Consider the following 143,807-nt stretch of genomic DNA (forward strand, 5'->3'; position numbering starts at 1 on the left):
CGGGGCCCTCTTTATTACGAAGCGAGGTGCGTTTGCTTGGAAGAGTTTTCGTGGTTTCCTGTTAGTGCGTCTGTCCAGTGCTGTCTGGAGAGGAGGGGCAAGGGGGAAACACCTAAAACATGTAATGTGGGACGAGGACCTACATCTCCCTTGCCCCTCGTCACCACCAGGCCACCCTCCACCTCTCAAATAGTTCCGTCGCTGTCCTTCTCATAGAAAGGATGTGCTGCAGTACCCACAGTGCCTTCCATTCGACTTTTCTTTACCGTGATGGTAATTTGGGCGGGGGAGGATGAGTCCGACAGCAGATGATGATGAGTCTGATGGCAGAGTTTAGGCAGGAAAGGAAAGAAGACGTCACACGTGTTTTTGTCCGCATGCCGTGGGGCATGGAATGTTCACTGTTCGGGCTAGGGTTGTGGAAAGTGAAGGGGGAAGTTGGAGAGCTGGACACAAAGGCCTGTCTCCAGGGCCCATTCCTGCCTAGTGGCTGCGCACCGGCTTGTATCTTTTCGATACCGTGATGTACCTCTTCACGACCAATGGCATCTCAATTGATGATAGTAAGGGCCAAGCTTATGATAATGCGAGTAATATGTCAGGAAAATACAAAGGACTGCAAGCTCAAATCAAACACCTGAACGAATTGGCAGCCTATGTCCCGTGTGCTGGTCATTCACTGAACTTATTTGGCGCGTGTAGCGTTCACAGTTGCCTTGAGGCAGTCAAATTTTTCACTGTAATTCAGAGTCTGTATGTGTTCTTTGCTGCCTCACCTAAGCGAAGGAGGTATCTTTTCGACAGCATGGGCGGAACTGGCGAGCAGGTTGTTTCGAAAAGTCTGTCTGAGACCAGGTGGTCAAGACACGCTGAATCATGTAAGGCCATCCTGAAAATTTTCAATGCAGTCTTGTGTTGCCTTGAAGCTATATCAAAGAACGAGGAAGGAAACGGTGACACTAGGAACGAAGCGCACTCTCTTCAAGAAAATGACAAAACTAGAGACTGCATTCATGGCGATTTTCTGGAGTGAAATCTTGGAGCGCTTTGACAAAACGAGCGTAGCATTTCAGAAACCAGGCCTAGACATTTCAACTGCTGTAGACCTGCTGAGCTCTCTAGAAGGCTTTGCTAATTCTTTGCGACCTCTCTTTGATACCTTCGAAGAGAGAGAACGCACGCTATGTACCAATCAATGTTATCAGGATGAGGGCAAACGCATCGTTTTGAGTAAGCACCCGGACGGAAATAGCGATAGTGCGCTACAAGGTCGAAAAAAGTTTATCGTAGAGACCTACAATGTTTTACTTGACAGTCTAGGCTCTGCTTTGCGAGTGCGAAAGGCTGCTTACATTAAACTCTGCGAAAGGTTGAGATTCTTAAAATTGCTGACAGAAATTGGGAGCGAGGCCTCTCTGGCACAGCAGGCTGAGAAGTTGGTGAAAACCTACAAAAATGATTTGGAGCCAGCATTTTCCCCTGAAATCGTTCAGTTTGCGAACTCTCTGCACAACTCTGTGTGCCAGGACACGAGTCCCCTGGGAATAATGAAGTTGCTGCACGAAAGAAAGCTTTTTGTTGTGTTTCCGAACCTTTCTACTGGTTTGCGAATTTACTTAAGCATACCCGTGGCAAACTGTGAGACCGAACGATCGTTTTCCAAGTTGTCGCTGATAAAAAATCTGCCTTCGTTCGATCCTCCTTGACGACAAGGTGAACTCGCTTGCTATCATGTCCATTGAAAGGATAGATCGCGGAGGCTCCGCGATCTATCCTTCGAACAGACTATATCTGATTTCGCCAAAGCGAAGGCGCGAAACATGTCATTTTAAAAGAGGACTGTTTGCGCTATACATGAATAGTTCCAATAAGTTAGTTGTGTCACCTCTCAGCCTCCACGTTGCCAATGAAACGCTGAGCAGTGTAATTCAAGATATGCAAATCTTCGTTGTTCGTCTCTCGTTTGTTCTTCTTGTGACATTTAGCGTGCTTATAAAGAACTGTATTTCTGTTGTTTTTGATAGTGCCACGTTTATTTGGTGTTTTCCTTGCTTGTCTTACCTTTAACGAAAATATTTTCAAATAATGTTTTGTAATTACAGTTGGTAATTTTCATCTGTATTCTAGTGCATTTTTATAGTGTTTGTATTGCCTTAAGTATTGTAAATATTGCATATTTATAGAGTAACGTGTATAACGGTTACTGCAGTCTGATGCTTGAATTTTAATAAAGAATGCTTTGGATGCAACCATGCGTCTCCTCACGGGTTTCAACTTAGTGATGCAAACAAAGCTTAGCTTCAGAAGGATCGACATCTGAGCTGTGTTGTCTTTTACGTTCTTGTTCGTCTTGAGTGCACTAAACTTTTTTAAAGCCTAGCTGTTGCTTAAAACAGATTGCAGATTAATCACAAAGTGAACATATGTGGTGGTGTTTACAACAGCACGCGTTTCAAGCAAGTTTTGTTGTTTTCCTTATAATAATAACGATAATAACAATCGCGTTGATCACACTTCGTTCTTTTTAATTTGGTGGAATTAAAATGAAACACGGCATATTTCCAGTAGCGTAGCAGGCGATAGGGGGGGGGGGGGGGGTCAGTATATGGAAATTGGGCCTGCATGTGCATTAGCCAAGGGACCCCATTTTTCTCAATCCGGCCCTGCGTAAGTCAACGAAGCTGGATCCGCAGCAGAGGCAGACGGCCTGCACATGGCGCCGACGAAAGAAGAAAACACAAGAGAACGATCCAGCCGCCGCGGTGGCTGAGTGGTTACGGCGCTCGGCTGCCGGCCCGAAAGACGCGGGTTCGATCCCGGCCGCGGCGGTCGAATTTCGATGGAGGCGAAATTCTAGAGGCCCGTGTACTGTGCGATGTCAGTGCACGTTAAAGAACCCCAGGTGGCCGAAATCTCCGGAGCCCTTCACTACGGCGTCCCTCATAGCCTGAGTCGCTTTGGGACGTTAAACCCCCATAAACCAAACCAAACCAACAAGAGAACGATCCTTTGCCTCGCCTTGCCTGGGCGAAGGACAGGCGGGCCAATCATCGTTCAGAAAAGCGTCGGCAAAAAGGCGGCCGAGGACGATGTGCGAGAGTTCGCGGCGCGGCGGCGAAGTTCACAGAAATGCGCTACCTGCATTATCAAGGGGCTTTAATCTCAACGCGACGCCAGCGCCACTGCTCGGCTAGGATATTGGTTAGGGCCGCCTCCGACGCGGATTTTTCCAACTGCCTATTATAAGGCAGTTATTCTTCGGGAGCACACACAAACGCACACAAACGGTGCTTGAATGCGCTATTTGGAATGTATTTGCGACATCCAATATGATACCATATTTTGCGAAACCTGTTCATATAAGGTCGGCATTTTATCAGGCCTTAAAAGTAATAATTCCCTTACGGTGCGGTTCAGGTGTCCGCCGAGATTCGAGACAGATACTGCGCCATTTCCTTTCCCAAAAACTAATTTTAATAATAATAATAATAATTGGTTTTTGGGGAAAATAAATGACGCAGTATCTGTCTCATATATCGTTGGACACCTGAACCACGCCGTAAGGGAAGGGATAAAGGACGGAGTGAAAGAAGATAGGAAGAGAGAGAGGTGCCGTAGTGGAGGGCTCTGGAATAATTTCGACCACCTGGGGATCTTTAACGTGCACTGACATCGCACAGCACACGGGCTCCTTAGCGTTTCGCCTCCATCGAAACGCAGCCGCCGAAAAAAAAGGTATAAAGGGCCGCACGAACGAAAATTGAATTATTATTTTGGGGAAAGGAAATGGCGCAGTATATGTCTCACATCTCGGCTGCCACCCGAACCGCGCCGTAAGGGGAGAACGAACACGTATTGAAGAGTTTTAGGCAAGATTATAAACAACTTAGTTCTCAATTAAGACAAGTAAGCAGCACAATAAGTAGAGGTCTCGAGCGAAGTAACTAGTAATAGCTGAAATGCTTAAAATTAGCGCTTTACATAATTGTTGTCGGATTTATAATTTACTCATAACACAATATTCGCTGTCAACTGCGGTCGCAGAGAATGGCGTCGCCAGGCCTTGCAGATTTCTGGCATACATACCTGATGCTGAGGCGTCCCTGATCAAGATGGGGGACCCTCCAGGGCGAGGCGCGGACATTGCACTGCGTCCGCGTTGACCCCTGCCACCGCTTTAATCGAAGCCGGTGGAGGATGTAATTTTTGGTAGTGGGGGTTGCGGCGTGCGTGCGCGCGGCCCTCCTAACTGTGATCAAATGCAAAAACCAGAAACAACACTGGAGCAATGAGTAGTGAATTACACAAGGGCAGCAATAAGGGCCGCCGTACGATTGTTTTTAAAGCGGCTTCCGCCAGGCCCGCTTGGCGAACGGGCGGAAACGGATGGAAAGTTAATAATAATAATAATAATAATAATAATAATAATAATAATAATAATAATAATAATAATAATAATAATAATAATAATAATAATAATAATAGGTTTTTTGGGGAAAGGAAATAGCGCAGTATCTGTCTCATACATATATAGTTGGACACCTGAACCGCGCCGTAAGGAAAGGGATAAAGGAGGGAGTGAAAGGAAGAAAGTGGTGCCGTAGTGGAGGGCTCCGGAATAATTTCGACCACCTGGGGATCTTTAACGTGCACTGACATCGCACAGCACACGGGCGCCTTAGCGTTTTGCCTCCATAATAACGCAGCCGCCGCGGTCGGGTTCGAACCCGGGAACTCCGGATCAGTAGCCGAGCGCCTAACCACTGAGCCACCGCGCCGGGTGAAGGCGTTCCCCTGCGTCATTCAGTGAAGGCGGGTGAAGTAATAATAATTGGTTTTTAGGGAAAGTAAATGGCGCAGTATCTGTCTCGTATATCGTTGGACACCTGAACCGCGCCGTAAAGGAAGAGATAAAGGAGGGATTGAAAGGAGAAATGAAGAAAGGTGCCGTAGTGAAGGGCTCCGGAATAATTTCGACCACCTGGGGATCTTTAACGTGCACTGACATCCACAGCACACGGGCGCCTTAGCGTTTTGCCTCCATAAAAACGCAGCCGCCGCGGTCGGGTTCGAACCCGGGAACTCCGGATCAGTAGCCGAGTGCCTAACCACTCAGCCACCGCGGCGTTTTTTTTTTACTTTAAATTTCTGGCTATGGGGAACGTAAGGCGGAGTAACTCTCGCTCTCTTTTAGGAAGACACCTCAGCCGCGCCGCGGGCGAAGCAGTAGAGTAGGGAGAGAGAGAAGTACCGTATGGTGAAGGGCTTCAGAATAATTTTGACTACCTGGGGATATTTATCGTTCGCTGACATCGCGCAGCACACAGCCCCATTTTGCGTCTTGCCTCCATTGAAACGTTGCCGCCACAGTCGAGTTCGAACCCTGGTACTCCGGTTTAGCAGTACTGAGCCACTGCAGCGGGATGGCGTTGAACAGCATTTTCTTAACCTATCAAAAAGTTTGCTGGAAGCGCAGCCGGTAAAAACTCCCAATCAAACGAACAATTCCAGGCTATTGAACATTGGCAAAAATTTCACGTCGCGTTAACTGACTTTATTTTTTCATTACAGCAAGCCCCTTATGTGGAAATCACGGAAAGAATGCACAAAAAGTACAGTAGTGATAAAAAACCTTTTCGACACCACTGCTTCAATTTATTACAACAATATGCAAAAAATATGCTAATCATTTTATAAAAAAAGTATGTAAAGTTGTCACATATAATTGGGAGTGTAAAATAGAATTATCAACGAAAGAGGTTCGAAGAAGACGAGGTCGGCGATAAGGATGGCGTGGATTAACCGAAGACTAAAGAAGATGAAGAAGAAGCATTCGGTGAGGTGGAAAGATATGATTGGTGGAGAGGAGAAGAAGAGGAGGACGACAAGGATTACGTGGACTAACGCCAAGGTTAGAAAAGGGCGAGGGAGAGCGAGGCACGAGGGGGGGGGGGGGGAGAACAGAGAAGCGGAGGCTCCGGGGGGGGTCAGGGACGCTTCGGCTGGAAGAGAGCGACGCTGACTACTGCTCCGGTGAGCTCGCGTTCCACGGATTCGCATCGTGGACTTCCTGTCGTTCCTGAGCCCGTTCCGGGGAGTTAACTGAGGACGCTACCACCTGCTACGGCCAGGGGTGTCTCCAGCGCTGTTGCCACTCACCCGAGTGGTGCCCCCAACGCCGACGTCACCTTCACGGGCGCTTGGACCGGGAGCTTGTACGACGCAACCAGCGACGCCAGCCACAGCACGTCGAACGCCATCTCGACGCCGGCTACTGGACCCATGCAACGCCGCAGCCGCACCGAACCAACCGTGAGCACGAAGGCCGATCGCTAACAGTAGAACGCTAGTAGTAGACGCTGGTAGGAGTGTGCCCGGGTCGTGTGTATTTATAGTCTGTGTTTTGTGTTAGTTTTGTTAGTTTTGTGTGCTAGTGTGTGTGTCACGTAGGGTGTATTAAATGTGCGTCTGTGTCGGTACACCTGTCGCCTAGTCCATTATTTCGGTCCGAATGTTCTCCGGGGAGATCCGTGAGAAAAGTACGCACGAGCTTCTTTTTTTTTTCAAGCTGACGCAGGTGAATGCCTAACCTCATTCAAGCATAGGTTGAGATAAGCTTTTGAACGGTCGCATTGTGTACTTGGCAAGCCCTCATGTTGAACTTCACCATTCTGGTCATGTACGTCACAAGAGCCTGTAAATGAGATTGTACAATAAGAAGGCTTTTGGTCCATTCCGTGATCCCCTTGAAAAGTTCCTCCTACGACTTTAGCACACTCATTACTTCAGCACTGGGGTAAGCTGACCCTTGTGGTTTGCTTTCCCGCAGAGCACCCTCTAACGGCTTCGCCTCACGGGGGGCGCGCCACGTGACTTTTCCTGGTTAATTACATTGACTAACAAGGGAGGGCGCCACGGAGGGGGTAATTACTGCGCGCGCGGGACACAGCATGACTCTCTTGGGCTGGGATTGTCGGTGCGTACGGACTGTTCGGCGCGCGCTCCGCTCTTCGCCTGCGGTGCGAGGAAGTGGCGAGGACCGTTCTCCCGCATCTCGTCCCGCCCGGCCTCGGAGTATCCCTTGCCCTAGCGCGGGCGAACATTCGCTCGTAATCGTGCTGGTGAACCGGACGAACTCCATTAATTGGCGTGTCTTCTTGCTAGCTGGCGTTATGGTTGTTGCAGCAATAAAATGACTCTTTGTGTCAGCCAGAGTGTCATTCCTTTGTTCCCCCAGAGCAAAGCCCGCCGTGGTCGGCGTGCGCTCGGTAGCGTACGCGACCACGGGGTGGGGACTGGCGGTTTTGAACTGTGTCAGCCGCGGTTAAACGGGAGAAAGCGTATTTATCTCCTCCTATTAAAACCCCACAGAGTATACCACTTCGATACAAGTTCTCAAAACCATGCTGTGGTTTTGGCTTCCTGCTTAAGTATTTTTTCTTTCACCATGTACGGGATTGCAGCGGGGGTCTCTGAAAAACTACACTGCAAGTCCCACTTTCATCTTTGTGTAATGCCCTTAGGAAACATGTGCTGCAGAAACCTTCGGCACGAATTTTAGCTTCTTTTTTTGTCGAACTCTAGGACAGCACGTACATGTTTTAGTTTCACGAGCAAAGTGGTATGATGCTTAAACTATTAGAATACAGAGCTGCACCCAACTTCTAGGCCGGGCCGCCATGGTGAAGGGATATTGCTGTACAGGAAGGTTGGCTTTCGGAATTTTGCAAATGGTGCATAAAACAATCGCTGGCCTAGTATTAGAACTACTAATCACAACACAGGAAGTAAAAATCAACAGCCCCGAATATTTGGATGATATTATCAATGATATATTAAACTTGAACAATTTGCCGCGCAACCTTTACTTATTTTCTTCAGAACTTCGGATAAAAGCTACGGCGTAACAATCCCTGACGGGTTCGCTTTCATGTCCATTTTAAATCAGTCACGAGCAATTTGTAGCTTTAGGCGAACAGATTACGAGCTTCTTTGGTTACAGGTCTGAAAAAAGACAACACACAAGGCAGAAAGACGGGACGAAGCACCTCCCATCTGTAGCGTCTTTTTTCGCGCCTGTAATTCCAAAGATGAACAGTTACCAACTTGCCCAGCAAGAAATTCTTCTTAAGATTACAAGCGGCAGAGGGCTAGAGCGTAAACGGCCGGGCGCCACTGCAGCCCCGCATGTATTTCATATGTTCTGTTCAGATCAAGGTCCCTTATTTCTTGCAACTTAGTCTCTTTACACTAAAAATGCGATTCATAGCCGCAACCGCGCGTCCTGGAGTGTACGTTGGCTAAGCGTTTTAAACACAATGCACGATTCCGCGGTATATGTTGGCATAAACGATCGTACCCAGTATCATGCGTGAAATAGAAATGCCTACAAAAACTCTAACGCCGTTTTTAGCACCCACGTTGAGTATTAATTTAAAGAAGTACACGTAACTAGTACGCGTAGCAAGGAAGCGAAACACTGCATAAGCGTGAAGTGTTGGCCGGCTGCCACTTGTCACGTTTCCCCTTTACAGTCCACAGGATAGGATAGGATAGGAAAACTTTTATTGAATCATAAGTATTTAGGCGATCAGAAGTCTTCTTGCTTGCTTCGCGTGTCGCTGTCTTCACGCTGCGCTGCAGGGAAGGCTTCTTCAGCAAAGGGTGGTCCCTCAGGCCAGGGCTCCACTGAGTTTGGCTGCATCCCGTGCGTGCTCTACCATCCTCTTTTGGACGGCGAGCTCGCAGCTGACGAGCCGGCTCTCCCAGTGCTCCGCACTCGGGGGTTTGTGTTCTCGGAATGCGTTGTTTCGTTCGCATTCCCATGTTATGTGAAATAGTGTGGGTGTGGCCCCGCACCACGGGCATGTGCCCCTATATTCCGTTGGGAACATCTTGTTGTATATAAAGAGGTTGGGGAAGGAACCTGTTTGTAATCTACGCCAATCTGTTGCCTCCTCCTTGGTTAGTGCTTTATGCGGGGGCGGATATTTATATCTCACCCCTCTGTGATGTTGGAGTAGTTCTGAATAGCTCTCCCCGAGGATCATGGCGCTCAGACCACGGCTCTCCTGCTGCTGTCCGACTCGGAAACAAAAAGCTCGAGCTAGACCATCCGCCGCCTCATTGCCCCTTATGCCCTCGTGCGCAGGTATCCAGATTAAATTATGTTGGACTGTTATGCTCTCTGAGAGGTTGCACTCTCTGAGCACCTTAAGAGCAGCTTTGCTAATTCTGCCCTTCGTATAATTTCGACAGGTCTCTTTTGAGTCCGTGAGAATATTCAATGATTTGTTCTCCCTATATCCTTTTGCTCCTGTGGACTGTGTTCAGAGGTCACAGTCCACAGGAGCCTTTTTTTTTTCGGATCTCTCGGAAATGCAAACATTCTCCAGCCATTTCGGAAGTGATTCGTGCACGCAGCACCCCGGCATGTCTTCCCCGTCTTGCGGCCAAGAAAAATTACCATCGACGGGAAACAGGCCGCCGCACGTGCAACTGACGCACGTGGGAGTGGACGCAAACGTAGCGCGCGCCATCGCCGAGGCGTCATTGAGCCTTGCAAAGGATGTCCCCGTCCTCCACGGAGAGGCGGAGGGGGGAGCGCGCTTGCTCTTGCTCCTAGTGACTCTACTTGCTCCCTCGCCGCCACCACTGCCGCTTTAACTACAGGACACTGTACTCAACCACGGCCGGTCTCGAGGTAAGCGTGCGCTTTGCGCGCGCCCTCCTCGAGACCGGCCGTGACTCAACTGTCATGGCTTATGCCGTAGCTGCTGCTGGTTAAAGGGCGCTCGCGAGCGTTGCTGCGCGTCGTCTGCTTCTCAGTTTCATCTTTTTTTTTTTTATTTCGTGACATCAGGCCTCTCCATGCCGACTTGGGAGGGTCTTCGTTTCTTCGAGCCGCCGAAGGGCCCCAGCGCTATCGAACTCGGACACAAGAAGAAGACACACAAGACAGGACGGGCGCTGTGTCCGTGTTCCATAGCGCTGTGATAATCTGTCGGCGAAAAAAATGAACCAACTAGCTCAGACCGAAATCCTCATTGAAAGACCCCATTGGGTTAAAAGATGGGAGCACACGCTTCGCAGAAAATATCGAAAATTGGCTTCGAAATACAATGTTTGTTATCTGCATTCTGAAGAAGACCTGCTAAGGCGCTGTCGTTATGTATGCAGTTCAAGCTCGGCTGCTGACCCAAAAGTCGCGGGTTCGATCCCGGCCAAGCGGCCACATTTCGATGGCTATAGAGACCCGTGTCATGCTAGAGAGACCATTCTAGAGAGGCGATGTCAGTGCCCGTTAATGAACCCCACGTGGTCCAAATATTCCGGAGTCTTCACTACGGCTTTCCTTATAGCCTGAGTCGCTTTGGGACTTTAAGCTCCATCAAATCAAATCTTGTAGTACATGGTAAAGTAGTACCTTTGGAGAGAAGGAAATGAATATTGGTACCAGGCTCTCTCCCGAAACTGTATACGCACTACACCGAAGGGAAAGTATCGAATGCCCTTTTGTGTGGCGACATAAATGTCGGAAGAGAACTTGCAGGATTCAGAGAGCGCATCAGTGCAGTCCGAACCGGACAGCTGCGCTGCACAAATGAATTTTAATCTGGATCATCTGGAGTCCGCACGCAGCATTACCGACAACGCAGAGGAAGATTTAATATCCGTCATATCTTTTTAACTGATGAAAGATATGCCGGATATTTTACACTCGCCGTCTAATGCAGGGGAACTTGATTGTTAAGAACATTCTGATTGACGAGCGGCTATAATGTACAAAGAACGCGTACAGCAAGCTGCACAAAAAATTATCATATCACGTTCAGAGTGCTGGTGACGTGGAAGCTCCTCTGAAGCAGGTCAATGAAACAAAATTGTGCGAGGGGGCCACTACTCAAAGACTATGCGGAGCGAGGAGACATCACAAGAACTGCTCTGTGTTAACGTCGCGACAAGCTTGTCCTCATTGCTTAAAGAGACACTGAGGAGAACTCTATCGGATTTTTTTCGTTAGCAAAATCTGATAGTTCGGCATTTTATGGCTTTGTTGCCACTTGTACAGGAGCGAAAGATGAATTTATTTCAAAGAAATTTGGATTCTAAGTTGAAAAAGTTTTTCCCGCCGCACCGACTCAAACTCGAGAACTCTTATGACGACACGGAGAACTCTTATGACGTCGTAGGACGGAGTGACGTGAAACGTGACGTAAACGCAGACTCCGTGATTTCTGGCGGCTAGCGGTGCGGTCTAGCAGCTGCCGAAATGAAAGCTACCGCCGCCGCACGTTGAAGGCATCTATCGGGGTCGCTGCCGTCGCTTCGTTTACGTTCTCACCGGTGTCTTGCCAGCGTTACGATGGATCCCGAACTCGACGACGTAGTTCTCGCAAAAACTCCGGCCTGCATTTCAGCGACCTCAGCCCCACAGAGCGTGCGATGCTTTTGAGGGAGCACGGCTAGGCTAAAAAAAATTAAAAAAAATCCTGTGCCGAGGCTCGGAATCGAACCAGGGCCTTTGCTTTTTAAGGCGGAGACTCTACCACACCGCCACGACGTTTTTTTTTATGCCTTTATATTGATGCAAGCACGATACATTGCTAAAACAACGCGGCCTGCTTCGGCCGGTCACAAGTTAAAATTTTTTGAGTTGCACCAATTCATCGAGCACACTCAACCATACAGGTGGGTCTGCCTGTGCCCGGTACACATCTCGTATGTAACACACGCTCTCCACAAAGTTCTCTCTTACAGATCGAATAGCAACATCAGCATTCCAGACAGCCATTCGGGTTTTCCATAAACTATGGAGGCCCAGAAGCATATAGACGTCTCAGGGTAAATTCAACGATAAAGGCGCATCTAGTGAATGTACTCTTCCGATGCAGAAATCTCCGCGCTTTCGCAACGTATATCCTGGCCTAACAGAGCTAGGTCATCAGCATTTTTTCTTAACTGCCTTGTACCTTAAACGATTTCCGTTAAGTAGTTTGAAGTTGACTGGCACAGCCTGGAATGTTTCGCCGGGTGAACGTGCGAAGACACAAGTGCTCTTTATACTGCTAGCTGCCTTGTACGATCACCGACCGGCGTGCCATCATAGTTTTTCATCGACCGTGGCGATCATCTGACCAGCCTTAACAGGCTCATTCAAAGGTTAACTAGCACTTGAAGCGGCGCTTGGAGTTGCTCTGCTGTTCGGCGCTTGTAAATCGAGGCGCGTCAAAAACAATACCACGGGGCAACCAAAGCTCATAGACGCGAAGCGCCATAATAAAATCGAAACTCTCTTGGCCGCCTGTGGCGCCGCCAAGCATCGGTTTTCTTTGCTTCCAACATTAAGGTTCTCTTTTGTCTGTCTTCCTCGTGTGATAAAAGTGCACTATAGGTTTTAAAACAAAACTTACTTCAATATTGAACCACGCAACCTTCCTTTGTCAGCCCCAGATATTCGCAAATTCCATGTAGAAAGGAAAATTCCTCCAAGGTGGCGTCCCTTGTCCTATGACGTCGCCACGCTTGTACTTGCGAGATTTGCCTGTGGTGGTGATACCTGTATTTTATTTCTTGCTATTTTCTACCTTACAAGTGCTTTGTTTTCAGTAAGAGCGGCGTTTTGTGATAAGGAGCTGGTATTCTATCGATACAAGCCAAATTCAATTTCTCCTCAGTGTCCCTTTAAAGCTGCGCAGTCAAATTTGACAAGCAAGATAACAAGAAGAAAGAAAACGTCTTCAACAACTAAAGACGCATCGTCTTATAAAAGCCCTGCTACGGGCTGCGGCAGCTAGCAAGGAAAAGAAGGAAGAAATATCTTAGTTGAAAGATACGTTCGCTGCCCCCTCTGGAAAAATGGGGGGGGGGGGCGACCGCCTTTCTTGCCCCCCCCCCCTGTTCCGGGGTACCTGCACTGGAGTATGAGCTGCAAAACACAAGCCATTGAGCAAAGCAAGAAACAATGCTGGTGAGCAAGTGAACGGCGGTGTCACACTTGTTTCACGATATTATCAAGCTAATTTCACATCACGCAAACGCGTTCTCCAAGATAATGCGCAGCGTCGAAGCAAAAGCTGCTGTAATGGAATTATTATTTTACTGCAGCCATGTAGAGTGCAACGCAAGCTCGCAAAAATCACATGTGTGCTGCATGCTCCACGCTTCCGCGCCGCGTGTAGCAGACGACGCGCCCGGCAAGGAGCAAGACTAGGGTGCCTCGAGGACACGCGCATCGAGGCACCCTAGGAAAGACAGGGTGCCTCGCTGCCAACGCCGGTTGGAGACAACTTAAGCGACGCCACCATATTGAATCACAACTGGCCTCTCCCATGTACCGCGAAATGCTCAACTGGTAGCCCAGTGTAGCTCTCGCTGCAAAAGGCCGTTCAAGCACTTTGAAGCGCGCCGAGAGCATGAACGGCGCCGTTACAAACGCTAGCGCCGCTGATCCCGTGTGATTCAATATGGCGGCGTCACTTAAGTTGTCTCCACCCGGGGCTGGCGTCGAGGCACCCTAAAAAAGACTCGACTGCAGCGCCGTTCTCGCGACCGCCACTTGAGACACTTCCTTCGCTGGCCGGTATGGGGGGCTGTGAAACCGAGTTTTTCTAGGGTGCCTCTCACCAACCCCAAGAGGTTGCGTGGAGGCAACTCCAAACGAACACCTTCCCCACCCCCGCGATATATGCCCGCATATACCCTGGGGTCTACTCTCCCTCCTGTCAACTATGTGGCCAACATGCCACCCTATCCTACACACTCTGGGCTTGCCCTCAGGACTCCCCTACGCGAGGTTTGCAGCTCTCGAATCAAGACCAGTGGGAGGCCGCATTGCTCAGTTCCGATTCGGACACACAGATCCGGGTTGTGACAAGAACCCTTGAAGTCTCCGAACGCCACGGGCTCATGGCCACTTGATGCGGCTATAACCCCACACCAACTGCTACCTTAGTCGACGAAAATAAAGTTTATCCTCCTCCTCCTCTAGGGTGGCTGGATGCCCGCTCGACTCCGCTTTCAGGGTGGGGACACCCTTTGTACTACCCCGCGCCACCGTTTCCCCCTCGCAGTGGCATGTTGGGTCTCACGCGTCAGTTGCGTGCAATGCGCTGTGCGCCTGGCACGGTTTCTGTGCGGTAGCGTGGCGACTGTGATAATGCTACTGATCTTTTTTCACTCGTAACAGTAGTGTTTTGGCAGTTCTGAGCGTATTTTATGCATGATGCATTCGCTCTGACTACACGACAATCGAAAAGTTATGACGGGCTGCTGTTTTTTTAGTCAACGGCTGCACTTTAAAGGGACAGAAGTTATTTGGTTTTACTTGACAGCGGTAATATGGACTATATTAGCGTCACCGAATTCCATAGAATTATGCTGCCTTTGTTGTTTTGAACGTAAACACTGTTCCCAAGGCCCCAAGTTTCTCTTGTATACAAGCAGCGCGGAGCATGCATGTCCTGCCAAATGTAATATTTTTGCGTAGTCAACATTCACTTTCCAACATTTTCTGAAGTGCCTTTGTATTGTTGCTGCACCGTATGTGAAAAATTCCATGTAATAATGTCAAATTTCTCTTCCAAGTAATCTGTCACCTCACTGCTCTGGAGAAGAAAGCTGAGGATACGTCTGAACCCAAATGGTCACATTTTCTGAACTGCTTTCCTTAGTGGCTTGTACCGCAACAAAATAATTCAAATGGTTGCGTTTCCCTTTGGATGGTGTTGACTACACATAGACTGATCATGCGATGCGATGACATTTTCCTAATCGTAGTGACGAAGTCGCTTTATTCGAGGACAAATTTTACTAAACAGTTTCTTTTGCCTTTCAAAACGTGTAGAAAAATAATAAAAAGCGACTGATGCAAAAATAGGCCTTACAAAATCAGCCCCTAATAACTATTTATTTTCAATTTCATTGTCCCTACCAGGTAAACTAAGAAAGAGGAGGCCGAGCAGCACAGGAAAAAAACTGAAAATTGTTTTTTAGGAAAGAAAATGGCGCAGTAATTGTCTCATATCTGCCGTTAGCGAAGGGGGGGGGGGGGGGGAGGTGGGCGTAAAAGGAGAGAAAGAGGTGCCGTAGTGGAGGCATCCCCAATAAATTCGACCACCTGGGGACGTTTAACATACACTGACATCGCACAGCACACTGGCGCCTTTGCGTTTCGCCCATCCCTGCTGCTGCTGTCATCGAAAGAGGAAAATAAAAAGTAATCTATATGATATGGTTGCCCAGAAACATGCGTGACGAATTTTACTGACGTAGTTGTGTGACGGCAATGAAATGAGCCTTTTTTTCCACAGTTGTAGTTTTTTAAAAAGTGATACCAAAAGGCCGGAAAATAAACGAGAAAAAAGCCGCCTTGCGTTGGCGTCACGCAGCCACAGCTTCTTTGCTTACTGACACAGAGAAGGTAGGTTTGGCCCCAGCATATTCGTAGTGAGCTGGCGCAAAGTAGAGAGAGGAGAGCGGTTATAATGCCTTCGGGGCATTAAGATAAAACAAATAAAAAACTGAGCAAAACGCTGCACGAGAGCTTCACATACTCGCTTACTCGCAAGAGCACATGCATAATACGGCGGCCTTATTGGGAAACGCCTTTGTGATCAGGTTGTGAAGAATCCGCTCGGCAACTCTGGATGTGGCCTGGCAGGTTTTAGCCCTCGCCTTTCAGCTTTCTTGGCCTACGTCATCAGTGCAAGCGCTTGTGGTCTGGTGGTCAAAACATGCGACTTTTGAAAGCGTTGTGCAGAATGTGCGATATGTACCGAGGTGGCTTTAATCGGGAGAAGAAAGGCCACGACGCCTCGATATATAATTATAATTGTTTTTTTTTTGGGGGGGGGGAAGGAAATGGCGCAGTATCTGTCTCATATATCGTTGGACACCTGGACCGCGCCGTAGGGGAAGGGATAAAGGAGGGAGTGAGAGAAGAAAGGAAGAAAGAGGTGCCGTAGTGGAGGGCTCCGGAATAATTTCGACCACCTGGGGATCTTTAACGTGCACTGACATCGCACAGCACACGGGCGCCTTAGCGTTCTGCCTCCATAAAAACGCCCCCGACGCGATGGGCCAGCGCCGCTTTCAGGGTGAAGAAACCGCTCCCGGCGGGGGCATGTTGGGTCTCACTCTCCCGTTCGGTTGCATTGAGCACAATGCGGCGGAGCGCCGTTTCGAAGGGAAAACTGCAGCTGCCGCGAGGAATTTAGGAAATTTGGTGTTCTACCTTGACAAAGTGGTACCAGAGATAGTTTAAACAGTGAATCAGAGGTAGTTACTCTAAAGTACACTATCTTTCGCGGCTAACCTACCGATAAAGTCGGCGCCTTATGAACAGTCGGTGATGCTACTTTTGACAGCGTGGTGCAGAGCGTGCGATATGTACCGAGGCGGCTGTAATCGGGAGAAGAAAGGCCGCGACGCGTAACGACGACGTGCTTCTAATCGGAAGAAGAAAGGCGGCGGAGAACGCACAGAACTTGCAAAACCGAGGCGAAAACGGGCCACGCCTCTTTGCTTCAAGTGAGCTCGTGCTGTGTGCGATGTAGCAGTCAGAGACCAAGTTATGAGGGCCTGTTGTGTTCCCGGGTGTTCTGCCCGCACTATTGAAATGCACCGGCTATTTGGCTTTGCTCGTGACAGCGCGCGCCGAAGAGAGACAGACAGTTAACCTAAAAGTATGAGAGGTAAGGCATGCTAAACGCTTGTTTTCCAAAAAATTTCTGCTTGGGACGGAGGAATAATGCACAACTTAGCTTTGCATCCTCATAATTATCTAAATTAGCAGCCATAAAACGCACCTTCTCGCATTGATTTCATGGCAAACAAAAAGCTGCCTGTATGGCAGTCTTTGGCCAATATGCAACTGCAGCTCGAAATAAGTAATCCTGATTGTTGGAAATGTGATTGAAATGTAGGGTATCCGGGTCAAAAGTTTGCACTGGAATATGCTACGCAAGTTGTAAGAAAGCTGTTATGAAGAAGCACACCGCAATATAAACGCTACAGAAGAGAACCAACACGCATGAGTGCACCGACTGTTCATAAGGCGCCGACTTTATCGGCAGGTTAGCTGCGAAAGATAGTGTACTTTAGAGTAACTACTTCTGATTCACTGTTTAAACTATATCTGGTACCACTCTGTCAAGGTATAACATCAAATTTCCTCAATTCCTCACGGCAGGTGCAGTTTCCTCCTCGAAACGGCGCTCCGCCACATTGCAGTCAATGCAACTGAACGGGAGAGTGAGACCCAACATGCCCCCGCCGGGAGCGGTGTCTTCACCCTGAAAGCGGCGCTGGCCCATCGCACAGCACACGGGCGCCTTAGCGTTTTGCCTCCATAATAATAATAATAATAATAATAATAATAATAATAATAATAATAATAATAATAATAATAATAATAATAATAATAATATTAATAATAATAATAATAATAATAATAATATTATTATTATTATTATTATTATTATTATTATTATTATTATTATTATTATTATTATTATTATTATTATTATTATTATGGAGGCAAAACGCTAAGGCGCCCGTGTGTTGTGCGATGTGCAGTGCACGTTAAAGATCCCCAGGTGGTCGCAATTATTCCGGAGCCCTCCACTACGGCACCTCTTTCTTCCTTTCTTCTTTCACTCCCTCCTTTATCCCTTCCCCTACGGCGCGGTTCAGGTGTCCAACGATATACGAGACAGATACTGCGCCATTTCCTTTCCCCCAAAACCAATTATAATTATATATCGAGGCACCCTGGAGTTTTTCTCTAGCACGGCCGGACTGAATGCTGCGGAGCGCGCTCTCTCGCGTCTACTAACGTTGATTTCGATTCCGAAGGTAGAGTGTACGAGAACATTCTAGTGCACTCTATCGAAGGTAGCAAAAGCTGCCATTTTGTTCTCAAGCCCCGATGCTTTGCAAAGGCTTGCACAGCTTAGTAGTAGATAAAAATTGTGGCGCTAGTGGCCTAGCTAATCATGCATTCAGCAAGATTTACAAATTTGTTCAACTCTAAACATTCTAGTAATTAAAGACTGCTGTTAAAGCGTCAGCGCTAGCACAGAAGAGATATTAGACAACGTGAGTGACGGTAGTGGCGAAGGCTGGAAAATTATGAAAAAATAAAAGCTCAGGGTAGCTGATTTGGCTGAACCCAATGCAGGGAAGTTCTTTGTTTCTTTAATGTCTGTTATTTCGGCCTGATCTGAATTTTCATAGACCACCCGTAACTAAAGAAGGGGGCACTATAATACCATCATCATCATCATGTGTGGTGGCCATGGAGCATGGCCATCACACATGATGATGGCATGACATTGGCAGGAAGGAAAACAAAGAGAGAGAAAGGGAGAAAACTTTATTGTCAGGATGATGGTGACCTTTGGTTACTTCAGCCGCTCCTCCTGCGCTCTTGCCGTGGCCCGGGACTGAACGACCGGGTCCGCCGCTGGCGAGAACAGCTTCCCATTTTCCAAGCGTTGGAGATCTAGCTATGTGACTAGATCTGCCGGACGGGTTTGCCTGCGACCGCGTTTGCAGCCGCCTGTTCGCGGCTGTGCGAAACGTCAGGAGGAGGCAGGCTCGCTGTTGGTTATGACCTGGTATGCAATTAGCGTATCGCCCCTGGGGACATCCGGCTCCGAGACCCCCTCACCGGCTCGGCTGGCAAAACCTTGAGCATACTGGTGAGTGGCTTCGTCTGGCCTCGTTCCCTGGAACACCCGCGTGAGCCGGGACCCACAACAGATCCACTTCCTTCCTATCTTTTGGCATCGTACGAATAATTATGTATGCACCACCACAATACTCAGGAAAACCAAAACTGTGGGCCCAAGCAGCCACATGCAGCCCATGTCTTCTCGTGTTCTGTGCCATAACTGGAACCGTAATACAACCTTGCATTTCCTGTGGTTCCGAGCATGAAACGCTGTGTTCAAGCGGTTCAAACAATTGTGGAAAGGGACATGTTTTTCTTCCATGGTTCTAACGCGGCTAGCCTTTTGAGTACAGAACTGGGTCCAGCTGTGCGAGTGGCAAGTGACAATTATTCGCAAATTTTCACACAATGTGCTAAAGCTAGTCGCATGTAACGGACTGTCTAGAACTGGTTGTTCTCAATATATATTGGCTCATACCCACAAGGGGGACTGGCCATGACCAGGTGGTGACTTCGTTTTTTGGGTTGGATGCAGCAGAAATAAGATGAAATCAGACAGTGAGAGTTGGTTGAGGGTGGTTAAGAACATAAAAGAAAACAAATAGGAATATCCAAAATAAAAGGCGGTGGAAATAATGGTCCAAAAAACCATGAGTTATGATGGAAGGCGTTTTGATTCAAGAAGAAAATTTTAATTGGCGGCACAACATGGGGACAAAGGGGAGATTGTGAGACAGGGCCTATAGACGTAAAAATTTAACTGTGGCACACGACAGCGTAGTCGCGTGAAGAAAACTTCAAGTCTGTGAGATCACCAAACTTTACTCCTCCAAGGGAACAGAAGGTGCTGAAAATCATCAAAGGAAGTATGATGCGGCGAATTCTCGCATTTAAGTGTGCATATATACGAAACCCAGCCATCGTAATGTAAACACAAGTCGGTAGGAGGTCAGCAACTGGACCACTCAGAGATTGCCTTCGCTAAAGCATCAGCAACTTCATTGAAATGAAAGCTCCTGTGGCCAGCAACCCAAACAAACAGAATTGATTGGTCATGAGGAGGGATCAAAAACTTGAGCATGTAAAATGACTGTGATTCGGTCAGACGCACATAGAGAACTGCATAAAAACAAGGAGTCTGTAATTTTTATTACCGCAGAAAAAACAGTTTAGTAGTTTGAGCGAGCAAGACAGAAACCACTGATAGAAACAGCCAAATAAATAGAGGCGAAATCTGTAGGACGGAGAGAAAAGATCATTCAAGGGACTGGGAGAAAATGCCCACACCTGTCTTTTCTTCACACAGTGAGGCCTCAGTCGCAATTGAAACATGGGAGTGAAATGTCAAGTATTCTTGCAATATATTATTTGACAAAGGTAAAGGCATTAATTTGGCATTGCATGGACAGATATCATCAAAGATGATGTCCACAAATGAGTTGATGGACCACACCGGAATAATTTTGTATATTCGTACATATAATGGCTCAAGCAAGGATTCAACAAAGCAAACCTGGGAGTGTGAAAAACTAGAAGCTGGAAAAACTAGTCAAAATGACTAATCCTTTCGAAAAGCCTAAGGAGCCATGTAAAAAGGCTAAGGATCACTGTGATCCTTTTGTAGTATGTGCTTCTGGCTTAGTGTATGGAAGTCCCCTATTATGCGGCTCTAGATACATCAGACAAACTGGCCGATGCCTAAATTAAAGACTGCTTGATCTACATCTTTAATACATATCAACAACTTTCTGCCAACTGCTTGAATATATGCGCGTCTTCTTGATGCGGTCTGGTATCGTATCGTACCGTACCATACTGCGTCTTATCATGGAAATGCGAAGCCACAGCTCAGCTAGTCGAAGAAATGCTGCAGGATGGTGTTATCCAGCCATCGAGAAGTTCCTGGTATTAGCCATGTGGTTTTGGTTAAAAAAAACTGCAGTCTACGATTTTGCGTTGACTACCGGAAAGTTAACCAAGTGTCCAGGTCACGAAAAAAAGACGTCTACCCGTTACCACGCATTGACGGTTCTCTATACTAGCTGCGGCACGCGTGCTACTTTTCTTCTCTGGACTTAGGCGGCTAACCAAAGTTGATGCGTGGGATCGCATGAAGACAGCGTTCGTGAAGTTGGATGGACTTTATAAATTCAAAGTCCTTCTTTTGGTTTGAGCTCGGCTCCAGCGACGTTTCAACGAATAATGGATGCTGTTTTATCAGGCCTCGTCACCAGCATAAGCTGTGTGCTCGGGTCGGAGTCAGCCAGGAGGGCCTCCCACTGCTCTAGACTAGGGCTATTTATCTTTGGTAGTAAAGGGAGCACAAAAGATCCCTAAAGCGCGCCATCAGTAGTGAATTAGCAAAACATTGCAGAGAGCATGAATGCGCTCCGCAGCTTATCAACACAATGATCATCCCGTCGTATTTTGATCAACGGACCAGGGAGATTGAAGAAGCCTTCAACATCCGACCAAAGAGCGACATATGCGTCTGCATACCTTCAATAGCGCTTCGTGACAGAAAAATTGATTATCTGCGTGCGATGTCTTATATTTCACCACGTGTACATCTTACGCGTTTTTCATGCTTCTTTTTTTCCTTCTTATACGAGCGAGATGTATATATTCGACGAACGTGCATTAAAAATGTGGTTGTTATTCGCGTCGTGTCCCGCCTCTCTCTTTGTCTCGTGCTGCGCTGCTCCCGTCACAAGATCGTGCATCAACCAGCCCAAATTTTCACCTTGTTAAAGCACATTTCATGTAAACAGGTAAGTCTAAATGGCCAAGCCAGCAAGCATTCACGCGAGTTGACAGATGTATTACACCACTTGTAACGTAAGCATGTGCCTGAAATTTGGCACATATGTGCACTTAGATGCCTGAAGTCTGCATGAAAATGAAATTTCATTGAGCCAGAGCCGAGAAATCTAGCATTAACCTTTTGGGGCTGTCCCTGGGACGCACAACTTTTCGGACACGGCTAGTTGTGGGGACGTTTTTTGGACGTCTTCGGGAAAAATGAGAACCTCCTGGGGACATTCCAAATGTCCTGATGGGATATTTCTGAGAGATTTTGAGGAGGTTTTGTGTTTGTTGGGAACCTTTCCTTCCAATTCAGGATACGCTGCGGTCCGCATCTCTACCGCTTTCACGCGGGTGCATTCGGCAGTCACAGGCAGCGATCTTGCACGCAGCTCGACCTTTCCTTCCAATTATGGATACGCTGCGGTCCGCCCACGAAATATTTTCTGCTGGTTGCTGCAAGTTTTAATACGCAGCTTCTGCCTCCATCAGTACTGAATGCACTTTTCGGACACTCCAAATTCGCGCTGTGCCGCCAGGCTGCCGTGAGCTTCCGCGTACTCAATCGCGTTTTTCCTGAAGGCGACGGCTTCCGCTCATTTTGAAACGATGTTAAAAAGCAGCCTCTAACCAAAATAGCTTTGCAACTAGAGGTGTGCGCCGTGTCGGTTTCGAGCGGCGGCGCCATGGCGCTTGGTTATTCATCGGCGGCGGCGTGCAAAGCTAAACCACAAATCTAATGTTGAATTCCAATGGCAGATCAGGGGCGCTCCGTCGGATCACGTTCGGAGCGCGTAGCTCCACTGGAGATCGCTACCTCCCATTTTGCGAATGGAATACGGGTGCTCCCTCGGGAGCATTTAGTGCAAAGAAAGCCCTGAAGAGGGCGCTAGAGGAGACCGGATCCGGATACTCCCAGCATTCCATGCGCGGTTTGTTTTTTTCCTGCCTTTCCCACGTGCGTCGCACGTTTTTGCGCCCCTGGACGCATCGCCCGAAATGAATCGCGCCAGCCAGTTTTCTTTCGATGCGAGCCCAACGGTTCGAGAACTAGTGCACAGCATGATGTTGGGAGTGCCGGAAACGCAAGGTATGTGTTCATTTTACTAAATTTACGGTCTATTTGCGCTGGCTCTCACAGATGTAAACACGGAGCAGTTGCGAATGTGGAGTCGCCGCTGCAGTTGTTTATCGGCAAAAGGCCTGGCATTTTCTCGCTACACGTCACGAGTATCGACCACAATAATAATAATTGGTTTTTGGGGAAAGGAAATGGCGCATTATCTGTCTCATATATCGTTGAACACCTGAACCGCGCCGTAAGGAAAGGAATAAAGGAAGGACTGAAAGAAGAGAGGAATAGGTGCCGTAGTGGAGGGCTCCGGAATAATTTCGACCCCCTGGGGATCTTTAACGTGCACTGACATCGCACAGCACACGGGCGCCTTTAGCGTTTTTCCTCCATAAAAACGCAGCCGCCGCAGTCGGGTTCGAACCCCGGAACTCCGGATCAGTAGTCGAGCGCCCTAACCACTGAGCCACCGCGGCGGGTAAAAAGCAGTAAAAAGCAGCTATTTCACTACAGCCTTCTTTCCTAAACTGGTTGAAATTTTAGGGCTTTTCGTACTAAGGGCTCAGAATACAAAATACACAGGGGTTGAAGGGTGAGAGAAATGCAAAATGTTCTGTACATCTGGTTTTTTTATACGCCATATTTAAAAAATTAGGCACATATCACAAGCGCGTATGTTGATTGTGTTTCTATATTTCTTGCTCACGCACGTGCAGAACCTTTCTAGTTTTCTGCGTCGTAGTCGCAATTTTCTTTTTTCTATCCTTCGGTTGTACACGTATTTTTCTTTCCATTGCGCAGTCAGCGAATTCGTCTAGAATTGCTAAGCCGGCACCGACGCACGTAACACTCGATATGTTAATCGTATTTCCACTTGTTCTAAATGAGATTGTGGTTATACAATATTCACCCGCCGCGGTGGCTCAGTGGTTAGGGCGCTCGGCTCCGGAGTTCCCGGGTTCGAACCCGACCGCGGCGGCTGCGTTTTTATGTAGGCAAAATGCTAAGGCGCCCGTGTGCTGCGCGATGTCAGTGCACGTTAAAGATCCCCAGGTGGTGGAAATTATTCCGGAGACTTCCACTACGGCACCTGTTTCTTCCTTTCTTCTTTCACTCTCCTTTATCCCTTCCCTTACGGCGCGGTTCAGGTGTCCAACGATATACGAGACAGATACTGCGCCATTTCCTTTCCCCCAAAACCAATTATGCAATATTTACCCGCCGCGGTGGCTCAGTAGTTAGGGCGCTCGACTACTGATCCGGAGTTCCCGGGTTCGAACCCAACCGCGGCGGCTGCGTTTTTATGAAGGAAAAGCGCTAAGGCGCCCGTGCGCTGTCAGTGCACGTTGAGGATCCCCAGGGGGTCGAAATTATTCCGGAGCCCTCCACTACGGCACCTATTCCTTTCTTCTTTCACTCCCTCCTTTATTCCTTCCCTTACGGCGCGGTTCAGGTGTCCAACGATATATGAGACAGATACTGCGCCATTTCCTTTCCCCAAAAAGAAAAAAAAATATTCTTTAGGTAAAAATAAACAGACCACTTCTATGACCAACTTTTGCTTGAGGAGGAGGAGGAAAGGCAGGGAGGTTAACCGGAAGATTAACCGGTTTGCTACCCTGTACAGGGGAAAGGGAACTTTTGCTTGGTTCAGCCCTTTACCTGTCAACCAATCAGTGGATGTTATAACATTTCTCTCTGGACAGTTTGTGAAATCACTTGTACTGAATATTAATCACCATTTGTTTTAAGTAACTGTTCTTATAAAGACCTTTTCCTGAAAAAAAAAGAAAATATTTTTTGCAGCAGGTGAACATTTTTCTAGCCGAGATATGTGACGACATCGATGCCGTTTTGGGTCATATTGCTGATTCCACCCACAGCCACAGTGCCTGCGACCCTCAAGTCGTGATCTCGACATTCCGAAACCGTTGTTTCTTCTCGTTGTGCCATGCAGCGCTTTTGACGAAGTTTCGGAATGCCACTTTGCATTGTATGGTGACGATACGCATGCATAGACGCGAGGAGAGCAGGGTTGCTTTTGTGTTGATTCATTGCAACACACTTGACATGTTGACTCCTTGACACGATTATATGCCTCAGAAAGGGAAAAGAATTAAACAAGACAAAACCAGATCTTACACGCAGCTAGATTTGCGGGGAAAAATATATTCATATTTAGAGGGCGCGCCGAGTGAAAACGCCGGCGGCGGCGGCGCGCCGATGCCTCACAATGACCGGTATATGACGGGGGTCGACTTTTGACCATGTTTTTTTTGGAAGAAGTTCGACCTATATTCCGGTTTTTACGGTATGTCTGAAAAGCATACCAAGATTCACTATATCCAAAGTTAACACAAGAAAGGTCATTCTGTCCGAGGTGGCTCTGATATAACGAACTAAAAAAGTTCTTATATCCGAGGTAGTATACTAAGTTCTTATAGTATACTAAGTTCATTCGTAGCCCAGTGGGCAGGTTGCCACCTGCCACTGGCTACTGACCTTCGGTGGCCTCCATTTCCACTTGCGCTGACCTCTCCGACGCTAACGCAGTAATAATTTATGTGGACATGACTGCCCACAGGACACATTTCCAGCTGCTGCTAGTTCAGGTTTCAACTTAAAATCACTGAGCAATGCACTAATGGCAATACTCAGCTTCACTGCCCAAGTACTGTTCTTCATAACTAACTTGGCTCAATCTACTTAGACTTGTTTATCTTCCACAAAAAGAACTTTTTTCAATACACACTGTCAGAGGTGATGAAAAAGATGAGGGAGAATGCACTGGTCCTGCTAAAACCATGGCTATGGCTATATATAGCCATACAATAACTGAAAATGGCTTGTCATAGCTCTGCTGTTAGAGCTGCAGCATTTTCTGTGTCCTTCAGGGGCTTTTGGAGTCTCTCAAACAAGACCACATCATCGATTAATCAGTGCCAAACACGTCCATGTTCACCTCCTTGCGCATGCAGAAGCCTCATTCTTCAGGCCCAGTTACACCATATGAAAGCAAAGTATGAATCAGCCAAAAATCCATTCAATGGGCCATCAAAATTTTAAAGTTCACTTGAATTATCGCAAGTGCAAAAATGAAAACATGCAGACTGCAGATATCCTTAGAACCTAACACTAGAAATTGGCTATCGAGTCTAGTGTTGTGCATACTGTGAATTCCGGTATACAGCCCATGGGCTATGCAATTAAACGTAACAACTTTTGGCTTTGCAGACAGGTACGCACTATACATTTTATTTTTCAATATTGTCCAATATAACATGAAATGCCAAATGTGATTCTATATACTAGGTGCAGGCTATCTAGTAAGAACTGTTTTTCAGCTAGAATTGAGCCCTGCAGGCTACACACTGGGTGTTGACTGTATATAGGAAATTAAAAGTGTGATGTGTATATGCAAAAATAAAAATTAAAACTCCTAAAATCTACTGTCAAGGAAAACCTCAATTTTTTATTTTGCTTCATAATTGAATTCTTGCGTATAAATGATAAAAAATAGAGTACAAGAGTACATTGCACATACTGATTCTTAACTATGATGTATATACTTAAATGTGCACTATTCCCCAAGACACAACACTAAACAATGGAAAGCAAAGCTTAAACATATTTCTGTGCATGCGTTTTGGAACCCAGATCTTGCGCGTTTTCATAGTTACTAACTTAAAGGGATGTGGAGTTTCCCCTTGAGTTTGGTACATTATCATATGCAGTGGGAGAACTGTGCCTATGTGAGTGTAGTATATCAGCCAAATTATACAGTCCTATGCAGCACACAGCACTTACAAAGTGCAAAAGTGAGGTCTCACTTCTTGCTTACAGCTCCACAATGGCATGATTACAGCAAAATACTCTTGGCTGGGGATGCGAGAGGGGGTAAACGGGGAAAAAGGAAAATGACTGCTCAAGGAAATGAAACCGCCTGCAGCCTCGGCAAATGGGGTAATGCTCCCAAAGGAGTAAAAAATGGAGGTGAAAATTCAAGTCATGAAAAAAGCCAAAGTGAAATATTGCAATATCAATTCTCCACTCCAATTGAAACAGCTATAGCTAAATAATGCAGTTTCAATTCTCCACTCCTGTTGCATGTTTAGGAAAAAATCTTTCGGCACAAGATTGCTAGCAAGGCAATTCTCATGCTTGACATCGGGGCCTTTTTTAATACACAATTGAATGATGATTCCATTGGTTCCAGCAGGAAAATGTAAAAAGTGTGTTTCCTTAATAAAAAAAAAGCTTTTATGCCTCGTTGTCATTTCATTTATTAAATTCAATTTTACTGCCTTTTCTGTACAATATAACTTGGGGACATCACAAATTTCAGCGGACACATTTTGTTCTCATGATGTGCTGCACAGCCTTCCGGATTTTTAATAACACCGCACAAGCGTCGGCTGCCCGGTGAAGCGGCACCGAGGCAAAGCAGCGCAGAAATTGGGGGAGGGAACGAGCATGCCCACTGATCATGCTGTTAGAGCGAACATCGTCTGCTTGGCTGTTCTGCCTCATGCGAAGCAACCCCCGCAAAGCCAAGTTTTATAGACGAGTTCTGAGAGCGTTTGTTTCAAGTTCTATCTGCTACGTCTGTGGCTCTGGATTGATGCAAACGTGTAATGTTCCAAGCACGACACTAGGGGCCCCGCTTGAGTTTACGGGTAGCATGTCGAAAGTTTTTAACAAAATTAATACACCGATATCAAGGGTCCTCTACAATTAGTTTTTTGTAATCAACAACTGCCACAGGTTTCTTGAGCATGCTAGGCTGTTTATCGCACATGTGTGGTTTTTCAGGTGTCACTCGCAGTACATGAAGCGTAAAAAATAAATGATGGCAGCTTCTTGGGGCTCCGATACATATAGCCGATGATGGGCAGGGGTTGCTTTGCACTAATCAGTACAGACTAGTAGACGGCCCTCACTCCAGCAGCAGGAATTGTGGGCATGCCCTTGCCCTCTCATGCTTTCTCCTCTCCTTTGTCTTCTGGTGCAACAGCACTGGACAGTCGATGCTCTCACAATATTATTAAATATCCAGAAGGCTGTACATAAGCACACACCATGTTTAAAAAAAAAAAAGAAACAGTGGAGCATGGCAGAGCTTTAAAGGCACCTCTGCATGCTCTGCAATCTTTATCCATTTCAACATGCTTACTGTAGCTTGTACAAATAAATTTTTAAAGACGCCCTGTTGTGACCTCTGTGGCAATTTTTGTAATAACACCAACAGTATTCGCCCATTAATTCCAGCTTTGCATTCACTGATGAAAAATGACTTACTTTTTAGTAATTTTAGACATTTCATTAGTGCAATCATCACTTAGTCACTAGTTTAGCCATTCAATACACACAAGAAAGTTTAAATGATAATAGATGCGAAGAAAGAACTGCGCGAACGAGACATGAACAGCAAAAAGGCGAAACGTTTGTGTACGTCTTTTCCTCTTCGCCATCTATGTCTCGTTCTTTCTTTGCATCTATAATGAACCAACTAGCCCGACAAGTTCTACTGAAATAACTGATAATCTTTGTGACATCCGGGTTATTTCAAACAAAACACCATTGGCTGCAGAGCCCAATTTTGGCTTCGGTTCTCAGTTCTTTTGCTATTTTCAAATTATTTTAGGATTATTTGAAAAATGAATTACTGGAACGAACAAAGAAAGCTCTGGGAAGCATGATGCAATCATTACATAAATATGTTCGGAAAATCCCTGGAATCGCACTTAAGCTACCGTATTTACACGATTGTAAGTCGACTCAAATGTAAGGCGACCCCGCAAATCGCATGTCCGAAAAAAAAGAAAAGTTGACGCAAATATAAGTTTACCCCCCAAATCGCATGTCCGAAAAAAAAAAAACACCGGTGGACGTGCTCAAAAACGAAAATTTATTGCATAGATGGGCTATTCATCCTCACTTGAGTCATCTTCAGTGGTACTGCTGTCGTCGTCGTCGCCGCTGCGGTCCCACAGCACATCGCCCTCCATGGAAAGCCCGCACTTCCTAAATGACCACACCACGACATCGCGTGGTACGGCCGCCCAAGCGGAAATCACCCACCCGCACACAGCCGCCAGGAGGCTCCCTTCACGCGCCCCGTTGGCGTAAGTTCCCGCCCTTCCGCCGCCAGCCACTCGTTATACTCACGCCGGAGCAAGTCCTTGAATGGCTTATTAATGCCAACATATAGCGGCTGCAGCTGCCCCGTCAGACCGCCAGGAATCAGCAGCTTATCTGTATGTTCTTTTCGTAGCTTGCCTTCACTTTCGTGGTAAGGTGGCCGTGTAATGAGTCCAGCACAAGGAGGTTCAGACTGCGATCTTTGAGGGATGCCCCTGGCTTCTAAAGCCACACTCGGACGGACTCGTCCGTCATAAAGCTCTTTTCATTCACTCGCACAATCACACCGTTCGGGAACATTTCCTTTGGCATGGTTTTCCTTTTGAAGACGATGTACGGTCGGAGCTTTGTGCCATCTGACAAGCATGATAGCATAACAGTGAACCGAAGTTTTTCATTTCCTGTCGTGAGAAGCTTAACCTCGCGAGCTCCCCTCATGCTCACTCTTGTGCTGCTCGTCATGTCGAAGTAGACGAGAGTCTGGTCCGCATTGGCGATTTGGCCGAGCAGGTATCGCCGCGAGTCGCGGAGCTTGAGGTAGTGCCTATGGAAGGCGAGAACTGTCTTCTCGTAAGCAGCAGGGAGCTTCTGGCATACACTAGTACGCCGACAAAGAGAGAAGCCAGCCCTCGTCATAAATTTCGAAGCTCAAGCCCTACTGGCTTTAGAGTCTGTTCGGAGTATCCCAGCTTCCGCAGCGAAGACCCGGGCTTCTTGCGTGATCATTTTCCATGTCAGTGGAAGGGACCGATCACGTATTTCGGTGACATAAGCTGCAAGCTTGACTTCCAGCTCCAGGAAGCGTCCCAACTTCGGCCCGCGGAAACCTCTTCGCTTGGAGTCGCAGTCAAAAATTCTGTCTCGCTGCTTCCGCCACTCCCGCGCCAACCGTTCAGAAACGTCGAACTTGTGGCCCGCCACAGCGTTGCTGGTTTGTTTGGCGCAAATGATGGCCTCCCTCTTGAACGCTGCAGTGAATGAGCGCCGAATGCTTTTCGAACCTGGAGAGCTCATGGCGAAGCACACTCCAAGCACCACCAAACAAAAATTGGAGGACACTTAAGCTTAGTCTTTAAGGTCGCAGCGTTGCTGAGAAGTACAGGGAACACCATCGCCCATTCGGCGCAACGCGTGGCCCTTGGACAATTTAAGGAAAGGACGCCTGTCTCACATATCTCGCTGGACACCCGGATCGGATCGCGCCGTAAGGGAAGGAAAAATCTATCGATCAATCAATCAATCAATGACCAATAATTGATCAATCAATCAATCCTTAATGCTGTCGCATTAAAATACCTTCCCTTACAGCGCGGTTCAGGTATCCACCAAGATGCGCCATTTTTCACTCACGGCCAAAGACGCCGATGCCGGCGACACTGGCTTTTCTGCAACACGAGCTCCTTAACGCTGTCGCGTTAAAAAGTGATTGGTGTCGGGGCATCGGCTCTTGCAGCACACATCGGCATTCCCCAGAAGCGTCACTGTTACGCGTATAATCGTCTAGCCGCCGTGTTACGCAACCAACTGAAATAACGGCTCTTCCATCAGCTAGCGACACTTCCGGGCGCTGGCGCAGACTCCGCGATTGGTACAGCGGCCCTTCCTTAACTATTGATACTCCCGCGAGTGAAATGAAACGAAATTGGTTTTTGGGGAAACGGAATGGCGCAGTATCTGTCTCAAATCTCAGCGGGAAGGGATAAAGGAGGGAGTGAAAGAAGAAAGGAAGAACGAGGTGCCGTAGTGAAGGGATCTTTAACGTGCTGTACTGACATCGCACAGCACACGGGTGTCTTTGCGTTTCGCCTCCATCGAAATGCTGCCGCCGCAGCCGGGTTCTAACCCGGGCATCCTGATCAGTAGCCGAGCGCCCTAACCACTGAACTATCGCAGCGGGTAACAGTGTGCGCAGTAAAAGTAAAAAATGAAAAATCCTTGCCAAAAAGCCCGCGGAATACCTGAATGCTACGCTTGGAGCCGTAGCACAAACAAAAACTTGCAACCTTGCAGTAGCGTCCCTGATAAGATCGTTTTTCTTGCTTTGATTGGCAGTTTAAGGTTTCGTTTCGACTGTGAGTCGACCCCCCCACTTCGGAATTTTAAATTTCAAAAAAAGGGTTGACTTACAATCGTGTAAATACGGTATGCATTCAGAGCAAAGCATGAAGCATGCAACTCGGAAATGTGTTTTAAAGTAGCACTTACGCAAATAAAATTTTGGCAGAAAATATGCTAAGACTTTAAAATCAAGTGTACACATAAAGGGTGCACATACAAAGGCAAGAAGCTGTTTTCTCCTCGTTAAACAGGCACAAAATCTATAGCTCTCATGAACTTAATACTGAGCCACTGAAAGCACATAAGTTGCACGTCCCTGGCCAAGCTGCCACCATAACTGCACCATACAATAATTGCAACTTACAATAATCTCAATTCAAAATGGCAACAGCAAACATACCGCACAGTCCCACTGGTAGTCTAAAAATGAAGGCAGAGAAGTTTGAGCAAATAATAATGTGTAAATAAAGTTTGGGTAAATAAAGTTTGGGTAAATAATGCTTCTTTATAACTGTGACAACTCCATAAAAAGCAGTCCCAAGCGAGCTGGACAGCGAACCATGTAGCATATTCATAAGTAATCATGTAACAAGAAAAACGAAGATTAAAGAAAGACAGCTCAGGAGTTCGTTTTATTATGTGGCAAATTTAAAATAAAACGGCTATAGCATGTACAAACCGTTCCGTCATTAAATGCGTACCGCAGAATGCTCCTCACAGCTAAACCGGTGAATTGTTCGAACTCAAATTTCGCAAAGAAATGGCATTTGGTCGGCAGAATTGTTTTATACCACATTTCTTTGGGCTGCTTGCCTGAATCAATAAAAAGTCTGATGTTCGCATCATCTGTGGCGACGATGAAACGAAATAGGCCGCTCTCTCAGCGGTTGCACTAGTAGCACCGCTTCGTTGGTCGACCGTGGAGATTAGGTGAGGATGGAGGTCTTTTGCAGGTGGTTTAAAGACTCTTCAGCAACTGCTTTATCAGTGATCACAAAAAGCTTAGCTTGGCCAAAACTGCACTAAGTTTGAAGACTTTCGTGGCACATCATCATCAAACCTTCTGCAAAACACTCCCTCACGTCCTTTGTCTCCACGGCCAACAAACGAGATGGCACCACCGGTGCAATCACTGCGAAATTGGCCTGTTTCGTTTCAACATCGCTGCAGACGATGCAAATATCCGACTTTTTCTTATTGATTCAGGCAAGTACTCCAAACAAATGTGGTATAAAACAATTCTGCCGACCAAATGCCATTTCTGTGCGAAATTCGAGTTCGAACAATTCACCGGTTTAGCTGTGAGGAGCATTCTACGGCAGTTGCTTAACTGCGAAACATGCTGTATATGCAAATTAAAAAATATAAAAGCTTGTCTTTCTTGAGTCCCCACACTATTTTGGTACTGCCAATGTGGCAGTACAAAAAGATGACACCATGTATATACATTACTGCCTACTATTAAGCTGAAAAAAAAAAAAACAACTTAGTGAAAGTGGCACCTTAATCGTTGTTTGGCTAGTGGGAACACACATTCATTTTATGGGATGGAAAAAGTACAAACATTCATACTTTTCTTCAGTGCAACAGCACCAGAGGGATGCTTATTAATCTTATCCACAGAGGCCAGACCATAAGTATCCTACACCACCCCTCCAGACAAGTATAGTCACATTACACAAAATAAAACTACAATCTACCACATAATGTGAGTAAACTAATGTCACACCTAAGTAACCTCAGAATAAGCAATGACATGTGTAAAAAGTCACAGGCACATAAAAACAATATCAAAATATTGCAAGACTAGCTTGTAGCATATTTCCACGGTGACCACAGCAAGGTACAAGGAAAAAATAGTAATTTCACTGTGCTCACCACTGGTACCATATAGTACTCAATGCATTACTTGAGGCCTGACATCAGCCTTAAGATCTGCTCATATGGACTATAGATTCAACTTCCGAGTATTTCATTTTTTTAGTGCAGTCAAATAATAAGGTCTCTTACAATTAATTCCATGTCTGTACAAAGCATTGCTTTTGGTGAAATCATATATATTGACATCCTTGAAAGGTACTCTGTAGATCTAGAGTCACTTTGTTGGGCCTATAGTCCCTTAAATGTGAGCAGCATGGAGAAGTCCATAGAATGAGGCAGTAGGCAGTCTGCCATAGTTTTCTATCACACTATTCAAGCCATAACGGCACTTATGCATTCGTCTTCCGGCCAGTCGGCTAGAGAAACTGTGGTCCGGTCACCAGTCACTTAAGGTAGACCTCGTGAAATATGAAAACAGGCGCTCTGTTTTTGGCACTGTGCACAACTGAACGTCCGCAGCCCGCCCATGGCCCAAAACAATGTCCATTATAGACATGGTCAGCACTTGGCCAAAGACAAATGTGCCCAGTGCCACACACAGGACTGCCGTTGCTAGCTTCCACTTCGTCTTGGCAAAGTAGTATGAATTGTCCAGTTTCACAGAGACAAACAGCAGACACAGCCCTGGGTGAAAAGGGGAGAGGAAACATTCTCAATGTCAGCCCGAGAACTGAGAAACAATGCAATGCAACATTGAACAGCGCCAAGAAAGAAAAGAACAAAAATAATGTGACAGCATGCAGCATAGCTGCGCTGCAGCTATGGAAGCACCTTTGTGGAAGCCAGATTTCGGAAGGTAAACAGTCAGTATAGAGTTTATGCTTAGAAATTCTGCATTTCAGATTTTTTTCTGGGATGCAAAGATGCCAATCATTTTAAGCCCAGCAATCATTGTGCTTTCAATGAGATAATTAAACAGTAATTACATGCACCTTACCCACAGCACAAATACATGAAAATAAATAAGATTTCCGCATAGTACTGCACTAGAGGTAGAGGGCACACTCAGGAATATGCAGCTAAACCAAAACCAGAAGGAAATGCCTGAGTTAAAGCCTTTACAAATAGGCATTTTTAAAAGGCTGTTCAATTCCATGGCATGGCAGTTTAACCGTGCAGTTCACCTGTGTTAGAGTGGCCTTACACAGACACTCTCACAAATAACATTCGAGGCTCAGAGCAATTTGGACTCAATGGAGTTCCAAGGTGGTCCATGACAATTTCCAGAGGCAGCCGAAAGCTTCAATATACCACATGATGGTGCAGCACCCTCTGCTTTGCAGTCAAAAATAAATAAGACAAGATCATCCTAATGGTCCTGTTACTGGTCTGAATGCAATCTTAAAGCCTTTATGTAGCCTTTATGCCTTCGTAACAACCACCATGAGCAACGGACAATGTTCACTGCCCTGAGAACTGTGCAAGTCAGATGGCAGCAGCTTGGTATGTGTGTTCCATGGCAGTGTAGCCATCTATCAAGCCTTTTGATTTCCTAGTAGGTTAAATTTCACATACAATGCAGGGCAGCACTTGTGCGTAGTACTTGAGAAGAGCTTGTTCACATAATTTAAGCACTTCAGTCAGGAGCTTTAGGTAATTAAAGAATGTAATTTCTCAGAGTTAAACATGTTTAAATTAACAAAACACTAATCAAAATGCTCAAAGCTGTGAGGGCTGAAGCTTGTTAAGAAAATGTGCCTTCACATACTTAAGCTTCCTAGCATGAGAAAATAAAAAAAGCATGCAAACTACTAAAAAACACCATGTTGCATCATTCTGTATACAGCCGAGCCCACTTATAACAGCCGCAGCTATAACAAACACTCACTTATTATGAAAAAAGATGGTGCTACCGTCAAAAAAATTGGAGAGAACACTTCAGCTCTATCTTAAGGGTATGATGCGATAGCGTAATGGGTTAATTCTCATATATGCTAAAGGTCATTCTCTACTTTACATTCATAAATCCCTGGGAGTCCTCATACCCCTCCTGGCGCAATGGTACAGCAGTTAAGCAATGCGCCACTGCCCTGCGATGGCAGGTGCTCTCAGCGGTGGGCCTTGTGCGGCCCAGGTTGCTCTTCCCAAGCAACCAATCAATAATTTAACTGCCACCTGCCACGGTGGGCAGGTTGTGATGATGCCGCAAGGTCACATGACCTAGGTGGCCTACCTGCCTTCTAGGTTGATCTCTGACAACCACCTGCCAGAGGCATGCCCATAATTTTTTGCTTACAATGCCAATGCCGATGCCAGATTTTCTGGAGAACGGGGCCTTTAATGCTGTTGTGTTAATATGCATTACAGCAATGGCACTGTGTCTCAAATACAGTGAACAAGTGCGGCCAAACAACTCGGTTACAGTGAACAAGGAGGTGCCACAAACTCGGCCCCACTGTCGAAAACCTCGCACCTCCTGTAGGGGCAGTGACAACGCCTCCCAGTCCCTGTGACGCAACCCTCTTTCTTCCTTGAAAATAATGTGGCAACTCGAGAAAGTAGTAATAAAGGCATGATGTGTACAATGCAGACGAAACTGCCAGACGTGGCCGTTGAAATGTGTGCCTTGGTAGGCGACATTGGTATGAAGCACACCCAGCTTCGTGTTACCGTCCTTCTATACATGTGCATGGACAGCAGTGACTGGCAGCTGCCATTTGTTATGGGCAAGTCTCGCAGCTGAGGTATTTTATGAGCCACGCTCTCATACATTACAGCTCCACACAAGGGCCTGGATGACAAACGACACTTGTTTATTCAACGAGTGTGCCGCTAGGCATTAAGTTTAGAAGAGGGGTATAAGAATGACACGACCAGCGACTTAGAGACCATGTGCCGATGTTTAAAGCCATTTGGATGGAACTGACTGCTGTGGAGTGCATCATGAATTGCTTCAGCAGGGAAGGCTCTATGCACCCGGGAACGACAGAGAACGCAGTCTAACACCTACGAGTTCAGACATACTTGGATTTGCGGCAATGTGTCATTTATGCAAAGCTGGCTGAATATGAAGTTGTTTAGGATGACTTGGTTTGCGCAGGTGATGGTGCTAGCATCGCAAAGCCATACACCGACGAAGCTACAGTGTGTGAAGTATAAGCACTCCCCAACAGCCAAGAATATTATGAAGATGATGACGAGGAGGCCGACCTAGCCCCAGCTGCCGTGAACGCTTCAACCACAATTAAGTTATATTGCATCTCCAAAGCAGCTTGTTAGCAGCAAGTGTCCCGGCGAGCAGCACATGACCATGCTTGTGAGCTTGAAAAGTACCATAATAGGGTCTATCTTGAAGAAGCAGACACGTATAAGGAACTTCTGTAAGAAATAAATGCCCCTTGTGTCTGTGTGGCTTTGTATTTTTGGATGTAATATAGAAAGCCCTCTTACTACGAACCTTGGATGAAACAAATGCAATCTGCATGACAGTCATGTTCGTTATAAGTGGGCTCGACTGTCCTACAATCATTTCATGCCTGTGTCAACAAACCACACTACACTAATATACCAGGACAACAAGCATGTAAAATATTCAAGTCACGCCCTCAAACAGCTCTTTGTTTCAGATTTACAAACTGAATCCAGGTGCAAGAAATATTAACAGTAAGACGGACTCTTGGACATGGCAATTATGTTCAGTCTTCGTCAAAAGTATACAGCCCAAGGGGTCTGCTTTAGAGACTTGCAGTGCGGCTCCTCTTGCATACCCAGGAGCCCTAATTTCACGAAGGCAAGAGGAACTTAAAGGTGCACCAAAGAGGAATCTAAACTTGTCTTTTTACCGCGGTAACTCAATCTACACGTTCCGAGCATTCTTAGAAACTTCAAATTATTGCCCTGTGCGGCTGATTTCCTAACTTAAATCGAAATAAATGTCCCGGCTTCCGCCCTTTTTTTTTTTAGTTAATGCTAAAGGTAGGAGGAGTGAACCAAAGCGTGGAGTGCCGTTCTGCCATCGGCGGAGTGATACGTAAATCAAGGAGTCCACGCATATTTTTATTTCTGCGGGCCTAATTTGCGGCTACGTTGTCTGTGACTGAAAATATTTATTCACAGAAACCTAAAAAACAAAATAAAAGCAAAAGAGAAGCCGCCACGGGACTGGCTGAAAGGCACTCAGTGCGTTGGTTGACTCCTCCTACCTTCAGCATTGAGTTCAAAAAAAGGTGGGAGCCGGGACGTTTAATCAAAAGCTACTCGACAGACTAAAATGACTAGGTAATTCAGTCTAGCTTCTTTTTGAAACATCAAACTTATTCGTGTCTTAAACAACACCATGACAAATTTGTTTCCACTCTTGACATATCATGCAAAACGGTTACTGACGACGTCGCACATCACTGTTCACCACTTCATCAGGTATTGCACCAGCCACTCTTGTTATGCAAGAGCTGAAGAGCAATACTACGTAAAGCACCATTAGAGGGAATCATTTAAATATAGCCAATAATCACTGTGTACTTCACTGAGGTAAAGTACATAATAGCACATGTTGTACTTACCAGGAAAGATGAAGATGAAGGTAGCAGCAAGAGAGCCAATCATGCGGATGACAATGCTGATGTTTGGCACAAGGCAGGCCAAGACAACGGTAGTCGAAAACCACGAAGACACAATTGCTGTGCGGCGAAGGAGCTCGCTCTTGCGTTTAGCATCTTCATCAAGACCACGCAGCTGCCCATAGAGATCATCCACTGCTGTTCTGCATGTCATGTAGAAGAGGCAGGAATGCGGATAAAATGCCGAATGGACATTTTTCGGTATGACAAAACACAATATTACAAGAAATAACATATCATGATATAAACTGTAGTGTATAACAAAAAAAATACAGCTTCAAGTGTTTTCTCATGTGTGCACGTGCTTAGCCATGCAAAACCAGATGATGACTTTGCATACTCCAGGGGAGGATTTACGAAAGAGAAGGAATTTTCTATATGAAAACCATTCAAAACTGCATTCACAGAACCCAAGTCACAGAAATGCATTGCAGAATAGGACTGCCCCTCCAATCACCCCCTCCAAGAGCCATCCATAAATCCACCCCTGCAAAAAATTGTACTGCATTAGCTGCTTATCAACCAGCTTACAATGACAGTACAAGATACAGTCATCTGTTAGTTCACCTTAGCTGAGGCACTCAAAATCAGCTGAAAGTAGTATGAAGCTTCAATTAAAGAGTGTGTTCGACATTTTATACACTTGAAATACCATCAATGGCAGCCTTTATGTGAATTCGGCAGACTGGCCACTTTACAAACAATCTTGTGATCTCAATATGTACCATAAAGCCTGGTAAGCATTGTCTTCTGCGTAAAAAATCTACTCTGCAGATCAAAGTGCATGTGCACTTCAGCCGCGGTTGGTCACTGTTCCTGAAAAACCATTCAAAACCACATTTTTTTTAACGCGAAGTCACAGAAATGCATTGCGTAATAGGACTGCCCCTCCAACCACCCCTCCAAGAGCCATCCATAAATCCACCCCTAGCAGCAAAACTTAAGTCAGTGTGCTCAGCCCGATCAGCAGCAGTTGTAATCAACCCACTGACAATTCTCTTCAGTTCAAATTGACCAATATCAGATACTTTATGTCTGCAATGGTGGGCAATCCCTTTCATTAAATTCATAGGCAACCACTGGGGCCTTTAAAGTCAACTTAATAGAAAAGTTGATAGCACTTATTTTGAACTAGCAGAAATTGACTGCATCACACATTAATGCAGGCCTTGATAAAATGCGCGTTCTAAAAATATTCAGTGGAAACAATTGTCGCAATTCCAGAGCTATAACTGGCAACACTGTTATAGCATGCTTTTTCCTATGTAAGCAAACAAAAGCCAAGCAAAACAATGATGAAACAATCATCATGAAATTGAATAGAAAAGGGCAGTTTGAAAATTCTGCTGCCAGATGTAATATTGCCTCATTATCATGGGTGACATTTATTTACCTTTTGCTTATACTTTGGACTGCAGAGGTAGGTAACATGATATGCATGCTTTTAGTTTAATTATTTATAGGCTCCCTCCACAATTGTTTTTTTTTTTTGCCTCAAGTCTTAGTTCAAATACCAGCTTCAGCACCATTTTTTGCACAGAATGTTTTCTATACTTTTATGCGCATTCTGGAGTAATTTTAATGGCTGCGTAGTAAAATTCACATACACATGCACATGTAAAACAGATGTATGGTTTTGTATGCTATATACTACTCAGTACTATTCTACAGGGTGCAACTTTTGCCAGCTGTTGCATAAGCGTGTAGCCCTTAACTTCAAACAAGTACAGGTACTACTAATACTTAAAGGGGCTGCGAAACATTGCTTGAACGGATGCCGGCTATACTTCAGATGGATTCTTTATGTCACACAGATGCCGACTCAAAAAGAATTACAGGAATCGATGCATAGGAACAGGAGTTATCCAAAGAAGAAATTTTAAAATACAAGCAAACAAAACGCTGCCCTCAACTTGATTTTCGCGTGGCTTCCCATTCCCATTTCACTCTCCCAGTGACGACACAGGGCGGGACCAATCAAAGCAGTCTATCTGAGCATGCCGCGGAAGTTTTCACACCATGGTTGCCTAATCGTTGTAATTCATTCTTGCCAAGGCTGGTAGCGCCGTTTTCATTGTTAAAAAAACCACGTGAACGCCCAGCTGACCCAGCGATGCTTCATCGTCATGTCGACGGCGCAGAAGGGAACACTGTTTAGTGACATTTTTTGACTTATGGATCCAAACTAGATCCGAGCTTGAATGCGAGATACTGTGACGGAGTGACGGCCTGTGCAAGATACTAGATACGTTTAGCATAGCGCATACCACTACTGCTTACGCCTACCATGGCCCGCCGCTAGGAACGCGCTGATTGGTCACGGCAAGCAAGGCGCACGTGCTGTTGGCGGGAACGTGGTGCCATCTGGCACCGCCGCTCGCTGATCCTCCACAAGCTGATGATGCGCACTGCTAAATGTGAAATTAATGGCTTTTTTCTTTGCATCCTTCCTTGAACCCGAAACGAACGCTTGAAGAGTGCAATGGCTGGATCGGATCGATTTCGCAAAGCCGTTCTCTAATACATAGAGAGTAGCCATAAGTGTTGTGTGCTAAGTCGCAGGATGTGTACAAAGAGGCGCAAAGTCCTTGAATGCAAAAAGTAGCCACAGCCTCTGGAGGTGTATTTTTGTTTTACTTGCTTTACAGCGCTTTTACCTGAGGCAAACAAGTTTGTTTTGTTGATGTAATACAAAACGCAAAAACGTGACAAAATGTATCTTTATTTATTAACACAATTTTCAGTATATTTACTGTCTGCCCAATCATCAAGCTCCCGCACAGTGATGTCATATCCACCGCTAAAAACTGCCACTGTATGGTGACACTGTCAGCACCATGAATTCATTTTTGCGAGCTAATTAAAATATTAAAAACCGGAGTATACACGGTATGACAGATGCTAATAGCATCACTATAACTCATTTTATGCAACCAACAGGCAAAACAATGCACTGATTATGTTTCGGTGCCCCTTTAACAAGGAAGAGTTCACAAGAGTTTTCACAGGAGTTGAAACTAGGAAAAAAAGAAAAAGCTGAAGCCAAACCTGCCACAAAAGATGAGGATGGGGTAGGTGGTGATGATCTTGAGTGCCATGGCCAGTATGCCCACCAGCACTAGTGGCTGACGAGCATCGTAGAGCTCCAGTATGTCACTAGCCACACCATGGCCAAAAGTCAGGTATCCAAACACTCCTGCCACTGTGTACAACAGTGCTGTCAGTAGAGTAGCACTCAGCACAGATTTGGCAAATGTTGACAACCTCCGGTCCTCCAGGCATGAGTAGATAGGCACAGAGCTCACATGGCACTGCATAGCCACACACGAAAATCAGAATGCATGCAGTGGCCTGTCTTATGTTTTTTTTTATACTGTTACAACTGAATGGCTCCTCAAGTTGCCTAGACAACAAATGCATTCAAAATTCCCTCACAACCTCTAATGTGTGCTTCAAAAAAATTCAGTGGCTATACTCGTGATGGCTTCCACACAAAGCCCTTCAAAGAACATGTAACATGACCACAGTGCCCTCAACATTCAGATTTTGGCACTTTACCAGCATGTGCTGGCAAAGCTTTCCTGCATCAGGGCACAACTGTTGCAAACACATAATTACCTGTCAAGGCAATTACACAATTACCGGTCACAAACAACTACCTGTCAAGGCCAGTTACGAGTGTGATTTGGCATAGCTCACAGCAATGTGATTTTAGTTCAGTCCAATTTGTAAAGCACGGTGTAGGAAAACGCTTTAGTATTACCTCTGCCATTTTTTTTAGTGACAAGGAGAACAACAGTTACAACACGGTCACCAAACTTTCATCCTTTACAATATGTTCAAAACAGAACAGAGTCACTTGCCTGGTAGCCAAAACATACTACTGGCACGGCAGTCAAGACGTCCTCTAATGAGTCTGGGGCAGTTCTGGCGCCATGCGAATTATAGTCCCCAACAAAATACTGCACTACTACCAGAAGAACCAGATAGAGGGCAGCAAAGACTCCAAACATGCTGCAATAAAAAGAAGCAACAGACCTGTGTTTGGGGAGCATTAGAAAACAAATAAATAACATGACAGCCACACACCTATGCCTCATCAACACTTTCATTAATGCTATGGATAAAGCAAAAGGGATTTAACTCTTTTCCTACTATGGGAAAAAGGACATTTCGTGGGTTTTTGTCTTTTTTTATCCAAGAACTTTGAGGCTTAATTTTTAATGCAATACATAAAAACAAAATCAATTCGGCGCACTTTTGAATAATATGTGCACTTTTAAAGTGCACCACGTCTTATTACCGAATTTTATTTGCAAAATCAAGGTTTAAATAAAATTTGACCAAAACTTGTAAAGATATGCTTGTATCCGAAAATAAAAAAAAAATTTAAGAAACTTTGGAACACATAAAATGGCTGCCTATCCAATAACAAATACTGAAAAAATCTAACTTTTAGCTCGTATAATTTTCTGGCTAGAAAACAATCATTTTAGGCCCTACATTGGGCATGCTACTGGGCGAAACAGTTAGGTAAACTCTTCACATGCAGGCAGTATCAAAACCTGCCTAAATGATATGGAAACCTTACAAATGTCACAAATAACACTGGTAATGTCAATACCCTTTACAAAACGGCCACTGAGTCATGCGACATGGGCCCAAATAAGGAACTGAGGTGCTGCCACCAATGTTCTGGGCTGGTTCTTCAGGTCTTCGCCCTGTGAACTAAAGTCGGATGAGGAGGCAGCATCTTCAGAGTCACTGCTATCTAGATCGTCAACAAAATCAACCAAGGACACAGCTGAATCACAAGATTCACCAAGTTTCAGGGCACGTGCCATGTTGGCAGATATGGCCATTCTTAACCTCCATGCAGCAAAAAGACAAAATGAAAAGAAAATTAAACTGTAGTTTTCTAGCTTCAAGCAAGATACCACAGCATGTTCAAGAATGGTGTAGAAGTGCTTGAAATTGCTGTTCTCTCCACTAACAATGGTCAATGGGCATTGTAGGGAACGAGTTAAGATGAAACATAAGGGCAAGACACATTTGGCACTAACACTATACAAGTTTGTATGTCTTCCTAATGCCTAGTGTTCAGCATTTAATTAACCTCCTAATGGCCAACACTTCTGGCCAAAAAACGGCACCTAAATGGTCCTTGAGTTTTAGGTACAGCCGCGGTCAAAAATACGCGGCCCACGGCTCCGGCGCAAGGAGCGGCTGCGGGGCCGCACCGCGGCGCTGCTGCCTGCTTCGGGCGCTCAGTGCGAGGGTGCACGGAGTTACGACAAAGCTTCGGCCTCACTCTCCCCTGAGCACGCCACACGGCTGATAAATGTCAAGTGCGGCGTTCTGCTGAAGGGGAGTGCGCGCGGCTCGCCGTTGCCGCCTCGATACTGCTTCGCTCTCGTATGCCCCACGCGCCCATGCGTGGTGAGCCTTGGTGCAAGGGCATTACGGTGCTCAAGAAATAGCGCAGAACAAGTTATTGTCGCGTCAGAAGCCCGGTCTGTGAACTCGGTGAAGCCCTGTTTTGTTTCTGGTAGTGTGTTACTCGTAATTTCGTTGCAGCAGGAACGTGCTTACATTTTTTTTAGCTCTGAATTAACGTTTTTAAAGGAGCGAGCTCCAGCTACTAATTGGGGTTAACCCGACCCAGCGCCGGGCACTGGAGCCCGGCGTACCAGGACGCGAGACGCGCGTAAGTATGGAATGCGAACCGAACTTGGACGCTTCGCAGGCAGACGCGCTTAGTCGAACTGCAGAACGCGCGCCTGCCGTAGCCGTTCTGTGCATAGGGAATACGAGATATCCGAGTAGGCGATGAAAGTCACACGCAGCATGCATTGCAGAGCCCTCTTTCGTACGGAACGTCCGCCGGGAAACAGTTGAACGCTGCACTTAACATTCATCAGCCGTGTGGCGTGTTCAGGGAAGAGTGAGGGCGAAGCTTTGTCGTTACTCTCTACACCCTCGCACTGAGCGCCCGACGCAGGTAGCAGCGCCGCGGTGCGGCCCCGCATCCGCTCCTTGCGCCGGAGCCGTGGGCCGCGTATTTTTGACCGCGGCTGTACAAACTATGCTATAAACTATGGTTCTCAAAGCTTTGAAAAAAGTACAGGAACTGCTTATAGTAGTAAAACAAGCTTCATTTTTTCAAGAGTTTGTCTAAGAGTTTTGTATATACGATCCTCTTTTTACAATTTTCTAAAAAAACAATTTTCTATTTCCTACTTTGCAGCCTGATACCTGAGTGCCTAGGTTAAATAAAGCTATACCAATTAATTTTTTTTGCAATATTAATCTCAGTGTGAACTTCAAGCATTACTGGGAGTAGATTCCGGATATTGATTACTGCTATACATACAACCAATTGGTAGCTATAAGCTTCCCAGCCTTGGCCACACGGCACTTTGAGAGCATGTGATCAGAATCCTCTATGGCAAAAATTTAATTTCACAGATATGAGGTTGGCATTGTCTATTAGTCAACACAAACTTCCTTCCGTGACTTGTGTAATGTTGCTCACAAGGTTGCCTTGTATGCAAAAGCCTTTATGTATCATTTGCAGTGCTGCTTCGATACTTGTAAGACAGAAGGACATTTTCGCGGCGTGAATCTGCGAAAAGTGGAGTGAATGCTTCCTCGTGAGCATCATGTTTTACAAATAAAATGCACAACTTTACTGAAGCACACTTTAAGACAGCAACAAATTTTTATGGCGTGAGGGCATCGCCGAAGAACACCGTGGCGCAAGGTGTTTTCTTCTATTCAGGATAGGGTCAAAGGCCCATTTTCCAAGCATTTCGCCCTAAAGAAGCTAAGCACCAGGCCAAGAGAAAGCTTGTACCCATTGTATCACCGGTGGGTACCCGATGGCACTTGGGATCGAACCCCACACCTACTGCATGCGAAATAGATGCTCAAACGCTGCGGTCTGAAGCAAACTTTGTGTCAGAGATTAACGATCGCATCATCCAAGACGTAAAGTTCAGGATAAGTTCATTATTTCTCAGCTTTCATGCCTATAAATGCACTTTCATTGCTAGTGAGAGACTGTTTGATTTGCTATATGTGCACTCATTTCGATTCTTCCGTGCCCTTCAAAAGGGTTATTCGCATGTGGTCCAGGTTTATAATGCAAGTGGTTTCCACTGCATTACATGCTCATGACTTGGGACTCATGCTAGTGCTTACTATGTGAGGCTTACTAGCATACTAGCGTACACAAGGATAAACAGCACATGCTACAGCAGTCTATATAACTCTACTGCACATTCCTCGGTGGGTATTCTGTGCATGAGCATGACAGTGTAGCTGGTACCATTGTGTGTGAAGTCTTTGACATTTAGTTTCTGTCAGGAAAAGAACTGCAAGTACACTTAGAACAGCGGACAATGCTCTATTTATTCTTGTCTGCACATGTACCCATGTGTTCCTCTAGGCCTGTGATTAATACACTTTGTGAAACTCTAAATTTTTTTAACTTTGAAACCTATCACTATGCCCAATGATAATTCAATGTGGTAAAAGATTACTGCCTCTTGGCACATTGGATGAGGAATTGGTGCATGAATGATCTTTGATCTTCCAAGACTGCCTCACAAACTTTTGAATGCTGGTCCAGTCTATGGTAAACATGCGAATTTAAATGGTAATTAAACAACGTATTTCTGGTTTACTTCATCACCCACTTTTGCAGAGTGAGCATTGAGTAAGTCTTTAAATGCAGCCACCATGTACAAATGCTTCTTTGCACATATCAGCTGATGTTGATTTTTTATTATCGACACATCATATTGAGTGCCAGCTAGAGCTAGCAGCACTAACATTTGCACCAACTATAACTAAACTCCAAACTGTTGTCAAATACTTTAATACCATGTAATACTAACCCATTCATTTAAACATAGCTACTAAAAAGATGAATTGCCTTCACATTAATAAAAAATGAAATCTCGCCCATCATGAGTGGAAATGTTTCTATTCCAGGTAATTTATGCAGCTGTTTTATGTCTACAACCACTGTGTCACTTTTGTGTCCTCTTAAGTCCCATTTTTACTGCACAGTTCTTAGTTTTCTGGGTATGAACCAACTGGCCCGTAGGCAGGTCCTGGTAAAGATAATCCTGGCCTGTTTTCGTATTGGCCTCGGAGATATGGCTGTGATTAATAGCTCTGCTACTTAATACCAATGAAAGAGCAGCCAATACGACCACAAAGGCAACACCTCTACTTGACTCTGCGAACAGCTATGATCCACACTTAGCACCTCAGTATTCCTCGAGTCTGGAAAATGGTAGTATTTCATGGGCAGCGTTTTCTAAACTGTTGTGGCCCTCCCCAAAGCAACAATGATCCATTCCAGCTTTCTACGAAGCTTAAAAAGTTGTGCGAGGCACATTCCACACACCTTAACTTGTCTCAGCTAGTTTGGCCCATGATCAACAAATACACTTCTTCCCCCCCCCCCCAAGAGGAGTCCTGCTACACTGCTACAGCACTGCAAAGCTTGAGCTTGGGGTCCTCATACTCTCAACATCTAAATCCACAGGGCTGTTTCACATGCGGAGATACATATATATCCCTCCGCTTGCTGTAACGCCGGTTTGTGAGAAGAAATTACCCACAAAATTTACCCATCGATGAGCTATCAGCAATAATCATTCAATAATTAGGCGCATTCTGTCAGAGGGTTGCAAAGAGAGGGCCACCCCAGGGCGACCTGTCCAGTTTCTTTTTATTTTCTTTAGACTGGACAGACCCTGGCACCACAGTTCCAGAGCAGCACACTTTTTCCATGGCTACGTAGTCTTCCAGCATGAAGGGCTGTTCATCGGACACATCTTGTTTCTATCAAGACCGTCACCATCAGTCCGTCACCCAGCCATCATGAGTGACCAGCCACTCCCAACCCATGAGTGCAGAACTGTTCCGCAGCTACAGTGGATTCTTTTCTGCTGCCAAGTAACCTGCTCAAAGCAAATAACTGCCTCGATTGCAAGATCTTGAATTTGGCCTGATCTGACATGAATGCACCATGGTGGTGGATTCACTGCACTGAAGGTTTGGGGGAAACAGCTCTATTTGCTAAGGCTGTCACAAAACACTAAAGAGCAACTGCTACAGCTAACACATCACACATAATCACCAAGAATAACTAACCCCGTACATGCTGAAAATCTACTCCCAACATTACATTCATTGCTCATTTAGCTGCCTAATCATGCTCTAAACATAACCTTTAATGAAATTATTTTTTTCTAACTGAGGCAGCAAACGACAAAAAGTGATTTTAATTATCTAAAAAAGAATTGTATCTGAAAACTAATGCAATATCTGAAATTGGCTAAGACTGCACACGTCTACAATTTCATTGAAATTTGTTCAGAAACAAGAAACTTAGCTCCGAGACCAGTGCCCTCCCTAAAAGAGATAGCGCAAAAGCATTTTTCCCACTGCAGTGTTATAACTCTTGCTACTTCAATTTGTGATTTCTGAACCAATGAGCAATCCTCAAAACTACTATTTTGTGAAAGTAAATAACGCTTATGCCAAGTCAGATACCTGGGATACTTGAGGAAGTCAATCTTCTGTGAAAAGCACATTGGTAGAATGAGAACAACGGATGTGGTGACTATAACGAAGTCCCTGTGCATGAACCAGTGCAGGCAGTAGCTCGGCCCATAGAGGGATGCAAAAACTGTAAGGAGAACCATCAAAGGGTCAGTCATTAAAGCCCCACTGCATTCCGCAGGCCGCCAGAAAACATAAAAGAGAAAAGCATTTCTGATGCAATTCTTAATCTGAAATTTCCTGAAATTAAATTCCAACCAAACTTATTAACAGCACTCCAGTTGGCAAGTACTGAAAGGAGCACATATTCCTATTCTAAATGGCTGTCTTGAAAACAGTCAATATGGACATTACAGGAAGGCTACAGATACATACATTTTACACGTAGACTGACACACACTTTAATATTTCATTTCTTTATTACAGAGTCACTTGACTCCAAGCAGGAATGAGCAGAAAAAAAAAGCACATACATCAGAGGAAGACATCAACAATGACAATATGACGGTCCAAATACATCAAATCAAGGCATGAACCGCTACAGTTAAAGCAATTCAAAGAAATAAGAATACTTCACGCACACATTTCCTTTAAGTTCGTAGAAAACACTTCAAAACTGGAACTATCGACAATAAATTTCAGCATATAATTTGTTCCAATCACTTACGGTTCTCGGAAAAAATGAAAATTTAATAATATTGTTAAAACTATGTTCCCAAATCACTTTCCGGTTATCAAGATGTGTGCTTGTGCACAAGGTGTGGGGGGTAATAAATTGTGGTTGTCAATTTGTATCATGTTGTTATACGTTAACTACTACAAGTATTTTAAATATTGTTAAAACTATGTTCCCAAATCACTTTCCGGTTATCAAGATGTGTGCTTGTGCACAAGGTGTGGGGGGTAATGAAATTGTGGTTGTCAATTTGTATCATGTTGTTATACGTTTACTACAAGTATTTTAACCTGCATTCGGCCCGTCTCGCTTGAAGGGTATCGAAACCAAGATACTCAAACATTTCTCTCATGCTATCAAACCATTTATATCTGTTGCAAATGAATCTAGCTGCTGTCTTTGAACTCTTTCTAAGTTGGCAATGTTTTTTTCTGTAAAAGAGTCCCACAGACACAAAAAATAAATCCAGACATAGTCTGACCAATTCTTCATATGCTGCTAGCTCTATATAGGCAAAATGCCGCTGGAAGCTTGCGCAGAAAAAAAAAAACAAGAGGGATTTAAAAGCTTTGGTGCAGATGCTATTAATGTGGACAGCCCAACTTATAGTGCTAGTAATTGTAACTCTGAGATATTTAATAGCTGGTGACTCCTTAAGCACAACGCCATCTACAGAACAAGAATGTTGCAAATTGGTTTTGTTCCAGTATATACGGGGGAATAAGAACTTATCAGTGTTTAAGAGCATGTCCCGTTTCATGCACCAACCCGAAGCTTCGGAGAGGCTTTTGTTACGCCTAATTTGGTCAGCTACAGATTTGACCAAGGCATAAAGAATGCAGTATTTGCAAAAACTTTTATGTTAAGGTCACTATGTATGACTTTTACAATACCATTCACATAAATAAGGGATGAAATCAACCCCAAAACTAAACCCTGTGACACCTCGAAGTTACTTGTAGGGTCTTAAAGCAGTAACCCATCAACTTGGAACACATCAATACTGGTTTTCTAGATAAGATCTAATAAATTTGATATGTCGACTATTTATCCCAAAGGTATACGGTTTCTGTAGAATTTATTACGGGCACTTTATCAAAAGCTTTGGCATGGTCAAAAAAAAATAAAATCAGTCTGTTCCTTGCTTTTAAATGTATGTGAGTGAAAAGTCATGACATGCACTAAGCAGCTGCACCACAGTCGATAAACCATGCCAAAACCCATGCTGGGCATCTAAAAACAGTTTATTTTCTTCCTGAAATATGATCAAGCGTCAGCAGATCATGTGTTGTAATAATCTGCAGCTTGTTAAGGTCAACAAAATCAGGCAGTAGTCTGAAACACACAAGCGATCACAGGACTTGAAAACAGGAATGATAAAAGCCGTCCTCCAGTCTGACGAAAGAGAACACTGCACAAGCGACAAACTATAAATGTAAAAAAAGTAATGCAAAATCCATTCTGCGCAATGCTACAAGAAAGCTGTAGGAATCTTATTGGGGTAATCTGCTTTTCAGCAACAGGGTTATGCAGCAAGTTAAAAATGCCTTCCTGGCACACGACACCGGACATAGAAGAAAAAAAAAACTCCTGGCTCAATAAGAAGGCTAGTATCTTCCTAGGCATATATACAGACTGAAAGTATTTGTTGAATTCATCTGCAACTGCTTCAGTATCCGAGACTGGTGAGCTATCAACCATTAACAAAATACTACTGAATTTTTTGCCGCTTATGTGCCTCTAAAATTTACCTGGTGCTTCTTTGAGGAAATTGTCTAATGTGGTAGGGAAGAAAACGTCCTGGTGATGTTTAATCTCAGTTTTTATTACAGTGCTAAATGTGTTGATACTAAACTATTAAGGCCAACCTTTAGTGTCTCATTCTTTTCAGCTTTCGTTTCATGTAGATTACCAGTTTTGTAACTCAGGGGTTGTTTTCTTAACCTTGTCAAGAACAAACAAGACAATATAATGAAGACAAATTTGAATTTACACCACAAAACATTCACATCGTGTTCGGTGGAGGAGACATATTCGCCCCAGAAGAAGCTGACACTATGACACCTTTCAACTATTTTTCAAGTACATCCCGCAGTCTGTGTATAAATCCTTAACGGAGTTTACTAACTTGTAATGTGTACAACAGTCCCAAGTCTCCGTTAACACAAATCCCGATGAGGTGCGCAAGCTTTTCGGTATGCACATTCTAATGGCCGTAATACCTCTTCCAAGGGTATGAATGTACTGGTAAAGCACTGCGCAAGTTGTGCTCATATCGGAGACTATGACAGCGAAGAGATTTTTTAAGTTGCACAACAGCCTTCATGCTGCTGTAGATGAAGAGGAAAGCTGCGAAGACAGAGTCTGGAAGGTCCACCCATTTCTAGAGAGTATCAAAGCTCGCTGCCTAGAACTGCAGGTCGAAGAACAAACAACAGTTGACGAACAAACAATATCTTTTAAAGGGAAGCTCTCAATTAAACAGTATGTGCGAGGGAAGCCGTCACCCTGGAGAGTAAAGGTATTTGCTCTGTGTGGAAGGAGTGGCTTGCTGTACGATTTCGTGGTGTACCAAAGCCAACACACAATACCGGAAGAACTGAAGCAAGCATATGGACTTTGCTCTGGTGTTGTACTGCACCTTGCGAAAAGAATTCCGGCGGGGTGCAATCATCAGTTGTACTTTGACAACTACTTCACCTTGATTCCTTTTCTGTGTCAACTCCGGACTGACAGCATACTTGCAGCAGGAACTGTTCGGGCCAACAGACTGTTGAAGTACCCGCTGACGAAAAGGAAGCCAAGGGGCTACTCAGAGCAGTGCGTCACAGATGATGACACTGTTGCTGTTATTTGGAACGATAATAATACTGTGACACTTGCATCCAAATTTGTCGGAGTAGGACAGCAATCTGAAGTTAAACGATGGGACAAACAAAAGAAAGAGCATGTCTTTGTACACCAGCCAGAAATTATAAGGAAATACAATGAGTCAGTGGATGGTGTTGACAAGCTGGATTTCCTGCTTAGTTTGTACCGCACGAAAATTCGTTCGAAAAAGTGGACACTGAGGGTGCTTTTTCACTTTGTGGACGCGGCTATCTGCAATTCTTGGCTGGAATACCTCCGCAACAATCAAATGCTGCCTAGAGCTAAACACCTAGATTTGATGAACTTTCGCTTGCAAGTTGCCGAAGCACTAATTAAGTTGGTACTGCCTGAGAAAAAGCTTGGAAGGCCTTCTCTTGCAGAGATCCATGCACCACAACCAAAGATAGGGCAAAAAAAAGCAGGAACATCGCTTCCTTGCACAGACGCGTGCTACAACTCCTTTGACCATTGGCCCGAGGTTCGTGGCCCGAAGCCTGTGACCAGAAGAAGCCATCGAGGTGCAAGCTCGAGAAGTGCACAGGAAGGTCCCGGATATTCTCTATGAAATGCGTTGTGCCACAGTGCCTGACAAAAGAGCAAAATTGCTTCCTTGAACTTCCACAAGTAAATTTTGTGACCACAGAGGCGCTGTATACACAATTGTGTCAATGTTGCATATAATAAAGTTTCATGATAACTTTCAAGAATTTAATAGTTTTGTCTTTCTTTGGTCCCAAAAAGAATGTTTATGTAAAAAAAAAGTTTTTTCTATGCATAATTACAAGTGGCGTCTCAAAGGGTTAAATGAACTTAGCAAGGAACTACTCACTGCGATCTGAGAAGTCTCCCACAATGACTAGAAAGGTGATGCAAGTTCCATAGCAGTAGAGGGCTACAGCCAGAGAGCAGCAGCTCCAGAAACGGTGCCCACACACGCGCAGCACAACCTCCTGGTAGGTGGCACAGTCATGCCGCCTGGCACAGTATGCCAGAACAAGCAGGGCTCCCACCACAAAGAGCAACAGCACCTGCAGAATGCTCATTTGTGCTCAACACTCACTGATGTACTCCTCTCAAAAGCACACCAGCACACTTCCAGAAATGACAACTGACAGTGTCACATGGCGTGGCCGTAAAAAGGAATAGGAATGCCGCTTTCAGCAACTGTACGATGTTGAAAATTTGCAGACGAGTAACAAATGCCTCTCTTATCCAATCTATGTAAGGAGAGCGAAAATGCAATCTGATTCTAACCCTGAAAAAAGCGCTACATTAAATCTAATTTTTCATACATTAATCCAGGTAAACACGAAAAGCCGCAAGAACAGTCATTGCAAAACCACCTGGTCCAAGTAGAAAAATTTCTAGACTTCAAAATAGGGCCAAGATTATGCTGCTTCCAGCATTACACATAACAGCCTGAACTAAACTCCCTTGATGGTTTTGTATGCATAAGCACTCATTTAAACAAAAAATAATAAGCCAAAAGATGCTTGTGTAGAACAACAAACATAGTCGCTTTTTCCACAAATAACATTGCCTTCTTGCATAGCTATAGGCTGTTAATACTAAATCACAAACACACTGTTAAATTAAATGGTTATACCTTACACAGTAACTCACTTGGCTAGAAAAAGCTATCTAACATTAAAGGCATGTTGAAACATATATTGTAATAACGCCCCAAGCAAACTAAGTAAGCAGTCTCTGTCTTTTACTTTTCCTTTCATATTTGGTTGGACTATTTTAGAAATTTTTACCTTTTTTTAAAAACCAAATTCTGAAATCCGCCTGCTATTGCCATGTGTATTTAAGAGGTGTTTTTGTTTTAAGCCGTACATCTTGGTGTTCGACCGATGACCGTGAAATGTCTGAATGCATATATATATATTCAGCCAATCATTGCACGCTGTGCAATGATTGGCCCCACACTTAAAGTGGTCATTCTTTTGCTGCTTTCCAACCTCAGATAACCTGAAACTCCTTCTGAGTGTTATCATAGATTTTTTAGTCACTCTTTAAAAAACATAAATAGAGAGAATGACTGGCTTACTAATTGGTCTACATATAGAATAGCAAAATGGAAAATTCCACATGTTATCTGGTATGTTATCTGACCCACTAAGCACTCAGGAGCATAATTATGGAGCAATTCACTCCTGGTGCAGTGGGAAGTTGCCCTGGGAAGCTGAAGCTAAACTCTACCATCTCTAGCATAAATCTTTCAGTAGCTACCAGTGTGGTCCAGAACTTCCGCATTAAAGATTGTGCTCATTAGTTGCAAGTTAACTGAACCCATTGAGGAGACATTGCTTCAGCTGCACGTTTCCAAACTTGCAACAAATCTTGAATTTTTAAGGTAATAAATGACCTCTCATAAAGTATTCCAGAACAATAGAAAATTGTCAAATTCCATCGTTTTACTCACATCATGTGTGTTGCTCCACAAAACCACTACACGCAATTTCAAAATAATGCTCAAAATACAACAGATGTATTTTATGTGAAAAAAACTCTCGCATTCCTAATTATCTTGAGCATGAATATAAAAATATTTTACTGTAGCTCAACTAATGAAAAACAAAATTCATACAGAATCAATATACATAAATAAGCTTCTGTTTAGTCAAATGTTACAGGGGAATCCCACAAGGAAGAGTACATTTCTAATAAGGTAGTATATTACTTACTGACATCCACCCAAGCGCAGCCATACGGCTACAAAGGAAAGCTATACAGCTTTCTCAGAAATTTGGTTTCTTTAACTACAAAGTCTCTGCGAAAGCTGTATAGCTTTCCTTCATAGCCATATGGCTGAGCTTGAGTGGACTTCAAAGAATAATATACTCTCTTATTATAAAGCTTGTGTTTACACAACATTCTACTGAGCTCTGAGCCAGATGCAGAATATAGTGCCAGCAGGTAAGCCCAAATGTCTGTTATGATAAAAATAACTGCATGCTTGTGACCAATTTACTCACCGCCTGCACAGACAGGGCCACTGCTATGCCACCAGCTTGGTCAAAGGCATGTGGAAAATTCAGCAAGCCAGCTCCCAGGGCAGCATTAATGATCAGAAAGACCGCAGAGACCCAGGAGGAACCTAAAAGAATGTTACACTGGTATTAGTGGCTACTGCATCAGTCACAATGCATCAAATTTTAGCACACACAAACAGGAAGTACACAGGAAGTACACAGGAAGCGAGGTCCCGAAGTCGCAAGACTGTAATGGGACCTCCTAACCAGCTGAAGAAAACACTTGAGCTCCACCTCAAGGGTATGACACGACAATGATAATGGGTTCATTAATGCCCAAATATGTGGAATTCGTCATTCTCTGTTTTACATTATAGATTCCTGGGAGTCCTCATACGACTCTTGTTGCAGTGTTGCAATGGCTAAGCGATGCACCACTGCCCTCCGATGACAGGTGCTGCCACCAGTGGGGCTTGCGAGATCAGGTTGTCCTTCCTGAGCAACCTCTCACAACTAATCATGTTAACTGCCACCTGCCACGGTGGGCAGTTTGCTCAAAATCCGGTGAGCAGGTTGTGATCATGCCAGATAGACAGTGGCGAAATTAGTGACTGGGGGGTCTTAGTGCTAGCGCAGTAAAATTAGATATCTTCATCTCATTACTAGTTGTTAAACCATCAGTTATGATCTCTTGTAATGACTAAAAAGGTAAAACTAGCAGGTTCAAAACGCCAGCTTTACCACATCAATGATAATTGTAATCTTAGAATATGCAGTCAGTGCAGTTTACAGTGCAGATCAAACAGGGACAGTAAAACCAATGCACTTGTCAGACAGCTTATTTATGGCACAAAAAGCTTGTTAAAAAAAAAATTACAAGGGGTGCTTAATTATCATTATGCAATGACAATGCGTTACTATTAGGTCTTTTAATGCTAGCCATGGTGGCTGGCTGCGGCTAACTACAGCTGCCCAGGGGACCTGCAACAAGGTTCTGCTCCGCGGCAGCCACCATACGCTCTCTCCCCTACAAATGAAGAGGGGGATTTCCCTCTCACTACTTTACCCCCTGCAAACCGTGGAAGGTGGCTCTTCTGTATACCAGCTGTGGAAGGTGCAAAGTGTACACAACACTACACCGGACAATGACAGACCTTTTTGTCAAAGTGGGGCTCCTAATGCTAGCACATTAAACCAACTGGACGTTCAAGCCATTTTCACATACTGAAGTCAGCTTTTGCCAGACCAGGGCACACATTTCTGGAAGCAAGAACCTCTTCCTTGGGCATAAGCACATATAAGCCCTAAAATTTGGAGTCTACAAGCCATTTTTTTTTTTTCAAGAGACAAACGAAGAAACAAGACATTTTCTAACGTCAGCAGGAAGCCCTTCCAGTTTCCCTTCACTTTGAATCAGCTTTGGTCAAACCATTCTGCAATATGTACATGCAAAAAAGTGCACCCTTTTGAAAAATTCACTCCTCAGAGTGGTTTTGTAATATGCTTGTGCATAATTTTGGCTAACAATAATTTTGGGCACAACCATAACTTGTTTGCACCTTTCTTTTATGCAATTGTTGTGCACTCAGACATTTTGTACTGAACTGTGAAAAAGCAAGCAAAGTCAAAAACTGAATCAGCACTGGGCCCCATTCGTCCTGGACAAAATGATACCAACACAACAGTGAGCGGCAGCAAGGTTGCAAGATTCATCTTTGCTCAGAAGACTGAGGTGCTAGAATGCATGGCTCACTGAACCAATATTTTCTTTCCTGGGTTCATACACAACAACGGTTCCCCATCAAGGTGGCATAAACCAGCCAAGTCTTTCAGAGGTTCAGGAATAATCAAACCACATCACAATGCCTGTGCCTCATGCAAGGGGAGAAACAATTTTCTTCAGTATTTCAACAAGCATTAATGTTGAAGTTTGAAAGTCTGCTGACATGTCGCACTCAAAGAGCTGAGCAAGACCAGCTTCTGAATGAATAAAGGAAAACACTTGGGCACCAGATAAAACCAAGTAGTTCTTTTTTTTTAACGGCACTGTCCGCTGCTGCCATGGAACAGCAGTCAAGCTAGGCAGTAGCATAGAAATGGCAGTAGTAAGTATGAAATGTTCATGCTGAAGATCATGGCTTGCATATATTTTTCATGAAGCATTATATTAGAGAGGGAAATTCAACGCATTCATCCCATTCTGGATCCCCTGTCTGTTTTACACTGGTATGTGCTCAAGATCACTGCACACACCTGAGAGGGATTGGCTGAACAATGAAAATTCAATCCTTGTGTGCAAATTCCCAGCGATGCCATTGCCTTAATGTGCTCTTTCATAGCACACGCCATACTGCAGATACCAAAGCTGATTATCTAGCTGGAAATTTAAGCTATGCATCTCAAGGGCCACACTGTGCATTATCAGCTTATTGTGGAGCACACTGATAACAAACAATGGAAAAGCACTTCCTAGTGCACAGCTGACTTCCTCAGCTAACTAGACTGCTTATCTTTCAGAGTGCAAAGTTCAAACCAGCCAAATTTATTTTGACCCTTCGCAACATATAATGCAGAGGAACGAAGTACCGAAACAAGGAGATCAAGAGCATTTGACGCCCAAATGTGTTGCTATTTCTACAAAACGCCAAAAAGCATATGCTATGTCAACGTCATGAAACCCGAACTACCCGAATGCTGTACTTTCTTAGAAATTAAATGTTGATCGGATGAACATGACTCATCTTAGGAGAAAAAAAAGGCAGCCGCCTACCACTTATCCCAAAGCTAGACAGTGCTAAATATGAGCAGCAGCTGAACACATCATTATGAGTCAAATAAAGGCATTAACAATCAATATCTGGAGGAAGAAAAATAAAAACGTAGCCAGTTGTATTGGATCGCAACATGTATAGAAATCTCTGCATGCCTCCCGATTCTTGGCCGATCATCCCGAATGGGTACGTGCCGTCTTTTCAAAGGTTAATTCAACAACATTGGATCGCAGCATAGCTCTCACTAACTGCCGACAGGTGACAATAATGCTGCCTGTGGGTTACTTTATGAACAAGTACGACTGTTCTTGTTTCACACTTTACCTTTACTGCTGTTGGATGAAGATGATGTCGAACTGCTGTCTTGTACGTTGCCAGCACCTGGCGTGTTCACTGAGCTCGCAATAAATTTGACATCGTATTCGGGCACTACTTGTGATGCCGACATCTCCGCTTTGGCCACTGCTCTCGCGCATGCACTTAATATTTAGATACCGGGAGTGCCAGACACTTAGAATGCGTACGTACTACAAGATGCACTTTTGCACCGCTTCGTCGTATAGTGTCTATGTGCTGAGCAACATCGTTAATGTCACATTCAAGCAAGCAGCTACGGCGCAAGCAGAAACCTAAACCCCTAAACGACGAACTAGCAGCACAGCCCACTGCCAGCTGCACAACCTCGTGACGCTCGCGATCGCCGTGACGCCAGCCAATGCCTCCTGAAGAACATGCCTGAAGCGTCTCCTCGATTTCAATGGGCCCTGAGATCGCCACGATGTTGCGCAGACTGGCCGCGAGGAGCCGCTAAAAGATTTTTGGTTTCAATGGCTGGGAGACTGTGATGCGCGGCTCCCGATCATGCTGTTTCATCCTTTTTTCGGGCTTTGAGCAACAACTTTTATTTTGTTAATGACAAAAAAACATGTTCTTTGATGTCTCAGAGTGCACAAAATGCTTAAAAAGTCTAAGCTGACTTCCACATAATATTGAAAGCAGAGCATCAGTTTCGATTTCGAAATCTAAGAGCGTGCTGTGCACGCCGTTCTATCATGCCGTTAGGACCTTTTGTGTGCTGCATAACCAGTAACTTTTGGACGGTTTGCAACAAAAGGAACATGTTCGAAACATCCATATTGCAACAAGTGCTTGAAGTGGCTAGAAATGCCGCAAAATAAGTATTTACACTGCATGGTGCATGGTTGTATTGTGTACTGTTGCCAATGGCAACAAATCAACTACTTCGGACAAGCAAAAAGCGAAAATAATCCATGAAATAGAATAAGAACAGGAGGAGGTCCGGAATTACCTGAGTTCTCAACTGTAGCCAGGTGACCCGTGGCAAAGGAGGACTGCATGGCGCTCAATGGATGGAAGCTGGAGACGTCGCGGTAACCTGCCTGGGGAGTCGTTGGCCCGGAGGGGGCACATCCCTCATATCTAATGTTCTTAGAACTTTGCGAAGCGCGCCTGTTACAATCTTACTGCGGAGCATTGCGAGAGATGTTTAGATCAGGTGAAGCAGATCTTGGAAGGCCCAGCCTGCGCTGTTTCTGGTCATCTTTCCGACGAGCTTTCGCCGAATGGTACCTCCCTGGATAACGTTGACAATTAAATTTCAAATAAACCCATGCCCCTCTTTTCTATTCTTTTCGCAAGAAACACAGCTCACTATAGGTTCCCTGTGTGATGCGCCATACGCAAACAGTGACTTTGGGAGTAACACAGCAGGCCTGACTGACCGGATTTCTCCAAGTGATCAGCAAGTGCGTTGATAAAATGACAACTGGAACAAGGGGATCGAGCATCAGACATGGCGAGCGACGTGTGAATATTTAAAAAAACAGTGCTGGAAGGCACAGACACGTACGCACTTGCAAGGAAAAATGGCATGCGTCGGTGCGATGTAGGCGGCAGAAATCGTTTCTTACTGCAGTTTCAAGCATTTTAGGGAAAGAGGTTTCTTGTACATCTTCGCAACTGCGCTAATTCTTAATTGCATGTCTGAATTATGTCAAGTGCATGGTTTGTTAGCAACGGTTTGATGAACTTCTTGCATATAATATGCAGTAGTGCTTCCCTGTGGCCGCTATCCTTGTTCTCACAGGTCAGGACAGGCAAACCCGCGATTTTATTCACACTAGTTGTAGAGCAAGCATATGCTTGCTCTACAACTAGTGTGAATAAAATCGCGGACACATATGTGTCCAGGGGCCTTTGAAGATGCGTTCGGTCTTTGAGCATGATATCGACGAACTTCTTGAGGCCCTGTAACACTTTTAGGAGCGCTGACGTCGGCTAAAAGAGTTCACCCCAGTCTTGGTGAGCAGTCAAACTGTCAACAGTAGCATTTCCTTCGCTGAAAATGCAAGCTACAAACTGCAGAATAAATTGATGTTGTGTTTGGCTGCCAGTTTTTTTTTCCGAATTACATTGAGCCGTCTTTCCCGGAGTTGTAAGTCGGCAGGAATTTCATGGAACGAAAAGTTGCGTTTCTTGTTTCGCTGACTGAACATGCAAAACGGAACGCAACAGCAATGCATTTTCGCTCGCTACTCCCTCCAGCAACTGCAGTCATCGACGCATGACCTGTCAAACGGTAACACTAAACAGACCACACAAATAATATAAGAAACAGCGCACCAGAAGGCATACTTTTTGCTGCAACGGCAGTCACAAGAAAATTCTGTGCTGCCTGCGTGTCGTCTGCTAGAGGGTCATCTGACAGCGCCTCCATACGGCGGACGCGCGCTCTACGGCGGGAAGAAAAACCCCTGACGCTTCAGGCATGTTCTTCAGGGGGCACTGCTCTATGATGGCCGCTATGGTGCTGCAGCAACAGCGCACATAAGCAGACGACAGCTTCCTACGCAAGACTTGCTGGAGCCACTCGGATCCTTGTTTCAGACGTGTAGAGGGCGCCAGCGCTTGCAAGCATCCGATCTTAATAATAATAATAATTGGTTTTGGGGGAAATGAAATGGCGCAGTATCTGTTTCGTATATCGTTGGACACCTGAACCACGCCGTAAGGTAAGGGATAAAGGAGGGAGTGAAAGAAGAAAGGAAGAAGAGGTGCCGTAGTGGAGGGCTCCGGAATAATTTCGACCACCTGGGGATCTTTAACGTGCACTGACATCGCACAGCACACGGGCGCCTTTAGCGTTTTTCCTCCATAAAAACGCAGCCGCCGCAGTCGGGTTCGAACCCGGGAACTCCGGATCAGTAGTCGAGCGCCCTAACCACTGAGCCACCGCGGCGGGGATTGGCTATGGGTGGGGAGAATTTTTTCAAGAACGAAACAAGAACGAAACCCACAAGCGGCAGACAGACAGACAGAAAAACTATTTCGCAAGTGAGTTTAAGACCCTGCTGGGTCCCTGGGCCACTGCGCGGTCCCGCACTGCATCAAGTAGGCCATATGTCGGGACATGACGTCGGCAGCCCGAGTCACCGTAGCAAGCTGCGATGTCGGGTCTGCAGACGTGAGCAGGACCTCCCAGTCCTCCCAGCTCGATATGGCGTGCTGTCCCTGCGGGGGAGGGTCAGCAGGGCAGCCGAAAAGGATGTGGGAGAGTGTGCATGTAGAGAGTGCGCATAGGGAGCATGTAGGGGACTGAGGGGATGACAGAAAGCGGGTCTGGAGGCGTCTGAAGAGGATCTGTTGGGAGTGCGTAAGAGAGGGGTGGGGAGGGGGTGGCAAGTAACCCACGTACCGTGGACAGACGGCGGTAGAGCCTGAACATAACATCAAAGGAAATAGAAGAAGGCGTGTGCAGTGTTTGTGCAGTGGGTCCGGCGTACCAATGGCACATCATGTGGGACTGTGCCAGGTTCCTGACCGAAACTACCTCCAGGACATATCCGCCCGAACTTCAAAGTGTAGTGCAGTCTACAGACAAGGACACTCAGCTGTGGACCATCCAGCAGGCCCGGAGTGCGCTCGAAAAGCACAATAAGCCTCACGATCCACCACAAACGGGCCGAACTGAGGTAGTGCAAAGTAGGGCATAACCCCGGTTACCCCGGGTCGACGCTTGGCCAACGGCACGACGCGTTAAACCATCGATTTTCGGCATTTTAATAAAGTTACTCCTATCCTATCCTAAATTAAGGTTCGGTTAACCACCGGTTAGAAACAGCGCTGCCAAACCCTCCTTAAAAAGAAACAAAACGAAAAGAAATGCAGCCTTCGTTTTTATTAGAGGTAAGATATTAGAGAACCCCTCTGGTGGAGGTCAGAGGTTCAAAAGCGCGTTAACCAAAACTAAAATTACAAAAACTTCGCAAAAACAAAAACTCCTCTTTTGATGCTGACTATTAAATGGCGAGCTGAAGGCAAACGCGTCGTCTTTCTCGCAGCGATGTCGGAGCGCGCGTGCAAATAGCCTGTTATGCACCAGGTTTTCGACACGTTGAAGCTATCAGCTGACTGCCTTGTTGACCAATGGGATCAGAGTTCGTCCGGCAGGCTAAAATGGCAGCGGTTAGCTGAGGGAGCTATGTCGTAGCTTTTCCCTCGAACCGTCTCTTTCGGTGGGGAAGAATGGATCAGAGCAAGCGGCCATCTCTGATGCCATACCTGTCACCTCACTGCTGTTTCATTTGCGCAGCCGAGAAGCACCTCCACTCGCAGAGCGTCCCTGCTGTACCATGCACGTAGAACCCAGCGCTGGTCGTCACCATCCTGTTCTAGTGCGCGTCGACAGCAGACTGCTCCGATAAACGATCTCCCAGCAGAATGGGCGGTAAACAGAGCACGACTACGTCTAACCCGCGTGTCTCGGCGGGCTCCGGTGACACTACAGGCGCGGCGGCGGCGACAGCAGCGGCAGGCGGAGGCCTGTCTTCTCTGCTCACGGGTGCCCACCACTCCTCGAGCAGCACGGATGCCAGGCTTCGGGCGCGCAGCCTCTCGAGCGTGCTTAACCTGCACCCCGGTCAGCCACTGAGCATTCCGGCGTCGCAGAGCGGCTTCGGCACCCCCGAGTCGCCACCGGAGTCCGGATCGAGCACTCCGGACAGCACGCCGTTCGGGCGCGTATTCGCAGCACACTCGCTGCCCGTACAGCTGGTCTCCTTCAACGGCAAGTGGTGTTTCTTCTCTTCTACCGCGCACCCCTATCGTTTTTGGAAACCGGGCTGATGTAGGTTTTCAATCCTAGCTTTAACGAGTTGTCATAGAGTAGTTTCGTATAAAACAGCTTGCTACGCGGCGCCTGGCCTTGAGAGGACGCGTCGGGAACGTAGTACTACTTGCGTCAGCGTCACAACACGCGCGACACTGCTGCCGTGTTTGCAAAGAGCATTGCGCGCTATATTTTCTGATCTTGCCGTGTGCCATCCGATGCATGCGCTCGAGGTGCCACTGCTGGCAGCTGTTCTCGTTGATTCGGGCCTGTCTTCGCATCGGTAGGCTCGGCGGAGCTGCTGCGGAGGCAGTTTACCCAACGTAGTTTCTCCGGCCGCTGGCAAGAACTCGCAGGGGCTGACTGCACGTAGTACACGCTAATGTGTTCACTGCATATAAAGTAAGCTAGGCAACCAGACATGCCGCCGACCATTTCAATAGCACATGCATCGCCACGGCGTTGTGTCGGTGGTGTAGGTCGCCTTAGTGGCTAGAATAGCCTCCCTAGCGCAGTGTTTCTGGTGTTACCACTGCTACCACCCGTTCAACTGCGACTGTAGCTACTAGCTAGCCGCACAGGCAAAATCTTCTGATTCGAAATTTTGATGATTCGTGTGGGTTTTTGTTCAGGATTGGTAGTTACTAACTAGCCGCACAGGCAGAATCTTTTGCTTTGTAATTGTGATGATTCATGCGGGTTATTTTGTTTAGATTTGGTAGAGATAATTTCATCCTGAATAAAACATTAGTGCATTTACTGTTATTTCGCTCATTAGCCTTTCGTTCAATGTGTTGTCATGTATTCCTCTTGCATGATATAGGTGCAAAAAAGTCATTCGTTGTGTGCAGAGCATTGATACCAACAGCAGCTGTTCTGACAATCTAAAAATGAATAGATACTAAGCAGTTCCTTTCATTTAATCGAATGGCCTGTTGTCACCATGTTGTTGCAGCATTACTGAATTCTATTTTTGTTTCACGTTGTGGTGTTGATCTACAGGTAATTAGTAGTGTAATAATTTTTCACCTAAAAATAATTGATTAGAAAGTAGAAAAAACAGGCATATGCCACCAATGGGGTCCGAGCCTGCGACCACCGTTTGTCGCGTACAATGCTCCGATCCCACTGGTAACATGTTTGTTTTTCTTTTACTTTCTCATAAATTATTTTTCAATAAAAAATGATTACACTACTAATGTTCTGTTGATCAACACCACAAATAAAAAAAAAACATAACTCGAGTGTTCCTGGGTTTCAGCGGCTGTTGGCTTCCGTCAAATGTATGTCAGAACGAGCTCCTCTTGTCCCTACCCTTGTGAGCATGTCTTCCATAGCGGCTTTAATCAGTCACCCATTCATGCATGCATGAAAAGCCAATCCTTGTTCTCTCCTTCGAACCTGTTCGTAGTGCTAGGTGGAAAACAGTATTGTTTTTCCTTCTATGACCTGAGCAGGTCTAAAGAAGAGAAGAATTCGCTTCCTTTATGCATATATGAACGAATGCTTTAATAAAGTTATAATGTTTTGCCCAAAACAAAATCTAACTGCTGCACCAAATGGCAAAATGTGCTACATGCCTCTACAGCACCTACCTTTGCTTTCGCGCCATGTCTGCACCAAGGAGTACCGATGTACTAGAGTGTGGACAAAACTGGAACTGATTATTGGCTCACGTGACCTGTCCGCCATTTTTGTGCGTTCTCATTAATAGACCTGTTAGTGGGCTCTCGGTACAGTGTTCTAGAACCCCGGTGTGGTTGGTTGCGTCCGAGCTGCAATGGCATCGTCTGCCCAGCGTGGGGACCAGCAACAAGGTCAAAACATATAATTTAATGTCTCGGGGCAAACTTTTATCGGAAAAACTTAATTTATCTCGGCAGTGTAAGCTAGTAGTGCACGGCGCCGGCTTCGAATTCTTTGTGGTTGCCTTGCGTACACGTAGCTCCTGCAACGGGGCCATAGATAGTAGTGGTATGCGAATATTCGAAATATTTAATAGTTTGTAGATGTATTTACTATTTTGATTTGCGCCATGCTTCAGCGATTCGAAGAATACGGTCGAATATTAATTGATCTGGGCAGTATAAGCTATTAGCGCAAGCCGCCGGCTTCGAGCTCTTTGTGGTTGCCTTGCAGACTCGTAGCTCCTGGCCTTAGATAGTAGTGGTACGCGAATATTCGAAATCTTTAAAAGTGTGTGGATGTATTTACTATTTGATTCGCACCGCGCTTCAGCAATTCGAAGAATACGGTTGAATATTAATTTATCTGGGGCTCTTAGTGGTCGCCTGAACCACTGTGTGGTTCGTAATGCATCTCAAGTGCTCCAAATTTCCTGAAGGTAAGAGGATTTCTACCCGTCACGGTGGCTCAGTGGTTAGGGTGCTCGGCTACTGATCCGTAGTGCCCGGGTTCGAACTCGACCGCGGCAGCAGCGTTTCGATGGAGGCGAAACGCTAAGGCACCCGTGTGCTGTGCAATGTCAGTGCACATTAAAGATCTGCAGGTGGTCGAAATTATTCCGGAGCCCTCCACTACGGCACCTCTTCTTTCAGTCCTTCCTTTATCCCTTCCCTTACGGCGCGGTTCGGGTGTCCGCCGAGATGTGAGACCGATGCTGCCCCATTTCCTTTCCCCAACAACCAATTTCAACGTGACAGCGTTAAGGAGCTCATGTCGCAGAAAAGCCGGTGTCGTGGGCGTCTTTGGCCGTGAGCTAAAAATGGCGTATATCGGTGGACACCTGAACCGCGCCGTAAGGGAAGGGATTTTCCTTCTCTTAGGGTGCCGTACGGGTGTCCTTAAATTGGCGGGGCAAGGGGTCGCACCGAAGGGTGATGGCGTTCTGTGGATTCCTTGACAGTGCTGCAACACACTCTTGCATCCTGCTCTTGAAGGCGAAGCTTAAGCGTCCTCCAAATTTTTGCAAATTTTAAGAGGGTTTCCGGTCCTGCCTCATTCAATGAGTAGGACTTCCACGAATGATGTAGGAGCCCCACGAAAAGGCTTAGAAGCAAACTCCCTGGGCTCTAAACTGTTGGCAAAGACTACGTACGGTCTCACGCTTGTCATATAAATGCGCTTTCCTGGTACGGCCGACTACGGCTCGCGACAAAAGCTCACGCGCTGTTCTTTGAATGAACGGCATGCATTGACGGTAGTAAGGCACGTTTATACTCCGACGTAACGCGCGGGGCACGGCGATGTCACGTTGTGCTTGACCGCCGATGCGCTCTGACCGCACTGGCAGAGACTTGGAGCATGTCTTTATTTCTCGCCTAGTGCCCAGCCGCCGCCGCGGGCGCCCAGACCGGTTCCGCCTCTCGTCGGGGCGGCACTGCTTCGCAAATCTACGAGAGATGGCACGTCGAACGTTCTGAGCATCATCTGCACCTCGTCGTAGTAGTTGGACTCTAGGAGGTTTTGGTTTGCACAATATCGCGCTTTCCTCGTACGGCCGATTTCCAGCACGCGACAAAAGCATGCACGCTGGGCTCTTTACGCTTTGCACGAAAGAAATATGTTAAAGGCAGTCAAGGCCGCTGCGTCGTGCAGCACCATGGTATTCACTGCGGTAAAGGCGCGTTTATACTGCGACGTGACGCACGCGAAACGGCGACATTACGTTAGCCAAAGCGAGACCCTCTACACTGCAATGGTGCTTGACCGCCTACGTTTTCGGCAGCTTCGGTGCACCCCAACCACAGAGCTGCCAATTCTTGTCCGTTTAGTGATTATCTTGTTGCATAGCGCTAGTAATGTGCCACCTCGTGCCTCCCTGATAGCAACCTCAAATATCATTGCACTAGTTGCATTTGTTTTAGCTATAATTGTTGAAAAAAAAGGCAACAAATAATACCTGCAACCTTTAGTTTCAAGGATGCAATTGCTTTGTATTTTGTGTAGTTTCTTCATATATCCAGTTACTTATCTATCCCGGATAAAAATAGTATTGTGTTTCACACAGTCTTTCTCCATTTGCTTATTTCAGGTTTTTTATTAGGAAATAACAATGCTCTGAAGATGGTGTTTGGGTTTAGAGTTGTTTTTTGCATGACTACAATTCCTTTTTTTTTTTTGAAAATTTAGTTAAAGCCTCTTTGTCCCCCCTTTTTGCCTCTTGCAAGGGCTGAAATTAGGCTATGAAACAATATCAAAACATGTCTTTTTCTGCTTCAAAGTCTGAAATTGCTGCTACTAACAGTAATATGTGTTCTGCTACAAAAGGTGGTACAAGAAGTGTGCTCTCAGTTTAACCACAACATGTCACTTCACCTTTCTTGTATCTTTTTCTGACCTGCTCAATGTTTTGTACAGTCTGTGTTGTCATATATGCTTACAGTTGTTGAGGAAATATGGTTTATGTCAGTCCTTACGACGATTGGTTGGACTGCAACATGTGGCAGCATCCATTGTCTGATGGGTGTGGCAACCGGCAGCTCAGGATCAACAATTACTTTTAGTTCTTTATGTTCCTGTCTGTTTTGGTGAGTGTGCTCAGGTTCTTGCTCCCACCATGTGCGCCATATTTGGAAAGTTCCGAAAGGGCCAGCTGCCCCCCTTCGCTGCTGCTTGGGCTCCGCTTTCTGTCCAGAGAGGAGGAAGGATAAAAATGAACTCTTTTTCGGGTGGGAGCAAGAACAGACTTCAGATGCCATGTGGCCATGGCTGTTTGTAGTAGACTGAACATTTTTAACCAAGCAAAATGTGAACCATTCTGCTGGTGGCTAGCAGCATCTAAGTTTAAGGCCTGCACTCAGTTTCTTTTACTTCACGAATAGGCCTGCTCTTCATTATTTTCTAGGATATGCAAATCTTGTGATGTGAAAACATGAAGCAAGTCATGTGCTGCTAGAAAGGAAATCAAGCTTTCTTCTTTTTCTTCCATTTCAGTCCTTGAGCCATTTTATGCGGGGGAATCATTCATCTGTAATTACAGTACTTTTTTGCTTCAGGAGCATTTATTTATACGCCTTATACCATCTACCATTCCTGTGCACCATGATCTTCATACTGTAGACCAGCATCCTCGGTTGTTTCCTCTTCCATTGATGTTTTGTGTTGTTGTGTTGGGTTTTATGGCACATAGGCAACTCAAGCCATCATGTGCCAAACTCACATTGATGTTTTGTATTCCCGAAGTTTCTTTTGAAAAAGTGTCAGCAATGTCTAGCTTATTAGTTATAGAACTTGTGGCTGGATTAGTTGGTGCATAGTTACCATTCGTTTGTTTGGCTTGAACGATGCATTTATGTGGAGGGGTGACATCATGGAGCACTGTTGTCTTCCCTTTTCGGATCAGGTTGTCTCTTTTATGTTAGTCTTTGAATAGATGGTTTGCTAGCCTACCAAACTTGAGTAATTATTTCAAATAGCAGATCTTGCTATGCAGTCTTATGCAGCATGAATATATTAACACTTAATGAACAGATTCCCAAACATAAGTAACTATAGGTAGCCATTCCATTGCAGCAGTGCATGCAGCCCTATCAGCTGCATATGCACTCTCACCGAGAGTGCAGTGCCGGAAACTCAATGATTGCATAATGGCACATTTCATAGCAAGCAGTGTTAGGCCTTAGCTACTAGCTCCCAAATTTCTGTGGTGCACAGCAGGATAGAATTTGCAGCTTTTTTGGGAGGGGGTGGAATTAGAGACTCTATTTGCAGTACTTCATACCTAGGATTGTGGATAGGATAGTCATACTTGAAGAGCTCAGAAATGCAACTTATTCTTTGCTGGCTGTTTATAGAAAAAGTGCGTTTTCAGTGCTTCGTAGGGGTTGCATCTAAGTTACAGAGTAATCACTTAGTGGAGGCATGCATTCACTTGAGCGCTACATTCACTTAGTGTTGAAGTGCCTATTGGTTTGCTTTAGCTGCTTAACGGATATTGACGAGCCCAGCTCGCCATGTGTTTTGTGGCAGTCTGTGTCCAGCTTACAGTGAGTGGGGCTCGTCCAGTGCAATTTTCTGCTCAGGTTATAGATGGTGGCACAGGTTCTGAAAGGCTGCTGACTTATTATCTGGCTGATAATTTTCTATGGTGCTTTCTGTGCTTTAGATAATTTATATTGCCATTTCCTGAAGTAAAACAAAAATACTATTTTGGTGTAAAAAAGCTAAACAGCTAAGTTAAGTGGCACTTGCAGAATAGTGCACTGTGGTTGTTGGAGTGCATTCACTGAATAGACTTCGGTGGCTGTGTGCGTAGCCTGGCCGGCAGCGATTTCTAAGGCACATAATGTAATGTATAAAAAGAAAGCCCTCTTAAGTTTATTTTACTTGTTGTAACACTGTTCATTGAAACAGGAAAACAAAGAAATGTGATCAGATGCAACTTCGAATTCTCAATAGGCTAGGAACTCGTCTTGGCCGGTCTTGGCTTGCAATGTCTTAACAATATTGAAATATTTATTTTTTGCCATTAAAAAGTTATTTGAGTTTGTTTTTATTTGCGTTACTATGCCAAAAAAAACAGTTTTGAGAACTTTTGCTTGTTCATCTGCTTTTTGAAAGATCTTGCTAGTTGTCCGTTTCCAGTTTTGTCACTCTGAGTGACGACACTATGGTTCCCCATTTCGCTCGAGGTGTCGAAGTGCGTTCTCCTTAATTACACTCAACTTGCATTCTTGACAGGGGTGACAGATAATGTGGTGATCCATTGTGATGTGTGCAACACATACAGAAAATTATTGCATTATGGGATACAGTTGGTATGCAGGACCCAGTCATCTCTTTCATCACAACAGGGAGGCATGCAAATACAAGTGGTGGAACTAAATGTCATCGCCTGAGCTGTGCATCCATGTGCCATCAGGCTGAAATCAAACATAAACATCATTAATGTCAAGAATAAATAATTGGCCTTTTTGCTTTCAACTGTAACAAGCAAGTGGCTTGATTCATGTTTTCATGCAAAAGGTTCTGCTCATTGTATACTTGCCAACAAGTTATGTATCACGTATGTCAGGAATAATGTGTCGCAGTGTTTGCACTTGAATCTGGCTTGGTTGTGCACACTGCTGGCTAGCATATGGTCCCTCAGCCTTTGCCAGGCAGTGAACCTTTAATCCAGCAGTAAATACATGAGCATCAAAATGGGGACTCCATAGCACAGCTCGGGGACTGTCCTGTTGGCATGCAATTTGGCCTGCAAATTTTTGGAAAGCACTGTGCCTGAGAGATCATAGCCATGTTTAATCTGGTTTGACTGCTGTTTGATTCTGGGTTTTCCTCTTTTTTTTTTATCATTCTGTGCAGGCATCAAGTGCCCTGTCTGTTCAAAGTTTGTTCTGCCTGACGACGTGGAATGCCACCTTGTCATGTGCTTGACTAAACCAAGAATTAGCTACAATGGTATGGCCAGAGCTTTTTTCTTCATCTTCCATTGTTTTGGTATCTATGCAATTAGGAATGGGTATTTGTAATGACTTTGGCTCATTTAGAATATATCAGAATGCCACTCTTTGCAGCTGTTTACTTTTTGTCACTCCACGTGTGAGCTGTTTATTTTGCGTTCATTTTGTTTGCAGCCGGAAATTGCAGGCATAATCTTTTTTATCAGGCAGAATTTTACTCGGCAAATTAATAGAGAAGTGTCTAAATCACAATTTTAAACTCTGAGAACAACCTTATGTTTGCACGGACAAAAAAAAGTAACGAGAAAGAACACACAGTATTGTGCCACATTCTTATATGGCCCATAAATATCTTCCATCATTGGTGGAATTATGTTCGCAGTTGTGTAAAAAGAAAATCATGCCAGTGCAGTTTCTGTGTGTTTCTGTGTCTTGCACTCAGAGTAGTGTTTTGTGCACCTTTAGTCTCAGTGGACTCATGGAAACGTTTAAGTTTAATACTTGTCATTGAAGCTAACTTTGATTCCACAGTTTGAGGGATAGTTTGTGGGGTGAATTGTACAAGAGCAATATTTGCTCCACTAGGGGTTGGTTTTATGTTGGGTGACAGTATAGTGAACTAGAATACTGTCCTGGTGGTTCGAACGGGAGGGCGCAGGCGTGCTCTTTGGCGTAGAAGCCACCAGATGGCACCACTGCAACTTCTAGCGGCGCCATTGCTGCTGCTTCAGGATCTTGTGTTTGTTTCTTCGCATCATTGTAACGATCGGGTGCATTATATGCCCCTAGTTGAGAAACCATCATGCCATTAGCTTTAACTACCTTAAACGTGACCTCCTAGGCACCTTTTTTTTTTTTCCCACTGTGCCCCTTTGAGCATTTTGCCTATAATGAAAAACTGCGTCTTTCTATATCGTCTAGCTGCTACCGACAAAGGACAATGCGGAATGTTCATAGTTTTGCTGGTGGATGTAACTTGTTTAGATGCATCTCTTATTGAGCTGATTTTGTTTGCATGCGACTATTGAGCTACCCCAGTGATTAATCTGTGAGGCCACTGTACGAGTGATCTGCTTGTACGGAAATACCTTTTCCACTTTTACTGAAGTGGTTCAGCGGCCTCAGAAACGCATTTTATTCACAAAATTTTACCCACGATTAAAAATATTTTCACGCCAATTTTAGACAAGCTTTGCAGCGTAAGTGAAAATATTCGTAAGAGAAAAATTATAGCAAATCTTGGCTTCCTGGCAGGCACATTCTTCAAGTAACCAGCTGAAATTATGTTCAATGGAATTTCACCCTAACAGGTGCTTTGCAGGTCTAAGTGCACCGACTATTTTTCTGGTACTTAGAATCTTGGCACTTCCAGTTGTTTAAAAATGGAAGGCAGTTTGTTATGGAAAAAGCAGTGATAGGCAGTACAGCAGTGAACTTGGCTGCCACATATTCACAGTGGCCAGGACAGCCAGGTCTGAGCTCTGTATTTGCCTTGACCACCTGTACAATACCAAGGATATTGTCTGCATGTAGATGTATAGGAGGCTAAGGCATGTCGTGTAAGTATTTTCCAGGTTAGCTACAATTTGTAGAGGGGGCCCTGTAGAGGGATACAGAAGGCCACCCTTGTCGTGCGTGTGAGTGAACTTGGCTCGCTTGAGTTCGCTGCCACTTCTATGGTCATTAAAAGCAAATTCAGGAAGCTTTCACAGTATGTCTTCAAGACGCCATTTTTCTACATAACCGTGCAACTAACAATACTAAACAGCACCACAATATGAGGGCGCACAGACGAGACGTACACATGAGTGCACGTGTGTATGTATTGTCTCTGCGCCCTCGAATTGTTAGCCCTGTTCCGCCACCAACACACCCAAACTGCTCCATTCGAATATTCACCACCTGTCACTTGATGTTACAGTGCAAGTGGAATGGTATGGCAGTATTTTCAGAATTGAGCACTGCGTGTCTGCTGCATCTATATGTTGTCTGCATCTAGAAGTTTATCACCAAGCTCCTGCATGCCGCTGGGAGAGCTCTGCTGGCCAGCATCTGCATACAAAATGGAAATGAGGATGCCAGGCTTGAGGTTTCCCGTAGAAACTGAGTGGGGAAGGTTGTTAAATGCAAGGCAGATTACAGTGTAACTACGAACGTCTGCTCAGGCATTGGATATGGGTATGAGTCAGAACGAAGAATGGTGCACAATTCTGATAAGATGCCAGTCTAGATCTTTGCTCTCTCTACTTTTCATCAGGTAACTGAAACCTGCGACATAACTGCAGCACAAAAAAAGACTAATGCAATGAAAGGAAAACACTCACGACACGGACAATCGCTGAGTGTTTTCCTTTCATTGTGTTTGTCTTTTTTCGCACTACAGTGATGTCGAAGCTAAGCAACCAACTTGCCCAAAAGCTCGTTTTACTAAATCATAACTGAAACCTACATGTTTTATTAGGTACTTCAACAGTGACAACATGCTAGACAGTGTCACACGCTGTTCTGTAGCTGTTGATTTGCTTATAAAAGCCTTGCATTCCATTAGTGTGGTTTTCCCATGCACTCAGGTGCGACAGAAATAAGTGAAGCTTGTCAACAGATGCAGAATTTAGACCTACAACCCCAGCAGTGAGGCGCGAAAACACATGGGCTCAACTTTTGGAGAGCCTTTCCTACTACCCGGCCAGCACAGCAGCAGAGGCGCGGAGCTAGTTAAAGGCACGGTAGCACCCCCTGCAGCTTGGAGAGGCGTTTTGCTTCAGCCGATACACTGCCGTGCGCCTCTGTTCACGCCACTAGACCAGTATTTCTAGTTTACTATGGGTGACAGTAGTTCTTTGCACCGTGGGTTCCCATGCCTAATTCTCTCCAACTCTTTGGTCTTCCATGCCTTGTATATTGTGGTAAGTTTTGTGGTGTTATTTGAATAAAGCACTTCACTGATTCTTCATGAGAATTTGTTGTCAGCTGAAAATGTGCTCTGCGTGCCAGATTTGAGCTGAATGTGCCAAGTATTGTTCAGCAACTCGTTCTTGCTTTTTTTTCTGGTAATTATGCAATACTTGTCCCAAAACTTAAGTATTTCCATCTATTTTATCATCTCGCTTAACTCTGTTTCATGGTAGTGGGTATCACAAAATTCTTATTCGGTATATTATCAAATTTATCACCTTTATCACATACAACTACAAAACCTCCCTTGGATAGCATCAGCACACTTACAGCAGGTCATTTGTACCTTGAGTAGATTTCAGAGTGGCTAGCCCTTCAAGGCACAGAGGTAAGAATACTAATACATTTACTACTTCACTGGCTTGCTAATTGCTAGTGATTTAGGCAATAAACTTGGGATCCTCAAGCTCTTCCAAAGTTTCTGTGCTGTAACTAGCTACAACTAACTGCTGTGCTGAATACCATCTGTAGGGGTACAGTGGAATGGTAACACCAGTAGACCTGAAGTGCCCAAGCACATGATGATGTCAAACTGAAATAGAGTATACTTTGTTCTAAAAGTTGGTTTTGAGTGTGCTTTGGTGGTGCCCATAGTTCAGTATATTTTGAATGCTTGACATTTTCTTTATATACATGGTGTTGCACGTAACTTGAACCAAGGATTTAAAAAAAGCAGTAAACCGCAGCCTGCTGAAACCAACGATACATTATTTGCCATCATGTGGCACTCAAGATATTTTTTATATTCTGCTTAATTAAGATGAATTACACAAATTTTCAAATATTCATTTCAGTGCCAAGAGCGTTATGTTAGGTTGTAGAGCAGGTTTAAAAACAACTATCTAGTTTATTGTAGCATCATATCTCCTGCAAGGTCCTTTATCTAAAGAAAGCCCGTTAAATATGAAAAAATGCCACGTGACTGCACTCGTGCGCTACTATATTGCAGCGCTCTGAACGGCTTTTCGAGCAAACAGAGCGTTCTCGCTGACCATGGCGAAGCGAACGGCTGCCGCTGCAGAGGTGCTGACGTACTGTAAAGCCTCTGGTAAGAGTGGCGGCCGTTGACTTCGATGCTTAAAGGGACATTGAGAACGATTTAATTCAATTTTTGTTTTCCATAAAAATCAATTCCATGGCCATTCCTGGATGTGCAGATGTTTGTTTAGCAGTAAACGATGCATTTATGCTGAGAATCGCAGAGTTCTACACAAATGAAGCTGAGTACTGTTTTCAGTCTCTTGTCATAACATCCGGTATTTTTCTTCTGCATAGTTAATTAAAATACCTGGCTAACTTTTGAAAACTTTGATTCAGGAACAGAGTGCCAATATCTAGCTAGAGTTTTAGCAACAAGGTACACTTGCATCTTATTTAGTGCAGACGGCAAGATGAAGAAAAAGACTACGACAAACACGGGCGCTAATGAATATGATGTCAGAACACCAACTAGCCCAACAGTGAACTCTTTTTTTAAGGTACACTTTACGTAGTTCTTTTTAAGGACTCAAAGAAGCGTGCGAAATACAAATACTACTACATGGCAGTGTCGCTTTCCAGCGCACCCAAAAGTGCTTTCTAAAAACTACATTCATTTATTTTAGAAGCACTCTCCCTGACAGCCCTTAGATTTTGTAGTGGCCATGAGGTCTGTGCTAGCCTCTGCTGATGTGTTGCAGAAAGCAAGTGGGCATCTCGTATCACTATCGGGCATGCAGCCTGAGCAGCAGTGGTACCGGCGCGTCGTGCTTCTGTGCAGCATAGCATAAAACATTCCATTATGGTGTGCTTATGAGATAAAGCCAGAATGCACAAGCCTACAAAAAAACAAACTAAGGCTTGTGCAAATGGTGACAATTGAAAACTACTTTTGCATAAAGGCAAATACAGTTATCAACTTACTGCCTTCACAAAGCTCTGTGTGCTCACTTTTCACAATGTGTCAAAAGTTGCTGGCACATGCCTCGCTACGACCATAAACACTAAGCCCCATTGAGAATAGTGCTATTGAGATAAAACAATTTCGTTCTTTGAGAGCACGTCTGGGAGTGCTGAAAAGAAACAGTGTCATCTGGTGCTTTTTCTATTTCGCAGTAGATTTTTTTTTAAGCCGATAAAGCTACATACTGCCTTCAGAAAGCTCTGTGTGCTCACTTTCCACAATGTGTCAAAAGTTGTTGGCACATGCCTCGCTACTGGCATTTTGTGCCTGAAACCAAGGGTTCGAAAGTTAGCTGAATTGGTGATAACTATCCTAGCAACTTTCCCAAGAAACTCCCAATAGCATTTGTTTTCATTCGTGTAGAACTTGCTTTCTTTAAAACATTAGTTACTTTTAGTTGGGACACCCTGTACAATTTTGTTTGCTGTTAGCTCTATGCACTGCCATTTTTTTTTTATTTCTTCTAGACGTTTTTGTTCTTTTAAAGTGTACTGCATTCAGATAACCTTTGTATCACAGCTTTGAACCAAGGCTTAGCCACAGAGAACTCTAGGGCTGTGTGTGTGTGTGTGTGTGGGGGGGGGGGGGGGGGGGGGGTGACCAGCCATGCTGCTGTTGAGTTGTACATTCTGGCCAGAAATGAGCTCACAGTCCTCACTGTGCTTGGAACCTTCTGAACTTCATCTGACGCACTTGTATATGAAGGAAACCAACGGTCACCGAAACCAGGGAAAGCATAGGGGAATTGTTTTTTTTAAATTTGTGGTCTTAATACATGGGAAATCAGTAGTGTAATCATTTTATGCCTGAAAATTATTGGTTAGAAAATAGAAGAAAAAAACTGCTACGTGCATCCAGTGGGATCCAAATCAGCAACCTCTGTTTGTCGTGTACTGTGCTCTACCAACCAAGCTGGGGCGGCAGCTATCCAACCTTCTACTTTTGGGTGGTGTTTATGTTGCGTGTAACCTAACCTTGAGTGTTCCCAGCACAATCCTCATCCATAGCGGTGGACATAGAACATTCTGTATTACTGCAAGTGCCATATGGATCGTGGTCAAACAGTGAGAGCAGTAGCTAGGTGAGAACCCTCTTATGCTACTTGTGGCATCAAGACTGTATCAGAGCGTTCTTTGTTTAGCGCTATAGACGAGGTTGGTACTGGTGAACACACTCAAGGTTATGGGGGTTTAACAACCCAAACCGACTCAGGCTATGAGGGATGCTGTAGTGAAGGGCTCTGGAAATTTCGGCCACCTGGGGTTCTTTAACGTGCGCTGACATCTCACATTACACGGGCCTCTAGAATTTCGCCTCCATCGAAATTCGACCGCCGCAGCTGGGATCGAGCCCGCGTCTTTGGGGCCAGTAGCAGAGTACCATAACCACTGAGCCGCCGCAGCGGCTCTCTCAGGGTTAAGTTACATGGAACATAAATACCCTCAAATAGGAGATAGAACATCTGCCGCCCTGGCTCAATTGGTAGAGAGGACTGTACGCGACACAGACATGGCATGTGGTTGTTTTTCTTGTGCTTTCTAAGCAGTTATCTTTCAGGTGTTCAATGATTTAATAATTTCCCATTGATTAATATCACAAATAAAACACATTCCCCCATGTCAGTGGCTGTTGGCTTCCTTCATATGTATGTCATAATGAGCCTCTCATCTCCCTACCTTTGTCTCCTCACACACTTGTAGCACTTGAAAATTCCATAAACTTTTCATTAAACATTCTATGCAAACCTTGCCAGATGCCAGAAGAAGCATGTCAACTCACTCACTCAGAATAGCTGATCAGTGAAATTCTTGTGGTGCCTTTTATTGCACCTCTTCCGTCCTGTGTGAAAGATTATGTAGAGAGGAGCACAAGCAGGGTTTCATTTCAGTTTGCCAGTTTTTGCAACATGCATGGCTCTAATATTTTGCAGATATGATGTCCTCCTGGTGTAATGCTGTGTGCTTATTTATTTGAAATGTCCAAACCTGGCCATGGGCCCTTAGAAGCATCTTGTCTCCTGCTTGCTTTGTTGCTATAATTGAACCAATGTGGCTTCCACTGCTGAGAACTGATGCATATTTATACATTTTGTTACAGATGACGTCCTCACAGAGGACAAAGGGGAGTGCGTTATTTGCCTGGAGGAGCTGAACAGAGGGGACACCATTGCTAGACTACCTTGTCTCTGCATATACCACAAAAGGTGCCCTTTTTTGTGCTTTTGCTTTGCGTGACTGCATATGGAATCTGTTTGTGAAAGGTGGCATGTGTAAAAAGATTCTGTGGGGTCTCTTGCAGCTACAGGCCACTCAAACTTTTCTGGCTCTGGCTCTTGAATCTCTTCACATCTTCAGTTTTGGTTTCTTGTAACAAAAAATATAACACTTTAAAGAGTTCTTATGAAGCCTGTGTGTGTTCATGTCAGCAAGTGCATGCTTAAATTCCTACCCTGCTCTCGAAAAGCATTTCCAAAACTGGATAATTTTATTGACAAAATTGTAGCTGACATAATGATTTCAGGCTTATTTTGATGTGTATGTTTTCCTGTGATATAACTTTATCACTAGGTAAACAGAATGCCCACATTTAGTTTTCCTCTTTCCGCTACTCAAAACCTGAATGACTTAGCATGTTTCTAGGGAGGTAGCTGTAGTGGCCTCGTGTAGAAATGTCCTTGTTATTTGCAAGGAAGTATGCTGTTGGCCAGGCTTTTTTTATCTGATTGTTCTTTTTTTCGTCACCATCTAAGTTGTTTTTTTTAGCATGAACAAGTCACGCAACTAAACATAATTAATCCATTAAATTGCATGGCATTTAAGTTCAGTTTTGGGTGAGACATGCAAGCTGGTATAAGGAAAGGCTGTATATTTACACGTGTTGGCTGCTTTGCATTTGTATTTGGGAAATTGAAGACCATCTGTTAAGCTCCCCTGTGGCACTTCCATTGGTTCCATATTGTTAATAGTGCACTGCTGCAAATTTAATGCTTTCAGCTTGAAACTTGGGAGGTTGCACTGACATGCGTGTCAACTTGTAGCACCCATGGCTGGGTTTCTATTTTATGATTTCTGCATGAATTATCCTTAATATTCATTGAGTGTGTATTTAGAAACTTGCTGGCATATGAAAAAAAATCTTGTTGGTTGTGTCAAGAGCCTTAGTCCCCTCTGCTTCCCACCTCTTTTAATTTTTTAAGTGTTAAAGCGTACCTGTCAGTGTTCACTGCTGCATTGTTTTATTTTTCATTGGTATCCTGCTTTCAGGTGCATTGATGCCTGGTTTGAAGTGAACCGCTCTTGTCCTGAACACCCGCTGGACTGACGTTGCTGTTGCCGTACGTTTTTTTTTTCGTGAAGTGCAAAGGAGCTGCCAAATCCCTACCTTTTGTCTGCTGAGCGACAACCACACGATCTCAACGTGGACGAACCAACAACAACAAAAAAAATTAGTTCTGAGTGTGAGTGCACATTGCACACCCTAGAAGATGACTCTGATAGCCAGAGTAGAACCGTCACTTTTGTTGGCACCTTGGCTGCTTTGCTTTTCTGTCACATTTGGGTTTTTTTTTACACTTTTTTTGTAGCAGCAGCATCTAGGTGAGCATTCTCTGATTTCTTTCTTCTAGCTGCCATGAACTTGCATGGCTCAACAAAAAAGACTTCTTGCAGTTGAGGGGGGAGTAACTTTCTACGAAATTTGCCGTGCCTTGGTTTGTGCAACATTGCTGTCAAGAGCCCGTATCAGGGGCTCTCTGCTGCCAGCCGCAGCAGGCCGGGGCAAACCTGAGACAGGGCGCAGCCTGGTCATCTGTGACAAGTGTTTTGTAAAAACAAAGAGAGAGTGGGATAGGGAGGGCATGTAAGGAGACCCCAGGAGCCTGCATTGGTGCTGTGATGATCTATATGCTGTTGTGTGTTGTTGCCCTGTTGCTGGTATGGCAGTCTTTCCCATGTTCTCCTCAGCATGTGAACGTTCCTTGGCAGAACTGCTGCATCTTCTGTAAATTTTTTGCACATTTTGCTCCCCTTGCCGGAGACTGTGCACTGCTTTTCCCTACAGCTTGCTCTTTCAAAGTGGATTGTGTCATCGGTGCATCGCGTTGGACTGTCAAGAGGAGAGCACACTGCACCCATCTTGTCACATTGCCTTGGAGAAACATGATACACGCACACACTCCCCCACATTTTTATACATGTATGTGAAGAGTAAAAATAAACACCCAGCAGCCTTTTTTGAGTTACTTTTTCTCTTAGAAGCCATGCAGAGGATTTCAAAGTTGACGGCATCAGATCTGGGACCCAGCAAATGTGACATCACCTTGTGCGTTTTGTCGCTTGGCATTGGATGTTGAGCTCATAGCAATTCCAAGTTGTATGCTCTCGCTCTGTAAAGTGCTTTTTTTTTGCTTAGTTTCCTAGACGAAGAGTTTTCCTTGCAGTTGTCCTCCGATAACATAGCCGATACAAAATTCGCCCAAATTAGTGTGGCTGCTGGCTGCATTGTTTTGTTCATCTTTGGTGCCATACTACTCATAGCAGTGCTTTGTGTGTAGTGTGTCATCATTACTCATTTCTGAATTGATTTTAAAACAGAAAAGTGTGCTATTCTTTCTCTCCCCCCCCACCCCCCCCCCCCCCCCCCCCCCCCCCCCCCCCCCCCCCCCCCCCCCCCCCCCCCCCTTCCTCCTTTTTTTTTCTTCCAAAATGCCACCTGTGCAGCAAGGCCAGTGTCTGCAACTGGCCTTGATGGCAGTGAGTGCTGACTGGTTTAGTTTCTTTAGTGCCTGCTTGGTGAGAGTGTTTATATTGGTAAATTGATGTGATGTGAAAGGCAGCAGTTAGTAAAGGTGGCTATAGTGCTGTGAAGGCAATGTCGCAGAAGATGCCTTAATGCCTCGCGCTCTGTGGCATATGCATCATGGCACTAGTCTGAAGGAACGAAAGCATTTGTCCTTTTTTTTTTATCATTATTCAGTGGAAGCTGAGCAGCTTGCCCCTGTGCTGGTCTTGCAGTGTCTGTGTGTGCAAGGGAAGATGCTTTTTAGGGGGTCTGTGAATGTGCCACATTTGAAGATGCACTTGCTGGCACAGCCACAGTGTTCGCAGTCCTTTGCATTGCATTATGCTCCAAAGTGCAATCGTTAAAAGTAGTGTGCCTGCGTGTGTGCTTGCAATGTGGGCTGATTGGAAGGATATCTACACACTGGTATACCATGTTCCTTCGTGTCTCCTACACCCCCCTTGCCTCTTTTGTTTTCTTTGCAGCCATCTAAACACCACACGCAATGCAGTGGAGTTTGAATTCGTACAAAGTGCTTGCTATGTACGTGTGTGTGAGATAGGTTGGTTGTTTGGTATAGGGGGAAGTGATATTTTTTGTAAAGTTCCGCAGTACCAAATTGCCTGTAATTGCTTGTAGCATATGTGTGTGTGTGAATATTGTGTACGAATATTACAGAAATAAAAGTACATCACATTTTTTAACTTTCACGAATGGGGTATAACTTTCCATGCACTAAAACATTGTTTATACGGCCAGTATGCAATAACATATATGCAATCATTATCTGAACCTCTTGGCTGTTCGGTGCCGCACACATTTGTAACAGTTCTGTTAGCCTAGAAACCTACACTGGAGTTTTCTCTGTGTGAACTACACTTACAAGTGCACAATACAGAAGTTTGTCTGACATGCATAAGGTCTGCAAAATATAAGGCTACTCATAATGGGCGAATATTGCAAAAAGCAATCTTTTTTTTGCACTGCTTGGCCATTGTTTTGGCGCTACAAAAATGTTTATGAGCGTCTGTACATGCACCCTAATGCACTCTTTGAAGTATTGTTTAAACTGCCATAAACACGAGGCAGTTCATGATAGCTTCCAACCAGTTCCATGACCATTGGGATGTGTGCACTGATATTTTTAGGATGCATATGGTGCACATTCAATTTATGCTACTGCGTAATTGAATGTCGTGGGCTTAGTGTTAACAACTGTGATATATAGGCCATAAACTCTCTCAAGAAAACTGTATTCAGATTAGACCAGTTATTAGGTAACATAATAACCATTGCTCTTAGTATAGGAAATGGCCATTGTATTGTGCAGGGAGTGTAAACAAGATTAAGGTGACACCATGTGTGCTTTTTTTTTTTTTAAATTGAAATGTACATTGGACGTGCAGAAATGGACATCCTAAGCATGCTCTCTGCACAGCAGGGGGTTCCCCAATCTCAGATTTTAGAACAATTTGAGTGCTGATTGAGTTGGAAAACCATTTGTCTCCTCTTTTTTTCATATTTTTAGCTGTGCTGTTGGTTGACTGCTGCTTTTTTTTAGCTACCTTTGGATGTCTACTGCTCGGAACAGTAGTGCTCACCTCTAACATGTCAAGTGAAACTGGTGTGGTGTCGTGTGTGGTGTGGCTTGTCATGGCATTGCAGGAATAATGTCCCATGGACTATAAGAGACGCTGTAGTGGAGGGCTCCAAATTAATTTGAACCTCCTGGGACATGCACTAAGATGGCTCAGCTCATGATTGTTAATGTGACTGCCACGGCATAGGTTTGATCTTGTGTCCTTGGACTCGGCAGCCGAATGCCATAGCCACTCCACTACGGCATGTAAAGCAAAATTGGAAAAGGCGCTGTGGTGTCGTTCGTATTGTTTCTCATTCAGTTAGTGATTCGTTTGTTTGTTTTTCATACAGAGGCATGCTTCGCCGAGTATTGAATATTTGTCTGCTAAAATTTGACTCTGGCGCTGCCACTGAGCAAAGAGGCATTGCAGTGCCCGGCATTATGCAGTTGCAAACAGAGCAACGCAATTCACGTCGCAGAGCCCCTTCAAATTGGTCAAGGGCATCAGACACAGGTATTTAAATTTTGAGGTAACTCTGAGCGTAATCACTTTCCAGAGTTTGTGGGCCTGTTCAAAGGACAAAGAGCACATTTTAAAGATTTTAGCAACACTGTTCATGCAGTTATGCGCAGCGCTGCAGGGTGGCTATGGCCATTAGGCATCTTCGGTAAACTCGCTTCAGGGTTTACCTGAAACCAGTGTGGCGTGCAGAAAATCATGGTAGTGGAGCCCTAAGCTGGAGCAACGTTGAAGAAAAACTGCACTGTGCCAGTGCCTGTACTGAGCACTGCTTTGCATTGCATACACGGGTGGTGTTTGGGTGTGAATTGCGATTAGCACAGTCTGCTACTCTTATCTAGCAGCCACACACGTCCGTAGTAATGCATCGGAAACAGTGCTCCCAGAAAGAAGTGCTTGCGTGATCAACCCCTCTAGGAGATTGGCGGAATGAATGTGGCAGCTTGCCTCACTGAAAACGACTCGTCACCCCCTGCACAAAGTTTACAACGTTTGGGCAACCACTTGCTTCCATTTTTCATCATCACTGCGAGCATCTCAGTTGATTTGCAAAATGATTACTGCGGCTAGCAGCACTGGCCTTCGTGTGTACGCCGTTGTCATCTGCTCTCAGCTGTGCCTGCTGGGATCGCTCAGATTCTGAAGATGCGTGTTGGGGCAGCTGAAAATCGCTCCCAGACTGCGCTCTATCGAAGACGCCCACTGCGCGCCGACGCAGTTTATCGAAGATAAAATTGCTGCTTAAGATGTTTATAGGTGTAAGGCGGGGGTTTATTGAAAGGAGCTGGGAGGACGGGAGCAGCGGCAAAAACAGTCCGAGGGCAGCAGGTCAGGCACAGACATTCGTGGTGATAGCAATATGGCTGAAGCGCAGGGCCATCTTCTTTGTCATGAGTCATCTACTTTGTCTTTGTCATCTTCTTCTTTACATAGGAAGCACCACCCACTTTTTGAACACATGCTATATTACACCTCCGTGGAATCGGTTGATTTGGTGTGTTGGGTATAATTTTTTTTTTGCTCCTTTGGGAATAGGTCGCTAACGTTACTAACCAGTACCGACTCCACATTGTTTGCTGCTTTAGATGCAGCCGCATGGTGGATGATATGCATTTGTAGAACTGTTTGTAAAGCGGCATAATAATCTTTTTTCTTTTCACTTGTCTCAGGATAGTGTACGTGAAAAGTGATCCTTGGAAAATGGCGAATGGCGTGTTGAAAATTGCTTTTGAGAAAAGAAAAGGCAGCTATGTCTCTCTCTCGGTGGGGCACCGCAATCGTGACATGAGGGAAGGGATGAAGCCCAGGGGCATAGCCAGGGGGATGGCTTATGGGGCTTTAGCCCCCCTCGAAATTTTTTCATACTGTTATGTACCGCCGACCAAAACAACCACTGGCACTGTAAATCATGCTGGATTTTGTCTACAATGTCTCTTTCACGCTCGAAAAGACATTTCAGTGCAAACATTGCAGACTCTGGCTGGATCTCGTGGCAATTAACGCCCATGCACACCTGGAGTCACATAATGCAAGGAGCCCCCATTCGAGCACAAAGTTTCGAGGGCGTTTTGATGACGAGCTAGTGTTCCTGTATAAGCTCCTGCAGGGAGCATATACAGGATATATATATATATATATATATATATATATATATATATATATATATATATATATATATATATATATATATATATATATATATATATATATATATATATATATATATATATATATATATATATATGCGCTCCCGCAGGGAGCATATACAGGAACTCTGATGAGCAGGCGCGTCGCGGCATCTTGCAGCAGCCGCGGAATCTACAGAGCGCATGGGTTTCAATCCGAAACTTTATGGACATCAATTTCTCATAAACTTTGTCCTTTACATAGCGAAGCAGCAAAAACCAATGCAAGTAAAAATCTCTGTTCCTTCAGGTCCATAAACGCATAAATTAGGAAAACGTACGACTATTCATTACCCTTTAAAACCGCAGAAATTTTGGCCGTTTATTGTAACCGATTAGCATCATGATCAATGTTATGCGAATGCGAAAATTATGAGGACACCATGAACCAACCTGACCAACCTTGCTCATTGAAAGCCCGGGCCCGGCCTACACGGCGTTTTCTAACAAACATTCTCGGATATTAGGTAGTTGTCGCATCACCTGTGGCTTTCGTTTGTCCTTTTCTTCGTTTTTTTAGCTACCTGCTTTTACGTCTTTTTGCAACCAGATCAATACCCTTCTTTAATTTTCTGTGTAAAATGATTGTTGCCACTTTGCAGGCAGCTAAAATACTCTTTTTCGTATTGATTTCTGCATTCTTCCTCTATTATTCCATCCATATGGTGCTGTCGCGACTGCAGCATGGCCCAAATACATATCACAATTTCTGCGATCATAGTTTTATTCTTTCAGGATAGTCTCTTTCTATGCGTAAAATTTACTATCTGTGATTGTGCAGCATGTTTATTTGGCTTTTTTGACATATATAAACTTTAACTAGGTATGTAGAATTATTAGAGAATACACGTATATTTAAATATCTTCTTGCCATTGTTTTGTGTATACATGCAGTGAACGTTAATTGTTTCCAGCGACGCTTTCTTTGCCCTTTCTCAAGCTTTATCTTTGCATTTGTGATATTCCATTCTACCATAGCATTTCTAATGTGTATTTTGCAGAACTCCTGCTTTTTATATGTGCTCTCTTGCGACTATAATTTCGGTGCGATTATTTGCAATACTCGGCCGGTGACAGCTGCGCCCGCGCATTACATGGACGAGGGACAGCGTCACTGAGATTTCTTCCTGGCCATTGTTGATGTACAAAATTGTAAAAAACGTTCTTGAATGACAAAGATTCGTTAAAATATTTGTCCTCAACTTGATTATTCATATCACGGACATGCACTACTTTGCTGGTTTCCAACTCATATAGTTCTAAAATTCATGAGACATTTTCTTTATTTACTGAATAGACAAATGGAAGCATTGATATCAGTTATTTCTGCCACAGTTTTTGGGACATACGAATATATTATTTTATGAAAAATACATATTTTACTTGTCGTGACAATGCGTAGCGTTCAAGAATTTGTTTGCAGCATCTAATACGCAATATTTCACTCTAGCAATAGCATTGGATTAATATATTTGATCCGTACACAAATTCTATGGGGAGGCCGCACTGCAACATGAGCCCCCCTCGAACAAAATTTCTGGCTACGCCACTGATGAAGCCTGAAGGTAATGTTTACACCCAATAAAGTGGCGCGTGGACAATGAGAGATGCCATACCGTGGAGGACTCTGGATTAATTTCGACCACCTGGAGTCCTTAACGTGCACTGGCGTCGCACAACGCACGAGGGTCTTTTGCACTTCGTCTCCATCTAAAATGCGGCTGGAATTTGGTCCCGCGTCCTCATGCTCAGTAGCCGAACGCCCACATGACAACCGACGGCGGCTAAGTGAGCTTATCCGTGCGGCTTGTTTCGAAGTTGTCATAGTAATCATTTGCCGCGCGCGTGCGTGTTCCTAAATGTTTATATTATCAATCGACTATAGTAATAATTTGCCGCGCGCGTGCGTGTTCCGAAATATGTTCATATTATCAATGTTGAAAAGCGACACGTCGTTTTCCAACAGCGGAACGATCGGGCTTGCAAGGGTCAAAATATGGCGCTTTATGACGTGTTTCTCTAGCGAGCCAATCCGAGCCGTGCAAGGTGCGATTTTTCCACGGAACCACGGCACGGAAGCGACGGAAGCAGAAGGCACACCATTACGACGGTCGAAAGTGATCGAAACGTGCGTTTGCTGTTGGGGCCGTGGACTTTTCTATGCCATACATACCCTACAGTCAACGTTGCTACAGCCCGCTAATCGACAACGTACCGTAGGCGCCGTCGGCCCGTAGGGCTGCAGTAGCGGCGCAGGCGAGGCGATCCGCGACCCGGCGCCAACGCTGATATCGATACCATGTGCCGTACTGACACAAAGCGTCCGAAACTTATTGTCTTTGACCTTGGTAAGTGCAGGGCACCGCTCGTCCTGTGCATTCTCTGCTACGTCGGCGAAGTTTGGAATCTCATAGTGATCTGCATGGGCAGTAATTTCCTAGCAGGCTTGTCATTGCCATGCTAGCCCGGCTTGAACACGGCTCGATCACTGCGCGATTCAGCCCGGCTCTACGTTCTAGCGCCTTTTAGCTGACGCTTTTGATTGTGTTAACTTTGCTTTTTTATGTACTGATCGTAGAGAAAACAGTCTAAAAAAAAGTGAGCAAAATAAAAAAAAAGCGCTCATTCTGCTGTTATCATGGCGGGGGCTGGGGAAAGTCCGTCCTCGTCGCATCCGCTGCTTCTCTCATCGCCTGTCGTAATCAAAACCGTGTGAAAGTGTATAATATGCTTTGCGCTTTCTTCGGTGCATGTGACAGAGAAAACGCACTGCACTGTGCAGGCTAGATTAGGGAGAAAATATTTCGTGTTTCATGCTGTCCTGTAAACAGTGGTTTTCAGTGTTTGTTTGCTTTTGTTTTCTGTCCACGAAGTCAATTCATTTTCGTGGCAACTGAATAAACATAGTCTTCTATGCATTCTTCTGTGTAGGAACTGTAGTGGAAAGTCAAAAGAGAATGCTGTAGTGCATGGCTACATTGCTTAGGCTCTCATGATTACCTTTAAAGCAGTGACTTGGGATTTTTATCGTAATTGTTGTAAAACATTTAAGATTTGTACCATAGCATAGAGAGGTTTCCTCACTTTCTTCTGTTTCAGAATGCAGTATGGAAACTTTTATGTTAGCTGGTTCGTAGTGAATACTGATACAGAGCCCGAAGAAATGAATGCAAAGGAAAGTATGACACTGCAGTTTGTGGAGATTTTCTTAGCATAAAAGATTTGGCAAGCAAGCTTCAGTGAAGAGAAGTCAATACCAAATAAGTCTTCATCAGTACATTTCCTGCAAGTACGTCATGTTGCAAAATTTCAACTGCTGCCACAATGCGTCGAGAATTTTCAGCACAAACTTGTGCCTGTTTGCTGATTTAAAGTTAATTATGTTGGACTGGACGTACTGTTGAAATTTTGCCAGGTGCTGTTAGCTGTCGTAAAATACATCATTAGATGATCATTTTTAATGCTTCATCCAAGGTCATTGAGCTCCTCTATACATATCTCATGTGTGCCAATTGATGATCATCATTCCTGTAGTTCTGTTTGTTGTGTCTTATTCGAGTAAGTATGCCAGTACAGTGAGTCATGGGGGACATAGTGGGGCCGAGGCCCCCCTCTCAGTCCATAACCAACATGCACGAACTGCCAGCATTCCACTTGCAGCAGGCTTACTATCTCAGCTGATTCTTGTGGGTGTTGAGAAGATTGCATTGTGTACACATGGTGCTCCTTTTTATTCAATACAGATCTTTTATAAAAGGGCAAATAATGGCTATAGAGTGCTGCTTGTCAGTTCAGGTTATCTGGCCAGGTGGAACATCATGGAAGTATATTTGTGAATATTAATTGGTTAATTATCTAGCATGTTTTATCAAATTTCTAGTTAATTCTAATTTGTCACTATTGAATAAAATAAAACCGTGTAAAAATAGAGACCACACTCATATGAGAGGGTCCTTCCTTTCACTGAAGTTGACATTCTGTCTTGGAAGTATGCCATTAATATCTTGTTCTCATAATTGCTGCAAACTGATGCGAAGTCTATAAATATACAAACGTAAGTTACAAACATAACTTTATACATCGTATTAAAAACCAGCGCTTAAGAACACAGACAGAGGACGAGACACACTGAAGGCGCTGATCAGCACCTTCAGTGTGTCTTGTTCTCTGTTTGTGTTCTTAAGCGCTGTTATGAGCACCTTCAGTGTGTCTCGTTCTCTGTCTGTGTTCTTAAGCGCTGGTATGGATCACCACCAACTCGCCCAATCCTCAGTTCTTCTACAGTTAACTATATACAAACACAGCAGGTCCAGGCCTGCTGGAAGGCCAGCCTAGCCTGGACTGGGTAAGCCCAAGCCCATGCAGTGTGCTACTGTACATCCGCCAACATTGTGAATAAAGGTTGTAGATTTCTATACCACAAACAAGTTGGACAGCAAGTGAATGCATAATGACTTGATTCAACCAAAGTGTACGTGAATGTGGTACCAAGCAAGATTTTTTTTTTTTCTTAAATTAATTCTGTTTTTACACATTGCGCTGTTTTGGCCCATTAAACATATAAGAATTCATTCTGTAGTTCAGGTACAAAATCCTGCCAAGGGTTCACTTGCAAAAACCAGTGCATGCAGAATGTGGCTGTTATGTTTAAAATAGTAGACATTGATAAAATGTTGATGGTAGTGTGTATGTTAAAGTTTTTTTTGTTTATCCTTAAAGACTACACCTTGTGGCCTTTCTACGTGGATACGCATGTGTCGCCTCCATTTAAGAAAGAGAAGTAAGTAGTTGCATGTTGCATTGCTGCTTTCACTTAGAGAAATGAAATGCAACTGAGCATGAGGAACAGCCAAAAAGAAACAGTCCTGGCGCAGACTCTCGAGAAATTTATTTTGGAAAAATGCGCATTGTGTTTTGGGGATGGTTGACAGTGTATTTTATGTTTTGTCCACAAGTTAGCTGTGAGTCTGCGTCTGTCCTTTTCCTCCTCTTGTGTGTGCATCCCCTGTACAATACCAACATTAATCAAGTATGAGCTTGGCGCCTGTAGGTGTAGTTCAGATTTTCCTATATCATGTCAAATTACTGTTCAGCACCCAACCCAACAATTAAATGGCATGCTCCATTTTTTTACATAAACTGTTATGTTGGTAAGCACTTAGAAACAGTAGGTGTACCAAGGCAATCTAAAGTCAACAGAAGTATCTACTGTAGATCAACACTAAAGCTAAACAGGCGAGTTGGGGATACATTTTAAGGCCAACAGCGCGAAACACTTTTGGGCGCAAAGAGAAACGCATAGACGAAACAGGGCATTCTTCAGATCTTCATGTTGTCGTAAAACCTCTAGAATATAAAGTTGGTCATAAAATTAACTTTCTAATGGAAACATGGCGCTGTACTACGATTATTTTCATCCTCTACTGCAGTGTAGTTGCTATAGTCATTTGTTGGGTTATGTAGTTGCTATAGTCATAAATGCATAGTCTTGACAATATGTTTAGCTTGCAAGAGTATGGTTGGAACAGAAAACATGCCACACATAATTTTGGTGGCATGTTTTCTTCTTTGCTATGATGTGTAAGACATTGCTATACATGGATCACCACGTGATATTTGCCTATGACCACTTCATAATTTATTGAATTTTTCTCATGCTGTTTCGGTTTTGGTTTCAACAGCTCTGCGACGTCAATCTTGCTTTTAGGCGACATGAGGCATGAAAAAACTGCAATATAGCCGCTGCTTCTTCATTCGTTGTCATTCCAGCTATTGATATAGACTGGCTTTAGCATTTTAGTTAATTAAAACAACGAAGCAGAGATTATGTTGCAGTTTTTTTTTCATGCTTCGTGTGGCCTATACGCAACTTAGATGTCATAGCCACGATTCGGCTGTTGAAGCCAAAACCGAAACAGCATGAGAGAGAAATTCGATTTCAAATTATTTAGCAGCTCTAGGTGAATACCACATGGTAATACATGTACACGAATCCCTTACTCATCATTACAAAAAGGAAAAACACACCCAAAAATCAAAATGTATATGCTCCTCTAAGAGAGTATGTTGGCATGCCTGACTGCACTGACATTCAACTTTGTGGAGATTAGGATGTGCGGCGCTTTCAGGTGAAACTATAGCTCAAATAAATTGTGATACAAGTGCATTGTGCTACCTAATTTTCATTTTCACATGTCAGAGTGATTTGGTCATAGCAGTGCATCTTATCAACATTACATTCCATCTGCAACTTGTAATTTTTGTCACAACACACCCCCGAGCTCAAATGGACACAGTGGCGTACTTCTTACAATCTAGCTTTGAAACCTAAAGTACTGCAGCACTCACTATAGTGAAGTTGCTTCATTCAAGTTATGTTGTGGTCTCGGCGCAGATTCATAATGTGAGGCTCCACTTCGTGCAAAAAAAGGGCGATGATGGAGTGTTCTTTCCTTTTTTTTTTTTACTGCGGTGAATTGTCAGCTGTTTCATCTTAATTCTGCTTTAGGGAATTTTTCTTTTTCTTATTTGTGGTGTTAATCAATGGGAAATTAGTAGTGTGAACATTTTATGGGCGACAACTGATTTATTAGAAAGAATAAGAAAAACAACAACATGGCTACAGTAGGATCCGAAACCACGACCTTCATTTGTCGCATATGGTGCTCTACCACTGAGCTATGGCAGTGGTTGTTCAACCTTCTACCTTTGGGGGTATTTATGTGGCGTATAGCATAAACCCGAGAACATTCACTAGCGCCACCCTCGTCCGTAGCAGTGGACATAGAACATCCTGTATTACTGCAAGTGCCACTTGGAATGTGAACACTGAGGGCGGCAGCTTTGCAAGAACACTCTTGTGCTACCTACGGCATCAAGGCTGCCAGAACCAAGGCTTTCATTAAGCTGTTAAAGAGACAAGGGCAGGGAAATGAGCTCATTATGACATACATATGAAAGAAGCCAGCAGTCATCAAAACTAAGGAAAGCATAGAGGATTTTTTTTTCCTGAAAATTTGCATACCTAGTGTTGAAATAGCATATAACACACTTGCATGCTTCTAAGTGTGCATCTTATCCCAAGTTGCCATCCTGATACAGTTGAAGTGCTCAGAATAGAGGATGTCTTGCATTTTTTCTTCTTTTTTTTTTCTGGAATGTCTGCTGCCCACTCTGCGGTGTGCCGTGATTTGTTAAAGTGTCATGTATTTATTCACCAGGAAGCTCATGCATATGACTGGTGCAGTGTTGTGACATTGTGCATGTCTTGTTTACATTGCATGCTGTGCATTATTTGGAGCTCCAGCCACTAACTTAATGTTCTCTGCAGAGGCAAAATTGTTGACCGTCATGGGCGAAAGGTTGATGTGTATCCAGATGTACCAGCAATGCTACAAAACCTCAAATCTCAAAATTACCAAATGGGAGTAGCATCGAGGTAAGCAGCACATCAGGTTTCTTGCATGATTTTGTTGGCCAACCAGTTTAGGATTATTAATGCGATAGTATTTAAGTTGTCTTCTTCCAAAAATGACATGGTTTCTCCGTGAAATTTCCTGATTGGTCAGTTGGGAGAAACCCACAGGAATCAGAGTACCATCAAATTTGAAATTCTGAAGGACTCCCAAATTTTAGGAGTTGGCGGAGAGCACCGTCAAAGTTTGAAATTTCGAAGGACATTCAAAATGTGGTGGTTGGCCCACCAGAAAATTTGCCAGTTGGCCCAACCACAAAATTTGGCGCTTGGACCACCTCCAAAATTTGGCAGTTGGCCCACCCAAAAAATCTGCCATTTGGCCCATCCCCAAAATTTGGCAGTTAGCCTACCCCCAAAATTTGACACTTACCCACCTCCAACATTTGGTAGTTGGCCCACCCCCAAAGTTTGGCAATGGGCACACCTGACATGGGCTATGTTGGCATAGTGGGTGGATTTGGAGTTTTGGCAGGAAAGAGTGGTGTGATGTTAAAGGGCTGGAAACCCTGGTTTCAACTGGTTTTGGCAGGAAAAGGTGGCAAGATGTGAAAAATGGTGGGAAAATTTGGTTTCAAGCAGTTCTTGGTGAAAAAAGATGTTACGTGTGCAGCTGTGGGGAGCCAAGCGTCTGTCTGCCAGGAGCTCACGGATAGGGAAGTTGCATGTCAGTTCCTTTCTGAAGCAGTTTGTATTTGTGTCTAAATAAAATAGTCATGGTGAAGGGTACAAAATTTAATCGCAGGAAAGACATCAGAATTACAAAGTAGATTGCAGAACTGACGACCTAAATGCTATCGCTTTTCCTTCATTAAGAAATCATTAAGAAGGACCCTAATTTTTGGTACCGTCTTTGGTAACTAACCTGAAAATGCATCTACAAAGGCCACTGTCTTTAGTGCCCAGGCTCATTAAACTGTCTTCCTTTCATAGGACTGATGATCCGGATGCAGCAAGGCAGCTTCTGACCATACTAGACTGGAACAAGTACTTTCCCTTTCAGGAAATTTACCCTGGCTGCAAAGTAACCCACTTCAACAAGTATTGCAACTTTTCATTTCACTTTTTATTTTTTGAGTTGTGAATTTTGAAGCTGAATTAGGAAATAGTTGTTGGTCATAATATGTAAAAGGCTTTCTTCAGATTTATGCAACTGTGAAAGAGCCACTGGTGAATTCTTATTTCACTGCTGTAGTACTGACAATGCTAGTGGCTCAAGGACTGTAAAGAAATTTTCAATGCCATTTTAAATTTAAGACATTTTTTGTCATCTAAAAAATTTTGTAAATGCATCTGAAATGCCATGACCCTGGACTAGAGATCTTAAGCCTCGCTTCTCAAAAACTTATTGCTGATGTATGGAGTCATCTTTAGTAGTTGGTTAAGTAGGTTTCTCTGCTGCATATAAGGACACTGACGTGAAACCATGCATAAATGTCACGAAATATTGTGTTATGTCCTGGCTACTGTGAAGATTAAGCAGCAGTTCTATCACTGCCATCAACACGACCCCTTAATGCCCTGACTCCTGTTCAACCCATCGCAACAATTCAACTGTATCATGACAACCGCCCTTTTGCAAGTCAACTTCCACTTGCATTTTTGTCATATGGTTCCATCATTTAATTTAAATCAGTTTTATTACTGGTAATAGCATTTCTTTCTATAACCGCAGCTTAAACTGTGACCATTTGTGCATTAATTACTTTAAAATCAAATTCTCCGGTTAGGAAAAAGGCCAAAATAAACTATAAGGAACTTTTGACCACACTAGGATACACATTACATCACCAGGGAAAAATAAAACGGTGGTCATCAGTAAGAAATAAATATTCGCTGAAAAATAAACCATTGCATTTAAAAAAAAAATTAAAGTTCATCTTTCTTAAAAAGTTCTTCCTTAAAAGATCCTTAAAATTTCTTCCAAAAATAAAAGCTGAGAAGTTCAGCCCCTGCTTAGAGCAAATATTTTGACAGCAGTTATCGCAGTAGTCAACACCCCACATATATGGCATTTTGTAATACAGTGGATCGCATTCACATACCCATCATGTTGGGCCTCTCTTTGGTATTCTGCTACTCAGCACAAGGTTGTGGCTTTGATCCTGGCCACAGCCGCCACATTTCAATGCAGGAAAAATGCAAAAACACCTAGTGTACTGAGCTTTCATTGCACATTAAAGAAAGTCGGCTGCCGCAGTGGCTCAGTGGTTACGAAGCTCGGCTGCTGACCCGAGAGGCACTGGTTCGATCCTGGCCGCGGTGCTGACATTTCGATGAAGGCGAATTTTTGGAGGCCCATGTACTGTGTGATGTCAGTGCACGTTAAAGAACCCCAGGTGGTCGAAATTATCCGGAGCCCTCCATTACAGCATCCCCTCATAACCTCAGTTGCTTTGGGACGTTAAAATGCATAAAACAAAACCAGATGACCAGTATTTATCTGAAGTGCACCTGTATGGCATGCCCCACAGCCCAGGTGTTGCTGTGGCATGGAAAAATCTGTTAATTCTTTAATCACATTCACATCTATCATTACACAGACATAATTGGCTTAGCGATATTTTTAAATTGCTGTTGGTTTTTGTGAAATAATTTGCCTAGTTATCTCAAATGTTATGCCTTGCTTGTACTGCAGGTTTGCACAGCGAACAGGTTTTTCTTACAAGCAAATGCTGTTTTTTGATGACGAGATGCGAAATATCACCGATGTGTCTAAGCTTGGTATGTGCATTTTTTTGTCCATTATTACTTGCATGTGGCAGTGAAATTTTTGCAAAAGTCTGCTTATGATTCAGACAAGTAAAATCGCACTAAACATGGCATGGACATCGGCATACTCTGTTGCCCATCGCCACTTTTTGTACTTGCCTTTTGTTGTAGCTATAACTCTGAATGCAGCCGCTCTTGTATCAAGCTGTGAGTTACCGTCAAAGTGTGACAAAGGCCCAGTGCCTGCATGGTCTTTTACCTTTTAATGCCCAAGTCATGAAGGAATCGAAAAAAATTATTGCCTCCCCATTGTGCTAACTAATGTATCCGCATTCAAAACCTGATATTAAAATTTGTTAGTGTAGCTGAAACTTGAGAAATAGGCATGTTGCCAGTCAGCCACTGTTAGCACTTAGGTCCATTTTGTACGGTTGGTCAGAGTTGTGTGAAAGACCAAATTTAAGGCCTTGAATCAACTTGAAAACCTAGAGAAAAGTGAACAATTTTTTATCCATCCAATGACTTCATATTTTGCCAGCAGCATTTGCCAGGAAACAAGCGACAAAGAATTGTTGGATGCTTGCTGGAATTCGCGCATGCGTGCCCCTTTTTCCTCACTCAGCTTGCTTGCTCAAAGTGACATCAAACATTTTGAACGGAAATCGGTGGCTGCTGAGAACATATTGACATCAAACTTTATATCTAAGCTCCATAAAATAATGAGTAAACTGTGTGCAGAGGTAAAGGTCTAACATCCAGGCAGGCACTGTTTGTTATATGAAGCCAAAAGCACTGTAAACTGGGCCCTTCTGCAATATGGCGTTGCGTATGCGTGTTGGAAGTAAGGCCGAGGGATATAGAAGCGCTTGAGAAAGTCTGATCAATGTTTCGGTGGGAGGCTTTATCCTTGCAAATGCAGGCCTAGTATTCTTGGCACATTCTTCTTGTGTGGTTAATGTCATGACACTGGTTACTGCTGTTACCATTGGCGGTTTACAAGGGAAGGACTAAAGCAAGAAAGCAAACTAATATATAGTTTCTCGAGCTGTATCACCAGTGAGTGAGTAGTTTTTTTAATATTCCGGGTGCTAGTAGACAGTGAGGAAGATGAAAAAGTGATGCCAAAGAAAAAGGGGAAACACCAAAAAAGAAAAATAGTCAAGGGGTGAGCTGGTTGGGAGAAGCCTGAAAGAAGTGGTGATGTTACAAGTGTGCCCAAAAGAGTGTATGTGGAAAGACTGTGGTGCCATTGAGGGGAGAAAAGCTTGGTAATGAGAGCTAAAATGAGGGAACTGGGCAGCTCTACAAGACACAAGAAAAAGAGGCATGAAAATGGGCAGCTATACTTTGGAACTGAAAGGTGACTCACTAGTAGAGAGGTGTGTGGTGCCACTGAGTATTCAAAGGGGTTAGGTATTGCAGAGGTTTAGAGAAGCGAGGAGCTGAAAGGAGGAAGAGAGAGAAAACGAGTGGAATCCCCATTACCTTGCACATTCCTGCCCCCATTTTTGTACTTTAATTTTCAAAAGGTCTGCAAAAGAGGGGAAGGGGAGTAACAACTAACGTGAAATAGTGTGTAGATTGACTTCGATAGTTTGCCATCTCCACTCAGGAATCGTCAGAATCATATTTTATACACAAACCCATTTTTATTTTTATTTCCACAATACTGCAGACCCTCATTTGAGTCCAGGCAGGGAGGGCAGAAAAATACGTTCACTCAATACAAGAGCAGCTACATCGTAAAACACAGAACAATAAAATTGTCTAATGTAGTACATATATCTAAAATAGCTCACAGAGTGCCTTGTCAAAATCAACAGCCGATATCACTCGTAGAGGCAGGGCGTTCCATTCGTAAATCGTTCGCAGAAAAAAAAAGATTAAAATCGTTAGTATGCGCAAAGTATGGTGCTAAAGTGTGATCATGATGACAACGAGCTCTATGCTTTTCTGAAAACTGCGCATAGGGGATTGGAGAAATGCCTAGTTTTCCATGAATTAGTTGGTGAAGGAAGGATAGGCGGGCTATCTTGCGTCTGACGTGAAGTGGTTTAATATCATTTGCTGCCATAAACGAAGATGGGGAATCAGTTCTATTGTACCTATTAATGCTCATGACAGGGTTATTTTATGCCACTCTTTGGTAGCATACGAGGGATGTTCATTATGTTTTGCCTCCTGGACTTAACTTTTTTGTTAAGCAGTTGAATTAAATGATATCAGATTCAAATTTTAGAATGTCCTCTTTCTGAGGATTACGTCGTTTTCTATATATAGTCTCCATCAGCAGCACCGCACCTTCATTACTAATGCATTAGTCTCTGCATGCTATCACAAAAGAATGAGGGCGGCTGTTGATGACACCATTGGCGTGCTGCCTCGGTGACCACTTTGTCATATATGAAGTGTGTACCCTTAAAAGGCAGCTGCACCACTTGATTATTCTGCGATATTCGAGGATTCAAACCTATATAGGCTGTAGGTAAACCATTCTAAGTTTTTTAGTGCTAGCATTTAAAATGGTGATGTAATCGACAATTAAATTTTAAGCTTTTCAGAGCACCAGAAGAGGGCAGAGAAGCTTAGTGTGACGTCGCGGTCGGTAAGATTTCAAATTTTCGTTGCAATCAGCCACACACTGCCGTGCGTTTCTCCTCAGAGCACCAGAGGAGTGCAGAGAAGGTTAGTGTGACGTTTGCAGTTGATAAGATTTCAAATTTTCGTTGCAGCCAACCACACTTTGCCGTGCGAATGTTGATGCTGCCAAACAATGCTCAGCGGGTTTTGCCTTTGGTGACGTTGGTTTTTTCCCTCAAAGCAAGCATTTATGTGTTGAAAATGCACCGGTGCCATAGATGACGTCATCGTGCGCCCCCACTTGGTGTTGTGCACTGTGGAGAAGCTTGAAGGCTGTCGTGATTTTAACTGGTGATTGCGTCACCATTTCAAATGCTAGCCCAAAAGGACTTCACATAATTTACCTGCAAGTTTCCCGTATGCGACCCATTTAAGCTCGTTAAATTCTAAAGCGTCTGCAGTTGCCCTGGTTAAGAGCCACAAGTCCAGTGGAGTGAGGTTCAGGCCTTAATGTAGGTATAAGGCAACAGTTTCCCTCATTATTCTATGACAGTATGCAAAGACCAGCTCACTGGTGGTAGAAGTGGATCACTGGTGTTGGGGACTGTATCAAAAAGTGATGCAACTCCTTAGAAAGAGGACACTCCAGACTTTCATTTAAATGTGACATCGTTCACTTCAGTCATGTAATAAAAAGTTTGCAAAAGTGGGGACACTGCACACTGCGGTTGTTTATAGATAGGCGTGCGAATAAATGTTGGCTCTATAAATGTATTGGAAGAAAATGAATGATTGCCATGAAATCCTGAGCAAGTCCCTACCTTCAGTCATCCAGATACAGTAAACCCTTGTTATAATATCATCGTGTAGGCAAGTAGGTAAGTCTCATTATGAAGTTATTTTGACAAAAGCAAGGGCACTTCATTATATCTGTAATAATGTGGCACATGCACGCTGGTAGTGATTTAAATATTTAAAACTGGCACTGAAGGGAATTGATCCCTGTTTTTGGCAATGTAAAATCACTTTCATATCAGTGCAAGATAAAAAAATGCAAGTAAAATGCACTACTGCAGGGCACCAGCAGTAGCCCTTAAAGAGCAGCACACTAAAACACCACTTGTGACTCTAATCTTAAATGCCTTTGTGCCAAAAAATATCATCAATCATTAAAAAACCACCTAAGGTCACATTCTTTGCCACTGTACTCCTCTGTGTCTTCTTTTATTCTCATGTTTGATGCCAAGCCGTGGGTAACATGCATGGACATAGGCAGCGATATCCTCCTTACTGCAGACTGACTGCCTGTCTTGTTCGCTTTCAATTCGTTAGTCTCACTCATATCTCCTCCCAATTGCTCTCCTCAACCTGCACTATTTGCATAGTTTGATGCAGCCACTATAAAACCATGCTCACATTCAGTTCATGAGATTAGAATGTAACATGCTTTCTACCCCCTAATGTGTTCTCGGTTACCATGTTATGAGGTAATCTCTCATGTTTTTCTAGCTTGCTCTTCACACTAAATGGAGTCCACCAGAAGTGTACACCAGAAAAATTTGGCCTAAAATGCATGCATTCTGATCGAATCCATGACAAGCTCTGAATAAGTAACTTCAGTGCAGCATGGGAAGCTGCAAGCTGAGGGAAATGGTCTTTGTTCTCTACTAAAGATGGGGGACCAAAATTAAGATGACATTGACAGAGAGCCAGTCATGTAGCCTGCTGTCGCCTATGTGTTTGTAAGGCTATGTTTAAACTGCAGCACCCAAGGTGTAACTGCAACAGTAGTTCATACAACTTGTTGCACTCATAGCATCTTTTCCGGTTAGTCTGATAGTGACATTTTCAGCTTTTCTTTTCTAATCATTCATGGGTTATGATTTGGAGGAGCTAGAATTACTACTAAAAAGCATGCATAATTAGTCAAGTGACGCTAACAAGGAATGATGAAGGAATAAATTTTTTTCCCAGCTCGTCTGCTTTTACGAAACTACTGGCAGACAAATGTTGCAGTCATGTATGCCACCCTGATGCTATTGAAATATGTGTCTTGAGAGTATAAGATGTATGAAAATTGAACATTATTGCATTTAAAATTACTGATATATGGCCTTGAATACTTCTCTGGCTCCAAAAAGGCAAAACATAACACTTTGAAAACGTGTTTCTTATGTTTCTTATATTCTTCCATCTCAGCAAGCGTATGCTGTTGTATTATTGGTCACATGCTCTGTGTTCCTGTTCTTGGTGCAATGTACAGCTGCAACAAAAATATGCGATTATTGACAGAACTTAGCTTTATTTCCTTTTGTGCGCATATATTTTGTAAACACTTTACAGGTAACGAAAAAATAGCATTGGCCCCACGGTTATCAGTATTGTCTGAACATGACCACCTGTTTATCAAGGGTGCCTGCTCTTCCATCAGTTTTTTGTATTTTGAAGTGCCGAAACATTCTTTAAATTAATGTATGGTCGGTGGAGCTACTCATATATGATGCTGCACCTTGATGGTGTATTTTGCCAGAACAGCAGCTTGGACTTGTTGGATTTCCATCCTGAAGTTAACAATGCAGAATATAGATGGGGACATGAGACAAAGACGCAATGATCACTGATGGTTTTGACCGAGCCGCTCACTCTTAGGTTTTGCCGGCCATCGACTACGACTGCGACCATTATGTGTCTGTCCTCATACTCGGTGTCGTCCACATAGACCACATCCTGCCTTGCTCAATATCTCTTCTGGAGTGCTTCCGCTCTTTTCTGTCTTCTTTCTTAGGGGTATTCCAGATGCATATTCTTCAGAAGCGGCGGAATGTAGAGAAAAATAAATTGTGCTCGTTATTTCGATCTCGAAGGGGACTGGCAAATTGTTCATATTAAGGCAAGTTCGAATTATCGAATGGGCGCTAGAATGAGCGGTTATAGCGCCCCGCCGCACAGGCAAAACCCGAGGCAGTCGCATCTAGACTCGCTAGGCGCTACTGCACGTTTGTGGCGGGCATATTCTGAGAATTAAATTCATCTGGTCTTAGTGGCAAATGAAATAAATTGATTGGCCAGCTATGCCAATCAACGAGTACTGGAATGCATTCGTGTGAGCAGTGAGCTTTAGTGCTAGAATGTATGGCGCTATTTATGCTCCGAAACATGTTTATTTGTGGGGAAGGGTTGTCAAAATTAATAGTAATCGGCGAAGTGCATTTGCTTGTGCTTCTTCTGCCGAGACTCCATCAGCATTATCTGCAGCTTGCCCAAAGCTCCTGCGCAACGTCAGAGTTCTCATTGACAGAAAAGTGGCGTGCTGCAGCATTGAGTGCCGATGCTACTTCATGTGCACTTGGCGGTGGCATAGTTTCGTCACCGCTGTCGGACTCATGATTGTCGGCTGTTCTCACTGCACATGAGCCCTGCCACATCTGCTGGGAGCATGTAAAGCCCCTCTATTGTCGCTAGCGCTGGTCGGAAGAAAAAGTCATGGAGGTGCTTTAGGAGCGAGCATGCAGCCTCAATTATATCGGCGTCACTCAGGGACTCCGTCTCCACACTGCTGTCTACGTAGGTCGCGCTCGCGACACCAACAAAAAGAGCTGTCATTGGCCAAACCGTCATGCTACGTTGTTTACACCACGTGATCGCGACCCAGCGACCGCGGCACAACGAAAACCTAGAACGGCTCGCGCCGAAGCATCAGCAGTGCGGGCGAGTGCACTCGGCTTTTTTTTTTCTTTTCCATTGTTTTACATCTCTGGTAAATTTGGAGCGTGTTTTACTCGCTGTGGGTCAACTTCTATCTACAAGGAGCAGTGTCAGCTAGTGGCTCCTAGTTCGAATTAACCGTAGCGTGTGCAGAGTTTGAATTAACGAGCTTTTACTGTATTTAGTTTACCGTGTAGGCATCATCAGAACAAAGTTTCGCTTGTTTCAATTAAAAGGACCAGTAAATACTTGCATGATGGAAGCCAACTGTCACCGAAATCAAGGAGTATAGGGGATGTCTTCTCTTTTTTTTTGTGGTTTTCATCAATGGGAAATTAATAAAAGCAGAAGAAAAAATTGGCTGTGGTTTAGCTCTGGTTAACCCTAGTTGAATTGCGAAAGCTTCGTTTCCTAGGCACGTCGTCTACGCAGCGTCTCATTCTGATGCTCTGGAGAACTCAAACCGGTCTTCCGCAGTCGAAGAGTCACTCAGGGACGTGGCACGACTTCTTCTAGCCGCATCTTCGTTACGACGCTTCTCGAGTTGTAGGTCGCGTTCTTCTGCCATCTCTTGAGCGCGTTATCTCTTCCTCGCTTCATTCTGTCGTTGTTTCATCTCTTTCGCGCTCTCCATAACGACTACAATACACTGAGACAAAGCGCATATATATATACACCCCCCGCGAGGCGACACCTCCTCTCCCTCTACACCAGCGGAGCACATCTGGTGGAGCGAGCGGCGACGGCAGCGGCGTCGACGGTGGTGCCATCTGTTGGAGCGCGGCTGCGGCGTTGCTAGGCAACGGCGGCTCAAGATCGTTCGTCGGCCACGGCATACGGCTGAAGTGCGACTACGGCTGGCTGGCGTAGTGTTGCTTTCACAGCAAAAACACCACGTGCCACTGGTGGGATCCGAACCCATGGCCTCCGAATTTCGCGTCCGTAGCCCAACTGAGCTACGGTGGCGGCTGTCCAATCTTCTGCTTACGGGGGTATGTATGTGTAGTGGGTTTGGATCCCACCGAGAGCATGTGGTTGTTTTTCTTCTGCTTTTTCTTCTGATGAGCTGGCTGGCTGGCTGGCGTAGTGTTGCTTTCACAGCAAAAACACCACGTGCCACTGGTGGGATCCGAACCCATGGCCTCCGAATTTCGCGTCCGTAGCTCAACTGAGCTACGGTGGCGGCTGTCCAATCTTCTGCTTACGGGGGTATGTATGTGTAGTGGGTTTGGATCCCACCGAGAGCATGTGGTTGTTTTTCTTCTGCTTTTATTAATCTCCCATTAATGGAAACCACAAAAAAAAATAATAAATCCCCTATGCTCCTTTGTCTCGGTGACTGTTGGCTTCCGTCATGTATGTCATAACGAGCACCTCATTCCATTCCTGTGTCTGCTGAACAGTAAATACTTGGAACATTGGTGAGTTCTGCAAGAGAATAATGCTGGAGCTTTTGCAAAAGTGGTGTCCACTATTGCCTGTTGCGCATGGTGGACCAGTTGCAAACTGCTTTAGTGGTATGTGTAGCTTACAGCTTTAAACCTAGATGACGCCACATGCCCAGGTACACAGGAACATGTTAATATCTGCATTTTCCTGATTGGTTGAGGAGACTTGTGGCTTCCATAGTGCTGCAAGGACATGGTTAGATGAAGTATAGGCATTACTAGCTACCGACAGCACAAAGTAGTGAAATCGCTACAACTGCCGACTATAGGGCCAGTGTTTGTATTGTTTAAATCAGCATAGTTTCAATCAGGAGTATGCAAAGGGAAAAATCATAAAATTACAAGTGTCAGTGTGGTAGTCATAAATGAAACCTAAAAAATCGGGGACTTGACAATGAAATCTAGAACCTCAGACACGTGCTTCAAGGAAAGAAAAGTTTTCTTAAACTCTAGAGCACAGCTGACTTGGCTGAACATGTAGACAGTGGGACAAAGGTTTGTTGTTGTATGGCCCAGTGTTCTACATTGCTAAAAAGTGCTGCCTATACTGATAGTTCGAGTCAGGAGCTTAATGCCTGTAAGATAGCAATTATTCTTTCGGCTTGCTATTATCATATGGAGTACCACAGGCCAGATATTTGTGTGATCAACAAGGTGCTGACTCTTAGTTCAGTAAACCCTCATCTTGCTGCTGGATCCCAAGGCCAGATCAGAGTCCTAGCGCTGTTGAAGGACTCTAGACAGACTGACCTCTTTATGTCCATTCAAGGTTTGAAGCATTTCATTTATGTGTTTAAAATGCCTTTTCTTGAAGCTCTCATATTGATGTGTGACAGCAGAAGGAATTGGTAATGTGGCAAATATGAACGGTTGTTTTGGGTAGTTCTTTCGCAAATAAAAAGTATGTTCACTTAGCAGAGAGTTAGTCAGGTTGATTGTCTTTTCACCATCATAATTATTACCACCGTCATCCCCAAGCCATAGGTACGTTCCCCATTCCATTGGTTGTGCTGTATTTTAAAGTGGGGTTTTGGGTAAATAGCGTTGCCATTGTGTCAGTATGGTGCAGCACTGTAGTTCCTAATCTGCCATCCATCTTCCGTTTCAGGTGTAACAAGTGTATATGTGAAGGATGGAATGTCTCAAGAAGTTATTGATGAAGGCCTAAGTAGGTTTGAAAATGAAACGTGAATGGTAGCATTACCTCACTTTGTTAGTGATTAGCACCCTTGGAGTATAGAGAAGCTAGAAAAAGAAGTGTTCAGCTTTGTTTACATTTTCTGTGAGTGTTAAAAATTATCCTAATAAAAATTTGCGTTGAGGATCAAATAGTATGGTACTGTGGAACTTTTAAATGAATTAGTTGCTTCCACTATGCTTGTGTTCAGTGATAGTAGTGACTTAGTGCAATATCGCTCTGACACCTCTTAGTACATGGAAACTGCAGCTGCTTTTGTCAGTTACAGAACCCATGTCGCACAGCCATCATGTTTGGCATTAAGTAGGTTATGCGAATCTTAAGATCGCAAAAAATTGCGAGGAAGTCCATTCTTTGAAAAACAGTTTTTTGTACTAAATATACTTAAGACGTAGATTGCATTAAATTTCTAGGAAGACCATTCTTTGAAAAAGTTTTTTGTACTAAATATACCTTAGACATATTGTATCTCCACGAAAGATCCACGCTCAAAGCAATCACAAAGTACTGAAAAAAGGAATATTTTGAGAGTCAGCTGAAAAACAAAGCGTGAGCTTTGAAATGATGTTCCGCTTCACATGTTTGCAATTTCGAAACTGCTCCCCAACCACCAGTATTTAAAAGGTTGTTTCATGCCCTTTCGTTTGACACCTTCCATGATGGCATGAGAGCAGTGCAGCCAATGCTACAGCAGTTTTCCTGCAACCTTGTAAGGGCACACAGACTTCGTCTCTTTATCTCCGTTTGTGATTTTACAAATACAGTCTGTACCTTGCAGGCTTTGTCTCTTGTTTGCCTTGGGCAATAGATTTGAGTTTGGTATAAATTTATTCGGGAGTAGTAGAGTTGTGCAGTACTATATTTACTGGCTTTTATATTATGAATTAAATTTAATTCATTGCTTTCCTTAATTCCCAGCCAAACATTTTGTATGTTCTGTTCATATATTTTTTTACCAATGTATTTTTACTCAGGCAAATTTGTAAACAGCATCACCACCTGTAACAGCCTGTAATGAAGAGCCCAACTAAAACCACAAAGCTTCTATAACTCATATTGTCACGTAGTGGTGACGGCAGTCGAAGCAGCGATGAAGACGGACGAAAGGATCTTCTAAAAGAACTGTTTATTGGGCTGACTTGCACCCAAAATGGACTGAATCACTCGGCGGCGGCGAAGCGACAAGCGTGCTCGGCGGTCGTCGAACAGAATGCCCGCCGCTGTCGGCCGTGCTCAATTTAAAGCTGATAGCGAACATTCGAGATAAAGGGCGCAAAGTTACTAGAACATTCCGGAACAACGTAGAATCAGCTTTGCCTGGCTGCGATCAATCGAGATAAATCTAGTCGCGTCTTGCGTCGCAAACAAAGCGATAAGGTGGTGTCGCGGCAGATTTGAAAAACGAATAAACACTGCAAATATTCGCGGCATTACTCCCCTCTCAAAGAAGCATCGACCCGATGCATTAAAACAAATAATGCGACTAGTAAGGGAAAAAAACGGATCTTGCGAAAATAGAGCATGGAAATGCAGCGGCCTTTAGCGCGCATAATACGGCTTCAGACGAACTACATGGACAACTTCTGGTCGTACGCGGCGTCGCTGGGATGCAGTCATTGCGTCAGGGATGACTTCATAATCCAGTTCACCCAGTCGACGAAGAACCTTGTACGGGCCGAAATAGCGGCGCAAAAGCTTTTCACTCAATCCACGGCGGCGAATGGGCGTCCACACCCAGACTTGGTCTCCTGGCTTGTATTCCGCGTTGCGTCTTCGTAGGTTGTAGCGTCTGGCGTCGGACCGCTGCTGATCTTTGATCCGTAATCGGGCAAGCCTTCGAGCTTCTTCTGCGCGTTGAAGGTAGGCGGCAACGTCGACGTTCTCTTCTTCTGTAATGTTGGGCAGCATGGCGTCTAGCGTGGTCGTGGCATCCCTGCCATGGACGAGCCTAAAAGGCGTCATCTGGGTGGTCTCCTGCACTGCGGTGTTGTAGGCGAAGACGACGTAAGGCAGGATGACATCCCAGGTTTTATGTTCGGCATCGACATACATAGCGAGCATATCGGCGATGGTTTTGTTCAGGCGCTCGGTCAGTCCGTTGGTCTGCGGATGGTATGCAGTTGTCCTCCGGTGGCTGGTTTGGCTGTAGCGCAGGATGGCTTGCGTGAGTTCCGCCGTAAATGCTGTTCCTCTGTCCGTGATGAGCACATCGGGGGCGCCGTGTCGAAGAAGAATGCACTCCACGAAAAATTTGGCCACTTCTGCTGCTGTTCCGTTCGGTAGGGCTTTCGCCTCGGCGTAGCGGGTCAGGTAGTCGGTCGCTATGATGATCCACTTATTTCCAGATGTTGACGTTGGAAAAGGGCCAAGCAAGTCCATGCCAATCTGCTGAAAGGGTCTTGAGGGAGGTTCAATGGGGTTCAGAAATCCTGCTGGTCGTGTAGGAGGAGTCTTTCGTCGCTGACAATCTCGGCATGTTTTCACATAGTGTGCGACATCGGCAGACAGTCGGGGCCAGTAATACTTGTCTTGAATGCGGCAGAGGGTACGAGTAAACCCGAGATGTCCAGCTGTCGGCTCGTCGTGTGAAGCCTGTAGAACTTCTTCGCGGAGACAAGTAGGTACAACAAGGAGGTAGGCTGTTTTGTTCGCTGTAAAGTTCTTCTTCACAAGGACCTCATTCTGCACACAGAAAGAAGACAGTCCTCGCTTGAATGAAGCGGGGGGTGAAGAAACCTTGCCTTCCAGGTACTCGATGAGGCCCTTTAGGTTGGGGTCCGAGCGTTGCTGCTGAGCAAAAGAGCTTGCGCTGATGGGTCCCAGGAAGGCGTCCTCATCGTCGTCCAGCGGCGGTGCATCTACAGGGGCTCGTGAGAGGCAATCGGCGTCAGTGTGCTTGCGTCCGGACTTGTAAACGACGGTGACGTCAAACTCCTGGAGACGCAGACTCCATCGAGCGAGTCGGCCAGAGGGATCCTTCAAATTGGCAAGCCAGCAGAGCGCGTGGTGGTCGCTGACCACCTTGAACGGCCGTCCGTAGAGGTAGGGGCGGAATTTCGACGTAGCCCAGATGATGGCAAGGCACTCCTTCTCAGTGGTCGAATAGTTAGCCTCGGCCTTAGAAAGGGAACGGCTAGCGTATGCGATGACCTTCTCGAGCCCGTCACTTTTTTGAACGAGAACGGCGCCTAGTCCCACGCTGCTTGCGTCGGTATGAACTTCAGTATCGGCGTTTTCATCAAAATGCGCAAGGATCGGTGGGGACTGTAAACGACGCTGAAGTTCTTTGAAGGCTTCTGCTTGCGGCGCTTCCCATTTAAACGGCACGTCTGCCTTCGTCAGTTGGGTTAGGGGCTCAGCGATGCGCGAAAAGTTTTTCACAAATCGTCGGTAATATGCGCATAGTCCGAGAAATCTGCGCACTGCTTTCTTATCGGCCGGCGGTTGAAACTGTTCAATAGCGGCTGTTTTCTGCGGGTCTGGGCGTACTCCTTCCTTGCTAACGATGTGGCCTAGAAACAGCAGCTCTTCGTAGGCAAAGTGGCATTTCTCTGCTTTCAAGGTTAGGCCAGACGACTTGATGGCGTCTAGTACTGTTCGCAGTCTTTTGAGGTGCTCTTCAAAGTTCGAGGCGAAGACAACGACGTCATCTAAATATACCAGACAAATTTTCCACTTCAGGCCTGCCAGCACTGTATCCATTACTCGCTGAAACGTCGCTGGTGCGGAACAGAGACCAAATGGCATCACCTTGAACTCAAACAGCCCATCCGGAGTTATGAATGCTGTCTTCTCGCGATCTCTTTCGTCGACCTCAATTTGCCAGTAGCCGCTCTTGAGGTCCATCGATGAGAAATATTTGGCGTTGCAGAGGCGGTCCAGTGTGTCGTCGATGCGGGGGAGGGGGTAGACGTCCTTCTTTGTTATGTTGTTCAAGCGGCGGTAATCCACGCAGAATCGAAGTGCGCCGTCTTTCTTTCTCACTAGAACAACCGGTGCCGCCCATGGGCTGTTTGAAGGCTGGATGACGTCGTCGCGAAGCATTTCTTCGACTTGGTCCCGGATGGCTTGTCGTTCTCGCGGAGACACACGGTAGGGGCTTTGACGGAGAGGTCGGACGTGTTGATCCGTTATAATGCGATGCTTGGCAATTGGCGTCTGCCGCACCTTCGGCGATGTCGAAAAGCACTCACTGTAGTTTTGAAGCAGATTGCGGATCTGGTCTTGTCTGTTCCGGTGCAGGTCTGGGTTGATGCCGAAAGTGGGCGAGTTCTCTTGGTCAGGCGGATCTTCTGCGGAGGGGTCGGAGAGGGCGAAGGAATCTCGTACGTCAGATATTTCGTCGTAGAAAGCAATCGTCGTTCCTCTGTTAATATGCCGGTATTCTTCGCTGAAGTTAGTCAGCAGTACTTCGGCCTGGCCATTGCGGAAATGTGCGATGCCTCTTGCGATGCTGATTCCTCTGTCTAGTAGCAACTGCATGTTCCCCTCGATGATGGCTTCAGTGTTTATGGCTTTCGTGGCGCCTACGGTCACGATAACGCTTGAACGGGGTGGGACGCTCACTTCTTCCTCCAGGACACTTAGGGCAACGTGATTTTCCCGAGTTTTCATCGAAGCGATGGCTTCGTCCGTCGAAAGCGTGATCAGCTTGGATCGCAGGTCGATGATCGCCTGATGCTCATTAAGGAAATCCATACCCAAGATCACTTCGCGGGAGCATTGCGGTAGCACAACAAAGGTCGCAGGATAGGTATGTCCTTTGACAGTCACTCGCGCTGTGCATTGTCCTGATGGCGTAATGAGGTGGCCCCCAGCGGTGCGAATTTGTGGGCCGTCCCAAGCCGTTGTGACTTTTCTGAGCTGCGCAGCGAATGTTCCATTCATCACCGAGTAATCGGCTCCTGTGTCGACTAGAGCGGTAACTTTCCGGCCGTCGATAGTCACTTCTAGGTCGGAGGTCCTGGCTCTTGCATTGCATGTCGCTCTCGGCGTCGGGTCACGGCTTCGTCGCGTATGCGAGTCACGGGTTGGGCGTGTGGTCGAAGCTCCTCTGGGTGGCGGCGTCGATTTCAAGGTAGCTTGCGTCGTGGTCGAGGTTCTCATTGTGTGCGGCGTCGGTGCAGCGAGTGTCGGTTCTTCATGCGGCGTCGCGGGTGCAGCGTCTTCATGGGGCGTGGTCGGTGGAGGATCTTCGGCGTTTAGCTCGTGAGCAACCTCACCTCCAGAGGTTGCTGCCTTTAGTTTCCCCTACGGGGGCTGGGCGACCTTCCTCGTACCGCGGCTGCGTAGCTGCGGCGTGGCGACGCAAAGCGCGAGGTTGACGGCGATGGTGAGCGCGAAAAGCGGTTCGGCGTGTACTCTTCTCGACGCAGGTACTCGTCGATTTCGTGCGGGCGTTGTCCGAAGCGTGGTCGTGGGGCGTTAACGGCAAATCCTCGAAGACCGATACGTCGGTACGGGCAGTGACGAAGAATATGGCCGGCCTCACCGCAATGGAAGCACAACGGCCGGTTGTCGGAAGTCCTCCAGGCGTCGCATTTCCTGGGGCTTGAGGGTCGGTCATAGGCTGGGCGGGCGGGGGCTGGGAGGCGGCGTTGTGGGCCAAGTGGCTCATCTCGGGGAGGACGTGGGGGTTGTCGTTGGGGCTGAGCAGTCCTTACTGCAGCGGCGTAGGTCATGGCCTGGGGTTCTGTGGCCGTCGGGGTGCCAAGTGCCTGTTGCACTTCTTCCCGTACCACGTCCATCAGAGTCGATGCTTGTGGCTGTGGGGAGGATGGCAGTAATCGGCGTAGCTCCTCTCGGACGATTTCGCGGATAACGTCCCGCAAGCTGTCGCTGGTGGTGGCCGGCGTGTCCGAACGGATTGCATAGGCAGAGGAAGGGCGGTTGTACTGCCGAGCTCGGACGTCGAGGGTCTTCTCAATCGTGCAGGCTTCGTGCATGAATTCCTCGACCGTTTTTGGCGGCTGACGGACGAGGCTGCCAAAGAGTTGTTCTTTTACGCCGCGCATTAAGAACTGAACTTTCTTTTCCTCGGTCATTCCGGGATCGGCGCGGCGAAATAGGCGCTTCATCTCCTCGACGTAGCTGCGGACGGGCTCATTCGGAAGCTGGATCCTGGACTCGAGGAGTCGTTCGGCTCTTTCTTTCCTCACGAAACTGGTAAATACCTTCAATAGTTCTCTCTTGAATAGCTCCCATGTCGTAAGGGACGACTCGTAGTTTTCGTACCACGTGCGTGCGGAGCCATCCAATGAGAAAAAAACGTGTCCAATCTTTGCCGCATCATCCCACTTGTTGAATGACGCCACGCGCTCAAATTGATCCAACCATTCTTCAGGGTCTTCGCCTAGGGATCCATTGAAAGTTGGCGGCACCCGCGGCTGCTGCAGTATGATCGGTGTCGACATCTTCGGCGAGGTTGCGGTGCTCGTAGCCGCGTCTTTTCGCTGTCTTGTGCGGTCCGGCAGTTTCCCGAACTCAGGCTCCTCTCCCTGGAGACGTCGGCTGGCGCGCTGAGCTGCTGGCTCGTCCTCGGGTGCGAAGCGCTCAGGGCTGGCTTCACGACTTGAAGGGGGCGTCCGGAACATGGAAGGCTACCCCGCACCTCCACCAGATGTCACGTAGTGGTGACGGCAGTCGAAGCAGCGATGAAGACGGACGAAAGGATCTTCTAAAAGAACTGTTTATTGGGCTGACTTGCACCCAAAATGGACTGAATCACTCGGCGGCGGCGAAGCGACAAGCGTGCTCGGCGGTCGTCGAACAGAATGCCCGCCGCTGTCGGCCGTGCTCAATTTAAAGCTGATAGCGAACATTCGAGATAAAGGGCGCAAAGTTACTAGAACATTCCGGAACAACGTAGAATCAGCTTTGCCTGGCTGCGATCAATCGAGATAAATCTAGTCGCGTCTTGCGTCGCAAACAAAGCGATAAGGTGGTGTCGCGGCAGATTTGAAAAACGAATAAACACTGCAAATATTCGCGGCAATATTCTAGTTAAGCTATTCAAAATATAATTTCATATCTGAACTGTACATAAGCACATTTTCATAGTAGTTATAATCAGGATTGTGCCAGAAGTAAAAAATAGTTTTTAAGATCCACATCCCCCTTTACGGGAGCGCAATTTATGTTGGCAGACAGGGGTGAAGCAAGAAATTCTATGATGCTTTCACATGACTAGAGTATATCAAGGTGTCTGCAGAGATCAATCTCTATTGTAGTGTATTTTTTGTTTTCCGTGTCTGCGACCTTTTCGTCACACTCCAACTTCATTGACTTGTTTTTGTGGCAGTCCTTTTAATGCAAAACACCAACTGCCAATTTTTTACCATGTGGAAAGTTTCGTACAAAGTTCCGCAAACGTTGAAGATTGTAACATCGTAATGCCTGGATTTATAAAATAAACACCTTAGGGATCATGGATTACGCTTCTATTTCTATGAAACGTATGACTTTAGAAATTCAGAAAAAAAAAATATTATTGCTGTAGACGAAATCTTCTGTATGAAAATGGTGATTGAGGTGCTACCATGCTCACGGTTTTGTCAGTTATTATTTACTCTGCTAACTGGCATAAAAAACCACTCTATTTGGGACATGAGGGATGCTAAATTCACCTGAAGCAAAGAAATCACTGCTAAGTGTAGCACACCCTCGGATAAAGCTGCAAGTTTGCATTGCGTCCAAAAAGATTAATTAGATTATGGTGCAACAAAGATGACTCAAAGAACAAGAAGACGAACACAGGTGCCACTTCCTGATGTTCAAACATGTAAACTACTTCAACACAAGAATTAAACATTAAACTGAGTGCATTATTTGCTTCCTTGACTTTAGAGGTCCCCATTAAACATGTCCCTCATTTCTTGCAATGAAATTTTTTTTAATCTACTACCACAGAAATAGGACATTTGATGTTGCGCTTTGCTGTTCCACATTTATTGAATAAACTGCTGAGGAAAGGAATATCTGCGGAAAAGAGTAGCCCATGTGAAATTTGCGACTCTTTGATATGGTGACTTTTATGCTTCGTTTGATATCTGTGCTGAGATACATGAGGCTTTTCCAATTGTTCCTGCTTAATTAAAGTTTTATGACTATATCTGTCATAATACAACATGTAAATTAGCCTTACCGATCTTTTTATATGCATATTGATTTGTTTTTCTAGCCTTATGTACCTGCACTGTTAAATATTGCTGAATTCATATTCCTTCTTGCCCAGCTTGTGTAGTGTAGTACATCAGTTATTCAACATGCTTTGTCGTTTTCATTGTATTTTGCCTTGTACAAGGGGGTCCGGACTCCTTCAAGTGAAATGTGTTTCGCTTATTTTCCATGTCTACCTACATTGTCCTGATGTAAACAAAGACGACTTGACTAGCTCTTTGTGAGCAACTTGTGTTCAACTTCAGAGCAAGAACTTGGGCAACGCTAACAAAAAAAAAATGGTACTTCTGCTGGCTTTAAAGTACTATAATATTCTTGATGCCATAAGAAGCATAAAAGTGTTCTTGCACAGCTGCCTCCCTCACCATCCCTTTCTACATGTGCAACAAGACATTCCTACATCCGGCGCTATGGTCAAGGGTTAGTTACGCTGGTTAAGACTCTCAAGGTTAGGTTACATGCCACATCCCTGAAATTCAAAAATTGGACAGCTGCTGTCGTGTCTCAATTGGTAGAGCACCACACCTGACATGCAGAGGTGAGTTGGGATCCTACTGGTGGCATGTGGTTTTTAATTGTACTTTCTAATATATTATTTTTGGTTAAAAATGGTTACACTAATTTCCCGTTGCTCAACACCACAAATTAAAAAAATGGAAACATTCCTCTATGCGTTCCTCGGTTTCAGCGACTGTTGGCTTTCTTCATGTGTAATATTTAGTCATTAGTATGCACGTGGGCTTGCTTTAGAAGGAAGCATGGTGAACCTCATTATGGTAAGGCATTGCACCAGTAAGATATTTTTGTTAATGCTCAACAGCTTGTGCAGTGCTGTGATCTATTTATTTCATGCCTCTCCCCCCTATTAATGGAAAGGTGGTATTATGAAATTTAAAAATGACCTTTTGAAGCTGACAAACCGATTTTTCAGTGGTGGTTGCTGTGCAAAATCTGAAAGAAACAGTTTCAGCAATAATGCAGTGTTCGCTACTGGAGGCAGGACATTCCTGTCATATCTAACGTGCTGGTTGTCAGTTTTCTTGGCTTGGTACATCAAAAAGCATGGTCAGCCAATGTAGCACAGCTGTGCCACAAGGCCATTGTCACTTGGAGAAGCTTTGAAACAAGTATTACCCTGTATTGTTATGCAAGAAGCCCACATTAGCACAAGTGGCTAGAAACATGTTTTTTGTTTGTTATTTTGGTTTAGTGCGTTTTCAACCTTGTATATTTCACGTGTTTTTCCAATAAAATTCAGTTGCTACACGGTGCCCGTGTCATCTTCTCTTTCCTAGGTCTGTTGTCCGTTTTGCGCTGGTCCACAATTTGAATTACTTCCAACTTGCCCAACACAACGTACTGTTAAATACTTGTGTAGCGAGGTCAGTAAGCGTGGCCAACCATTGGAGCACATGCTGATGAACAGCTGAGCCATATGTAGCTGCTCTGCGAACAACAGAGGACTTGCACTCGTCATCTGAGAACTGTGCAATTTCCTGCACCTTTTTAAAATCTCCTCCCTATTCTTTTACTATTGTCTTATCATTTTTACAGCTGTCATACCGTGGATAGATTGCAGCATTAGCTGGCTTTCTTCAGCATCACGTATGGCATGTGCCCGTGGCAGCTGAGTAGTGGAGGAAACAGGCTGAACAAACCTGGTGAGCCAAGCACCTAAACTGGCACTAATCGGATTATATGCACAAGTGAAATGTATGTTTATGTACAGCAAAGTCTGGAGAGCATGGCAGGCACCTCGCAGTGCTGGCTGCAATGTGCAGCTCCCAATGCAGTAGCAATGATGAAAAGAGAAAGCTGTGAATTTGCTGTGGGGCAATTTCTTTCCAACACAAACTGTATTAAAAAAATACAGTGTATGATTTCAGAATGTAAAACATATACTGCATGGAAATTTCGTACTGCAAGTCGCATACTGTCAATTTTATACATGTTTTCCACCTTTAACAAAAGGTGTTCCAGGGCCCCTATAGACCTTTGCATTGGGCAAGGGAACTTTCAAAACGTCTCCTCTCTGGACTGTCAGAAACCAGTTCCACTGTCACTTCCACCGTGCTAGAGCAAAGTGCGCACTGCAGTCCAGTGAACAATACGGCGGTGCCCAGGAAGCCCTTATTTCAAAGGTATTTTAGTCTAGCAGTTCTAAAGAAGCTACTATATACCATTGGTGCTGCTAGTATTAGTAGGGTTTTAAGTATGAGTGCTACTGAATGCCCCCTTGCAATATGTTTCAGAAATGGTATCTAGGTTGCCTGGCCACACTCTATGTGATTGAAGCTAACATTGTTACCTAGCTACCCAGGATCGTTCAAGTTCGTGGTTACGATTTCCTGTTTGTGCATGACGGTGTTTGTAAGGGACTGGCACTCGCCGAAGATAGGCACATCTTTGAAGTCGCGCCAGTTTGGGACAACCCAGTGCACCTGCCTACAGAGTACCACCTTTGGCAAAATTAACCGAGCAACATGGCTTGCTTCTGAGCCGTATTGTGGAGCCCTTACGGCACTCCTACGGACCACAAGTGCCCTGCTACACGGCTAAGAAACAGAACCCATTGATCAATTACTTTTGGCGAAGGTTGTACATGCTGCAGACATTGTGAGACCTAACTATGAAGTGGAACCAGTTGTACTTGTTTGCTGCTCAGATTGCTCAAGATTGCATGCACTGAATAATTGACCAAATTATTGGTCTTGAAAGCAGTGCAGAATGACAAGCAAAGCTTGAGACACTGACTGATCAACTTTACAGTATTTCATAAACCAGGATGTCTTTTCATTTGAATGCAAGATGAAATATAACTCAAAATACAAATAATATAGCTTGGGGGTTTCTGAAAGTGCTCGACAACTCTTCAAATGCATTTTGTATCTAAAGTCAATATTTATTACTTTAGATAATTGACCTTAATTAAACTAGTAATTAATTGCAAAACAAAAAATTGCCTGTGGTGTGCAAGATGGCTGTCACCAATATCCCCTTCAGGCACCAATTAAACCTCCTGAAAGGAAAAATCTTATTTTGCATAAATGACAATCAGTACACTAAGCAGAAGTGATGTGCAAAAAGTACGCAAAAATATTCAGTTAAGCAAATCTTATTCACATCCACATTCGTGGACATAGTGCCATAAACATGAACATAAAGACTGCTACATTTGCTTGCCTGTTCTAACTGATCGTAGACATGAATAAATTTTTTGCTGTGATAATGTACGCTTCAGGAAATTATTCTGCAGTTCATGACTTATAAAAAACAAATAAAAGCAGTCATTCTGTGACGACAGGCAGAGAAAATTTTGGTATTTCGACCACAGAACGTGGCTTTTACATTTGGAGCTTTCACGTCGGCACCGTTGTGTCATTAACGTGTTCTCAAGTTGGGGCCAATGGTTGCTTCCATCATAAGTAATGCTTCCAAGTCCGGCTGCACTGAAGGGGTCTCGAGCAATCTAAGCAAAGGTGGAAAGGGAGAGAGAGACAGCATCTTGCAGCCTGTTTTAAACATGGTTTTTGCAAAAATGACAAATCATCTTCAAGGTTTTTGTTTGCTCAGTTTATGTCGGAGACCTGAAACAAACTGTCCCCTCGCTCTAACAATGTGTATTGTTCTGTAGCCTGGGAGCTGCGCGGCCAGCTCTGAACTGACCATCGTATGAGGGCACGGGTTCCCCCTTTTCATCCCCTCTTGTGTAGTTCTGCCATTTTGTATTTTTCTCTGTCTCGGGGTTTCATACAAAATGTAACGATTCTTGCTAAAAACCGCAGCGAAATTTTCAAAACGATAGAGAAAAAATGTTCTGATCGCCACTGAAAATGGTTGCTTCCTTCGGATTCATGCGTTTTACAATCTAGCACAGGTGGTCTCTGATTCATTTTTGAATATTGGCAGGGGTCCTAAGACCCTCCTAGACCTCCCTGAGTTTAAGCACTGGTCATAGCGCACTGTGTTTGTCGGCAGCGGCTCAGCTAAGTGGTGGTTCTTTGCGACCATCTGCGAGTCCTCATTGCTCGGTCGGCCGCACTTCTTTGGAGGTGCTTCTCCATTGGCTATTTTCATGAAAAACGCTTCAGCTCTGGAGTCGTCTAACGTTCTCTTCGTACAAGCATAGTTTTCAACGTAAGCAGTAAGCCCATTTCATGCCATACGTCCACAAAAAAACGGTGCGTTGTAGGGAGGAAACGCCATTTTGATATTTTCGGCATTAAGGCGCCATGTCCACATTTGTGGACGCGCCACTCTGAACGTCCACTGCAGCACTTTTTCTTCATCTATGACAATGAAAATCGGTGTGCCATTTCTACATTAACCTATCGACACATTCCGAGCCCGAAATTGCATCATTCACGATCATTTGTAAAGATAGAATGCAAAAAGAGAAGCTATTTAATTGTCCCGCGAATAAACAATGTGATGCACATAATTTTTTTTTTTTTTTTACAAACGTATTTGGCTGTGGCTGTAAGAGATGGCGCCACAATCTTGACAGGAAGGGTCAAAATGGTAAGAGCGCGGTATTCAAAGGTGGAAATTCGCCTTGCGTACGAAAATATGAGGAGGCTTAGGTCGCGTCCACATATGTAGACCCATCGCCTGAAGGGGATATGCAACTGGTTTCATTCGCCTGTCTCTAATAATTTATTTTTTAACCCTTGCCTGAAGTTAGCTGGGACACACGGTATGGTCGACGTGCATGCGTGTGTCCTGTAGTTGGTGGATTTCTTTCCCATAAGAAAACTAAGAACGCAAAATTAAGTTTGCATAGAATGTAGTGTAAACTGGTTATAGTTTGCTCGAGGGGATGCTTGCAGCGCAACAAAAAACACAAGGGACAGAGACGAACAGGACAGGCACTTGTCCTGTTCGTCTCTGTCCCTTGTGTTTTTTGTCGCGCTGCAAGCATCCCCTCGAGCAAAATGAACCAACTCGCCCAGCAAAATGTTTTATTGGTTATAGTTTGTTTCGTTTTCATGATAAAGACCTGTGAAGTTTGCAAAAAGCTTCCTGAGAAAAAAAAATTGCATCTTGGAGATCGTCAAGAATGATGGGCACATACAACAATCATAAATTTACTCTGAAAAATTTTGGGCACCTCTTTTCAAAATATTTTAAGTTTTTCACAAACGAATTTGGCAAAAACAATGTATATAAGAGAACCTTGTAGGAGGGTCTTGTTAGAGATGCTGTATCTACTATACTAGCAATGTTATGCAACTTCTTTTTAATGAATATTTATAAAATGTACAATAAAAAGAATATGAAAAAATATCAACATTATGGGATGATCAGACATCTGATATGACAATTCTGAGAAAGCAGTTGGATTTACCCTCAATGATTATTTTGACACTTTTACGGGACAAGAGTTCTATGGGATGAAGGTGGGTGCAGGTGGGTGGGTGGCTGGTGTTTCTAGAGGGCAGCTGGCTTTCCCACTGCGTTTGAATTTGATTTCGCCGCCATGCCAAATCTGCATCACATGAGCAACATGTGCTAAGCGTAAGTAAACGATGTGTCTAGAAAGCAAGATGTTGTTTGTAGAGTTCAAAGAGCAGAAATTGTCATTCTGTGTTGCTTTAATCGTACACTGACAATGACCCGTGCATCAAGGCATGGCAGAGGGGACTTTTGTCGGCGCCCTTCAGCACACCTTTAAAGAAGTTGGGTGTGCTGCCCCTTCCCAACCTGTCTTTGTGCAGCGTATTTTGGGCAGAGTGCCTATCAATTTACATTTTTAGTTTCGATTTTTGCAACAGTGTAGCAGCTAGAGAAGGGGGGAATACAAGGTTGTCACGCAGGAACCTCCTCCTGATCGCCAAAGCTGATAGTGAATAGGGTATATGCAATCAACATACAGAATATATTCAGAAATGCCAACTGCACACTTCAGAATACTCGTGCGTAATTTTTATTTCAACATTTAATCTGCACTCAGCTGGTTCATAACAAAATTTGCATTTTTGCTATCTAGTGCTGCTTTTGTTGATACATAGAAGAAAGCTACGAGTGAATCACATAAGCTGGCAAGCGCTGTTCATCAGCAAGATTCATATCTGTACATTGCCCTCCTGCTGAAGCCGTGTACAGGTACAGCCAAAATGATGCGGAGCACGCTTCACGTTTAAACATTTCTCACACGTTCTGTTGAGAAATTATGAAGGTTTCTCAAGGTTATGCATGAGCTCTAGGATAGGATAGGATAGGTATGAACCATCTCCTAATTTTTGCTACTTAAGGCGCGAGAGGAGTTATATTGCTGAAGTGTGCTCCATATTATTGTGGCCACGACTGTAGCTTGAATTCGCCATGTCCAAATGAAGAATCACTTTGTATTTCATCAAAAAGACATTCTGTATAAAGGTGGCATGATAATTTCCCTGCACATTTGCAATTAAAGCGTTCAGATGAAGCCGGATGTGTTTTTATTTAATATGTTAATATGAGGCACTGCCTTAAGTAAAATTAAGTGACCACACCAGCAAAGCAGCAATGCTGCAGAAGTTTGTGCAGAGCACCTTTTGTTTTCTTTTCATAAAAGCTGAGTCTGTGAGCTGTGCTCTTAAGACTCATCTGGAGCCAGAGTACGCTATCGGAAATTGTGCTTTGTCAAGGTGCGCTGGAAGTGCAAGAAAGCGGATTCTAATCGTGTAGCATACGCAGAGCCAACTGCTTGTTTGTCACAGCAGCTCTCCTCCTCACCCATGAAAACGGTATATAAATAGGTGTTCAGCACCAGCGGTTAGCCCGTGCCGTTGTTGACTTCAAACAAGCACTCTTGTATGATTCCTGGGATTCAGTGCCACTGATGCCCAGCCACGAACCAGGGAATGTACACCAGTTTTTGGGATCACCTCATTGTGATCCTACGGTCGTCGGACTTTTGCAGTGCCCAGTGAGCAATTTGTTCTTTGGGTTGCCTCTCTTGTGCATTAGTGCACTATTGTAAGATTTCGCTTCTAGCCTCTGTCGAATATTTCTTTGCATTTGCTGCACTGTTTCATAGAACACTAGCTTTGCATGTGTTCTTATAAGTGATTTATAATTCCTCTGTGTCTTTTTGCTACACAACGCTTGTTGATTTTGCGAACCTCTCTCCGATCCATTCTCTGGCTTGTGACCAGCAAAGGCTGGACACCAAACGATCACCCTCTTTGTCACCTGGCATCTCTTATGAGACCAGAACAACTCCATACATACGCTCAAAGAGTGTCGGGAACGCACACCACCCATGTGTATGCAAACTGATTTTGATGCTTAAATGCCTATTTTCATTGCTGGTGCCTGAATGTGGCTGTCTTAAGGTGTGGTTTTACTTTAAAATACAATTTCAACCTCGGCAAGTTGTGAGGCTAATTTGTGTTTAAGTGTTTATGCTGAGATAATGTTTTGCCTATGTACTTGAGCAATGCCGAGTTAGAGATATTTAAAAACTTCCACATTCTGTCTAGGACACAAAACTACCCTATGCAGATGGAAAACCTGTTATTCACGGGCCAAGGTGCCTTTACCAGTGAAGACTTCAAGTAGGCCTTGCATACCTGGGTACCAGGTCACTTTTTAGCAAAAAAAAAGAAAAGTAATTGGTTTTTGGGAAAGAAAAGGCACTCATTTGACACCTGAGCTGTGCCATGGGGGAAAAGATGCAGAAGGGAGTGAAAGTATAGTTGATTTTAGTTTCGATAACTGGTCGCCGCCATCTTACTTTGCTGGTGGCACCCCGTATGACCCTAGCGGAGGCTACGGCCGAGCCTAAAAGCCAGCACCGGTGCCATTTTGGGCTGTGCGTATGGAGGCGATGCAGCGCCTACTGCGCGGTGCTTGTGAATGCTTCCCGGCACCTTGGTGCTTTGAGACGTTCCTGAACTGAGAATACGGCTGGTTTTGTTTAAGTGAGGCAACAAACCACATAATCAAAGTAAGGAGTCGTTAGTGCGGCACGGTGGATGTGGTTGTAAGCAGCGGTAGCGGCCAGGGCAACGCTGAAGGGCCGTGCTCCATCAACTGCTGAGATGCCTGCTTTTTCTTTTGTGGAGCCCGCCCATATTTTGAGTTATGAATTGTAACTGTAATTGCAACTGCGCACACAAGGTACAGCGAAGGAACTGCACGTGCAACTACTGATTGCACGATGCAGGTGTACTACGGCTCACCACATTACACATGCATCGCGCACTGATCACTGCGCAGTGCGGCCTGTTTCATGTATATATCTCCTGACTGTGCTTGTCACGACTTAAAGGTGAGCTTCCTTCATATCGCATGAAATAATTTGAAGTTAAGCAGGTCAAGTCACATTCGTATCGTTTATTGTTTATGAGGTTTGCCACCCTGCCCCGGTGGATGCAGAATCACACGTCGTGCCTTTTAGCTCCTGGGCCTTTTAGCTCCTGTGACACTGGGTTGCTGATTTGCCTCGTCCATCTTAGGGTACTGAGTGTGCACTGATGGGCATTTTTGCATCTCTTCCTGATCGCAGTTGGTGATCGTGCTGAGCAGCAGCACCAGAAAGCCTCCTATTTAATGGACGTTGGTGAGAAACAAGCATTGAGATTTTGTCCCGAAGTCAGGTTACGGATGTTTCAGTGTACTGTGGGAATGATCACTAGTGCCAAGATGTTTCATGTGTTGTCTTGTAGAGAAAGTTATTGCTATATTCACTGCACCATCATCATTTATAACTTACTACACACATCTGCTGAAAGTCGTCAAATTGGTGGATAACATCAAGGAGTGATCAGAAATTTGCAGTGCCCACATTGCTATTGCAGCATACAAACCGAGTTCGCGGACCTGCTCACAATGCGTATTCTCATATTGCTGCCGTTGATTGAGCACTAACTTAGTATGGCACTGCAATCAAACCACTGAACCAACCCAGCTGAAAATGTCCATTGGTTCCAATTTGAATTCCAATTGGTATTAAGTGGAACCAATTGGAGTTACTCTGTTCCAATTGGCAGCAGCTTGTCCAACTGGTCTTGCCAAGTGGTATTAACTGGAACCATTTGGAGTTACTGGATTCTAATTGGCAGCAGCTTGTCCTGCTGGTTTTGCCAACTGATGTTGACTGGAACCTATTGGAGTCACTGGGTTCCAGTTGGCTGCAGCTTGTCCAACTGGACAAATCTAATTGGTTCTTGAGATTTCAATTGGTCATTCCAGTGGGTTACAGATCGAGGTTTCAGGTGGTCGGTGTCCTAGTAAAAAAATTGGCTGCCAATTGGACTTTCCAGTTATAAAATTCACAGTTGTGTTCTTTCAAGCAGTTGGAAGCTTCATCTCCACATGGAATGCCTTGAGCACTGCAAACAAAAAAAAGTGAGCCATTTGAAAGTTTCAATAGGATGTTCCAACTGAGTCCATATTCACAGCTACATATTGCTCATTATTGACATACAGCAGTGAACTAAGAGGTGTTTGTTAAAAAGATATTAGCAGCTTTGCCTGCTGAATTGTTTTCATCATTTCCACCGCCATCGCGGGTGTGAGTAAATGAAATAATTTCGCTCAACGGACAAGCGTCACTGGCTCCAGTAGGAGGGTCCCATTAGTGCAGTATACAAGTGAAAGCAAAAGTGTGCTCTGTGGATATGTATTGAGCTTATGTTCCTTGTTGGTTCCATCTGGTTCCACCACTTGATTTTTGACGCCACTGAAACCAATTGGAAGCGCGTCCAATTGGTGTCCAAACTGTTGTCTAGAAAGGCAAGGTAAGGCTGCTAATATATTGGCACAGGAAATAACTCAATCAGAACTTTTGTCATCTGTTTTCTGGAGAGACTGTATAGACCTCCTTCACCCCACGACGTCACGAAGATGCGGTGGTGCTGATGTCAGCAGTGACTCGCATGGTAGGCAAAACAGGTTCCGCCTGCCCGTGCCTACCGCAGCTGCCGCAGGTACCGGCGGCTGCATCATGCCTGCGCACTGCAGAAGCAGCATGTATTGACCTGCTGCGTCACTGTTGAATCCGCGTAGTAGCGTAAAAGGAAATTTAAATTAGCCTCGATAGGTTTCTCACAGATAAATACCGCATTAGGAAACTGGCTAACAGGGAATGGGCCGCAGTAGTAAAGCGCGAAGTCTGGGAATCGATTGGCACTGCCACTCAATGTACTTAATAGCATGCAAGTTACTTCGTTCATTCACCTTAGTAGGCTTGTAACTGCGCAAGGAAAAAAAGCGCATATGTAGCAGTGCAGGCATTTATCACCTTGAGCCGGTGTGCACGGTGCGCCGGAAGGTTCACTCGCCCCCAAGGAATGCGTTCTTTTGTTAATAGCACAGCTTGTTTTAATAGCGCAGTTTATGGGATTTAATATTTACTTGAAACTGTTTCTTAGTATAACCGACGTAATTATTTGATTCAAGTAGTAAGAAGTCTGGTAAGTTGTGCCAATCTTGCGCGGTCACGTTTGCGTGCTTAGAATAGCGTACCTTAAGTGTGCTAAAAACCACATGCTTTTTTATTGCATGCGACATGCATGTGTCATAAGCTGTTTCATGAGGTAGTACAAGATCGCGCAGCTTGTTTGAAAAGAAGCAGCCGCAGCCGGGCTACTAACAAAGACACGTAGCGAGATATAGAGGGGACGCGGCAAAGAAAAGTGTTTTCGTGCGGTATGTAACTAAAATGGTGCAAATGTAAAATTGCTACGCTAGTTTCAGTAATGTGTTTTATTTTTAGCTATACCTGGTGCAGTTCTTGGGTAATTATAATTAACACCCTCGTCAAGTCACCCCAAGGCCTTAAATAATTGTGTAGAAAGGGCACAAATTTTTTTTATGCCAGCATGTTCACAAAGCCCTGTTCTGTATGATGACACTATTTGTTTTGTTTTTTTAGATGAACAGTATTAGTTTGTGCATGCATATAGTTACATGAAAACGTTTCTTACAAAAATAACTAACATAGTACTGCACGTGTAGGAAAAAATTCGAGCGATTTATTACACTCCTCAATGTCTCAGGAACCGTTTGCGACAAATAGAATCATTCTATTTTATTCGTTACAAAATTACGACGGGGTGAGTAATGCCAATCGCAGAAAATGTGAAAGGTCACAAAACGAACCTTAAATTTATTCCCTCGTTTATGGCCTCTTTGCCTTCGCTCTGGTCAAAGAAATGCGGCACTGAAATCAAAAGAAACCTCAAAGAAATTACCTCACAATTTTCGATGACCACACATCTAAAAAGACGTAATTTAAAGATCTCTATTGCTATTTTGCTATAATTTTTCGTCACGAAACAGAACATCCCAGGGATAAGAAAGAAAATCATTCCAGAAATCAAAAATTTTCACCAAATCGACCAGTTTAACAAGGGGAGAAGTCGGCCTGGCTGGTGTGTGATCCTGCGGCTAAAAACAGCATTTACACGAGGCAGAAGAAATCGGGGACACAACGCTGTCCCCACTTTTCGCCCGGCGCGACACGTTTGTCAACAGATAGTGTGCGCACATCTCCTCCGTCGAAACAACGCCAGAGCTTCCCCTCACTACTCTCCCGAAGTAAAGTAAAATCATTCCGGCAAGTGCAGAGTGTCAAAAACTTATTTTATTCAATGCCTAGCGTAGAAATCAATGGCAGAAACGCTTTCTGTTTACTACTAACCATATAAATGCAATACACAGTGGCGAACTATTTCTCTGAATACGCCCCACGCGGCCAATGCGAGCGCGCGAACTTCGAGAAATTGCTAAGTTGAAAGCATCAACCTTTGCTGTGATTCGCAGAAACTGAAAACGTGCCTACAAGCCTTGAAAGCCCGCGCTCAACACCTCTCCGCGACGCCACTCCCTGGCCTTTTGCCTACCACGAGCCCGCTAGCGACTGCAGCGCTACCTCGTTTGTTTGCAAACATGCAGGAGGTCTATAGGTACTGTAAGGAAAAACTTAGTGAGGAAATTAAATGTGTTGGAAACTTCCTTAAGAAGAAAACCTCACTAAGGCCCACAGAACAGCCAAATGGGCACTTGTCTGTTAAACACAGCTACAGGGAAGGAATGGTTTGCTGTTTTAAAAAAGAAAAACCTTGAAACAAGCTGATGGACAAACAAGTTCTGAAGACCAGCTCTACCAGACTCCAAGGGGAGGAACAAATTGAGGAATGTTTGTTTGATTTTGTTAAGGGGAGACCTTGTGTGTCCTGTGTCATACTAGCTAAGAAACAAATAGCAAATAACCATTGACACTGTCGTGTCATACCTTTAAGGTTGGGCTGAAGTGTCATTTCTGTGTGGGCATTATTTATTATGGAGGGATGCAGGGATCGGAGGTGAATTTTAAAAATTTTTTGGTGCAGAGCAGTGAAATTTGGCATGCTTATTGGGAAGTCCACTGAATGCTTTAATACAAAGTTTCACTAAATATCCTAAGTAGTTTTAGGATTATAAATTTTTATGTGCTTCACCGCTATACCAAACTTGCAGAAAGCGTGGTGGCGTGATAACAAATCATGGTAGAAGCATGCACATGCAGTCACTTTAAGTATTACCGAAAGGAGTGGATGATGCAGAGACATTCTCAAAATATTTTTAGCTGCCCGTTTTTTTTTTCTACACGGAATGTTATGTGCACGCTTGCATAATACACTCATTATCATCATGTCAAATTAGTGGAGTGAAAAAATGAGGTATTCAGGAATATAGTAGCGTTACTGCATAACGAATTTATCAAGGAACACAATGCAACAAACCGTATGAAAATCTATGAAGTAAGTCACTGTCATGCTATGCCTTCTGCAAGCAGGGCAGTCAGGTCAAAAAACACTTGAGAAAACTGCCATTTTTGCAGAGATTTCAGCCAGTACGTTGCTACTTATTGTTATAGAAACATTTTCGAAAGTTACCTCTGGGGCTTCTGGGCTGTTTTCGGATAAAGTTTTTTGGGATTAAGAAGGGCTTATAGATACAAATCTGGTGTTTTCTAAAAGTCTTTTTTTTTCTAGATTTTCGCGATTTCATTTCTGCATCCTCCTTTAAGTGAACATGCGCAAGTATTGAAAGTATATTGATTCAGGAACGTAGCCAATGGCCCACCTAACCCCCCCCCCCCCCACCTCTGGTGGTGCTGTCACTGGGCATTTGCAACACCCCAAGAAGAAAATACACTTTTTCGCCAGCATTAGTCTGTCCCGGACAGGCTGTACAAATTTAATTTTACAACAGAATGTAAGAATCCCCAATTTTACACTACTTTTTCCCTTCTACTCCAGTGGAGCAGTTCTCAATTTTTCAGCAACTGCTCTGCCAGTTTGTACAAAATTTGTTGTAGTTACCTGCAGAATATAGGGTCTCTAGTATATATATCAGTATATTCTGGCTCCTAGTGAATGAAATGCACAAAAATTCAGGGCTTATAAAATAAGTTCACAACAGCAGTGAAGATCCAAAGTTTCAAGCGAATAAGAAATTTTTAAGTAGGCAGAAATATTATGTTAATCAAGGCGTATCTATTTCCACTGAAAGAATGCAGAAGCTCCGACAAGCTTGACTACCTTCTGGGCCCTATGTCAAATAGGCACAGTAGAGCAGCAAAAGTAACTCGGATACACAGCAAGACTTATGAAATTAGCCAGGAAAATTTGTCACTTGTCAAAATTTTACTTAAAAAATGTTACTGTCGGAATGCAGACATTATAGTGAACACCCCAAGATGTCTGCTAATACAGTTTTAGCAAAGTAAGTCAAATTTTAGTAATCCTACTATATTTATCTATATAAGTGGGGGAAACTGATGGCAATACCGAAATTACTCTTCAACGCGAAATGCTGGAAGTTAAATGGATTACAATTTGTGCTCAGTTAATAAAGATTTCACTTGCATAGACATTTTCTTTTTTTTTTTTTTCAGGTGCAGCACATTCCTTCAGGATTGCTAACCTAGAAACTATATTTTCAGTAGGGTATGCAGGTTTTGGTTCATAGCTGCACACTGCCTTAGGTGGCTGAAGGCTTTTTATGAGCCTCATCCCAAAATTTCAAGACAAATACATCCTGTTACATGCACAGCTTGCTTAATATTCTGTTCCAACGGCACATTCATTTCCTTCCACTTTTTCTACTTCCACTTTCCTTCTGCATTTCAAGCATATCTGTTCATCATTGGTAACAAAGCATTGAAGAAAAGCACAAGTGGAATTGAACCCTCATCCTCTGATTTTCAAAGGCGCCGTGCTGACTAGGCCAGGGTTTCACTGGGGCTAGCATGGCTTTGAAAGAGTTAACGGTACAGTTATAGTGGTGCATGTAACCAACCAGAAATTTTCTTAAGCACTGCAGTGAGAAGGATGTGCTAATGCTGCTGGTATAGTGTACACTGCTTGTTGAAAGATTTTTAGACACTGCAGTGAGCAAGACAGTGGTGGTGATGAGTGCACATGCACACACACAGTGAACACCAATCCCTCTTAGTGGGTATATGTCGCTCAATGTTGGGGCTGTAATAAATGATAATGAAAGTGTTTTTAGCCACTTTATGCTTGGCAATACATCCAACTCTGTGACAAGCTATGAGTTTTTCCTGTGACAGATATAATTGGCATGTGTTTCTCTAAGACGTTGCATTTTTGATGACATATATAGTGCCTTTTTCTGCCCGCTTTGTGCCTGGAATGCAGTTGTAAGAGCCTCCTTTTGCAATAACACCAACGCATTTTTACTGCCTAAGATCCAGGCTTTAATGTACCAACTGTTTTGTGCTTATCTTCTTCAATGCTGTATGATGTCAGTGTCAGCACTTGCAGCTTCATTATTTGCAAAGTTAAATATAGCAGCGCACTTTCCAGATGTGTTGAGAACACATCTGCGAGCAGAGAAGCTGTGCTGGCTCCCAATACAACTAAATACCTATGAAAAGACACTGGTCTGAACATCAAAATTTTTTATTAGAACAGGGAGAGAAGCTTCAGGTTATCTTTCTTGTACCCTATGTAATGTATGTAATGCCCGGTGACTTAACTGCCTTTTTGCACCAGTAGATTGCTTGCATTGACATCACGGTGGCCACTATTCTTAAGACAAGAAGCACATGTAAAAAATTTCCATATTAATAATATAGATTCTGTACTTAAGGCTCCATCATGGTACACATGACATCGCATGCAAACCACGTATATGGCCGTAGCAGTTGTTTCCCCACTATTGACTACAACAGCTAAATGGATTCTGAACAGTTCTTGGGCTCCCCTTGGAGCAAATTGCTTAGAGTCGCACAGGACCTTTCTTTCGCGGTGTCACAGAGATAGCATGATGCATGAGAAGATGTTCTCTGAGCACTGATAGTTTAAAAAACTTGCTTCCACAGTATACGCAGGCGTGGCGCGCTTTCATAAGCTTGAGAAAGCCCTTGTGCCGCAAGCGCACGTGCTCATCAATCTGGTAGCCGTGCTGGAACTTCATACCACACAATGCACACAGGTAGTTAAGAGGCGTATTGACGCCGCCCCGACTCTTCTTCGACAGGGCTGACTTGCTAATGCGCTGCTGTGGCGGCAAGTCACCTGCGATCTTCTGCAGCTCTTTTATGAGATCGTCTAACTCAAAAGACGACACAGTGTCGTCGCGCTCGCAGAGCGGCTTGCCCACGATGCCCGCGAATAACGGGTAGAAATCGCCGTCCTCCCAGACGTCATGCTGCTGGATGTGCGCTATTAGCAGATCGGCTGATGCATAGCGCATGGCGCAAAAAGCGCAAGCAAACCGTAGTAGTTTCACGTCGTCCGCAGCAGTATGGCTAGCGTCCAGATGGTTGCGCAGCGCCAAGTGCGATCCGAATCGCAAGGGACACAAGAAGCACTGCAGGCCGAAGTTCTCTGTGCTCTGCAATATGCTGCACGGTCTGACTGCTGGATCAGGAACGCGAAAATCGCCGGGGGCGTGGCTCCAGGTGTGCACGCACAGTAGCACATAGTGGCTGAAGACGGCCTCGCAGGTGGGGCACTTGAACCGGCACTTGCAGTGCTCTGGCACACGCTTTCGCGGGGTCATCGCAGGGAATACCTTCGGCGGCAGAAGAAATCGCACCGTCTTGCTGCTAGCCATGGTGAGTCAGACACCCTGTTGGGGACAAAAACAAACAAACAAAAAACGTATGCGTTAACTGCAGCAGTTAGTATACATAGCCCGCTGCCATAGAGATCAGTCCAACGTTCAGCTAGGACAGAACTTTGCACATATGAAGTGCACAGTGTAGATGGTGTAGAGTATAAAGTTTGTTTATATAAGCAGGAAAAAAGCGCTCACAGTTAGCACTCAGTTTATATTCATAGTGTCGTACGATACGTCTCTATGTGGTTCCAAACGCCAAAAGAAATGCGTTTTCATAATCGAACAGGAGACCACAGCCGAAAGGCGTAACGTTTCGAAAGCGGTTGACGAAACTTCGCTTGCCTTTTTACCGCTTTTAGCAGAACCACACACGCCGGCGGTCGCTTGGCCGTTGTCACAACACCGAAACACTTTTCAAATCTGACAAACCGCCGCCAGAACAATAACGGTCTGTTATTTTTTTTTATGATGATGATGATGATGGTACTACCGACAAATAGCCAAAATAGCGATAGTAGCCAAGAGCCGTCCGCGAAACTGCGTGACCGCGTTTCCGGCGAGCATGGAAGCGCGCGTGAACGTCTGTATTGTTGGCGGGGTAGGGTTTCAGTGAGAACGCCTCGGTTACATGCGTCATTTCTTTGTGTCTGAAACGCAGGAATGCCCAAAAAGAATAGCGTTACATGTGTGAAGCCGTCAGACCCTCCGTTTCTTAGGAAACTTAAGGAACGTGTCGGCTACAAAGAAGGCCCCACAGTAGATACAAAGGTGAGCAATTTGCAGTGCGTTTTCATCTAGTCGAGAAGTCTGTGCCATCTGAATGATTAATGTGCTTCTTGGCAGAGGGAAGAACTACCTGCGGACGCTGTGGCGGTCGACTTCGATGACGAAAAGCCTGTCGTTGTGGTTCTCAAGGCGGGTGATTTGACTGCTGAGGAAGCTGAAAAGTGTCGTCAGAAAGAGGAAGGTAACGCTGAACAGGACAGCCGCTGTGCCCCATCCTTTGTTTTGAGTAATGACTGCGAAGGTGCGATTGTGGTTTGCAGTTATAATTTACATGCTGCAACAGCTGTTAGCGCTGTTGTGTGCTGTCATATTCATAGTACGCTTCCTTGCCATTTTTATCAGTGCACTGAAAAATGTTTAACAGCAGCAGCTGTACGAGGAGCAAGTTTCAGATTTCACAGCGTTGTCCGTTGATGGTTGGCAACGAGCGTAACGATCAGAATGTAATTCGAGAAAAATATAAACTATATTCCGGCCTGGAATCGCTCACGATTGCTAAGTCGAAGTGCAGCTGTGCTGCTTTTAATGCAGTGCGTAGTGAATGCGTTTCAGGTGTTAGCGGTTGCTACGGTGTCTTCAGCCCCATTTGTAAACAAAATTATTATTTGTGAAAAGACCGACACGAGGAGTTGTAGTTTCACGGCGCCACTGACGCAACGAGTGGTGGTAGTTGCGTTTGGCCAATATCTGAGGAACGCGAGGCAACTCGTGCCTGCTGCGGTGTGGACTAGGTAGCTGTGAGGAACGCTGTGATTTCGGAGTGTATAACGTGGCAGTTACGCTTGGTTAAATGGCTAAGTTGATAAGAAAGCGTTGTCTTGTGGCCACTCAGCCAATCTGGCTTGGCAGACTGAAGGTACAGTACCTAGCGATGCAGTGCTTAGTTTCGAGATGCGTTAGGACTAAACGTTATGAAGGAACTGGCCATAGGACACATCTGGATTTTTATTAGGTGTTTCGTCACTGGTGTAATAAAGTAACTCTGGTTTGAGCCCTTTGGGTTGGTTCTCTAAATACACTGGGTGTGTTGTATGTATGCAGCATAGATTGTTGCTTGCTACCTCAGCTGGATAGTAGTGAAGTTAAATCCTGTTATATGACGGCTTCAGAGGTGACTACTTTATTGAAGTCTGCAATGAATGCAGGCTACTTTCCTTTCTAAAGTCTAGAAGATAAGTGCAAATGATGCAATAACTAACCCTTGAGCTTTTTGCTGTGCAGTTTTGTTCGGTATAAAATAACGGTTTTGAAACCAGTTCCGTAACATTTCTGAACTCCCCCTGTTCGTCATTGGCTGAAGTGACGCCATGCCCCACGTTCTCTCTTCATTATTAGTGCGAAAGCACTATTCTGATGGGTAAACCCTGAGCAAGAGCTTGCGATATTTGTAGGTTTGTTCCAAGTGAAATAAATAAATAAAAATGTTTGCGCAACTGGCATTCGAACCTGCCTTGATGCAAACAGGTCAGCTTCACTGGCCTGTGCTCGAGAGAACTAGGCTATTGCTGTAGCCACGGTGTAAGAATAACATACTGGGGTGTTGGCACTCTCCCCCCTGCCACGTGCGAAAGCGCTGCCCGCACGCAGCCACAATATGTTTAGGGGGGAGCATGAAAACCGGTCGCTAACTTAGAGGGCGCTGCGAAAAATGAGTCCACGCTGGGTGGCTCGGTCCGGCGTGGCGGGCCACTGCGCACGTGTTTTTGCCACATTCCGGTGTGTGCGGCTGCACTGCTGTGCTGTTTTTAAAGGGACAGTGAAAACTCATCAATTTTTTCTTGTTAGCTAAATCTGATAGTTCGGCATTTCATGGCTTTGTTGCTGCTTGTCCAGGAGCGAAAGATGCCTTTATTTCAAAGAAATTTGGATTCGAAGTTGAAAAAGTTTTTCCTGCCGCTCTGATTCAAACTCGGGACACTCTTGTGACGTCACGGCGACCTCTTATGACGTCATGTGACGGAGTGACGTGAAACGTGACGTAAACGCAGACTCCGTGATTTCTGGCAGCTAGCGGTGTGGTCTAGCAGCAGCCAAAATGAAAGCTACTGCCGCCGCGCGTTGAAGGCATCTATTGGGGGTCGCTATAATCGCTTCATTTATGTTTGCACCAGCGTTTTGCCAGCATTACGATGGATCCCGTTCCCGAACCCGACAACGAAGTTTCGCAAAAACTCCGGCCTGCATTTCAGCGACCTCGGCCCCACAGAGCGTGCAATGCTTTTGAGGGAGCATGGTTAGGTTAGGCGCCGGCGGGTCGTTTCCCCCTTCCTGAGTGAGCAGCCGTTGCTAATTAAATAGACAGATTTAGCTCTACCGTACGGTAAACACGGTAGCTGCGGCAACTGCGACCGTACTGCAAATGTGGCTTGGCAAGCCTGGCAACGATAGCAATGTGTTGCCGTACTTGCCGTACGGCTAACCGGCTGCGCTAAAACTCTAAAATATCTTAACCCCAGTGCGGGGAGTCGCGAGGGGCGAGGACAAGGCCAGCGCCCATCGGAGGCTGGCCGAGGCTTTGGGGCCAGTGGATTGTGATTCTTTGAATGGTGCTGTTGCACGGGGCAGCCGGCGGCGTCGAGGAGGTTTCTCACGGTTTCAAGGGCCAGGTTATTTATTTATTTATCTTTTTGCCACAAAAAATGGATGGGTGCTCAACGGCGCTCGCGTTTAAAGTTGGCGGCTTGAAAGTAAAACCGACTCACGACGCTTCAACGGTTTCCGCGCTTTTCCGGATATACGGGGTCCACTGGATCGGGCTCTCTCACCCAATTGCATGTACCTTGAGATGTGTACTATGAATGGATTAAATTAGCCGAGAGCTCGAAAAGAACAACTCCACCCAACTGCCGAAGGTGTTGAAATGCAGCCGCAAACAAACGAGTTGGAGGAGAGCGGAGTCACGGTCTCTGCAGGTTCCAAATCTCTTTTTCTTAACTGCCTTGTATCTTGTCTCCTGTCCCTAATAAACGATTTCGGTTAAGTAGTTCAAGTTGACTGGCACAGCCGGGAACGTTTCGCCGGGCGAGCGTATGAAGACACAAGTGCTCTTTATACCGATAACTGCCTTGTACGATCACCGACCATCATGCCATCATAGTTTTCCATCGACTGTGGCGAACATCTGACCAGCCTTAACAGGCTCCTTCAAAGGTTAACTAGCACTTGAAGCGGCACTTGGAGTTCCTCTGCAGTTCTGTGCTTGTAAATCGAGGCGCGTCAAAAACAAAACCACGGGGCATGCAAAGCTCGTAGACGTGAAGCGCCATAACAAACCGAAACTCTCTTGGCCGCCTGTGACGCCACCAAGCATCGGTTTTCTTTGCTTCTGTCACGGATCTCCCCGGAGAACACTCGGACCGAAAGAATGGACTAGGCGACAGGTGTACCCACACAGACGCACATTTAATACACCCTACGTGACACACACTAGAACACAAAACTGACAAAACTAACACAAAACACAAATAATAAAAATACACACGACCCGGGAACACTGCTACCAACGTCTATTAGCGTTCTACTATTAGTGGTCGGCGTTCGTGCTCACGGTTGGTTCGGAGTGGCTGCCGAGGCCGGCGTCAAGGCGGCATTCGACGTGCTTGGACTGGCGTTGCTGGCGGCGTCGCTGGCGGCGTCGCTGGCTGCGTCGTGTAAGCTCCCGGTCCAAGCGCCCGTGGAGGTGATGCCGGTGTTGTTGGCGTTGGGGGCACCACCCGGATGGGTGGCAACAGCGCTGGAGACACCCCTAGCCGTAGCAGGTGGTAGCGTCCTCCGTTGACTCCCCGGAACGGGCTCAGGCATGGCAGGAAGTCCACGATGCGAAGCCGTAGAACGCGAGCTCACCAGAGCAGTAGCCGGCATCGCTCTCTTCCAGCCGAAGCGTCCCTGACCCGCCGGAGCCTCCGCTGCTCTGTTCTTCCCCCCCGTGCCTCGCTCTCCCTCGCCCTTTTATAGCCTTGGCGTTAGTCCACGTAAGCCTTGTCGTCGTCTTCTCCACCAATTATCTTTCTCTACCTCACCGAATGCTTCTCCACCAATCATCTCTCTCCACCTCACCGAATGCTTCATCTTTATTCTTCGGTTAATCCACGTCGTCTTCTTCACACCTCTTTCTTTCATAATTTTATTTTAGACTCCTTATTATATGTGACAAGGAGGGCCCCCTCTCTCAAGAGTTTTTCCATGAAAAACTGCTCATGTCATACTCATCTTCAAGCCGTTCAGCCAACCTATCTTCTGTGGTGATTCTGGACCCAGCACACAATACACCGCAGATGTCCAGCACACACCAAGAGTACACCAAACTGCGTTTTCAGAACACTAACACACCACTGCTGTTGTCCGTACAGAGTCCTTAATAAACATGTTGGTGTTCACAACACGCTCCCTTGTATAATCACATAACAGCAACAACAACAACAAGATAAACCCCAGAGATACATTAACACAGCAACAACAACAACAAGATACATCCTAGAGATACCTAGAGCTGTTCAGTTGGCTCTACTCATGAAGTCCGCTCCAACATTATCTCTGCCTTTAATATATTCCACCTGAAATGAGTATTCTTGCAAGGCCAAACTCCATCTCATGACTTTACTATTGTTCATTTTGGCCTTTGTTTAAGTATTCAAGCGGCTGATGATCTGTTTGAATCCTGAAATGTCTCCCATAAAGATAAATGTGGAATTTCTTTACCGCCCACACCACCGCCAAACATTCCTTTGCAACAGTGGAGTAGTTGCGTTCACTAGCCGATAATCTCTTGCTTGCAAAAAATACCGGATGTAGCACGCGATTCTCTTCTTGCAAGAGTGAGGCTCCTAAAGCTCGGTCTGATGCATCTGTGCGAAGCACAAACTCTTTATCCAGATTCGGAGCAAGCAGAACGGGCGGTTTTGCCATATGCCCTTTTAACATCACGAATGCATTTTCATGTTCAGTAGTCCAATTCAGCTTATTGCTTGCCCCCTTCTTAGTGAGTTCGACAAGCGGGTCGGCTATGTGGGCATAATCGAGAATAAAGTCCCTGTAGTATCCCGTTAAACCCAGGAACGACTGTACCTCTTTCTTGGTCGTTGGTGTCCGGGCCTGCTGTACTTTGTCCAAGATGTCGTCTTTCGTCGCGATGTGGCCCATCCCCAGCTTGTGTCCGAGAAAAGTAATGGCTTCAAAGCCCACCTCACATTATGCCGGTTTTATGGTCAACCTGGCTTGCTGAATTCTATCAAATAGTTTTTCCAGCATAATTACATGCTCTTCTAACGTATCTGTTACCACAAGGATGTCATCAATATAGTGTTCTACATTTTGGAGCCCTTCCAAAACCTTCCTCATCAGCTTCGTGAATATTGCAGATGCTGTCTTCAAACCAAAAGGCATGAATTTAAATTGGAATAAACCCGCCGAGCACGAAAAAGCAGTCTTCTCTTTAAATTAATCTTCCGTTGGTATTTGCCAATACCCTTTAGCTAACTCAAATTTAGAAAAAAACCTTTTGTGAGCCACCTTAGCGAACACCACGTCCGCTCTTGGTATGGGTTCTGCATTGGGTACTATGATGTCATTTAGCCGACGAAAATCTACACACAGTCGGTTAGTACCATCAGGTTTTTTGACAACCACGAGAGGCGCATTGTATGCTGACCACGACCTCTCAATCACACCAAGCTTGAACATATCCCATACCTCATTTTCAATTGATTCTTGAACTGCTAAAGGTAGTGGGTATTGCTTCACGCTGATTGGTCTATCTGTAGAGAGATCTAGTCTGCAACATATGACCGTTTTGCCCGGCACATCCGAAAACAAATCCCCTTTGCTTTGGAGTAGGGCCTTTATCTGTGATCTTCGGTCTTCATTCAAATTGGGGTTTATTGGCACCTTATACCATCGTACAGCTTTCTTTCCACTGCACGTGGGCACCTCGACAACATCATCTATCTCCTTGGCTACTACCGAGCATGCTACCTTGGGGGCACACTGTATGGGAACTCTTTCTTCGTACTTTTTCAACATGTTTGCATGGAAAACCTTCTTGGTGTTATTTATCAATAACTCATAATCCATGTCATTTTCTTCTGCGTCACAAGGTAAGGGCCCTTCCACTGCATCAGTAACTTATTGTGATCCGTGGGTAGCAGAATGAGAACCTTGTCGCCCGGATTAGATTCCTGTGAGTGGCATTCTTGTCATAGTAGCCCTTGTAGCGTTCGCGCGCCCTTTCCAGGCCTTGATGTGCAAGCCTGCATGTTTCTTCCAACTTGTCCCACAACTCAAGAACGTATGTGTATGTTGTCTTGAGATCTGATGCAATCTTCTTATTAGCCCACAGTTCCTTGAGTATTGTAAGTGGACCTCTAACGGTTCTCCCATAGAACATCTCGAAGGGCGAGAAACCAAGACTCGTTTGCGGTACTTCGCGGTAAGCGAACAAAAGAGCTGGGAGATATCTATCCCAATCAGTAGGTCTCTCCTGGCACATTTTCTTGATCATATTTTTGAGGGTGCCGTTGAACCGCTCTACAAGCCCATTACTCATGGGATGCATTCCTTTTCACCCAGCGCTGCTCTTAGGTGATAATGCAATTGTGGACACGTCGTGTTTTTAGATTTTAACAGAAGGTTTTCTTCAAAAAAGGTAAATCATGACTCAGTGCTCCACCTTATGCACCTCAGCCATTTCCTTATTCCTGAGAAAAAGGCTGAGGTCATTATTTGATTGGCTGGGAGCCTCGAGGTCCTTGCCCAGGCAAGGATGGCTGCTGAGGTTACCCGACCCTCTTTAAAGCTTTTAATGGTACCCATTTCTTTTTTTTTTTCTTTGCCATGACAAGGTAGTGCTAAATTTTTAAACACTACACCACCGACAATTTTTCACATTTCTATAAAATTCTCCAGAAAATTTCTCCTATACCTCGAGCTTGGCACATGATGTCCTCAGTTGCCTATGTGCCGTAAAAACCCAACACAACACACTGACAAATTTGGAAGCGCCGGTTCCCAGCTTGTGAAATGTTTTCTCTATAGATGTACCATCAGCTACCATTCTCTCGGGACACAATGTGCATCCATCATTAATGTTACCTGTGCTTTTCTTGCAGATATTGGGTCTTCTGATGGCAGGATAATATTCAAAAAGCCCACAAAAAGGACAGACTCCACACCTCCGGCAGCTGGCCAGGCCAAGAGACTCAAGGAAGCTGACAAGAGCCGCCGTGACCAAGTGAGCTCTATCAAAGACAGCCGCCTTCTGTCTTTTGGCGACGATGAAGAGGACGAGGACTGACAACGCAAGTGGTCACAATCCTTTATTGACTGTATAAACCAAACAGTAGCAACAGCCAGACGCTGTGGTGTGTTATGTTTTGGTTACACCTGTGACAGCTGCAAACAAATTGTTAAGTGCACTGAAAAGTGAAGAGCAAAATCATGGAGTAACTTGTCTCTAGCAGGTTCTCATTTGGGCATGCGCAATGTCCATAGGCAAGATGTGTGAATGGTGGTGCGAGTCGATCCTGAATCAGTACAGGAGTCTACTAATACAACTCTCTATTAGGCACTTTCAGTCCTGAGTGAGGCTGGTTCCAATCGAAGTCTTGAGCATGTTCAACACATAATGCTGCTGCACATTTCTGCTGGGTTCGGATCGACATATTGTCTTGCTACATGCCACCAGGTGTTCTTCATGAACTCGTATTTGTGTAAGTTGTAGCGACAGTAAGTTATAATCAAGTAAATAAAGAACAGTTCTAATCATAATAAATTGCTATCTGATTTTGAAATTATGTGGAAGCATTTCCTAAGCGCAAGGGTAGCAGCTGTAGCCCCAAGATTTGTAGTGAAAATTGTATAACTTTTGGAGCTGAATTGGTGTTGATTAGGATCAGGCTCAACCAGTCGCAATTGAAATTGGCCTACACAATATCTGCTTGAGTTTGATCTCTATTGGAAGTGCATGTGATAGCAGGACAAGTTTTTTCCAAAATCTGTTTTAAATTTCTTCGAACGTGGAGTGTTACAGAATTTTTGAAGCAGTTCGACAACCTCGTTTGAATTTAAGCATTGGCTGCCTTCAAAATGCAGCCATGAACTAATGCATCAGTCGAGTACAGTAACGGTAGCCTGCAGTCGTAATAAATTTTTGACTCTGCTTTTAGTTTGGTTTTGCCTAAGCTTTTCATTTAGTAGGATGTTTAGAACTACTTGTAGCACAAAAATTAACAGACATTTGCGGCGCAAGATAAGTATCAGTGGCAGCTAGCGAGGTCATTCCACAGCAGTTGGCCAGCTAGTCTGCTGCCATGCGCGCTGTCAACTCGGCTGCTGGATGAGTAGATGGATCAATTTTAAGCGCATCCCCTTTGAAAAAAGGGCTGGTGGCAGGTGCCATGCTTAGCAACTCTTCCTTTCTTTTAATGTTTTTCTTGGTGGTGCAGTCCTGAGGCTACATGTCAGCCATGAGCAACGTTGCAGTGATGGGCTCCGGATTAATTTCGTCCACCTGGAATTCTTTAACATGCATTGGTGTTGCATAGCGCAAAAGCGTTCTTGCATTTCGCCTTCATTGAAATGCAGCCATCGCAGACAGGCTTCAGTCCCACGCCCTTGGGCTCGGTCATTGAATGAAACATTCACTGAGCCGGTGGGGGGAAGGGTAACATTTTTCTTAACCTTAAGAGGTACTTTCTTGCAACTTGGCATTCGTTAAGTTACAAATTTCAGTGAATGCTGAATATAGTGGATTTGACTCGAATATCAATGACTTTATATGAACATCATCTTTTCAAACTGTTATTGAAGAATTGTGTTGTTCCCAATGACTAGATCATAGCCAATGTTGTAGCGATTTATAAAAAAGTTGGTCGTCTTAATGTTAATAATTACTGTCCTGTTTCTCTAATTTTCTGTACTTCTAAGCTTGTGGAGCATCTCTTATGTAGGTTTGTTACATTATTTCTGGAGAAAAACAGCATTCTTTCTTTCAGCAAAGGCTCTAGGAACGATTTCTTTACAGCTACCCAGCTGGTGACATTGTTTATGAACTCTCATCATCAGTCTATAGTGCTGGAAAATTTTACTTCATTTTCTTTCTCTTTAGATTTCAGCAGTGCCTTCAATTGCGTCATGCTTAGTAACCTCTTTAAACTTCACAATATTAGCCTTCCAATGTAGCAGCTATGAGATGGATTCACGCCTGTCTAATAGAAAACAGTTTGTTGAATTAAATAAATCTCATTCTGGCGTTCTACCTGTTACCTCTGGGGTTTCTCAAGGCAGCATACTTGGACCTCTTTTCTTATCTGTGTCAGTGGTTTGATCGCCTCCGTAAATACGTCCAAAAAAATGTTAGACTCTGCAGATGACTTCATTGTTTGCAAAAACATCAGTGGCACTGCACATCAAAAATGCTTGTAAACAAATCTGAATGCTGCCCTAGAGTGCTGCAATGTTTGATCTGTGAATACAAAAAGTGACAAATCTGTTCTTCAGGCTACAAATAAAAAGACACCACAAAACTTTCTGTACAGAATTATAATAACCATCGTTTGGTACAGATGGATACAGGTGGTATGCGCTGGTGCACAGCCGTGCTGCCGCTGGCCGTTATGATTGTGGTGCACGTAGCAGACGAACTCCTGATCCGCAAGCATGTTTTCTTCGTGTGTCGCATTCAGACTGCAGTGTGGAATCCGCTTGCATCGGAAGTTTGGCCAGTAGCCGCGGGGTGCTATAGGTACACATAACTATGTCGTTTACGAATACCACTTCAACCGGGCAGCTGCGCTTGTTAGCACTGCTCGAGCCTGTCGAGAAAACAGGTGCAGCAACGAAAGTTGGTCGCAGGTTTGGTTCCCCTCGATTCTGGGATCGAAGCTCGGATAGTGACAGCAGCGCTTCCGTGAAACCGGAGAGTCGCATACAGTTCAGACACATTTGCGGGGAAGAGATTGGTGACGTGGCGCCACTTGATAGCTGTGGCTCGTCTGTGGTGCTCCTTGCGTAACTGTGGACTGCGTGTCTGTGCAGAGCCATTGTTTTCCGAGCCCTACTACGTATCTGACCTTGATACAATGCTTCGGATTTTAATCTTAAATTTAACTGCGAAATTTTTGAACAAAGTGCATCCTAAACAAGTGTAGGATGGCCACCAACGTTTGCTTAAATGTTGAATGAAAGGATGTGACCTCGTGTTCTCTTTGATCTTGAAATGAATTCTTGGGGCATGTGCTTCGTTTTTCGGTGGAGTTGTGGCCACACGGGCGGCGTCTTTATATCGTGGACAATGTGAAATCTGCTCTTGCATCAGGCTGATACTGCAAGCTTTTCGAGCTAGCGCGGCAACCTCAATCCGTACCAAAACAGCGCACTATTTTTTGCATTGTGTGCTGTGTTGTCAGATGCCGACACGAAAAAGAGACACGACACTGACGAAGCGCGGACTATCAAGTGTCAGCTCAGGTACTCGTGTCGAATTTTGTCAACACGGTGCATAGGGCAAAAATGAACAACTACGCCCAGTTTGCTGCCTTATGAGTGGCCACTGTGACAATCTACGACCACCTTTGTTCAAAAGAACAACTTCTCCAGAGTGGTAACAAGTCTTCCGAAGTCCGGTCATGTGCATGCACTGTGTGCACAGGACCCTTACACAATAGTATTATTATGTCTCCACCTTTTGTCAGAGATTTACCTGGTGTGCTCATGCACCACAGATGCCGTAGCGAGAGGCCGGAGCACTGAACACTTCCCCACGAATGTGTCTTAACTAAATGCTGCTTTCTGGTTTCATGGAAGCGCTGTTGTCATTAACCATTACCCGAGCTTTGATCCCAGAGTCAAGGGGAACCAAACCTGCGACCAACTTTCATTGCTGTGCCCATTTTGTCGGCCGGCTTGAGCAGCACTAACAATTAGCACAGCTGCCCAATCGAAGTGGCATTTGTTTATGACGTAGTTTTGTGAAGCTATTGCGCCCGGCAACTGCTGGCCGAATCTCCAATGCATGTGGATTCCATGCGGCAGTGCGACACATAAAAACACGCTTGCGGAGCAGGAATTCGTCTGCTACATGCACCTCAATCATGGTGGCCGGCAGCGTTGCAGCGCCGCAGCGTGTGTATGTGCCAGTGCATAGCACCTGTAAATATCTAGGCATTACTGTTACTAACCATCTCACATAAACAAATCACATAAATTATATTTGCTTATCTGTGTGTAGAGGTCTTTGTCTTCTCAGATGTAAGCTAAAAAATGCTCTGTCTGAAAAAACTGCTCGACTTATTTAACCAAAACTGGAGTGTGCTCATGTGACATGGGATTCTCTTTTACAAAAATTTATTGAGAAATTTGAAATGATTCAGAGAAAAACTGTATGCTTCATTTTCTATGCTTACCACAGCTCTGTCTCTTTCTCTCATCTATGACTACTAACATCTAACATTTAAAGGGGGGGGGGACGATGCCGAAATTTTTTTATGCCCTGTTTTTCAGCCTCCTTAATGTTAGTCCACCCCTTCTACTTATGTTCGTCATGATCTCGTGATTCCCATGTTCACCAGTACATTTAAATTTCATTTTTTCTACAGCGTGGATTGCGCTGCCAGCAGGCATATGTTTTGCCTGTGATGTCACTGCTTTTAAAAAAGTGTTATATATCAAGCAAGTGCTATGTGCATATTTTTTATTTGCGTTTCCCTTGCTTGTCTCCATGGAGTGTTACAGTTGCTTTTTTTTTAATGTTGCTTATCCTGCTTGGTCTGTATGACTGCAATATGCATAAAAAATAAAAAGAAAACTGCACATTTGCTTTTCCGCAATCAACATGGGACGCATCTCCCACTCTTTGGACAGTATCTCACGAGTGATATGAACGTCGCAAGCAACCAAAGAAGAATAAAAGCAGTATACTCCCAGAACTGCAAAACATGCTAAGCTTCCAAAAATACTAGCCTTCCAAACTTTATGCAAGAAAGGGCACTTATTATGCCATATGCAAATTCAAAACACCAGAGTTGTGGCCACGGCCTACTGAATACAAAACCTGTTCAAAGAGCGACACCCTGTGGGACTGATTGCGCTGACTTGAGTTCCCCACTTGGCCGCTGGGAGCATCTTTATTTGCCGCTTTGTGTTAGTGGTGAAGTGCTGGGACATCCTACTGCAGTGTGTGTGTGTGTGCTTTACCTGCCCCCATAGCAACACCAGGCTGATAATGTACAACAGGTGGACTGTGTGCGCCGGGATGCGCTTTGCTTAGACATCATTAAGCAAGTGATTAACCTTGGGAATTTAAATGGCCACCTTACCGACCTGGATGGGCGAACCAACGCAAATGGGTGACTCCCCCTGCAGCTAGCCGAGAAGCTAGGTCTGGTGATTGCCAACCTTGAGCCACGGTGTGTAGGGCAGGCAACATGGTGCGCCCGCGGTAGTTCCACTACCATTGACTATGCGTTGGTGTCACCCCACCTTATGTCCGTCTACCTGACGATGGTGGTCAACAAGGTTGGGCATTTTAGCCACGGAAGCAATGATAACTAGTTGTGGCTCGACTTTGAAATCATGCTGGAAAACCGCAGTCTGTATTCAAAACTTGCATAAAGCTGATGGGTATTTGCCAGGCCAAGCGACTGAGTGTGTGGCCAAGAAGTTTAAGGCATACCCGCGGAAAAGAGAGGCAAGGACCTACGAGCATACATGTCCATGCTACATGCAGCAATGTGGTGCCACATGGTCTATGACAGTCTACGTCCTCACAGAAAGAGGAACTCGTGGGACGAGGAACTCGTGGGACCTAGAGGTGGAGGTGGCGTGGCGGGTGCAGTCAGGCAAACCGTGACCACCGTACGACCGTTAGCGAAGGCTTTCCCGAGGTAATAGCAGCAGTATGATTTTTTATGTTCATCTCAATCAAAAGGTGCAAGCACTGATACAGGCCAAGCTCGCCGAGCATAACCTCCAGCTCATGAAGTTCCTGCGTGTAGATGGAAAGACAGCAGCACATAAATTTTGGGAATCTGTGCGGTAAGTATACCGGCAGGACCTCCCTATGCCCCACATCAAGGGTATGATGAGAGGGCGGCCAGCTGAAAACCAGGAGGAATACCTCATGCTTTACAGTGCCACCCTGTACGGAGCTATGGTATTGTCCGAGGATCCTGGCACGGAGTCTGTGACCCCGCAATTAGGTGAGGGCGTGCCGGAAGAAATGTAGCAGCGCTGGTCCGTCTCCAGAGTTAGGTACAATTGATCGCATCCTCACTCACATAAGCGTTCGCACTGCCCTAGACCTGATAAAGTACTGGCTCGTTTGATGAAAAGCCTCGGCCCTGAGTCAAGAGGACAGCTCGCTTGCTTACTGACCTGACGGCTGTCGTTGAAGGGGCGCCTATCTTGGAGGACTTGAGGCATGGGAGTGTCTGGAGAGAGCTGACGGGGAACCTATCGGACCACATCCCCATCACTATCACTGTGGTGTTCTGGCTCTGCAAGAGTACTACAGCAGTGGCTCAGTGACTATGTGAAGGCTAGAGGCGTGCTAACTGAACTCTAAAATTGCTTCTGCCCAGGCTGCTGGCCGGAGGACATTTTTGCCATCACACAGTGCGCAGGCATCGCACGAAAGGAGAGGCAATCGTTTTGGTCTCATGGATGTAGACAATGTGCCCCATGTGGCTCCGTTCTCGTGTCTGATTGCTTTGGCCGTTGGGGGACACTTTCGTGTCATCCATCCGGCATCTCAACACCAGGAACATCATCACTGTACCCCTCAGAGTCATGTCATCAGAGCATATCATGATGGCCAAAGGCCTGCGGCAGGGCTGCCCTGTGTTGCCACACTTGTACTTTGTGACCAGCGTGGCGCGTGCCCTGATGCTGTCAAGCATGTGATTCTGCCTGAGCCTCAGCAAACTTTACGAAAATTGCTGGCTGCTATGGTCTGCTTTCGCTGATGACTTGGTGGTAATGGCAGAGTCCACACAGGATTTTAAAAATCTACGCTGATCTTTCCCGCCTTGGGCCACGGTTCAGTGCTAAGAAGACTACAGTTGTCCGACTGGCTGGGAAGAGCGCTGAAGTCCGAGGTCACTCTAGGAGGAGACAACTTCACCATTTGCGCTGCCTATAGGTTCCCCGGAGTGCATCTCTTAGCCGAGGAAGACATGTACACAAAGTGCTGTTCGAGCCCATTGCATCCTCCACCGCCGTTGCGTGGCGTGCGGGCCGTCATTGGAAGAGTCGTTCTTCGCTCTGTCTAATGCTGCACATGTTCTCTTTTGAAGCGATAGCTTCACTATGCCATGTAAAGCCGATTTCGCCGTGCCTGGCACAGCCTTCTACTGCGCATGTGTCGAAATATTCGAGGGCTGAGTAAAAATCACAGGGCGCGTACACTCAATAAATAAAAAAACCAGCGTCCAAGGCGGGGGTCGAATCAGGTCCTTTGGCGTTCGAGATGGGGCGCTTCCACTCCACCACGACAGCTCGACGTTTGAACGTGAATAAAGGCGTGTCTAGTTAATGCACGGGTTTCTTAAAGACGTATCTGCGAGATCTGTACTGGGGCATACATGAGTAATTATGAGCACATAAATTACAGATGTCGGAATTAAGCAACTACCATGCGTTTCCAGTACAATTCCTCCGAGCTCGGCGTGCAGTCGTAGCGCCATCCTGTAGGCACTGTTGTGCCATGGAGCTCTCTACCAGTTTCATGACTGAGCGCTGCCAGCTCTCTTGGCGGTAGCGAAAACTCCGAGTCAGGCATCAGTGAGATTAACAAAAGGCAGTTTATACACTATTTACTGGGCATTGTACAGAACAAGATCGGCACGGGGACCAAGAGCTACTAGCAAACGCAACTTCTCGCGCACTGTCGACCAGCGAGACTCCATCGCGTCTCACCCTCTGACTCCACTCGTGAGCAGCACTCGACTCACGTATGTCGCTCTCTCCCTCCAAGCGGCAGCGTGGGGCTTATAAAGCCCGAGAAACCGTTGTCACTCAAACGGGCCAATCCAAAAGCAGCACTTGTCGGCAGCCCGGGAGGTCCAACCAATGACCACGCTGGCCACCCGCTTCAAATTTGTCGTGCATGGTGACTTCCAGGGGCAAGGGAAACTGGCGCCTCGCGTACGCCTTAGCGACGTCCATAAAGCAGAATATCGGTCCACGAGATTCACTCTAGGTGGTCTCACACTGGTTGAGGACAAACACATTATCCCACCGCCATCAGTCTCGACGAAAACCATTTTGGAGCTCAGTCAGATGACCATTGTGCTCCTCCCAGCCACTCATCCAGACTTAATACCTGCGTGAAGTCTCTGTACAGTACGCTTGTTACTGTCAGGGGCTGGTTGTCCTGGAGAAGGCCACTGTCTCCGCCCCTCTTGGTAATCAGTGTCACTCTTGCACAGAGCCAGTCTGCTGATCTTGATTCTCCTTCCAGAATGTTGCTGAGGGCACCTGCCATTTGTTTTCTTGACTGACTGGACTCTGAGGAACTTGATGAGACCGGCAGGGTTGCCATCCAGCCTGCAAGCTATGTGTGCACTGATTTTACTAAAGGCTTTATCCATCGCCTCACTTGACACCATCTACTCTTTGTCGTCCAGATGCCGCTGGGATATTTTCACAGTCTTTATCAATTGGCAAGGCACCAGTTGCGTATAGTTGCCGCATGTCGTCTGTCAGCTCGCAGTAGAGATTACCCGTATATTTTCACAGTCTTTATTGGTTGGCAAGGCACCAGTTGCATATAGTTGCCGCATGTGGTCTGTCAGCACGCAGTAGAGATCACCCGTCTTGCTCATTGATTCATCTCTGATCAGTGACTCTGATGTTCTGCTGTCTGTAGACTCAGCGTACGACCAAACTTTGGCCGCTGATTCTTTACCTGCGGTCGTTATCTCCTGCATCATTTACCGATCCGCTTTGGCAATCTTCCATTGTGTAATGACTTGCATTTCGTGCTTGCGCTCGAGATAAAACTCTCCAGGCTAGTTCTTCCTCGGTGGTGACCGTCTTCACAGCATAGCGGTGGTGGCGATTAGCTAGCCTCCACGCCTTGAAGGCAGCTTTCACTTCGTCGTCTCACCACATCTTTCTGGAACATCCTCCTCTTGAGCAGACCTAGATCTTGTGCCTTTCCATGATATTACGAAGTTCCGCAATGTAGGTCGTATGTCGGGGCCTCATCGTGGGCCGCACCTGCTTCAAACTCTTCAGCAACAACCTCCCTAATGGCCTTAATGGGCAGCAAGTGCTTGGAAGACTGCGATCCTGTAGTGGCCTGCACCACGTGGAGGTTGTAAAGTCCAATCTTAGGCAGTTATGGTCACTTCCAAGGCTATAGCGGCCCTCTTCATCAGTGTGCACGCTACACAGGATAAAAGCTAGGCTCCTGGTAACAAGAGTGTAGTCGATGCAGGTGCGACTACCCCGAGCAGAACACATGGACGCACCTTGGCAGTCCGCTCGCAGCTTGGTGATTTCCAGTGACAGGTCGTGAGCCAGCGACTGAAGAGTTCACCATTGCGATCAGTGTACCCATCCAGATATTGGATGTGCCGTTGAATTCGCCGAGCACAATTATTTCTTTGTCGAGAGCCCAGCGCCTTGCATCCTCTTAGATGCACTGAATGATGGTCGAATTAGCTTGGTACTGGTCCGCTGCCACACCTAAGTCAAGGCACACACAACCGGAGCACACGAGTGTACGGCCAGACATCCACATGTGATCTGTGCGTGGCCCATCCCGATGCAGCCATTAACTCTTCTGGCGGCACAAGAAACTTGCTTGACGGCCCATGTTATGAGGCACCGCAAGGACGAGGACAGAGACGTAGAAAGCTGGAACGAGTGCTCACTGTCAATTGACAAAAATTTATTGAGAAACACAATATATACAAAGGAGAAAACAAAACGAAATAACAAAAAAACACATGATGTGGATGCATACCAACTCGCCCAATTTTCCACCTTTTTGCCACTTGACAACCTCACATTGGGCTGGTTGGTGGTTCCTCCAAATCACGTAGGTGTGTCTCAGCCACTCCGTACAACATCACATCTTCCTCAAGCACAGAGTCCTGTACATCTCCTACCACCATGTAGGTTTAGAAACCTCACAACCACCTTTGCTCGCATACTTTTGTGCCGTTTCTCCTGCGTCCATGGCCGCAGTTGCCGACGGCAGACGAATTCTCTTGTCAGCACATTAGGCTGTTGCCTGGAGGGGTGGTCTACTGTCATGTTGGGGACCACTGAGGCATCATGTGATGTTCAACATATTCACCTACTGTGCCGAACAAGTTAAAGACAGGTGTTGTAGCAAAAGCCGGAGGGAGGTCCTGGAAAAACTGCAGTGGTGAGGGTGGCTCGGCCATTATCGCGAGCAGTTGAGGACACTGAATCAGTAGGCCTGAGTCCAGTATCGGAGGCTGAGTGAAGGCTTGTGCTGACGGCACTGGCGGTGGTCCTATGAGCACTGGCGTTGTGTTTCCCCCCCATTTTAAGCAGGTGATTGGCTTGTTGAGGGGACAGGGATTTCTTTCCCAGGACATCGGTCGCTGCTGACGAGGGGTCCCTAGTGGCCACATCCGCCCCCTGCTGGCGATGTGGCAGTGTTT

At 45.0% G+C, this 143,807-nt stretch overlaps 5 protein-coding genes and 1 non-coding gene across 8 annotated transcripts; 4 read left to right on the forward strand and 2 right to left on the reverse strand.

The window, feature by feature from the left end:
• Nucleotides 1-4,078: 4,078 nt before the first annotated feature.
• On the forward strand, nucleotides 4,079-4,247 carry LOC144116542 (U1 spliceosomal RNA). The gene has a single exon (XR_013311877.1). It is a non-coding gene; the product is annotated as a U1 spliceosomal RNA (small nuclear RNA).
• Nucleotides 4,248-26,811: 22,564 nt separating this feature from the next.
• On the reverse strand, nucleotides 26,812-56,803 carry LOC144114217 (sodium-coupled neutral amino acid transporter 7-like). Its single transcript, XM_077647813.1, has 8 exons — nucleotides 56,395-56,803; nucleotides 53,303-53,424; nucleotides 51,151-51,349; nucleotides 46,766-46,901; nucleotides 41,056-41,206; nucleotides 40,241-40,503; nucleotides 37,136-37,335; nucleotides 26,812-33,257 (listed from the first exon to the last, which is right to left on the reverse strand). The coding sequence occupies exons 1-8, from the start codon at nucleotides 56,516-56,518 to the stop codon at nucleotides 33,010-33,012; spliced, it is 1,443 nt and encodes a 480-aa protein (XP_077503939.1). The 5' UTR covers nucleotides 56,519-56,803; the 3' UTR covers nucleotides 26,812-33,009.
• Nucleotides 56,804-60,524: 3,721 nt separating this feature from the next.
• Nucleotides 60,525-77,659, forward strand: LOC144114212 (E3 ubiquitin-protein ligase ZNRF2). Its single transcript, XM_077647803.1, has 4 exons — nucleotides 60,525-61,156; nucleotides 68,465-68,560; nucleotides 75,557-75,662; nucleotides 76,723-77,659. The coding sequence occupies exons 1-4, from the start codon at nucleotides 60,811-60,813 to the stop codon at nucleotides 76,778-76,780; spliced, it is 606 nt and encodes a 201-aa protein (XP_077503929.1). The 5' UTR covers nucleotides 60,525-60,810; the 3' UTR covers nucleotides 76,781-77,659.
• Nucleotides 77,660-84,114: 6,455 nt separating this feature from the next.
• LOC144114213 (magnesium-dependent phosphatase 1-like) lies at nucleotides 84,115-109,539 on the forward strand. 2 transcript variants are annotated; one of them, XM_077647804.1, is made up of 7 exons: nucleotides 84,115-84,373; nucleotides 86,745-86,805; nucleotides 89,356-89,463; nucleotides 90,433-90,540; nucleotides 92,138-92,223; nucleotides 101,053-102,205; nucleotides 108,145-109,539. In XM_077647804.1, the coding sequence occupies exons 1-6, from the start codon at nucleotides 84,325-84,327 to the stop codon at nucleotides 101,133-101,135; spliced, it is 495 nt and encodes a 164-aa protein (XP_077503930.1). In that variant the 5' UTR covers nucleotides 84,115-84,324; the 3' UTR covers nucleotides 101,136-102,205; nucleotides 108,145-109,539. The 2 variants fall into 2 exon arrangements, with proteins under 2 accessions (XP_077503930.1, XP_077503931.1); XM_077647805.1 differs by lacking the exons at nucleotides 101,053-102,205; nucleotides 108,145-109,539 and adding an exon at nucleotides 94,765-94,820 and having other exon boundaries at nucleotides 84,178-84,373.
• A 14,668-nt stretch (nucleotides 109,540-124,207) lies between these two features.
• On the reverse strand, nucleotides 124,208-125,846 carry LOC144114214 (zinc finger protein 532-like). Its single transcript, XM_077647806.1, has 2 exons — nucleotides 125,731-125,846; nucleotides 124,208-125,397 (listed from the first exon to the last, which is right to left on the reverse strand). The coding sequence occupies exon 2, from the start codon at nucleotides 125,380-125,382 to the stop codon at nucleotides 124,543-124,545; it is 840 nt and encodes a 279-aa protein (XP_077503932.1). The 5' UTR covers nucleotides 125,383-125,397; nucleotides 125,731-125,846; the 3' UTR covers nucleotides 124,208-124,542.
• Nucleotides 125,847-125,853: 7 nt separating this feature from the next.
• Nucleotides 125,854-137,978, forward strand: LOC144114215 (uncharacterized protein KIAA1143 homolog). Of its 2 annotated transcripts, XM_077647807.1 has the most exons (4): nucleotides 125,854-125,968; nucleotides 126,047-126,156; nucleotides 126,232-126,355; nucleotides 133,278-137,978. In XM_077647807.1, exons 1-4 carry the CDS (start codon nucleotides 125,854-125,856, stop codon nucleotides 133,460-133,462), a joined length of 534 nt encoding a protein of 177 aa, XP_077503933.1. In that variant the 3' UTR covers nucleotides 133,463-137,978. The 2 variants fall into 2 exon arrangements, with proteins under 2 accessions (XP_077503933.1, XP_077503934.1); XM_077647808.1 differs by having other exon boundaries at nucleotides 125,926-126,156.
• Nucleotides 137,979-143,807: the final 5,829 nt, after the last annotated feature.

This window comes from Amblyomma americanum, chromosome 1, assembly GCF_052857255.1.
Source record: "Amblyomma americanum isolate KBUSLIRL-KWMA chromosome 1, ASM5285725v1, whole genome shotgun sequence".
NCBI lineage: Eukaryota > Metazoa > Arthropoda > Arachnida > Ixodida > Ixodidae > Amblyomma > Amblyomma americanum.

Coding starts and splice junctions, on each gene's coding strand:
- LOC144114217 (XM_077647813.1), bottom strand. CDS start 56,518: ATGTCGGCATCACAAGTAGTGCCCGAATACGATGTCAAATTTATTGCG. Junction 46,902..51,150: donor GGGAGACTTCTCAGATCGCA/GTGAGTAGTTCC, acceptor TTCTCCTTACAG/TTTTTGCATCCCTCTATGGG. Junction 33,258..37,135: donor CTTCATCTTCATCTTTCCTG/GTAAGTACAACA, acceptor CTTTTCACCCAG/GGCTGTGTCTGCTGTTTGTC.
- LOC144114212 (XM_077647803.1), top strand. CDS start 60,811: ATGGGCGGTAAACAGAGCACGACTACGTCTAACCCGCGTGTCTCGGCG. Junction 68,561..75,556: donor ACCAAGAATTAGCTACAATG/GTATGGCCAGAG, acceptor ATTTTGTTACAG/ATGACGTCCTCACAGAGGAC. Junction 75,663..76,722: donor CTCTGCATATACCACAAAAG/GTGCCCTTTTTT, acceptor TCCTGCTTTCAG/GTGCATTGATGCCTGGTTTG.
- LOC144114213 (XM_077647804.1), top strand. CDS start 84,325: ATGTGCCGTACTGACACAAAGCGTCCGAAACTTATTGTCTTTGACCTT. Junction 90,541..92,137: donor AAAGTAACCCACTTCAACAA/GTATTGCAACTT, acceptor CTTGTACTGCAG/GTTTGCACAGCGAACAGGTT. Junction 92,224..101,052: donor CACCGATGTGTCTAAGCTTG/GTATGTGCATTT, acceptor CTTCCGTTTCAG/GTGTAACAAGTGTATATGTG.
- LOC144114214 (XM_077647806.1), bottom strand. CDS start 125,382: ATGGCTAGCAGCAAGACGGTGCGATTTCTTCTGCCGCCGAAGGTATTC.
- LOC144114215 (XM_077647807.1), top strand. CDS start 125,854: ATGATGATGATGATGATGGTACTACCGACAAATAGCCAAAATAGCGAT. Junction 126,157..126,231: donor GCCCCACAGTAGATACAAAG/GTGAGCAATTTG, acceptor GCTTCTTGGCAG/AGGGAAGAACTACCTGCGGA. Junction 126,356..133,277: donor GTGTCGTCAGAAAGAGGAAG/GTAACGCTGAAC, acceptor CTTTTCTTGCAG/ATATTGGGTCTTCTGATGGC.